This window comes from Macrosteles quadrilineatus, unplaced genomic scaffold, assembly GCF_028750875.1.
Source record: "Macrosteles quadrilineatus isolate MER2022 unplaced genomic scaffold, UCM_ALF_1.0 Scaffold_8__2_contigs__length_117827958, whole genome shotgun sequence".
NCBI classification, from domain to species: domain Eukaryota; kingdom Metazoa; phylum Arthropoda; class Insecta; order Hemiptera; family Cicadellidae; genus Macrosteles; species Macrosteles quadrilineatus.
Genome location: NW_026542601.1, coordinates 15004147 through 15148325, shown reverse-complemented (window position 1 = coordinate 15148325; position 144179 = coordinate 15004147). Strand labels below are relative to the sequence as shown.

Sequence of the window (144179 nt, the reverse complement as noted above, 5' to 3'; positions counted from 1 at the left end):
AATCATAAACAATAACTCGTCCACTATCTATAACCAAACAGTGAGACACAAATAATGTAAGACTAACCCTAAAATAATAGAAACAAATTGTAAACAAAACCCGACATCTACAGAAAACCGGACAGAACTAACAATAAAATTAATGTTTTAATGTTTTATCTATGGTTTTATCTGGTTTTATCTATAGTTAAGTCTTAAAACAAAAAAGCCTTATTGTTCACAAAGTATACCTGCTTTTGTGTCATTGTTGGAGCTCACAAAATTTAATCAACGGTTGGAACAAATAATATAACGATTTAATTTGATCTCAACGTCTGTATATTGTAAATCTAACCATATGGTAATGTAACAATAGCATCAATTCAATTCACAAATAATAGAACTCTTGGTTTATACACGAAGGTGGGTGAAGGTATCTGAAGTGCGAAACAAGTTTTTTAATGGAAAATCGGTAAGTAATATTTTGTACGTCAAACAATAGAAAATAATTAACAACAGTAATAACACTTTACGGATAGTACGTCTAGTTTAATTCAGCTTCTGAGCCTATTGAATACCTGCCGTGAGCAAAGTTACAACCAACTGATACACGAGGGATTGTCTATTTCTAGGCTAACTGGGTTATGCTCTAGATCTACCAAGGACCCCCAACACGCGAAATTTTTGCCAAGTAATAAAGGCGCTAAACCCACAACAGTCGTTCATTTAAATGTTCTACACTAGTGAATAGCATAATGTCAGGGTACAGTTTCTTAACTGGGCTATGCTAATATCGATTGAAACTATCGAATTGAAAATATTGATTAATAATCGATATTTTTAAATATATTTATTACTAGCTGTAACCCGCGGGCTTTGCCCCGTTTAACTTCTTAATTTTCAAGATTATCTCGTTCGCATGGCTCAATCACGTCCTGGTTGAAGTTTGTTCGCTAGCTCACTCACCTTTAGGTTGGAGCTCGTTCGCTGCGCTCACTTGCCTTCAGGTTAGCTCGTTCGCTACGCTCACTCGCCTCCAAGTTAAAGTTCGTTCGCTACGCTCACTCACCTTTTGGTTGCAAATTAGCTGTTGTCATAAATGTAAAAGAAATAATAGTGCTGCACCCTGTTGGTAATCCTTGTAACTTTAATGCTATTGAACATCATAGAACAGAACCAACTTGTTTAATTGAAACAGCTGTTAAGATTCAATAATTCTATTTCTCATAAGGTTAACATGGGAAACCCCAGAGCCACTGGGGCGGAGCCCGAAAGGATTTTTGAAATGAGAATATGCCTATATGTTAATCGGGAATGTGAGCTATCATCATGCCAAATTTCAGCCCAATCCGACCAGTATTTTTCGCGTTCACTTGTCACAAACATCCAAACTTTCTCATTTATAATATTAGTAGGATCAAATTAAACTATCTTAACCTAACCTAAGTTAACCAACCAAACTTGCTGATGGTGAACAAATCGCATGAAGGTTTACTAATCGAATTGATAGTTTCAATTGATATTAGCATAGCCCAGTTAAGAAACTGTACCCTAATGTCATATGAATTACACTGTTTCGCATGAGTAGGGGTGTCCGGGTTGTGCGGGCCTGGGGGTCAGCCCAAGCTGGGATCGTTTAGCCCGTATTTGGTATTCAATCTCAATCTCGATGAGCGAAGTTACAACCAACCGATACAATAGGGTTAATCAATGGCAAGGGAGAGGAACAGGTCCACTAGGAAGTGGTGAAGTAAGTAGTAAAGGCGAGCAATGCGGAGTATGGAAAGGTTTGTGGCAAGGGTGGGTGTCTACTATAGTGGAACATGCCCTGTCAACTTTTAATGCATTGGCCTTAACTCTTATTTTCTTAGTACCCTACCCTAAATATACTGTATTAGGTCTATTGTCATTTAAACTCACATAAGTTAACAACCAAACTAAGCCGAACGGATCTGTAATTTATATAGGCTATTATTTGTATTACAGTTGTATGATTTTACGTGATAAAGCCACCTACAAAGGGGAGTATACCGTTCTATAGTCGAGATAAAATTACAGAAGGCCGTTGAAGACGTGGGAGTAGGGAAAATACCACAAACCCAAATAAGATTATGAACTTATATTTTCTAATCAATTTTAAATGTTATGGTTTCTGTAATCTAAAAATTCATGTGTCAACTACTGGTACATGTAGGCCTACAAACTGATACATTTATAAAAGATCATTATTTTGTTGATTTAAGTCCATAAAAATGTATACATTAGTGTAATATGTACAAAGTCTAATCACTTTGTTTTCGTCACTAGAGGACTGCACAAGTCCTCGGCTCACTTCAAACTGGAGGTTTGTTAAATGTATACAAAAAAATATAGATCAGAGTTTAGTGGTTTTGAGTGGTTGTCGAGTGACTAACTTATTTACTTTTTTTGGTGAATGGAATTTTTTATGGTTATTTTGTGTGTGAATTACTAAGTTCCACTGTTCTTAAATTAAAGTAAAACACTTTTTAGCGAATTTCCCTTTAGGGAAGTAGCTATTACCGTAGGTGGCATGGTAAGACCTAGGCCCGGGACCGATTTACTTTTTCATTTTGAAGTCCCCAGAGGCCAAAAACACCATTCGTTCAAATTTATATATATATATATATGTGTGTCCGTGAACTTGAGTGATTTTTGTCTGATTTGGATGAAATCTATATATCTAATTCCGTAAGCCCAAAATTTTACAATGAAATTGTGAGCTAACGGGAGGACGTAGAAAGCTGGGAGAGGTCTCATTTTAAAGGTCTCGGCATGAAATTTTGGGGGAAAATATTCATGTTTCTTAATTATGCACCAACTAGCTGTGTGCCCGTTCTACGCACGGGGATCTCATCATAGTCAGTCAAAACCTTCTTATATAAAGCACAGCAGTTGGTTTGCATACTTTCAGATATGCTGACAAAACTATTCCTTCGCAAATACAGTATCTGACAGTTTCAAGCCAAAACTAATGCTTCGCAATTAAATGTCACCCGGATCTTGTTGGTCCATATGTTAAATGCAATGATTAAACTAAAAAAAACTGTATCAGCATTCTTGACACATACTTTCTCCCATAAGTTTGTCAACAACCTTTATCATGTGTAAGTGGTGAGAGTAAATATACGGAAATGGGATTTGTACAATTTTGTTCAGAATTTAAAGGACTATAACATAATGGTTAAAGGTATTTAAGGCACTACCTCAAACTCATAATTATTTAACACTTTATTCGGGTTGACATTTTCATTATCAAGGTGCTCTTGTCCTTTACGTGAAACACTGAGAAATAAGGACATTAATGCGTTACCAACAGACATAAACACAAAAATACAGAACTTAATTAGGGAATTTGCTACGATTTAAGCATAAAAAAGTACATATAAAATTAGTATTTGAAATCTTTGTTAATGTCATAAAATTTTATCATAACAATTTATATTTGCTTGGACCGGAGATGACCCGAAATTCTGTCGAAATGTTATCTGAATCGGTTTGCTATATGAAATGAAGTACAGTAGGCCTACTATAGACGATTTAGATTGGTGATTTATAGTAAAAATTACCAAAATAGGCCACGAACTATTGATACACAAACAACGTTCAAAGCGTTTGAACAATTCATGATGGTTTGCTGAATAAATGTTTTACTAAAATGCGTTATCCTTTTCTTAGCATAAACTAACATTTTGGAATCCAGACAGAAAAAGCAAAAATTATACAGTTAATCCTATACTCTAATACGAGCAAAGTTTGCTTGTATGTATGTATGTATGTATGTATGTATGTATGTATGTATGCTTGCACCAAGATCTCGAAAACGGCTCCGACGATTTTCTTCAAATGTTGTATATAGTTTATTTCTGGCCTAAAAACGAGTTTACTGCAATTAGAACTGCCATCAAAAATCTAATTACGTAGAAAAATGAAATTGAAAATCACATTTTTTTAACATTAGTCTTATGGGTTGCTAGGTAACCATGTTGGCTGAATTAAATAACAAGGAAAAAGTAAACAAAAGACTTGTAGCTTGTAATTTGTCTATCCACAGTATACTAGCAAAACAAAACACAGAACAAAAGGAAAAACATCAGTTGTTACTATTGAGCAAAGATTATACTGAAGATTACTAGATTCTATAGTCAAGGGTAGCAGTGTGGAGTGAGGGATCTGTTTATGACGATTAGATTACGGTATCTGCAATCCTTAAATGCTATGGAAAGGGAGGAAATCAGGTCCACGACATAGGAAGTGGTGAAGGAAGTAGTAAAGGCGAGCAGTCTGGAGTGTGGGAACTGTTTATGACGATTAAATTAAGGTATCTGCAATCCTAAAATGTAATGGGAGGGAGGAAAACAGGTCCATGACGTAGGAAATGGGGAAGGAAGTTGTAAGGCTAGCAGTGCAGAGTGTGGAAACCGTCTGTGGCATTTATGTATCTGCAATTTTAAAATAGTATAAAGAAGGAGGGCAAACAGGTCTACGACATAGGGAGTGGTGAAGGAAGTAGCAAGGGTGAGCAGTCCGGAGTGTGGGAATTGTTAATAACGATTAAAACAAGTTATCTACAATCCTAAAATGCTATGGGAAGGGAGGGAATCAGGTCCGCGACGTAGAAAGTGGTGAAGGAAGTAGTAAAGGCGAGCAGTCTGGAGTGTGGAAACTGTTTAAGACGATTAGATTAAGGAATCTGCAATCCTAAAATCCTATGGGAAGGGATGGAAAGAGGTCCGCGACGTAGGAAGTGGTGAAGGAAGTAGTAAAGGCGAGCAGTCTGGAGTGTGAAAACTGTTTATGACGATTAGATTAAGGAATCTACAATCCTAAAATGCAATGGGAATGGAGGGAAAGAGGTCTGCGACATAGGAAGTGGTGAAGGAAGTAGTAAAGGTGAGCAGTCCGGAGTGTGGGAAATGTTTATGACGATTAGATTAAGGTATCTATAATCCTAAAATGCTATGGGAATGGAGGGAAACATGTCTGCGACGTAGGAAGAGGTGAAGGAAGTAGTAAAGGCAAGCAGCCCGGAGTGTTGGAACTGTTAATGACGATTAGATTAGGGTATCTGCAATCCTAAAATGCCATTGGAAGGGGGAGAAACAGGTCCGCGACGTAGAAAGTGGTGAAGGAAGTAGTAAAGGCGAGCAGTCTGGAGCCTGGAAACTGTTTATGGGAACTACATTAAGGTATCTACAATCCTAAAATGCTACGAGAAGGGAGGAGAGGAAAACAGGTCCATGACGTAGGAAATGGTGTAGGAAGTAGTAATGCTAGCAGTGCAGAGTGTGGGAACTGTCTGTGGCATTTATGTATATGCAATTCTAAAATGGTATAGGGAAGGAGGGCAAACAGGTCCACGACGTAGGGAGTGGTGAAGTAAGTAGTGAAGGTTAGCAGTGTGGAGATTGGGAGTGGATTAATGTATCTGCAATACTTTTCAGAGTAAAGTAATAATTTTCCCCGAGCAAGGCTCGGTCCCCAGGTACTACATCAATAAATTGAATAGGCCTACGCCTGTAATAAATAAGGTGCAACACCACTAACTAATTTGTAAATTACTGTGATGTGTTGGTACGTAAAAATGATTCTTGCTGCTACCAATGGTTAAAAGGAAAAGAACCAATACCGTACCAAAAACAACGTTTACAGTTAAGAACTGTAGTACATCCGACCAATAATATGCGTTAATCAAGGTTATTGATCTCTTGGTTTTGGATTTTCTCGTAAAAAGTTATCGGCAATCAAAGTTATTTCCCATTAATTGCTTTATTTGTACACAACTCTTAATGTAAACTTATCGGTGTCAGTTTTAAAAAAACAACCTTATACAATATAAGCTTTCTGTTATTTAATAGATTACATATTCTCTAAACAATGATTGCTGGTATATCTATTAACATTATAAGGAAATGTGACATAAATCACACAACGTTGGGTTTTTGGACGTTTGTAATTTTATTTCTTAAGTACCTAGGTAGGCCGTGTATTCTATGGAAAAGTACCGGTATCAAGGATCGTTGTCGAAAAGGTTGCTATAAATAATTGGGTAAGCGTACGTACCCAAGAGATGGGCTATGGGCCTATTGGCTGTATGGTCCAGCGATTGCATCACACGGTTAGTAGGAACTATTGACTATATATAGTCAACGGTAGGAACAGAAAGTGACACATTGGAAAATCGAGCTTAGCATCATCCGTAAACCTCTGTTACAATCACCCTCTGCAGTTGTGATTTTTTACTTCACACTTAACACAACCGCCATTGAAGAGCCGTCAATGAGTGGAACCTTGTTTCTAAGCTATTGGTGACGATCATTAGTGAATTTAAGTTTCCCAGCCGTACACAACACTGATTCAATGTCTTCTTTCTGGTTATCAAAACTCCAGAACAATTTGATACACAAAGAATCTCTGGTTCCTGACCTGGATGATGTCTAGTTATTTAATTAACGATTACACTATATCATTCCACTTGCGATTAATTAAATCCTTTATGTAAGAAAAGCGTTTTTTAATCACACTTGGATGGGATTTGCCTTCAAAACGTGATCGGAAATGGTTGCGGTGTTTGTAAACAACATTTGTAAACATTTCAGTGACAGCTAGAAAAGATAATCTTGATCCGAACAGCTGTTCGTTATTTCATAGATGATTATGTGATAAAAATTGAACGAAAACTTGACAAAAATCGCACAAAACTGCATTTTTGAACGTCCGTAATTTTAATTACAAAGTAGTGAGGCCATATTTTAATGGCTAAAGACACTCTTGCCAATCCAGTGAATACATTAAAATGACTTGGGTCTTGATAGGTACTCTCGTTTTCCTGAAGAAGATTGCGTAAAATGCCATCTTGAGTGTTACAGAAAGACAGAAAGACAGACATACAGACAGACAGAAATTTAGATGAGACTTGTTTCGGCTTCTTTAATGTATAAAACGTAAAAATAACCTAAAAATTTACGATTCTGAACAATGTACAGACAAAACTCTAATTTTATTTATATAGAAAGGTTGTTACGGAATAAAATAATTCACATTTAAATAACATGGGAATCTAGGTCATGTGTGCTTTGAAATGAAAAAAAAATTAAAGTGCTTTTGCTGAAAACGTACGTTTTTAAATTTTCACTCATATCCAGCTGCACTGCACGTAACGTGGCTTTGTGGCTAGAATGGGATCTCTATTCCTCAAAACCTTTAGAATTGCTTCCACTTTTCTGGGTGAAAAAGAGAATCCCTAGTCATATATGTATTAGTGTGGGCTGGGGTGTATCATTCGCTAGACTGGCCTGTTAAAATTGAAATAACTTTTGAAAACTGTTAATGTGTACCTTAGGATGAAAAAATTACTTGTTGCCAATTTTTTCATTATTAAATATAACCCCAATCCAAGATGGCTACCAAACGTTGCAGAAACGTGACTGTAAATTAAGATATAAGTGTTATCACTTTTCTTAACAATGATAATTATATATTTTTTGTGTTTAGGCATTGTAGGAACAAAACCAGTTGCAAGATAAATTTTTAACTTTTGAGAGTATAACGCCCACTGATATTTGTGCGAATTCGTGTTAAAATTAACTAAAATTTTACAGAACGGCAAAATGTTTTTAAGGAACGACAATTTAAAAATGAAATGCTATTTATACTACAGCCTCATTGTGTAATACATTACTGTGAATAATAGTGTACTTGGCAAGTCAAAATATTTAATAACAAAACTTATTCAAGTTTATCATGCTTTACACCTTTAAACCAAATTTCATCAAAATCGGACAAAAATTATTCAAGCAGGGTGTCCACATTCTGGAAAGTCAGGGATAGTCATGGAAAAAAATTCTGGTCATTGGAAGTCATGGAAATAGGCAAAAAGTCATGGAAAAACATGGAAATCCCCAATGATGGCTGGATTTGAGGGGACTTTTCAATGCTCTAGTTGGCTGTAACCCTGAAGGCGAGAGGAAATAGGAATTAGAAAATTAAAATATATTCAAGCAGTTACTTGTTCAAAGTTTAGCCTGACAAATGTAGGCTAAGATTGATGCAACAATTTGATCAACAAGTCAATTTGAAAGATTAATCTAAACACTTTTCAGACTCCCTGGAAGAAGGGGCACCTGTCGCAGCTGAGCCGACCCCATCCACCAGCTCAGGGTCTGGTACACCTGGTCCGGTGCCTCGCGTCTCTCTTGGTGACAGCAAAGGTAAGCAGCTACATGGCTAAGGCTACTTTTGACATGTATATAATATAAATACCTCATCACAGCTATGAAGTTTCTGTAGATTATAGCTGTTTCGGCATCAAAATGCCATCCTTAGATATACATACATCCACCTGAATTGGCGTCGTTAAACTGTACACACACACGAACACGATAAAACCACAAAAACACGTAAAACAAGAGACAGGCATGTCGCGTACATGATTGCTACGAGTACATGATCAGCTTCCGTACTCGTAGCAATCATCAGGGCCGGATTTCCCAATAGACCCGGTAGGCCCGGGCCTATGGGCGCAAGGTCCCAGAGGGCGCACGGCCGGAGTATTTTTTTTATACCTAGGCTATCTAAAAATAAAAATAAATAGTCATAGTTGATAAAAAAAACTCCAAAGCATTGTGATTCTGAAGTTCATAAGAAGAAATAATTGTTAAACTATATTTTCAGAATTACGCATCAATTTCGTTGCAAAATTGCTAACGAACATTGGTTATACGGGAGTAGGCTGTAGGGATGTTGACGTTGACGAGCGCCCAAGGGGTACGCATCGTATTGCCACTGCACTGCCACTATGCTGGGTCGGGCTCGGCACTACTGATCAGAGTGATAAGGAGCGCATGCGTGCTAGACATGACATTGTTACCACCCTCACATCACAAAACAAAAGTTATTTATTAACTAATCTTTTGATTAGTTTACAACTATCTGCAGGATCAAGTTAAAATATATCATAGGCTAAGTTTTGTTGAATATTAAAACAACAATAAATTTATCTTTAAAATTAACGAAAAAATATTAATCTCAGTTTGCATTCAATTTTAGAAAAATTCAATACCCTCCAAAGAACCATTAATGCTGTAATTTTCTCCTCAGGCCTAAGGATCGGTACGGTTGGCCGGAATATTGCTCTGTTTTGCTTTGGAAGTATAACCTAGATGCAGTACGACCATGGATTAAATATAACTCAAGTCGACTTCTCATAACATTGTCAATTCAAAATTTTTCCATGTGTAGTTCATGTTGTGACACTGGACGTTAGTTTTGACGTAATTTTGTTTCTATTATTTTAGGGTTGGTTCTATGATGTGTGTTTTAATTTCTTGTAATATAAACAGGAGACGGCCTATTGTTGATGATTAGATCGTTTTATTTTGGTTAAACTAGATTTAAACATAGATAAACATCCCCATTAAATAACAAGAATTGTTTTCAGCTAATCCAAAATGATGACAAATCTACTAAAGGAGTACGTATGTTTAATCTATGGTGTCACGTACTGTATAGAGTTCATGCTTTTGGGCCAGGAATAATTGGAATCAATGGCCTTGTTTTTTTGCAGGAATGCTCGGTGGGTTCAGTTGTTTTGTTTCAGTCCCACCCCCTCGGCCACAAACGTGAGCAATTATAAAAAAAAACATAAAATTGCTAAAAGTGTTTAAGACGGTATTTTGTTAAGGCTAAACAAGTCAATTCTAAAAAAAAAACTTGCAATGATTCCAACGAGGAGTGGTATTCAAGCAATTATAACTTAGGCCTATGGGCATGATATAGTTTTTAATAAAGGTTTGAAGGAAAGTAACTGTGACCAGACTAGGGAGCGGAAAATTATTTGGGCCTAGGGGCGCAAAAGTGCTAAATCCGGCCCTGGCAATCATGTACGCGACAGGTCTGTCTCTTGTTTTACGTGTTTTTGTGTTTTTATTGTGTTCGTGTGTGTGTACAGTTTAACGACGCCAATTCAGGTGGATGTATGTATATCTGAGGATGGCATTTTGATGCCAAAACAGCTGTAATCTACAGAAACTTCAGAGCTGTGACGAGGTATTTATATTATATTAGTTATAAATGAACTTAAATTTATAAATTAAGACTAAGTTAAGGCTAGGATTATACTAGGACGCTGGCGTCCGAGAGGCCAGCGTCCGGGACGCTAGCGGGGCATTAAATCAAATGGGGGCGATTATACTATGGATGCTAAAAAAAACCACCGGACGCTCGAAGCTATTACCGTAGGTGGCATGGTAAGACCTAGGCCCGGGACCGATTTACATTTTCATTTTGATGTCCCCAGAGGCCAAAAACACCGTCCGTTCGTATAGATTTAAATATTATATATGTCTGTAAACGCGATAACTGGAGTAACTTTTGTCCTATTTTGAAGAAATTTGGTTTTAAGGTGAAGGGTGGGATAAACTTGAATGAGTTCACCCTCAAACAATCCTGACGTACACCCCAAACTAGTCTCTAAAACCAACTGACTCCATCGACGCCAGGCTTGCCACTGTCGTGCTCCAAAGTTGAAAATTTTTCCCAAATGGTCGTGACGCCAAATCGAGGGACAGACTTATTTTTTCATGGTAGTCAGTCTGCAATGACAATAAAATTATAATAGGCCCCTATGCTCCTTTTTTGTAAGTTTAATAACCATTGATGACATAAAAATATGGCTTTATATATTTCGGCATGAATAATTAGTCTAAAAACAGCGTGAAAGTTGGAAAATGTACCCTAGGGACACGTCATGGTCGTGAATTTCGAGACTTTAAAAATACGAAAAAAATAGACCCAGTGGGGCGGATTCCTGAGAGACTTTTTTAACGCCATATAGATGTTGGCGCTCACCGGTATGGTCTTTATCACCATGCAAAATTTGAAAACGATTGATTCAGCCGTCTAGGAGGAGTTTGCGTATTACGAAATGCATAAGAGTCGACGTATAAGAGCTATGGTGTGTCGTCTGTATTCCCATAGTATCCATATGGATACTGTTTTTCTTTTGTATTTTCTTCGATATTAGTCTGTTTTCATCTTTAGTCTGCACAGTGATAAATATAGGCCTATAAGTGTTGTAATGCTTGTTTCAGTCCGATATTAGAAATCATAAAATATAAACATGATGTGTTTTACAGATGAATGACAATGAAGAAATTGACGAGTGGCTTATGATGCCATCTAGTGATATTGTAGTAAAGTTTTTTACATAATATGTCTATTTGTATTCATTCTAAATGAATTTGTTTTAATTGATGAACAAATAACTTATTTTTCAATTTGACACAACTTTTAAGAAACTTGTATCCATATGGATACTATGGGAGTGTCAAAGAAAAATTAAAATTATTAACGTAGTATGAAAATTAGCGAACAATGGTACTTAAGGTTTCCATGGTATCCATATGGATACATATTTCTAACTTTTAATTCTATGAGGGAAATTTGCAAAAAAACACATTTTTAGCCTTGAAATACAAAAAATAAAAATAAAATTCACAATAAACTTTTTTGTTATTCAATTTCATAAGTCCGGGAAGTAAAGGGATGCGACGTTTGGCCTATTTCAAGAAAACCATGATAATTTTCACTATTGTCTTTGCTACCGGGCGTCACAAATGTGCGACATTACAAAAGGTTATAAAAAATACAAAAAAAAACAAGAATAAATTATTTACAAACACAATTGTAGCACATTACAATGTAAATGATCACTGTTTTACAGGTTTTCACCCGTGGTCTGTGTGTACTGTTAACCAAGTGTCAGCCGGTCTATGTGTAAGATTCAAATGTATACCTCGGTATGTGGCAATGACTGCGGCGTTGCATATATGCGACACTCAGTAGCGAATGTGTTAAGCATACAAGTTTTAAATTTTGTATTTTATTTTTCAGACAACTCCAAAAGATGTATGGAGGAGGACGCAGGGAGGTCCCCTAAAATATTTAAAAAAACTACAACAGCTGGAAATGAATGCTGCGTCAGTGGAAAGCACACTTGTGTTTTTCGGCAAGGGCCAGTATCTTTAACGGCCCTTGCACATAGTCTGTGCGCCATGTCAAGTAAGTGTACCTAATTTTGTGTGTCTTTTATAATTATTTATTATGCTTTTTAATCAAAATCCAGGTGAGTTAGCTGTGCCGTCTTTATCCAAGTTCGATGATTCTTTACTACTTGAGTTATCTTTTTGGTTTTAGGCCACTTAAATAGCCTAGGCTAACTGTTTGCACTGTGGAATAAAACATAGACTCTAAGGGTTGGTTATTTAACTTACAGTTTCACCATAAAAATATTTCTGACTTGTTTCACATTTTAAATTCACATTTTAAATAAAAAACACAATTTAAGTTTCAATACTATTTATTATAAATTTTAATTAACATTGACAGAAATACATTTAGGCTGCAGTTAATGAGCCGACATCTCTGAATCAGAAATCAAATACACTCAAAAGAGAATACACAAAGACCAAAGAGTAATACCTCTAAACATGGACTTCACTATATACATATATCAACATCCCCTCTCTTTTACAAAATTGAAAATTTTAACTTTCCAAAATACAACTTTAACATTTTCCTTTCAAGTCTAACAAAATATACACCAAAACCTAATCATAAGAAAACCGCTTTGGATTTCTTATCAATCTACCCTTTCGGCTTACACAACCATCAAAACTTTTAACAATTTGTTCTTCTGATGAAATTCTAAGAGTTAGGTCTACTGGTCTTTGAAACAACACGGGACTAATTTGCGGAGAAATAAGGCTATTACCATACCATTAGTAGGCCTACCTGACAAACTGATTTGTGAATCTGACTTAGGACTTGTTTCAGGCATTATGGTTTCATTACCTGCATCATTAGACAAATTTGGCCTAATCATCTTCCTATTTCTTACAAACATTTTATCTTTCTCATCAGACAAAACATAGGATCTGGGGATTCTATTTTTTTCTACTACTTTTCCTGATGTCCAAGGTGAATCAACAGTTTTCTTAAAATACACTTTGTCTCCTATATTTAAAGAGGGTAACTCTTTGCTATTTCTATCATAGTACTTTTTAATACAATTTTTTCTCTTGTCTAACACAATTTTGTTAGGTTTTGTGTTTTGTTACTTTAGGCTGCAAACTACTTTTAGACAGTGGCAATAGGCCATTGAGTTTTCTACTAAACATTAATTCTGCTGGTGAAGGTTGATATTGTTTACTAGTGTTACGATAACTTAACAATGCAGGATACACATCAGACTTAGATGCTTTTGTTTTCTTCAGTACATTTTTCGCTATTTTGACACCTGACTTAGATTGAACATTAGATTGAAAGTCTTTTGGACTAACTATCACTAGCTTAAAATCTTACAACACAGAAAACTCGTGAAAAGCGTTAGAAGTGAATTGACTTCCTGAATCAACTACTATAGTAACAGGAATTCCGTGGCGAGCAAATATTGATTTGCATTTCTCGATTACAGTTTTTGAGGTTATGTCTGACAAAGATACTAACTCAATATTTAGAATAATAGTCCATTAGTACAAGAAAATATTGGTTATCAAACTCAAAAATGTCACCTGACACTTTATGCCAAGGCAAATCTGGTACATCATGAAACAACAACGGTTATTTTGCATTCATAGGCTTAAACTTAGACAAACACACTACATTTATTTACAAAACTTTCAATGTCTTTATGTAAGGTGGGCCAATACAATAAATTGTGTGCCCTAATCTCACACGTTTGTTTTCCTAAATGGCCACAATGCAAAATTTCAAGCTTAATTTTATGAAGCGAACTATAGGTACCATAATAGATTGATTTTTGAAAACAAGATCATCTACAACATGAAGATCATGTTTAATACTCAAAAATGGTAAAACCATATTACTGATTTCAGGCTTTTGAGGCCAACCTTTAGATATATACATCTTTAAAATACCTAGACATTCATCTGAACTGGTTTTTTCTCTTAGCAGGTTTAGTTTACTTTCAGACACGGGAAGATAAGATTTTAACATATTTACCTCACAAATGATGTCCTCATCTAAAACATCAATATCTTCTTTACCTTCTACTGGAAGTGCTGCACGTGACAGTGTATCAGCTATATACATCAATTACCTGGCTTGTATACAACAATCAAGTCATAGCATTGAACTTTTAGCATCATTCGCTGTAATCTTAAAGGAGCAGCAGTAATGGGCTTCCTAAACAAACATTCTAAGGGTTTGTGATCAGTTGCAACAGTTACTTTCCTAGAGAAAATAAATTGGTGAAATCTAGTGCAACCAAAAACTATGGCTAACATTTCTCGTTCTATCTGACAATAATTTGACTGAGTCTTAGTGAGCGCTCTAGACGCATACGCAATTGGATTATCACCACATAACAATACAGCACCTAAACCAGTTGAGGAACAATCTACAGACAATGTTATTGGCTTACTTGGGTCCTAATATGATAAAACAGGAGGAGATACTAACTAAGACTTTAAAGTCAAAATAGTTATTTGTGTAACTAGTGGTGAAAGTGGCACTTTGCTGCACACGAGAGCAATGTTTACGAGCTATGTTTGGCGAGTGTGGAATGATCTCGAGTGCAGCAAAGGCCTTTTTCACCCGTGTTACACATTATATTTTTCCTACAGTCACTATAAAGCATATCAATAATTAGTCTTTCAAACACTATACAACACGTTTTTAGGTTCAGCTGGCAACACAAAAAGTAGTACCTGCGGTCCGTATCACTCCGCTATTTTTCCTCGGCAAGAAATGTGCTACGCGTTTTGAGAATATAGTTCCGTATGTTTTTGTAATTTGAAGTGGTTTCCGCGCCTAAAAAAATGCTTTTAAGGTGTTTTCTTGTTTATTAAGATCGTTGGAATGTTTTAAAAACGTGTTTCAAAGAAAAGTCCAGAAAGTTCAGAAATACCGAAATTATAAACACGAAATGACAAGTTAAATCGTAGTTATAATAGTCAATCAGCTGCTCATAGTATTATTATCTTTAAGTGTTGCCAACCTATTTCCAAGCGTACACGGATTACGTGCATAATAGAACCACACTGTTTTGTGTTGTTTCGTTGGAATCCTGATGTGCGGCAAAGTATAAACCGTACGACAAAGTATAAACCGTACGGCAAAGTATAAATATGCAGCAATTAGCAGCTTTCTGTACGATAAACAGTACAAGGAAGCCAACTTTGTCGGGTGACTGTAGGAAAATGCATTTTGTTGTTCGGCATTCCATTGAAATAAAACATCTTTATGTGAAAGAACTCGCAAAGGAGACGTTACAGTAGAATATTTGGAATAAACTTTGATAAGTAATTGGTAACTCCTAAAAATCTTTCCAAGTCTTTACGATCTTTAGGTATTGGCATCTCCTGTACAGCTTTAAGCTTTGAAGGATCCGGAGTTAATCCATACTCAGTAAACCGATGACCCAAAAACAAAACTTCACTTTCAGAAAATTTACATTTCCTAGAGTTAAACTTAATATTAAAATCCTTAGCTCTTTTTAATAGGCCTACTTCTTTTAACCTTAAATCATGAGTTTGCTTATCAGGAGCACCCTATGCAAATGTCATCTATGTAGGTGACTACACCATCAATACCTTCAAATATTTGAGATACAGTAGAATGAAATACATCTGGTGCGCTTGAGATACCATATGGCAAACGAAGGTATCTATATCTACCAAAAGGTGTATTAAAAAACACAACTTGCTACTAATATTATCCAACTTAAGCATCCAAAATGCACTGCTCGCATCAAGAGTTGAAAATATCTTACAATTATTAAACTTTGATGACACTTCATCTATAGTTGGCATTTGACAGTGTGTTCTTTGTATATACTTATTCAGGTTTCTTGGATCTAATACTACCTTTAGTCCAGAATTTTTTTGTTTATCAAAACTAAACTGTGAACCCATTCTGTAGGTTCATTTTCTTTTACAATAATTCCATTAGCTTCCATTAATTCAAGTTCATTTTTCAATGGATTTAACAAAGTGAATGGTACTCTACGACATGGTTCAATAATAGGCTTAGCATCTTCACTTAATGACAAATGAACTGTTGTAGGAATGTTACCAATATTGTACTAGTAATACTACCATCAAAAAGTGAGCTATATTCATTCAAAATTATACTAACAGAATGTGACTGTACACTTTCATTTTTTCATTACATTTTCATTACCTTTCATTACACTATGCATATTTTTCCCTAGAACAATATTATCTACACTTTGGTTCTAAGATCAGACAATACCTGACCGTTGTAGGCTGCTATAAGACCTAACGCGCGACAAGAATTTAAGCCTAAAATTTGCGAACATTTCACATCAACTATTACAAAAGTAATACAGAACATTTTCCTGTTGAAAGAGCAATCTAAATCTACAATACCTAGTACCGGTATTTTTTCACCAGTTAGTGTACTAAGTTTTATATTCGAGGTGCGTATTAATGCCTTTGATAGGCCTAGCCTATTAAACAAATCAATTGGGATGATATTTGTCTGAGCACCTGTATCTATTTTAAATTATATTGTGTGTTCCCTAATGTTCAAATTCCTTAGCCCATTCCTTAGCCATTCATTAGCCCTGGATTTACACATGTAATTTTTAGAAACAGAATCATTCACTGAACATATATTACTGATAAATAATTTACTGTACACTGTACTGCTGTACCTTCTAACGTTACAAAATGGTGTAGTCTTACGACGCGTTTCGTCAACACAGTGACATCTTCAGGTGATCCACTATCGCTTCGTCTTGAACTTTAGCACAAAACAGTCATAACACATATCACGAACACATATTTACTACATTTAAGGACCGATCGGTATTGTCGTCTCTGTGGCCACAACTCGCGTACGCACATGATTAATTCTGGGCGACGACTGCTGGATGGAGTGTTGTATGTGGTGTACTTTGCACCATGACGTCATTGCTCTTCTCCAGGTGTATCACGGTGTCGAACAATGCATTTCCTTGAGTATTAATTTTGTCATTCAGTACATTGTCTGGTTCACACTGTACTGCTTTATAAATTTCGTAACACTCAAGTGTGGACATTAAATTACTTTTCTTGCACTTGTGTAGTATTTGCAAGCTGTCTAAGATAGAACTGTAATTATGTGCACATTGTAAGAATGTTCAGCATAGTTCGATTTTTGGGTGACAGTTTTCTTGGGGAGGTGTTCTTTAAAACGTGTTTTGAATGATCTCCCTGTTTGACCTACATAGTATTTTGGACATTCATTGCAGTTTAATTTGTATATCCCACTGCTGTCATGCTGTCGAATTTGTCACCAATAGTTTCTTTTCTGGGGTTAATGAGATTTTCTAGTTTGTTGGAATTTCTATAAGTAACTGTATAACCATGTTTTTTGAATATATTGTTGTTTTGTAGTTCAGCCAATTATTGTACGTTAGTGTAACGAATTTCTTCTTCTCCTTGGGAGTGTTCGGGGCATGGGATTTTTTCTTCTTAATTATCCTGTCAATTATGTTACTGTCATAGCCATTATCTTGTGCGATATATTTTATTAAATTTAGTTCCTTGTTGTAGTTGGTGTTGTTCATAGGTATCTGGTTTAATCTGTGTATGAATGAATTAAAGGCTGCCATTTTATGGGAAACTGGATGGTTGGAAGTGGCGTGTATTGTTTGGCTGGACTGGGTTGGCTTGTGAAAAATGCTGAACTGATAGCTTGTTTTCGTTTGTATGTATTGTCAAGTCCAAATAATTTATTTTGTTGTCAGATTTCGTTTTTGAATTTTATTTTTGGGTGAGCGGCGTTGAGATGTTTGGTGAAAAGGTTGATTTGTTTCTGATTTCCTTTAAACAAACATATGGAATCATCAACGTACCTATGGTAGTATACTATACATTTCCTGTATTTGTTATTTTGACTCATAATGTGTTTATTCTCAAAATCATTCAAATATATTTCGGCTAGTACACTTGACAATGGTGACCCCATCGCTAATCGATCTTGCTGGATGTAGTATTTGTCATTGAATTTAAAGTAGTTTTGTTTAATTACTATTTTCACTAGAGGTTGCACAGCTCGTTAACATGTATACAACAATACTCGAACATGTCCAACATCTAACTCTTAAAATGTCTATGGATTCGTTTACAGGGATGTTTGTATACATGTTGTCTACATCTAAAGATAAGACAGTTTGACCTGGAGTAATTGGTGCGTCTCTTATCTTTTCCACAAGTTCTAAACGGTTTTTTTATGCTGTGACTGATTGAGATTGATGTTGTTCCTGATAATTTTGTCGAGTTTCTTGGCAGTTCTGTATGCTGGAGCTGAAGTATAATTAACTAGAGGTCGTATGGGTATATTATCTTTATGTACTTTAGGTAGGCCCCGTAAGTTTGGTGCGTAGGGTTTTATTGTTTTTAAATTTCTTTTTTCACCGTCATTTAATAATTCCTTTGTTTTATTTAGACAGTCATTAACTTCTTTGAGAAACTGTAAGGTAGGATCCTTCTTTTGCTCCTGAATGTTATTGGACTCAATGAACTCTAGAACCTTGCTATCATAATCTTGATTGTACAGGATTACTGATGTATGTAGTGTATACAATAATAATGTACCATAATTTTGCCATTTTTACGATATTTAGATTTGTGTTAGAAATAGTTGGCAATATGTTTTGCATTTGTGTCCTGACTGCGATCAGGCGACTGTGACGTCATATCGTATGATTTCAATAAAGCTCCTGGATTGGCTACAACCTATCACGCCACTTTTCCCTCCACGTTTAACCGCCGATCCAAAAGTTTCCTTGCTGACCAGTCCTCAAGATTCCAACAAACCGTAAACATGTAGTCGGCCGGGTTTTATTTAATTCCCCAAATGGTGTTTTTATTTCAAGTCATTGCACCCCAAACGTTCCAGTGGCGACGAGGTACGAAAACGACTCAACGCGTGAAAAGTTTTTAAGTGATTTAAGTGACAATCGAAGTGCACCGTAGGAAGGTACGTGTGTTTTTAAAGTGACAATTGAACTTCTAGTGCACCGTAGGAAGGTACGTGTGTTTACAGAAGAATTCGGTCAAGTTAACTTCGAACAGTGTGCGTGTGAGTGTAAACATTAATGCCGCTTGATGAGAACCTTATTGATAACTTTGGAACTTTATTAAATTTCAAGATGTCGTTCATCGGTGCGATCAGTCCTTTTGATAATTCAGAAGAAACTCGGGACTCGTATATATCAGCGTTTTGAATTGTTTGTTACATGTAACGATATTACCAACGCTAAAAAAGTTAGTACGCTTTTGACGGTTGTCGGAGTGAAAACTTATAACCTGCTTAAAGACCTATGTACACCAGACAAACCTGCTACTAAGAGCTACGAGGATATTGTACGGATCATTAAGGGACATCTACATCCAAAACCATCTTTTATTGCCGAAAGGTACAAGTTTAGTCTACGAACACAATTGGAGCATGAATCAGTCGCTGATTACATCGTCAACCCGAAGAAACTCTCTGTCAACTGCGAGTTTAAGGACAAACTACCGGATCATCTTCGGGACAGGATCGTAAGTGGGTCGAGGGACGACGCCACCAAGAAGAGGTTGCTGGGCGAGGAAGATCTCACCTACGAGAAGACGGTCCAAATAGCCACGTCGATGGAGTTGGCAGCGAGAGACACCGCGGCCCTGACCTACCACAACACGGGGGGAGGAAGTCGTCTCCACAACGTCGCTTCGAAGCACCAGCACCAGCGGAAGCCGTGGCAGCGCTCAAAAAGTGAAGTAAAGTGCTATTGTTGTGGTAAATCTGGTCATTTAAAAAGTGAGTGCCGTTTTAAAAGTTTATCTTGCAATTTTTGTAAGAGGAAAGGCCATTTAGAAAGTGCGTGTCTGATGAAGAAAAACAATGGTGAGTCACAATCTAAATTTGCATTTAATGATAAGCGTAAAGATGGACAAAAGAACTTTACACCTAAGTTTACCTCTGGTAACAAGTCTCATAAGTATAAGCAAAACTATGTAGAGAACACAGGGGTCAATGACAATGACGATGATTATAGTGATTTAGCTAATTTATTTTCCATAAATGATGAGGAAAGTAAACAGAGGGATAGAATAAAACCTATCACGGTTAATCTAAAAGTAGAACATACTGTATTGCCATTTGAGGTTGACAGTGGAGCATGCGTGTCAGTAATTTCTGAAAAGTGTTATAACGATAATTTCTCTGATCTCGAATTAATGCCCACTAATTTGGTTTTGAGCTCCTATACAAACCAGCCAATAAAACCTGTAGGAAAACTTAACGTAAATGTACAGCATGAAGCTGAGCATAAAAAGTTAACTTTGTATGTTGTGTCTAAAGGGGCTAATCCTCTAATGGGAAGAGACTGGATTAGGGAACTAGAAATATCGATCCGAATCCCTAAAGAAAATAGTTTGAACACGGTTGAAAAGCTAGATCAAAAACCTGTAATTGTCAGTAAACTGTACAGTAAATTTCCTGAGGTATTTACTGATGCATTAGGTTGTTACAAGGGAGATGCAGCTAGATTAGAGTTGAAGGAAAATGTAATTCCTAAGTTTTTCAAACCCAGACCTATACCATTTTCGATCAAAAGTAAAGTGGAGTGTGAGATTGATCGATTAGTAAATAATGGGATTTTAACTCAAGTAAGCAATAGTGAATGGGGAACTCCAATTGTGCCTATTTTGAAAAAGGACGGAAGTATAAGAACATGTGGCGATTTTAAAGTAACGCTCAACCCCTATTTAGTAGTCAATCGCCACCCAATTCCAAGGATTGAGGACATTTTTAATAATTTACAAAAAGGGGAGACGTTTTCAAAAATCGATCTTTGTCAGGCTTACACTCAGGTAAAGTTAGACGAGGAATCAAAGAAGTATTGTACAATAAGTACATCAAAAGGATTGTATATTTACAACCGAATTCCATATGGTGTAGCATCCGCCCCGGGAATATTTCAGAGTATAATGGAACGCATTTTAGCTCACATTCCCGGCGTTGTTTGCTTCCTAGATGATATTTTGGTAACAGGAACTGATGACAAACAGCACCTAGAGAGGTTGATTCAAGTGTGTGAAACTTTAAAGAATCATGGTTTAACAGTAAGTCAAAATAAATGTCAGTTTTTCTGTAAATCTGTTGAATATTTGGGTACATTTTAAGTAAACAAGGACTAGGCACATCTCCTAGTTTAAAATTGAAGCTATTGTAAACGCCCCAGTGCCTACCAATGTAACTCAGTTAAAAGCTTTTCTAGGTTTAGTCAATTATTATTCTAAATTTGTGCCAAGTATGTCTACCATTGTATCCCCACTGTATCATTTACTCAGAAAGGACACTCCATTTGAATGGAATTTATCATGTGACAAAGCGTTTCAATTAATTAAGAGCAAATTAGTTTCAGCTCCTATTTTGGCGCATTATGACCCAAATTTACCTTTGAGGTTAGCTACTGATAGTTCTGCCTACGGGGTCGGAAGTGTGTTAAGTCAAACGTAATCAGATGGATCTGAAAAACCTATTTGTTTTGCGTCAAGAACATTGTCTAAAGCCGAACCAAACTACGCTGTATTAGACAAAGAAGCTTTAGCTATTGTGTTTGCTGTTAAAAGATTTAATCAGTACTTATTTGGTAGAAAATTCACACTAGTAACAGACCACAAACCATTGTTGTCAATTTTTGGCCCTAAAAAGGGACTTCCGGCTTTTGCCGCTAGCAGATTACAGAGGTATGCTTTATTTTTAGCCAGCTATGATTTTGACATAAATATGTTTCCTCTAAGGGAAATGCTTCTGCAGATTGTTTATCTCGCTTACCTTTGCAAGCCAAACATGTTAACGAACAGTATGAGGAAAATCCTCATGTAGGAACCTATTTGCAATTTTTAGCGGAGGGAGATATTCCAATTAGTTTTGTTGATATTAAGAGGGAAACACAAAAAGACACCGAGTTAAGTAAGGTATTTGGCTATGTCTTGTATGGCTGGCCTAATGAGGTAAATGAAGAATTACGACCTTATTTCATAAGGCGGAGCGAACTAACTATTGAGCATGGCATATTAATGTGGGGTTATCGGGTTGTCATTCCAAAAATGTATAAAAGGGGACTGTTACAAGAATTACATTGTGGACATTTAGGGATAGTCAAAATGAAGGCTCTAGCCCGTTCTTATCTATGGTGGCCTTCAATAGATAAAGACATAGAAGAACTTGCCAATAGTTGCTCGCAATGTCTCATGGAACGTCAAAGCCCGTCAAGGTCATATTTACATGTATGGGAATACCTAAAGTCAGCGTGGCAACGATTACACATAGATTTTTTAGGCCCTATTAATTCAAAGTTGTATATGGTTGTAGTTGATGCTTATAGTAAATGGATAGAAGTAGAGGAGGTCAGTTCCACATCTGCCAAAGTAGTCATAAATAAATTGAGACCTATGTTTGCAAGGTTTGGAATTCCGGAACAGAGTGTCACAGACAATGGCCCTCCTTTTACATCCTGTGAATTTAGCAAGTTTCTTAAAGCCTTATTTTCCCGCTAGTAATGGCCAGGCGGAAAATGCTGTAAAAAACAGTAAAGAAAAGAATAAGAGGGGCTTTGTTTTCAAATGAAAATCCAGACTTAGCTTTAAGTAGATTTTTGTTGGCATATCCAAATGCAGTACATAATACAACCAATGAAACTCCGGCCAAACTAATGTTCGGTAGAGTATTGCGAACTACATTAGATTTGATACGTCCTTCTGTTAGTAAAACGGTTTTGTCAAACCAAAACAAACAAATTGTAAACAAGGGGGGCAGTCAAACTAGAGAACTGTCAATAGGACAGCCTGTTTTAGTCCGTGATTACAGGGGAAGAAATAAATGGTTACAAGGTGTAGTGATTAAAGTGTTAAGTCCTGTATCTTATTTAGTAAAATTAGACTCAGGTATTGTATGGCAACGCCATATTGACCAGCTGGTCGGGTTAAACACTAAGGTAAATTTGAATGATAAACAGAATGATATAGAGAGGTAGTGTTGCCTCCAGCTGAACACATGTTTGACCAGGATGTTGGTAACAATGCTCAGTCAGCTGGTCGGGCTTCACCCATGAGACCGGAAATGCCGAGTACACCTCGTACTCAAGAACGTAGTAAACGTAGTAGTATGCTTTGCGCTCATCGCTTACTCCACCGGACGTGACCTTTCCATTACCTGTCCGATCAGCTGATCGACCCAAACAAGCATCGCCATTGAGGCGATCTGCCAGAGAAATAAAACCTCCTGAAAGGTTGAATTTGTAAATATTTATTTCTGTGTTTTGTTTCCAATTTTATCAAGGTTGCTTGTTTTAATGTTTATTGTATGGTCTTATTTGATTAAATCATACAATATTGTTTTATGAAAAAGTGTTTTTGGTTTTAGGTTATTTAATGATTATTTTTAATTGGTTTGATGTGTTGATAAAATTGCGTATTTTAAGAAAAAAATATTTTAAACTTAAAGGGGAGGAAATGTAGTGTATACAATAATAATGTACCATAATTATGCCATTTTTACGATATTTAGATTTGTGTTAGAAATAGTGGGCAATATGTTTTGCATTTGTGTCCTGACTGCGATCAGGCGACTGTGACGTCATATCGTATGATTTCAATAAAGCTCCTGGATTGGCTACAACCTATCACGCCACTTTTCCCTCCACGTTTAACCGCCGATCCAAAAATTTCCTTGCTGACCAGTCCTCAAGATTCCAACAAACCGTAAACATGTAGTCGGCCGGGTTTTATTTAATTCCCCAAATGGTGTTTTTATTTCAAGTCATTGCACCCCAAACGTTCCAATGTATTACCCCTATCAGCTATGGTGATGATGGCTTTATTTTTAGTTAATTTTCTCTGATTGATTTTAGCGCCTCTTTATCTCGTCTTGCATCTGGATTAGGTTTTTTAACATAGCTCTGGGTGTTAGGGAGCGTTCGAACGATCTTGTCATTGATTAGGGTTCTAATAGTGTTCTGATCTGCACTTGGGATGCTCTGAATGGCCGTCTCAGTGTTAATTATTTCGTTGACTAGGGTTTTACTAGGTTGATTTTGTGGAATGCAATGTTTTAGTCCTTTATTCAATAGGTTCATTTCATTTTTGTCAAAATTGATTGTTTGTTTCATTAAGAACTTTCGGAACCTTGACAAACATCTTAACGCCGCTCACCCAAAAAAAAAAAATTTAAAAACGAAATTGAATCTGACAACAAAATAAATTATTTGGACTTGACAATACATACAAACGAAAACAAGCATCAGTTCAGCATTTTTCACAAGCCAACCCAGTCCAGCCAAACAATACACACCACTTCCAACCGTCCAGTTTCCCATAAAATGGCAGCCTTTAATTCATTCATACACAGATTAAACCAGATACCTATGAACAACACCAACTACAACAAGGAACTAAATTTAATAAAATATATCACACAAGATAATGGCTATGACAGTAACATAATTGACAGGATAATTAAGAAGAAAAAATCCCATGCCCCGAACACTCCCAAGGAGAAGAAGAAATTAGTTACACTAACGTACAATAATTGGCTGAACTACAAAACCAACAAAATATTCAAAAAACATGGTTATACAGTTACTTATAGAAATTCCAACAAACTAGAAAATCTCATTAACCCCAGAAAAGAAACTATTGGTGACAAATTCGACAGCACGACAGCAGTGGGATATACAAATTAAACTGCAATGAATGTCCAAAATACTATAAAGGACAAACAGGGAGATCATTCAAAACACGTTTTAAAGAACACCTCCCCAAAGAAAACAGTCACCCAAAAATCAAACTATACTGAATATCTTATACAATGTGGACATAATTACAGTTCTATCTTAGACAACTTGCAAATACTACACAAGTGCAAGAAAAGTAATTTAATGTCAACACTTGAGTGTTACGAAATTTATAAAGCAGTACAGTGTGAACCAGACAATGTACTGAATGACAAAATTAATACTCAAGGAAATGCATTGTTCGACACCGTGATACACCTGGAGAAGAGCAATGACGTCATGGTGCAAAGTACACTACAGACAACACTCCATCCTGCAGTCGTCGCCCAGAATTAATCATGTGCGTACGCGAGTTGTGGCCACAGCGACGACAAAACTGATCGGTCCTTAAATGTTCGTGATATGTGTTATGACTGTTTTGTGTTAACGTTCAAGACGAAGCGATAGCGGATCACCTGAAGATGTCACTGTGTTGACGAAACGCGTCGTAAGACTACACCATTTTGGAACGTTAGAAGGTAACGTTATATTATTTATTAATAACTGACGTTCCAGTAGTAGGAATGAATTCTAATATATTACTGAATAAAAAGTTTTTGTCAATCACGTAATTAGATGCAGATTCAGACGTGAGCGATACAGTATCAATTGAAAAATATTCTTGTGCACAAGTACTTTTAGAAGAACGGTCTTGCCTACCTTGTCTTATAACTACATCTCTTGAATTAGAATCTAAACTTAGGCCTACTTCACAAACCTTTTTGGCTGATTTGCATACACTGTCAAAGTGATTGTTTTTACCGCACTTGTAGCACACTAAGCCATACGCAGAGCATTTGTTAATACCGTGATTTTTCCCACAATCACGGCAGTTCGAAATAAACTTCTTAGCACTTGTACTCTTGTTAGGCCTACCTGTCCCAGTTGATTTCTGCTGTTATGGTGGATGAAATTTGTTCCTTTGGTCCTGATAAACCTTTTTCTGTCTGAACGTTTGTGGTTGTAGGTAACCCCTCTCTTGTTGCTTATGGACGTTAACTGTATGGACATTATGTTCTGCTTCTAGTTCTCTGATGTGTTGTTTAGACAGTTCAGCAGCTTTACAGATTGCTAAAGTCTTCTCCAAGTTAATCTCCGGCTCTCTCAGTAATCGTTCCCTGACATTCTGGTTTTGGGAGTTAAGCCCTGATATTAAGACATCACAAACAAGACTTTCGCGGACAGAGTCAAATTCACAAGCGAGGCTCAAGTTAACTAAGTCTGTATAGAAACTATCGATGGATTCAGATGGCAGCTGTTTCCTATTTAGAAATTCATGTCTCAGAACCGTGAGTTTTTTCTTAGGCGAGAAATGGTTTTCAAATTTACTTACCACCACGTCGTAGTTTTTTGCATCTGCAGATGAGAGGTTGAATGAATTGAAAATGTCTATGCATTTGTCACCCAAATTATGCAGTTAGTAGAGCAACCATCCTAGCGTCATTTTCAGAATTTAGGTTAGAAGCCAAGAGATAAATCTCAAATTTCTGATAACAGTGCTTCCAATTTTCGGCTAAATTGCCCTCGAAATTAAAATTCTGAAGATTGCATGGAACCATTGTGAAATTTTCAGTTTTTCCAGACACAGTCCTTTGTTGAAGCACCTTTTCATCTTCTGACTCTCTCATTGTTTTAACACATTTTTATGTTAATTTCTTACTCACGCACTTAAATTTATTTGTATCCCACTTATAAGACACCATATTTCACATTTTAAATAAAAAACACAATTTAAGTTTCAATACTATCTATATATTAATTTGAAACTGATTTTCTTTGTGAAAGCTATTTTGAGAGAACGGCTGAGCGTAGAAACTCGGTAGAGGTGTCAAAAGAAAGGTCCCGGTCTGTAGATGAGCCATCAAAGGAGAAACATGGAGAATTCCCTTGGGGCTCTGCCCCAGTGGCCTTTAAATTCCCATCCCATGTTATTCTTATGGAGGAAAACGAGGTTTTTGTCACAGCTAATTTGAGAGAACGGCTGGGCGTAGAAACTTGGTAGGGGTGTCTAAAGAAAGGTATTGGTCAGTAGGTGAGCCCTCAAAAGAGAAACGAGGTAAATTTCGTTGGGGCTCTGCCCCAGAGGCCTTTAAAGTTCACTCTGCAATTTTGTTTACATTTCGACCATATGGATAATTTTACACTACTTTTAATGAACCAGCTGTTCATATTAAAATTGTATTCAAAAGTCTACTGAGACTGTCAAAATTAAATGTTTACATAATAATTTATGATTTTAAATGGATTCTCTACTGCTTGGCAAGTTTTTTTTATAGTTTCAACAAAATGATGAAATTATGATACGTTTTAAATGTTTTGTTCAAAAATCTATACTTTAAAGTGTGACATATCAATTTCAAAGGAACATATAACTATTCCTTATCGGGTTAGCTTATATATATATTGTAAAGTTGGCACTTGCCTTTTTTTCCTACTTTCAATCACCATTTATTTTTAAATTCAAGAAAGAACACCTGAGATTCATTTATTGGTATACAAGTTTTTGATAATCGGGTTGAAAATTGTGTCATAGATAAGTACGTTGAGGATGAGAGCTGTGTTCAAGTTTTGGAATATACTAACTACGGAGTCTATGGTTTTGGTAAAGTAGGTGAACTAATGTCAATTCAGGTATTTAAAAAAATGTGTACACAGTTTTTACTTTGATGTACACATGTAGCTAGGTCTAACAACGCATCTAAACCTCACTACATACAAAACATTCGGAAACATAACAGTGTCATCACATCTCATCGCATTTGCATAATTTGTTACCAAGGCTGGACTAGGTTATGGATTTGGTTCCGCAATTGTTCAAGATTTGTGATAAAATTTCCTACAATTATGGTTAATTCCAATCCACGAAATACATGCACAGCTTTATGTGATCTATATGGCCAAGGGAAAACTACCCCACAAGTTAATGAATTAGCCTATCAAGTAAGAACAGGATGATTAAATACATGGTTCGATGTGGCAAGAGAAAGAATTAAAATTGCTGAGATCGAAGTAAGAATGTTACTGCTTTCTGGAGAATCAGATATTTTTATCAAACAAAAAAACTGATTTAATATGCTGATAGAATTCTGTATTTTTATGACCAAAGATGAAGATTACTTATAATTTAGGATACAATCTGAATGATTTTCCTAAAGCAGATGGAATTAGTGGTTAGTAATAAAATTTACTCTTTCCATAACATGATGGACTAATTATGAACTCATTCTCCCATATTAGTGAAAGTGGCTTTGGTATGAAACAAACTCATGAACAAACAATTATAAGACTCCTAAAAACCCCTTAGGGCAACCTAAAGCTGATAAAAAGGTAGGAAATATTGTGTTAAACGAATTCATCAATCACGTTTTTAAGGGAACACAATCGTCATACTTATTATTATGTTTATCCTCCCTTCATTTAACTAAGATTTTAATGACTTCACTCTATCCATCGCAGTTAGCTGAATTGACATAAAACCTCAAGATTAACCGTCGATTTCGACGGGGTTCCACTAGTTTATTATAAATTGTAATTAACATTGACAGAAATACATTTAGGCTGCAGTTAATGAGCCGACATCTTTTATTCTGAATCGGAAATCAAATACACTTAAAAGAGAATCCAGAAAGACCAAAGAGTAATACCACTAAACATGGATTTCACTATATACATATATCAACAGACTTGTAGTTTGTGAAAAAAAATATTTTAGGAAATATAAGCTGCTGTACCCGTACTTCGCAACAGGAAGATAAACCATACCGCCTAATCCAAACACTTGTTTCAGAGTTAAAATTTATAAACATAAGCCACTGTTATATAAATATATTTTTTTCTGTCTTTCTATCAAAACATTTTCTTTATTACTTCTTCATAAATTATATGTATTTTGGATTTTTGCTAAAACCATCTGATTCAGAGTGGTAAACACATTAATTTATTATTGTTTGTTTGTTCCTGAAGAAGGCTAATGCCGAAATATAGAAATGTTGTTAAAAAGTGTGTGATAAGTTTATTTTGAAAATAAACATAAGCCACGTAATTTATACAAAAAGCGTACCGTACATTGTTATTGTCCTAACTGTTAACATGAAAATATATCAATAACATTATTTTCATATATTAGACACTTAATAAATCGAATGCAGAGCCTGGGTTGATACAGCTTATAGAGTTTAGTTCTAATAATAATCAATATAAAACAGATAAAATTACAACATCAAAATCTAAAATGCTACTGCAGCAAAATGTGAATTTTTTTAGGTATAATTGTCAATGAAAATCTTCAACTGGAAATCACAAGTTGTTAATTTGATCAAACGATTTTGACTGTATTTTCTCTCTTTGCGCAATCAGACAAGCTGTTAACTTAAAAGACTCAGCTTATAGTTTATCATGCTTAGTTTTCTTCAATAATGACATATGGTATTCTGGTTTGGGGAAACTCATGCCACTCCAACAAAATATTCAAACTTCAACAAAAAGCAATTAGAATTATTGGGCGAGTTCCTGGTAGAACTCCTTGTAAAAGTCTTTTTCAAACATTTTCAGTTTTAACATTTTATGATCACTATATTTAAAAAATTTCAAATTGGGTTAAAGACAACCTGTCCTCATTCATGACCCAACCCATTCATTCCCATCACACTAGATTTAAGAGTTATATTAAGCCTGAAACCCATAGATTAGAGAAATTTCATTTATTACCCCAATATGTAGGCCCTCAAGTTTACAATAAGTTAACCACACCGCATAAAAAATATTGATTGTAATACACAGTTCAGATCCACTCTGAAGACCTGGTTAAAAAAAAATTTTAATTTCTATCAAATGTTATTTAAATAGTTACATTAAGTTAGATTAATAATTTTTAGTAAGACATTTTTGTTATTTCTTAGTTTTAGTATTATCCTGTATATGACTTTATGTCCTGTCAAATGATGTAATGACATGTAATGAATAAATTAATAAATACAGCAACGTTTATAGGATATTTTTTCGTAATCAATGACATAGTTTTAGAATAAATACACCACCACATATTTGTGTTTAATATTATATTTCATTTCTTTGGACCTCCTGTCTGTAATTGTGAAATAATCATTTTGGAAGTTATGCTTCTTTTCATTGAAAATGTCAACGCATATGTAAACATTGTAAGTTTTCTCTTGCTTTCATGGAGACCAATTAATATTTACTTTTGAAAACCTCACTTCAAAACTGAGAGGAACTCAGGGAAGTGGATATGCCTGTGACTTATCCACTCTATTAATATTAGTTATTATATCCAATATTAGTGCTTTTGTTGTTACAGCCGCCCAGACAGACACCACCTCAATATAGACTTCTATGTATTTATTTGTTTAGCTACTTAGATGTTGAAAGGTGTGTGTATTGTTTCAGAAAGCATTACCAGCATAAAAAAAGCTATACAGGATAGCCACACTGATATTATAAGGAGGCTTCCTGTATCAGAAAACCCTGCAGCGACGGAACAACCTAGGGCTACTACTGCTGACCCGGAAGAAGAGGGAAGGGAAGAAGACAGTGTAGATATTTTTGATATGACATTTCCCTTAAAATCTATGGAAGATTTTATATTATTTGAGGAAAAGTTGAAAGATAAAAATTTCAAGAAGAATGTGGTAAGAATCAGTTGTTAGTACAGTTGTAAGTACCACTATTCACCACAATAATAATTCACACTAATAGTCAACACTGTTGGAATTTATTTGTAATCTTGTCCCTCATTGCCTTCTTGCCTTCTTGGTACTAAGTTAGAAGCAGCTGTCATATGTGAATTATGCCATGTGTTTGCTAAGTTAATTATTTGTTGTAAATAAACATCACTTCCACTATGGACTTTATAAATCACTGTGTGTAGTCATTTTATTCCTAATATTATAAAGGAAAATCAATTATAAACAAGTAACACAACTACAACTTTAAGGTTATGTGAAATATTTTGAGGAATTACCAAAAATAACAATAAATAGTTACCTAGGCAACCTTGACAACAAAACAAGTCAACAATGCAACAAGTGCAATGCATATGGACACTACTTGTGTCCACTGTATTTAATGTTTTAAGTAAATAAGCAACCAGTCAATTTTCGGCCCATAGGGATGTAAAAACCTGCTCGGTGCCTAATTGATGATAATTCAAATACAATGCTAGGGTGGCATTTCGACCCTGGACATCAATAACCACTTGTACAACGGCTATGAACATTAACCCTCCCAGTGTTACTTGACGAAAATTCGGCAAGCACCACACTTTGTATAGTGTTACTTGCCGATTTTTCGACAAGCAGACATCGTTTACGGCGAAGGCTCTATAACTGACTGAATCGGATTGAACTGGATCGAGTTAGGTATCGTTCTTTCCGTTACATTCTAAGCTGTCTCCAGATGTCTGTCTCTAAGCGCTATTCATTTTAGTTCTGAAAATATTGTAGCAGACAGCTGACGTGCGTGTATTTGTAAACAGCTAGGTTCCCCCGGACCGATGACTGATGTGTTTTATTACGTTTATCATTGTTTTAGTGTTAAAAATCAAAAGTAGTGATATACGTGGTGCATTATAAGAAGATTTAAGTGGTTTTGAAGTGCTGGTTGATGATCCTGAAGAAGTAGGTAGTGATATTGATGTAAATTATCAGCCAGATTCCTAGCTATGGTTAGGCTATGCATTCTTAGCTAAACGCTATGTACTGAAATCAGTTTTTTGCCCATAACTTATTTATTTGCAAATATACTTCCTTATATTATTATATATTTGTAATCCTCATAAAATTTAGAACAAAGTGGCTATTTTCAAATATTTATAGGCCTATAATTTATACAATTTCATTAGGCGCGAACTTATTTTGTTTTTGAAAATTTTCGAAATTATATTTTTTTTACCTAAAAAATTTTTTTTTGAAAAAATGTTCCTTATGTTTTATATATAATATTGAAGCCCATGATTTTCCAAACAAAATGGTATATAGAACATTAGAATTAACATTGTTTTAAGCTTCTCAGATCCGTTTTAATAAAACCTTGCAAATGCGCCAAAAATAGGTGGACATTAAGGCCTAAACTATGGACACTTGGAGGGTTAATTGTAGTGTGGTGAAAAAAACTATTTTTGTTTTATGATCCTAAATCATAGGCTATTTAATTTTGTTGCTATAAAGTCTTTTATCTCGGATTTTGATTTTCCAGAAGTTTTAATTAGCTCGGTACATTTCCATTGCCCTAAAACTCCTTGATTTTTCCAGATGAAAGGTCTTATCTCAATTGGTACGGGAAACAGCTCTTCCAGAGCAACTACCAGTGTTTTAAGATTTACAATACATCCAGATCTTGTAAAGCAATTCTCCTGGAAGGGACAGAGAAGATTGAATAAGAGGACAGAGTCATTTTCCAAAACTCTTTTCAGCAAATATCTGATTGGTAAGTGCTGTATAAAATATCGTTGCTAAAGATTTTGGTACCTATTTTGTTTCCAAATTGTGCATATTTTATTGCCATTAATTGGCTTTCTGCATACATTTACCTTACAATCAACAAAATAAAAAGTTGTTTTACAAATTGATGAAACTTTTTTTTGTTTAAATAACTTTACAATGGATCTGTTCTGTTATGCCATTTACAAAGCTGGTTACTTTATATACACATAGGCTTTAACTTGTTGTAGTCTTAATAAACTTAATTCAAACAGATTTTTTAACATCCCAATGCTACTTAGGTCTAAAATAAAAATAAATTAATAAAATGAAAAATTTAGTACTATTTCGGTAGCGAACCTGTTAAATATTTTATCTTTAATGTTCCCTACATTTCATGTTAATGTACTCTCTTCCAGTGAATCACATTTAATGTTATGTGCCAAGTGTCATTTATTGATTATGTCATTAACCGAATCACGAGGTGCAAATTAACAAAATTTTCTGGTGTTAAATTAAATGGATATCAATAATTATAGGCAAAATGGTGGAGCTATCAGTGATGCTTGTTTTTAACGAATAAATATTGAATTTATGAAGTTAGGCTTAATTGTTTGAAATGTGAACTCTTGCAGATGGAATAAAAAAAAAAATGGCATGACGAGTCTACGAAGAAGATAGAAAAAACAATATCTTCATGGCTCCGCAAGACTTTATTCAAGTATAAGAACAATGACATGTAAGTAGCCTAAATTTGACTTCATTAATTTTGTAGCCTAATCAAATAAACGTAGGTTTATACGTTTGTAACAAATTTAATCATAATCCGATCATTTTTGCTCGAGTTATCATGCTAATGGACACACACACACACATATATATATATATATATATATATATATATATATATATATATATATATATATACAATATTATTCTTGAGGATTTCTTGATAGCGTTGTGATAAATGGGACATGAAACATTGCAAATTTCTGTTTAATACAAACGTTTTCAAGCAAAGAGAAATTAATGAAATATGTAAAAATGAACAAAACAAACAAATATTAACTGTTTACAAATACAGTAGTTGAATTTTGAGAACATATGATTGAGTGCAGATCAAAGAAAATAACAAAATCAGCCTAAAAGAAAATTAAAATTCAGCTGAGTTGAATCACTTTTTTACTACCTATCTTAAATTTAAACCAGAGGGGAACTTTGTTTTCAGTACCAACTGGTGAGCCAATTCAGAATTTCTTAAGACCAGTTGGTTGCATTTAGGGTTTTGATTTGGGTTTACTTTGTGAAGGGCTTTAAGGGTATAGCAGCCTTCAAAATTTTAATAACAAAAATTTAATTTTAATTTTAAAAATTTCAAAATATTTACAATGTGATTTATCAACTCTTGTGTACACATTGTCCAAAATAATACATTGGCCAGACTTCAAACTCTTTAAGACTTCGAATGACAGGCCATCCTTTTGATGTGGTACATGAAGACAAAAGAAAACCAATCTATAATCATGCCGCTGACTACAACCAAAATTTTGAAGGCTGCTATACCCTTAAAGCCCTTCACAAAGTAAACCCACATCAAAACACTAAATGCAACCGTAACAACATACCACCAATATTAATAGCTTTTTAGATCAAATAAATTAAAACAAGCAGTGCAATATGAAAGTTTATACATAAAATATTAAAATTAAAATAATATATAAAATTATTATAAAACCAAAAGTTTCAATTTAAATGAAATAAAGCAATTAATAACTTATAAAACTCTTCAAAGAAGTACATAACCTTGATAATAAGAAACATTTTTTGAAATTTTGATTTAAATTTATTTTTGGAAGTTTCTAATTTGATTTCTTTAGGAAGTTTATTATAAAATTTGGAACCGGCATATTTAGGTGTCTTCGTAAAAAGTTGCAGAGTATGCAAGCTTGTGGCCAGGTTTTCTCGATTTCTATTTAAGTAATTGTGATAGCCTCCCATAAGTTATAATTCATTAAATCTGTCTTTTACTGATAATACTGTTTCATTGACATACATTCCATAAACAGTCATAATATTCCCAGTTTGAAAATATTCTTTGACTGAAGTTCTGCGTTTTAAATTGCACAAAATTCTAATAGCTTTCTTTTGCTTTTTCAGAATTGATTTTAATTTTTAATTTTTTGCCGAACCATAAAGTGAAACTCTAAATAATATGATTGAATGTATGTATGAAAAATATATAATTTTTAAAGTTTCTTTTTCACATAGGGGTTTTAATCTTGTTAGCGCATAAAGGCCAGATGAAATTTTAGAAAGTAACTGATCAATATGATTATTCCACTTCAAATTTTCATCAATATCTGATCCTAAGAATTTTATGTGGTCTTTATTTTGAATTGTGTTGCTATTAACTACAATTTTTGGCAAATTTAGCAGTTTAGTTTTTCCTGCTTGGAAACCCATAAAATTAGTTTTATCCAGTCATTAAGCTTATCAACTTAGGCCTATATAGCTTTCAATGTAATAATGTTAATATTTTTGGTATAGCTACTTTTTTTATTTTTAGGTTGACCGCAACATCTTGAGTACATCTTGAACAGTATCTTGAGTTCATGAAGCAAAAAATGTTACTTTTTTTTTGACAAAATTTTACCATGTTTTTATGACTTTTTAATAATTACTTTTTTTACTTTTGAAAAAAATAATTTTACAAACAGCGCATCACTGACTTTCATTGTGTCTATTACTTATAACTGGTAACTGTTATTAATAGTCTTATTGCAAAATAATGTTTTCGGGCTCAATCACCATTCGGTTTTTCAAATCCGATTCTTGTATCAATTCAATTATCAATTATCAATCAATTATCAATCATTGAGATGGGGACGCCACCTAGGTGCTTATTTTAACCCAAATATGAGTGAAGGATGAGTGTAGAATGGTGTGTGATGATCTGTGTAGCTTTGTTACTGACTAAGATCAGCAGGTTCATTAGCCAGGATCATTTATTTAAAGCCAAATGATCAGGAACAGCTGGGTCCAGTTTCGAACCATCAAAAAGCTGACTTTTTTCAGGATCGAACCGGCGACCTTTTGATTACTAGGCGAGCACTATAACCACTCAGCTACCCAGGCAGTTACATTAACAAGTTTTTTATATCACACTTACTTTATCTATTGTTTTACATTAAATTTAATTTTAAAACAACCTTAAAAGTTATATCAATATTTAGCCGTTACAAAAAAACTTTTTATTCATAATTCCATTAAAAAACGTTTAAATATTGCTTTGATATTGATAAAAATTGTTATGTTAACATAATATTAACAGTATTTTAAAACTTGTATGAATTAAGTTATAAAACAAGATATATATATATTGTTTTTCAACAAATTGCATTGATAATGCACAAACTCACATTATAATTGTTTTGAAACAAGTTAGAAACTGTTTTTATACAAGTTAGAAACTGTTTTAATACAAGTTACAAAATGTTTTACAACAAGTTTGAAACTGTTTTGAAACAAGTTTAAAACTGTGTTAATACAAAATTACAACTTTTTGATACAAGTTTACAATAGTTATTTTTTTAACTGTTTTGAAACAAGTTTACAACTGTTTTAATAGAAGTTTACAACTGTTTTGATTCAAATTTTCAACTGTTTAAAAACAAGTTATACGAACTTATGGTTAAGGAGATATGAACGGTTAAAGTTAAATTTCCGCCATAAGAAATGCCTTAAGTTTTCCAAGAAGAGTTTGCTGTTGGAAAACTTAAGGCATTCCTTATGGCGGAAAATAAACTTTAACCGTTCATATCTCCTTAACCATTGGTTTTATGAAAAAATACCTAAGAACAAAAATGTCTTAAAATAACCTGTAGTATCCAAAAACACCATAAAATACAGGGTGTTCTATAAGAAAAAACAAAGTTGTCCGCCATATTGGAAAATGGCTGCAATTTAGAAAAATTTCAAAATCACCCTAAAATGCAGAATAAAAAATAAAGGGAAGTCCCCCATAAGAAGTTGTTTGTCAGATTTAAAATTAAAAAGTTAGCTATTGGAAAACTTTAGGCTGGACACCCGGTATATATTTTATAATTTTTTTATAATTATAATTTTATATGAATGATTACATTGGAGTCATACCTAGGTCCACCGTGGTCAATCTCCCCCGCGCTAGTTTCCGCAAGGTCTGCGGCCGGCGGAGCATGAGACCAACAATCCCTCCCACTTGCCTCTGAGTAGCACAGTTTGGTTTGGCCGACCTAACCAAACGGTGCGGCGGACAACTGGAGACTACTTCACTCGTAACTACGCCTGCAAAATGTAGGATACTTTACCAAAGCACTGCTGTATTGCGGGCTGACTAATGAGACCGTTTTCTGTAAAGTAGTAATTGTACAAATTACCGTACACTTGCTTGGCTACGAGAAAATAATTATTCAATTGTCATATCTATTCCACAATTATTAATGGTTTTGAAATCCATACACCACTTTACTCACTAATATTAATGGTACAGATTAAGCACATAACATTAGAATAATAATTCACTTTAAACACAAATGCAAATTGTTAACGACAACATTATTACATTTATTAATTAAAGACAAATCAATCAAATAGCAATAAGCCGTTTAATTACTAACACAAAAGGTTTCGTATGATTAGATTATGCATACTGATAAACCACCTATGGTCATCTATAATAATATTTATTTGGGTTTTCTTTTCCGAGTTGGGTTAGCTCTTCTACTCGGCCGATTTTCATAATTTTGGCCTCAAACTAAAGGTATGGACGCACTACAGATTTGCAATCAAGAATCGGCATTCATTTTTATTGACGTATATTTCGAGTTATGCAAAACTCATAAACTAACTCGTTCATAAACTAACCTCATAGTTCTTAGAATATTTGTATATTCAACCAGCTGTTAGTTATAACAAATTATATTGCACTAAAACAAACTTAAGATTTTATAGACTGTTGAAAAAATAAATTAGAACATCTATTATTTTAATTTTACTTTGTACTAGCTGTTCTACGTACGGGAATCTTGTAGTAAGTTGAAACCTTATATTCAGAACAGGAGTTGGTTTGCATATTTAGTGTGCATTTTTCCAGATATGCTAGCAAAACTATTACTGTATAGGAATACATATAATCCTTCGCAAATACAATATCTGACAGTTTCAAAGCCAGAACGAATGCTTCGCAATTAAATGTCACCCGATCGTGTTAGTCCATATTTTTTATATCTAATGATAAAAGGAATTGCTTTATAGATCTATAGCCCTAAGGTAGACCTGTAATTGAAAGTTACTTTTCACACTGGTTAAAAAAAGTTAAAAAAACTACCTCAACCAAAAACTACTGCACACTTTATTCGGGTTGAAATTTTCAAAAACAAAGGTGCTCTTGCCTTTTCCAAGAAACACTGAGAAATAAGGACATTAATGCGCTCACAACAGACATACACACACAATAGCAGTTAGGGGATTTGCTACGCTTTCACCAAAGCAAATTACAAACAAAATAATTATTTGAAAGTTTTGATAGTGTCATCAAATATTATGATAATCGTTTTTAGGCCTAATCAAACTGTAAAATTTGTGTAAATCCGTTGGTAAATATATAAATAAGTAAATAAATACACAGTCCACAAAAAATTTATTCGTTAACAACGCCAAGCTTTAAAAATTCATGATGGTTTGCTAAAAAATCTTTCAATAATGTTTTATCATTTCATAGCATAAACTAACATTTTGGAGTCCAGACAGAAAACGCAAAAATTATACAGTAGGACATCAATTAAATTTAATAAGAAATAAGGTGCAGCACTAACGATAACTATAGTTGTAAATAGTGATGTGTTTCTACATAAAAATGATTCTTACTGCTACCACCGGTTCTAAGGAAAAGTAGCAGTACCATAAACCAACGTTTACATTTAAGAAAAGAACTATAGTACTTGCAACCAATTCAAACTGTCCTTCTAATCAAACGGTTTTATATAGGTTTTAATCCGTTGGCAAATAAATAAATAAATAAATACACAGGCCACAAAACATGTAACATGTAACGTTAACAACGTAAAGCTTTAAAACTCACTATGGTTTGCTAAAAAAAAACTTTCACTTGATGTGGTGCAGTACCGAAGTTATTAATCTCCCTTGGTTTTAAATGTCTTTTAAGTTTTCGAGAATCAAAGTTATTTCCCAATAATAGCATTAATTGTAAGCAACTTTCAATGTTAACATATTAATGACAGTTTGAAGAAACCACCTTTATCCAAACAAAGGTTTCTTATGTAAAATATTACGTAATCTCTCTCTAAACGATAATTGGTACATATATCTAGCAAACATTCGGAGGAAATGTGACAAAAAACGCACAAATCTGGGGTTTTGGACGTTTGTAGTTTTACTTCCTAAGTAGGAAAAGTACCGATATCGTTGTCGAAATGTAAGTAGTAAAAACCAAAAGTGACACATTGGAAAATTGAGTTTAGCTACATCTGTAAGTTAAACCTCTGTTACGATCACAGCAAAATCAGAAAGATCTTCCACGATCGCAGCAACATCCACGATCACCCAGTCACCCACTGCAGTTGTGATTTTTTACTTTGCACTTACCACAACTGTCCTTGAAGCGCCGTCAATGAATGGAAACCTTTTTTGTAAGGCACAACGTTTTTAATCTCACTTGGTTTGGATGTGCTAACAAAACTTGATCGGAAATGGTTGCGGTATTTGTAAACAACTTTTACTGTAAACATATCAGTGACAGCTAGAAGTGAGAACTAATCCAAACAGCTGATCGTTATTTCATCAAATGTAATAGTAAAAATTAGGAGAAAATTTGACAAAAATCGAACAAAATTGGGTTTTTGATAACACGTTATTTTGTGTTCAAAGAAGCGAGGCCAGGTTTTTATAGCCGAAGACACTCTCACCAATCCAGTAAATACAGACAAATTATTAGAACCTTGATCGGTACTCTAGTTTTCTAGGAGTAGGCCGCGTAAAATGACATTTTGGCGTTACAGACGCAACCACAGAATGGACAGACAAACAGATAAACAGACATACAGACAGAAATTGAGATAAGACTCGTTTCGGTTTTCTTAGCCTATGAAACGTAAAAATAACCAAAAACTGCATGATTCTAAGCAATGTACAGACAAAACTGTAATTTTATTTATATAGATATTTAAATTATCTCTCGTCCTCTAACCGAATAATTAAACGTATCAATTATTAAAGCATTATACATAGTATAGAAAGTCAACCCTACTTATGTCATTTCATTTTCATCCAAATGCTGAATTTGTGTCGAAAACGCTGATTGTTTACAGCTGTTACGTTAAGCAAATTGTATTATACCAAAACCTAGAGTAGAATGATAGCGTCGGCTGCTGGACTTTTTAAAATTTTAAACTTAATTAAAAAAAACTGAAACCCTAAACTAAAATTGTGGCTTCGACATTCCCTAGTTCCCAAAATTGGCTTCTTTCAAATCTTTCTTTCAACGCAAAAATGATGAAAATCAGTCAAGTGGTTGATTCAGAATCGTGAAATAAAAAAACCTGTTACGTTTTAATATATAAGATAACGTACACATTTTTGTAATATTCCTGGAATTAGTTTGGGTTTTTATTACTCGATACTTAAATTATATAAATAGCCAAAGGCAAGACAACGTCTGCCGGCTTCAGCTAGTTTTTTAATAATCCTATCTCCTCTCTGGCATTATTTAATTCGAAAATGATTACATTGCATTATAAAGTGATTTCATACGTTGTAGGCCCACTTATTATGTCTTACAGTATACCCCTTCAATCACGGTTAAAAGATTAAATACACCTATAAAGAGTTATTAAATTGTGAGTGAAAATAGAATGATAAGTATTTGTTATTTAACTAGTGTACATGTTGCTCGAATTCGAGCAATTTCAAAGTATTACAGGAGTTATTTTAAAACGAATAACAGTCATACTTACCATTAATTTAAAAGAGTCAACTCAAGATTACCGGTGTGTAGCTCAGACCATTTTTGTCTTCATTATTGATAAACCTAAAGCATTCCTGCCGGTTTTCTCCTTCTCAAAATGCCTCGCTGTACAGGCAACACAGGTCATTGATAGAGGGCCAATTGAGAACGAAAAGTCGTTTTGGGGTAGTGTTAGGGCGCATTTGTAACCTAATAGTTGAGATTGTCCAGGGTCAGGTGCTGACTGTGATGAGTTAAGCCTATTACGCGCCACTGTTCTGTAGCTGCGGTTGTTATCACGATTACGCCTCCTGTCTATGTTTCGTTGTCGTCACGTCGGAGGCATTTAAAAGAAAAAAAAACAACAAATAAACAAATTATAGCTACACAAAACAACGATAAATGCACAAATTTAAGTTACTATCATACTAACACGATCCTTCATAGCGACACAAAACAACGATAAATACACAACTTTAAGATACAACCATACTAACACGATCCGTCTTGGGGGTTATGTTTACACAAACTCAAATAGTAAATAAATGTACTCAATGCGTTTCATTGAATTGAAAAATAACAGCAATTAAATTATACAGCTGATCAAAATGTAAACAATTATGTTCTCCATAAGGATTACATGGGAACTTTCAAAGCCACTGGGGCAGAGCCCAAGGGACTTTTTCAAAAATGTAAGGCCAGTTTGCAAATCTACGTGACACGCTCTTTCCAATGAGACGTCAATGGATAAAATCTGTTAAGAAATGGCGGAGGAGTTCAACCGACAAAGTTTCATGTAGCGTATTAATTATATAGATTAGAAGAAGATTTACCTAAAAATGGGGCCCATTGGCTTCATTATGGGGCAAGAATAAGTGACCCAATGTCCCCAGTGTCAATAAGCAAACTTTTTTAATTAAAAGAAAACTGCTTTTCGTGGTGGGCCCTCCATAATAGTAGGCTATTTTTAGGACGCATTCATCCCTTAGCCACCTTCCTAAGATAAATAAATTATTACATATGAGATTATGAATTTCAGAATGGAAAAGAGTGTTTCTTCAGCGTGTAGATTCTTAATATAATAATAATACGACATATTATAATAACGAATAATATGACAGATTAAAGTGTTTTCCGTACGTAAATGTGAGTGAGTGTATGTATAATTGAAGTAACATAAATTATGGAAGCAGCCATATTGGGTAAAATAAAATATGTAAAAACAACAATTCATTTAATTTAAATAACAACCCCTAATTATTCGGTCCACAATGGAATGACATGACGGGCACGTTATCGGTACTCTTACTTGAGTACCATCTCCATTAATAGAGAATAACTGTTGAGAGACAAATGCCCTCAAACACCAAACACCTACTACAAAACACGGGGTGGCCACAGGGGGTGCAAAGCCTCGTGGGCTGCATAACACCGCAGAAGCGGAGCGGCGCGGCGGTTCGATGACCAGAGCGTCCAGTTTTGCGAGCAAGAGAACAAAGAGTTTGCGTTCCTTGAAACCCAAACAAAGACTGATGTGTTGGGGTGCGAGCTTTCTCTCGGCGGCAGGGCAGGTAGCTGGTAGCTACAGCCGCGACAAGGGTCACTGCAGTTGTAGCTAAATAATATCATCGACGCATTGACGGTGGTGGATATATATTGTTAAAATAAAAATGAATTATAATAATTATCATAGTTCAATGTCCTAATTAAGAGGTTAATTTTTACGCAAAAACCTTATATCAGACAAATGTGCTTTATGGACAGATTTCACGTTTAAGTCCCTACCACGTGCAACACTTGGTTTTTTTTAGCAAATTTCCCTATAGGAAATCAATAGTTTCTTAGCAAACGTATTGACTGTTTACAATTAACATATGTTCTTCTTCTCACTTTTAGTTTCTGCCAACAGTGGTTGGAATTTCATAACAGTGTTTGTTTCCCATGTTAATCTTATGGAGAAATACGAAACTTTAAAGGACCTCTGGGCCTCATTCTCTAATTATTTCCCTAAGCAGAAGGTTTCCTGCACAACTTCACGTTACGCTCTTTCCAATGATACCAAAAACATGCCAATCGGTTCAGTAGTTACGGAGGAGTAATTGTCACAAAAAACCTGCTTGCGTATTAAATAAGTAATAGATAGATATACTGTTATAGTGTCCCTGTTGCTGTTTTCTTTTTAGTATATCAATTCATCCAGGCTCTCTCTCTTTTTTCTATTGTAATATTTGCGCCAACCCAAATTCAAATCTTTATAATTAATACGCTACATGAAACTTTGTCGGTTGAACTCCTCCGCCATTTCTTAACCGATTTTATCCATTGACGTCTCATTGGAAAGAGCGTGTCGAGTAGATCTGCAAACTGGCCTTACATTTATGAAAAAGTCCCTTAAGCTCTGCCCCAGTGGCTTTAAAGGTTCCCATGTTTTCCTTATGAAGAACATAATTGTTTACATTTTGATCAGCTGTATAATTTAATTGCTGTTATTTATCTTTCAATTCAACGAAACGCATTGGGTTCATTTACTGATTTTGGCTGAATAGAAATGAAATAAATGTACTACTTTAATTTACAATTTAAATAATCAAAAAAGCCTTGGCAATTTGATATATTTTACCTCCTATATAATGAAGAACACCTACAGTATGAATATTCCCACAAAAAATGAACAAGGATGTTAGTCGAAGTGTTACTATTTTGTAGGAAACACGGACTTAACTTTATGATTATTGGCAAAGGAAAACACTCTAAGGCTGAATTAAACTGTTACGGCAAGGACATTAAATATATGTTTTATTAAAAGTCAAGAGATTTAAAATAATATGACTACATCCAAAAAACTTTAATAAAACTTTCATTGAAGGATTTGCATTATTCACATTTAAGGGAAACAAAAAACCATCTAAACAACATTAGACCTTTCAATCCTGCATTTTTTCAGGTAAATTTATCCATTGAGTATACACTCAACGAGTATATAACATTGAGCACTCAATTATATAACATACGTTATAACAGTAACTAGCCAAATTATTGCCAATTGAAGCAAATACAATTGTGATAGAGAGGTTATGCAGAAAATCAGGGAGTTCTTAAGTAATGTAAACAAAATGTTATCGTTGTAAAAAAATTACAGAAATTTGTAAACGTACTGGCAACAATGGGTAGTACCATGCAGACTACATTATCATTGACGAAGATCAACATGGACAACCTAATGCGGCTATAAGTGGGAAATATTTGTAGAATACACTAAAAAACTAGATCAGCTTTTGAAAAATGATAAAATATTTACAAGAAATGTTGATTATATGGTACTGTTAGGTACGTGATCTATGAGTTGAGTCTTTTAAACTCATCGGAAATTATGACTTTTATTAGGTTTTAAATAAGTTATTTGTTTTTAAACAACTACCGTACTTTACTTCTTCGCAATTGCTCGATTTCGAGCAACATGTACACTTGTAGTAAAATGTTTCATTTTCAACCAAGTGTTTGTAGCAAACTGTTAAACTGTCAAACTTCCATTACTATCCAAACTATCCATTATTTCGTAAATTGCCCTTTAAGGTCATAATTCATTTCTAAAGCGAACTTTCCATATACCCAATGTTAAAAATACCTTAGCTGTACTTATTTGTTTGTTATTCTTTCAATTTATTTACTTATTAAAATAAGTGTGTTTTTTTTTTTATTAGGTACTGTATTCTGTGTTAAAACATGTAGCACATGAAATGGTTGATATCACCCCATTTTTCAGGATTCTCTACGGAGAAAATTCGTTTGAGTAGGTTGGTGTATGTCTCAAATCAAAGAAATAAAATGACTCGACTTAAATTACTTAACACAGGTTATCAGTAAGGCATATAAGGTTTTCTTAAGTTCTCGATTCTGGAAACACTTTGTTGCAGCATGTTACCTCGAATTGAAGCAGATCGTTTAGCATTCATTAGAAGTCATCAGAACTCATTAGAAGAAGTCATCAGAAGTCATTAGAAGTTAAAACTGAGAGCATAAATACCGGTAATGTAAGTGAGCCTTGACGACGCAAATAGAGATATTTAAAATTAGTTTCTAATAAGTACAATACAATAATTGAAAATATGATGTCATTTTGAGAAATTTTACAAAACTACAACATAGCAGCGCATAAATAAAATATTATTAAAAGCAACAAAGATTAACAATCCATTGATTAAATGAATGGAAAAGGCGTTCCTGTCATCCCACAATACAGCGGAGTTTGCAAAAGGTATACTAGTTTTTGCAGGCGTTGTTTCGTATGGTACTCAGCCATACATATACAATAAGTGCCGGCTATGTATAACAAGCTTTATTTTTACAATGATTTCCTTGTAAAATCAAATAACTCAATTGTTAATATAAGTGTAGTAAGAAGATTCGTTCACTCATCTATTATTACAATTAATACAATAATAGCATTCCCCAAAAATTTAAGTTGCCTTTTTTAAAATAAAACTTATTATGATATCTTCCGGCCAAAAGTTTAATTATCGTTCTGATTTTAAAATATTTATTTAACATTGCAAAGTTTAAAGTAAATTATTCACCTACTATAGGAGGGTTTCGAAAAGGGTAATTAACTTCAAAAAATACAAAAGGATTTTTTTATTCTAAGAAAATAAGCAGAAACCAGATTTATTTATCTTAGTAGCAAAAATGCTATACAAATATATAGCACGGGTTACTTTTGTATTAGTCTTACTCTTATCCCATTTAAATACTATAATAATGATAGTATCAATAAACAAATGCATATTAGTTATGTAAAGGAGACTTTGTCCTGACCGCACCAGCCTAACAGATGCGTTGGCCCCTGGCAACAAGGTCTACCGGCAGCAAACACGACTACATCCCCTTCACCCGGTTCAGCTCGGACATTTCGCACCACCAATCGTAGGTCAGGTCTCAAGTTCGTACCTGGTACGTTTTCGAGCTATGACGTCATCAAGATGGCGGCTCGGCAATTTTTAAATGTGTATATTTCGCAAACCGTTTAACGGATCGGGATGATTCTTTTTTTGTTTGAAAGAGACTTTTACAAACTATCTTTTTTGTATTTACACATTTGTTGTAAACTTAATATTCACCGCACAATATTGAAAAACGTCGTTTTTATTGTTATTATATTTATTGTTTTGCTTATAACTAAGAAGTTATAATTAAGAAACCGCTGATAAAATCAAATACCACCCGTTGCAAAAGTTGTAGATAATTCTATACCCTTTCCAACGATACCAAACAATATGTGATTAGACCTAAAAATATAGCAAAGAGATTGAATAAACTGTAAAAAAAACACTGAAAGTGGTGTACGGTCCGGGAAAGATTAGTCCTGGACATGACTAGGGTTCTGTGTGCATGTCGTGTATAGAGAATTTTGCTTTTGCATTTCAATATAGGTGTCTTAGGAAGTGTTTTCCACTCGGGTGTCAAGTCCGCACCTGTTTCGTTTTCCAGCTATGACGTCATCAAAATGGCGGCTAGGGAAATTTTTAAATGCATATATTTCGCATACCGTGTAACGGATCGGGGTGATTCTTTTTTTGTTTGAAAGATAATTTTACAGGAAATGTTTTTTGTATTTACACTTTTGTTGTCAACTTAATATTTATCTCACAATATTAAAAAACGTGGTTTTTAATATCATTGTTTTTGAATTTTTCTTTATAGCTTGTTAAACGCTTATAGAATGAAATAACTACCCGTTACATAAGTTGTAGATAACTTTATGCCCTTTCCAATGATACCAAACAATTAATATTTCAAACTAAAATTAAAGCCAAGAGATTAAATAAACCGTTAACAAACACTCAACATGGTAGATAGTCCGGAAAATATTGCGGCTGGAATAATTTTCCAAATGCGTATATTTCACATACCGTTTTACGAACTGGGATGATTCTTTTTTTGTTTGTAAGATATTTTTTAAGCCTATCTTTTTTGTATTTACACTTTTGTTGTTAATCTACTATTTATCCCACAATATTAATAAATGTACATTTAATTGTTATTTTTATTTTACTTTTGCTTATAACTTTTTGACAAATAGTAGGTTAACAACAAAGGTGTAAATACAAAAAAGATAGGCTTAAAAAATATCTTACAAACAAAAAAAGAATCATCCCGGTTCGTTAACCAGTATGCGAAATATACGAATTTAAAGGATTGTTCCAGCCGCAATATTTTCCGGACTATCTACCATGTTAAGTGTTTGTTAACGGTTTATTTAATCTCTTGGCTTTAATTTTAGTTTAAAACATTAATTGTTTGGTATCGTTGGAAAGGGCATAAAATTATCTACAACTTTTGTAACGGGTAGTTATTTCATTCTATAAGCGTTTAACAAGTTATGAAGAAAATTTCAAAAACAATGATATTAAAAACCACGTTTTTTAATATTGTGAGATAAATATTAAGTTGACAACAAAAGTGTAAATACAAAAAACATTTCCTGTAAAATTATCTTTCAAACAAAAAAAGAATCACCCCGATCCGTTACACGGTATGCAAAATATATGCATTTAAAAATTTCCCTAGCCGCCATTTTGATGACGTCATAGCTGGAAAACGAAACAGGTGCGGACTTGACACCCGAGTGGAAAACACTTCCTAAGACACCTATATTGAAATGCAAAAGCAAAATTCTCTATACACGACATGCACACAGAACCCTAGTCATGTCCAGGACTAATCTTTCCCGGACCGTATACCACTTTCAGTGTTTTTTTACAGTTTATTCAATCTCTTTGCTATATTTTTAGGTCTAATCACATATTGTTTGGTATCGTTGGAAAGGGTATAGAATTATCTACAACTTTTGCAACGGGTGGTATTTGATTTTATCAGCGGTTAAGAAGTTATAAGCAAAACAATAAATATAATAACAATAAAAACGACGTTTTTCAATATTGTGCGGTGAATATTAAGTTTACAACAAATGTGTAAATACAAAAAAGATAGTTTGTAAAAGTCTCTTTCAAACAAAAAAGAATCATCCCGATCCGTTAAACGGTTTGCGAAATATACGCATTTAAAAATTGCCGAGCCGCCATCTTGATGACGTCATAGCTCGAAAACGTACCAGGTACGAACTTGACACCCGAGTGGAAAACACTTCCTAAGACACCTATATTGAAATGCAAAAGCAAAATTCTCTATACACGACATGCACACAGAACCCTAGTCAGGTCCTGGACTATTGGGGCTTTTTAATTATTTCCGTGAGTTCATACCCAACATGTCATCTATTACGTGCCCGTTGAGAGAGTTGTTAAAAAAGAATACTAAATGGGAATGGTTGCCTATTCACTCTGAATGTGTGCAAAAACTAAAAAACATTGTTACGACAGCCACCAGTATTAGCTACTTTTGACCGAAACAAACCTATTGAGGTACATGCAGACGCGAGTAAAGATGGCATAGGCTGTTGTATTTGTATACTGCAGTCAGGTAGGCCAGTATCATTTTCTTCTCGGAGTTTATCTTACTCAGAACAGCAATATTCACAGGTTGAAAAAGAGTTGTTGAGTGTTGTAGCAGCAGTAACAAAATATCATCATCTTTTATATGGTAATAAGTTTGTTGTTTATAATGATTCTAAACCATTGGAGTCAGTAATGAAAAAGCCACTACATAAAATAATGTCGCCAAGGCTGCAACGCTGCAACGTTTGAAACTTAAGCTTGTAAAATATGACATGACTATCAAGTGGCGTCCTGGTAAAAGTATGGTTGTAGCGGACTGGTTGTCTCGTTCTTTTAAAAGTGATGATGTTTCAGACCAGGATAGTGATCCTGTAATTGATTTAGTGGAAGTTGTAATACCACATGATTTAGCCATTTCTGAGAGTAGGAAATCTGAGTTTGTTAATGCTACACAGCAAGATCCTAGCCTAAAACTTGTCTGTAAGTACATTCAAGGTACGTGGCCTAGTGTTAAGAAAGATGTACCTGAACATGTTAGAGTATATTTTGATAAACGCTATGACTTGTATGTATATAATAATCTAGTATTTTTGAATGATAAATTAGTACCGTAGTTCCACATAGCCTAAGAAAGGCCATGCTAGAGTTATTACATGAAAACCATTTGGGTTGTGAGAAAACAAAATCTAGAGCCCGGCAGTTGCTGTATTGGCCAGGAATGGCCGGTGATATTGATAGGCTAGTTCTAAGATGTAATATTTGTCAAAGGTACATGAATGCAAATGCTAAAGAACCCTTAAGATCACATGAAATCCCTGATTTACCATACAATAAAATTGGTATGGATATTGCTGAGTATGGGGGTAAAATCTATCTTATAGTGGTAGACTACTTCAGTAGAGATCGCGTGACGTGTAATGGCGACTGGTCGATGTGATCTTCAGTGTCCGTCCTGTAATAAGAAAGTTAAAAAGAATGAAAAAGGAATTGGTTGTGAAGGTTTTTGTAAGATTTGGTGGCATATTGACTGTGTGCATATTTCTGACGATGAATATTTGAAAATTCAATCACTAGAAGAAAAAGTGAAGTGGTTTTGCCCGAACTGTGACGACAAGGTTAGCAGAGTGCTTGTTAAGATAACTGATGCTGAAAGTTTCTTAAATATTGAGGAAACTGTTGCAAACTTGCTAAGGTTAGTGAAAGGTGTGATAACGGACAATTTGGAAATAGTTAACAAGTTAGAAGAGTCTAATCAGGTTAATTTGAGGTTAACTGATGACTTTCAATCTTTCAAAGAATTTGTTAGCGGCAAGTTGTCTGCTGGTTCTACTGCTACTATACCTGTACAGTCCAGCAGATATACAAAGACGTTAAAAACTCAATCTGAAATTGACAAAAACTGTCACTCTGCTGTCCTTGAAAATGACAACCGAATGTTCGATACTAATGTTCGAGATCCTGAATCGGGAGCAGACGACAACACCAATGTAACCGTAACCTCCAACCAAGGAGTTAGCGGAAAGGTTCAAGAAGATAAAACTAACACTTTATATAAAGATCAACGCAACGGGCGAAATTATTCCCAATCTCCAAATATTTGGAGCTCGAAAAATTTTCCTGCGTTACCCAAGCAAGTATCGGCAACGCGAGACCAAAGAGCTACATGGTCTAGAGAGTTTATGAACAACAAGTATCGTGACGTAAATCAAAGCAGACATTACAGTGGTTCTACAGCTTACAAAGGCCGTGGATACTCAAACCGAAGAAGCCGCTTCACTGCAGACGACAACTATGGCGATTCATCTGCATCTCGAGTGAACGTTGAGGTTATTGACAGTGAACTTGTGCCGAAACGTTTTATTGTCGGTACTAACGAAAATACCAGTATTGTAGCCGGTGAAAAGAAAGCCTGGTTCTATCTGGGCAGATTAAAAGCTGACACAACAGCTCTTGCCGTGGAAAATCTTATTAAGGAATCCTTTTCAGGTAGTATTAATATTGTTGTTGAGAAGCTTGAATCAAAAGGCTGGAATTCTAGCTTCAAAATAGGTGTGGAATTTGAGAGGAAAGACGAGTTTATGGAAAGCTCTATTTGGCCTAAAGACTCCATAATTAAACGTTTTTTGTTCAAACGTCCAAGGGACAAGCAACAGACTTAGGTTGCCTTGCAGCAAGCTCAGTTTCACAGCCTAGGTCTGGTGACAATATTAGGGGTAGTTTGAACTTTTTGTTTTATAATGTACAAAGTTTAAATTCTAAAATTCCTGAACTAGAAATGGCTCTATTAGATATAAATTTTGATTTTTTGTGCCTTTATGAGCATTGGATGACTCAAGAAGCTATTGAACTGAAGAGATTGACTGGTTTTAGCCTGGTATCTTCTTTTTGCAGAAGTATGCATATACATGGGGGTGTGGCTATATTCTCCAGAAGTGAACTTAAGGACAAGTTAGTGGTTATTAATGTAGAACAGTTTTGTTTGGAACTTCATCATGAGTTTGTGTGTATTCTTTGTAGTGACATAAATATCTTACTGATCGGTGTTTACAGACCTCCGGGTGGGGATCATAACCTATTCCTCAATGCACTTGAAAGCCTGATCCTGTCCCTGAATAAATATAGGACTAATTGTAGACTAGTGGTGGGTGGGGATTTCAATTATAACATTTTGGATAGTGGAAACCCTAAAGTTGAAGATTTTATTAATCTACTGAAATCATTAGACCTGTATTGCACGAACTATCAACCTACACGCTATGATGCAGGTCTAGACAACGCTGCGACTGATATTCCTTTAGATATGTGTAATACCCGGGTTCTGCCATATACTCTAAGTGACCATAAAGCATTAAGTGTGTAAATCACGGACATGAGTATTGGTAATCAAATAAACCAACGTGCTGACAAACTAATACGACCTATTACTCCTAGTAAAGTTACCTTATTTGGGGAAAGACTTTGTTGGGTTGACTGGAGTAGGGTCCTTGTGTGGACAAACGCTGAATCCAACTTTGATGCTTTTTTCTGTACATTTTTAAACATTTTTAATGAAATTTTCCCGGAGAGAGTTGTTAAGACTAAACAAAACCTGTCCAAGAAAGTTGTTTTACCGTCATGGGTAAATCAATCTCTTATGGAGAAGAAGAAATGGGTACTCTATGCCTATGATGTCTACAGAAGTACCAAAACAGAGGAATCCAGGAGTTACTACAATAATCTTAAGAAATGCTATAAACAAGACTTGAATCAAGCTAAACTTGAATACAACATGCACAAAATTGAGAGTGCGAGCAATAAATGTGCGGCAGCATGGGGTGTTATTAGGTCACAATCAGCTACCCCGAAATCTACAGGCACTCTGGTGGATCCTGATGTGTTCAACTCCCATTTCATTGACTCGGTCCAGGTGGCTAGAGATGGTATTGGAGCCTCTGAAGCATCTCCTCAAGAACTTCTTCACCCTGCACCAACTGCGGCTGGCTGTCTGCGCACATGGAGACTGGTGGACCCGGACCATGTGGCGAAAGTTGTTGGAAATATGAAGAACACCTCGAGTAAGGATATTTACTCTTTATCCAGCTCTTTTGTTAAGTTAATTATTAATCATATATTATTTCCATTAACCTTCTGTATAAATAACTGCTTGATTGAAAGTGTTTTTCCATCTTGTCTAAAGGTAGCAAAGGTAGTACCTATACATAAGAAAGGAAGTAGAGACTCTCCTGAGAACTTCAGGCCCATATCGGTACTTCCTATTTTTTCAAAGATTTTTGAAGCTATTGTAAAGGAACAGTTACATGAGTTTTTTGTTAGCAACGGTCTGTTTTCCTCCTCACAGTTTGGTTTCAGGAGTGGCCTTGGCACCATAGATGCAGTCGATAGCGTGGTAAGTGAGGCTCTGGGTGGTTTTGAGTCTGGGGGCTTTGTTGGGGCCACCTTATGTGACCTCAGCAAGGCCTTTGATACAGTCGACCATTCGGTCCTTTTGTCTAAACTTGAACACTATGGTGTTGTGGGTGGCTCCTTGGAGTTTTTGCGGTCTTATCTGTGGGAGAGGAGGCAGTCTGTGGTTGTGAATGGACTGAGTTCGCAGGAGAGAGTCATCTCCCATGGCGTTCCGCAGGGCTCGGTCCTGGGGCCCCTGCTTTTCCTGGTTATGATGAATGATGTCAGTTACAATATCGATGGTGGTGTTGTGTGCTATGCAGATGACACCACCCTCATATGCAAGAGTCAAAATTTTGAGAAACTCAATGACGCCATGAAGCGGTCTCTAGATTCGGCCGAAGACTGGTTCCGGGCCAACTACTTTTTATTAAACCGAGATAAAACACAAACCATAGTTTTTACACTGAAGCATGTTGCTACAAACAGTGAACCTGTGAAACTATTAGGAATAACACTTGATAGCAAACTCACTTGGAGTTCTCACATTTCTGGTGTGTGTAGTAAATTATCTAGAATCATGTGTTTGCTTAGGAATTTAAGCTATTTAGTTACAAAGCCATACCTTAAGCAGGCTTACAGTGCTTTTTTTCAAGGAACCATACTGTATGGACTGCGATTGTGGGGTGGAGCTGCTGATGTTAGTAGGGTTCTCTTGTGGCAGAAGAAGGCTATCCGCCTACTGGCTGGTGCTGACTACCTTGCACACAGTAAACCACTGTTTATTAATGAAGCCATCATGACTGTCTATAGCTTATATGTATTTCTGCTTTTGCTTTCAGCTAAAAAATGCCAAGGTACTTTAGTCAGTAGAAAAGATGTACACTGTCATAACACTAGAAATAAGAACAAATTTGATGTCCCATATGTAAGATTAAAAGTAGTTCAGTCAAATCAGGAGGTCACTAGATTAAAGTTGTTCAATCACCTGCCAACAGAGGCACGGAACCAGTCTCAAAAAACCTTCCAAACAAGTGTGAGAAACCTGTTGCTGGCACACCCATTGTTCTCAGTCCAGGAGTTTTATAAAATCCCAAGTAATATTGTAAGTAGCTTTTTTAAGACTTGAGTGATGTTTGCAGTTTGCTTTTTATTTATTTGGGTTTGTAGTTAGCTGCATGGTTTTGTCTGCATGGTGTGCTTTGTTAAGATGCAAACTGTATTTGTTTCTGTACTTTTTCTTTTCAAAGAGTCAGATTCTTGAGCTACCTGACATTCGAGCAAATGTGAGTATATAAGCCTTTTTTGCGTGCTGTGTTTGCTTGGTTTTTCTTAGGTTAAGTTTTTGCAATGATTGTATATATTGACAATTGTATTTTTTGTTGACGATGCCCATTGCATTTGTACAATGCTTAAAGGAAAATAAATTCATTTCATTTCATTTCAGTAAATGGTTAGATTGTTTACCGCTAACATCTAAAACTAGTACAGATGTGATACGGGAACTGAAAAAATTGTTTGCAATTCATGGTAAGTATTCCCTCTAAAGTAATTGCTGATAATAATCCGTTTGGGTCTTATCAATTCAAAACTTTTGCAGCTGAATGGAATTTTGAGATTGTCAATACAAGCCCCTTATACCCTAGATCGAATGGCCAAGTCGAGAGAATGATCCAAACTTTTAAGAAAATTCTCAAGAAATGTTGTGATGATAACAAGGATATCAATTTAGCCTTGCTTGAGTTCCGTAACACACCTGTAGTAGGTAACTTATCTCCGGCTCAATTACTAATGAGTCGTAGGCTACGAAGTAGAGTCCCAGTGTCTGCTAACTTGTTAAAACCGCAAGTACATGATACTAGTCTAGTAAGTAGGCTTCTTTCTAAACATCAGGAATTGTCTCCTAAATATTACGACAGAAGTACTCGTCCTGGACGGTACTTTAAACCACAAGACAAAGTATATGTTTACAATGTTCACTCAAGGATTTGGGAACCTGGTCTTGTAGTAGGCTATACAGCTAACGTAAGGTCATATGTTGTAAAACTATTTCGAAGTGGAAGAGTTGTTACGCGTAATACATTTCATCTCAGGTTAAGACCTTCAGATGGTCAAAGTAATTGGTATAGTGACAATCATATCATGACCAATCAATTGTCTGTGTTGAATCACCAATTAGGAATAGGCATTCCACTCCAATGTCCAGTAAAAGTGTGTCACAGCAACACGAAGAGTCAATCGTAAATAGTCCAATTAGGCCTATTGAACAAATGCCATCAATGAATGGAGATGTTGAAAATACAACTGATGAACCTACTTCCAGGTACGGTAGACCTCTTAGGAAACCCATTAGGTTTAACGATTACGAAATGTAAGTTAATCAAATGTTTTGTTTTGTAAATGTAGCCTACTCAAATTTTAAACTTTTTCACTGATGTTAAGTAGCCTAACTGTTTTTATCCCTTGATCTGTAGGGAAAATCTTAGATCTACTTGGAGATGAGATGTTGTTTACTTTGTGTTTTATTTCATGCATAGCAGTTACTATTCTTTTGTGTACAATTTCATTTTACATCATGCGGAGCCAGTTAAGATGAAGAGACAATAACTAATAGCTGACATGTGTACTAAACAGTTGTGAGAAAATTCGAATAGGCCCTAATATCAATTTAAAATTGTATAAGAACCTCAGTAAAATTGTGTTGGTTAGTTGTTAGACAAACATGAAATTATTTTTAAGTAATAATAATGAGTTAAAAAGTTGTAATGCTAAGAGTTGTTAGAATTATTCCACACTAAGATGAAATTTTCACATTAAGATGGAAGAAGTAATAAAAAATAAAATGATGTAAACGTAGCAATTCAATAATGTAATAGCCTACATATAAAACTAATTTTAAGATAGGCTGAGAAAATTAAGAATGTTAATTTTGAAATTGTTTTGGTTGTAAATTGTAATATTCAGTAAACAAGTGAATTAAAAAGTAGCCTAATGCTGTTGAGCACTTGGCATTCTGTGTGTTTCTAGGAAGTGAGATAGAAAACATGCATTTATAAGAAATAGGCCATAGCAAAGGTACATAAACAAAAGTGTTAAAAAATCATTATTAGTTACACTATCAGCAGAGTTATAGTAAACTTAAATTTAATTTGATTTGTTTCATAACCACTAACTATGTTAATGTTGTTTTGTAATGAGAGTTATTTTGAAGTAAGAAGATAAATGTTTCTTTTGTCAAAGAGGGAAATGTTATAAGTACTCATTTCTAATCTAATTGTATTTTATATTTTGTTGTATTGGCACAACTGTAACTATCAGTAGTGGGGGAGCCTCGTCTGTGAGTCTCTTCCTTCTTCACTTTGTTTTTAATAAAGATGGCAGCTTTGAGTTAATTGAAGATGTTTGTTTTATTTAAATAGATATTCACCACAGCCTACTTTAATAATAATAATGACTGAAGAACAATCGCTACAGCATTCACGTCCAGGCTAGTGTTTCTTTCATCTTCATTTACCTTTGTGGGACATTCATTTTGCTCCTCAATAGGCCTATTTACAGTATTTGCAGTTGCCTTGAGTTGGTTGAGGTGGTGAAATATTGACTGAGCAAACTCTTACCGCACAGAAAAAATCCAGAAGTATAAGCAAATTGTATTTTTTGTTCAAGACGAAGCTGTTGAAAGGCTTGAGGAACAACAAATAGAGGAAGGAGTTCCAGCAAGTGAGAGTAGTGGATTCACTCAAGTGAGCACAGAACAATTGTTCACCATTACTTCAGGTAATGTTATTACTTAGGTAATGTTATACGTTGTATTATTCTATACTAATGACTTTATGAGTATTTCTATAAGTAGAATGGCATGAAGACATTTTTTAAAACCAATTCTTGTGTTTTTTTTACAGATAATCTCCAAAAAGCAAGAGCAAAATGCTCCTTGACCTCCAGCCAAAATTTGGTAAAACCAACCACACCTTTGCAATCAACATCAAGAGCGGATTCTTGTGCCAAGACAAGCAGTAAGTAAATTATGCAACATTGTAATTAGCACCATTAACAATTTGTAAATACCCCTTGTAGTCATGTTTTGATACCCCCAGAGGCCAAAAACACGATCCGTTGAACGGATCCTAGAAACATAAAAATGCACAATTTCAATTGTTATCATCTTGTAGTGCTAAAAAAACAATAAGTAGGCCTGTAGGTTTTTTTATGTTATCATAATAAGCTATTTTTGACATAACATACAATAGTTAAATCTGACATAATTTCGTTTGTGTGGAATTACATTTCCTTCAACTTTTGTAGTAAACTTTTTTTGCCATCTCTTACCATTACGCCATTCTCACTAATTGAACGTAAGTTCAATGTACAATATTAATAATGAGAAAACTCCATCAAAAATAAGAAATATTTTGTTTTTTTATTTTTCCTAATGATTTCTAAGGTTCTCAGGATAAGGATGAGGGGGGTCCGGAAGTTAAGACTTCATGTCAGCTTAATGTAAGTAGATATTGCAGCGCTCATTGACAGCTGTGAGAAAGGGTCGTCGAAACAGGCGAATTTTATTAGAAAATAGTGATCCGTTTCACATCTTCTCAATTCCTGTGTATTAAAATGTAGGCTATTAATTTATTTCCCAACATTTTTATGGTCAAAATTTTGCAGGAATTTGATTCTTTATCACTGTTGGTAAGCTACATTTGTGCAGTCTTTTATAAAATTATTTTGTCCATGTTCCAGATTTTGAAGAAACATGTATTACAAACCAAAATTTGATGACAAATTATTTAAAGCAAATCCTTGGTGAGTTGTCATCAATGAATGACAAACTGGAAAAAATGTCACAAACACAAGAGATGGACCTGAGGATTGTTCAATCCAACTTGGAGGATAGTCTTCCATTAAAAGACCTGGAGAGTCTTGATACACTAGAGGAGAAACTAGAGGAAAAAAAAATTAAGAAGAACTGGTAAGAAACAGATTCATTTCTGTTAGCTACATTTAACTTTTTGGCTTGTTGAAGTAGGCCTACTCCAATCTTAGGTTTACATTAGCAGCCACAGAATATTCTATTGGGTTTTAAAATCAGTTTGGTACAGCGATTGCTTTAAAACTTAGACTCTGTACACATGAGAGCGTTGCAACGCGCGTTACGTCTCGAGTTACGAAGGTTCTAATGTGACCGTACACATGTGAGCGTTGTAACGCGCATTTTGGAGTAGAGGGTTTTATGCATTTTTACGTGTACTTCTATATACTAAACCTTATGTTAATTATGATGTTCTCTTCTGTTGATATCCAATACCTAACAATGCTCTCGCAAGGTGCTAGACAGACTTTAACTTAAGTTAAATGTAGCAATTAGCATGCTTTAGTATTTTAAAGCTGACGTTCATATCCTCGATTAGGTTACAAAGAAAAAAAACATTCAAGCTAAACTTTCTTGTAAAAAGTGTTCTTAGGGAATTCCCCCCGACACAATTACCCGGGACCGCTTCCTTTATTTCATTTTGATGTCCACAAAGGAAAAAAAACATCATTAATTTAATATGTTATAGTTAAAATATTAAATTAAGCTGCAACGAGGGTATTTTGATTTTGTTTTTTTCTGTATATCCATAGTACAACTCCCTTACAAAAAAGTAAAAACTACCTTTACGCCACACTACATTATTTTGACGAACTTCCCACGCAAGGATTTAGTCCAGAAAACAGCTGTTTGCCGCCAGCTTATTCAAATGGGGTTTCATTGCGTACTACTGTGCTGCAATGAGTTTTGCCGGACACTAATCAGCTGATTATACTGTATTTAGGTGGCAGTGAGTGGTTATAAACAAAAACATAACCTCTCTTAGAGGTTATGACTAGTGATTTTTAGTCCTTTAGTTGGTGGTAATATATAAGGATTTGTACGGATTTAGTAGTATGGCGTAAACTATCGTACGTAACTTGTCCAAAATGTGTGTACCGGACTCATATGGTAATCCCGTACTCGACTTCGTCTCGCACGGGAACGACCACACTCGTCCGGTAAACACTTTTTTTCAGGACTAGTAACGTAATATACTATTTCGATTTTGTATGTACTATTATAGGGTTTTTGTGTATTATCATAGGGTTATTAACCTCTTGGAGTCCGGTTTTAGCTATGTCAGTGATTTACTGCAGTCCGGGTTTTTTTCGATGAAAATGTAGATACTTTTTTAAAAATTTGTATAAAATCAGTAAATAGTGTAAACATATCAATATATATATTTATTTTGTTTGCAATGAAGAGAGAAATCAGAAAATAACATAAAAAATTAAAAGTTTTAGAGTTTTTTTTGTTTTTTGAAAAACAAAAAAATCGAACATAAATTTCAAAAGTAATGGTTCTGTAAAAGTACAAATTATTTGATATTAAAAATCTATTATATACATCTGTTAGACAATTTAATTCCTTACATAGAAATATATACAACAACTAAAGAATACTATATTTTACACGAGCTATGTTCAAAAAAACGAAAAAGCGTAAATCGCAAAAATGTGACTTTGCACGCCATTTATTGTAATTTAGAAAAATAATTTTGAAAATTTATAAAAGCTGGTAGAAAGTTACATTTTGTAATCTAATGTTATAATTTAACTTATAAATCGTGTAAAGCACATAAACACACATATATATATAATATATATATATATATATATATATATATAATATATATATATATATAATATATATATATATATATATATATATAGTAGGCTATATGTTTGCAATGTCAAGGTGGGAACAGCAGCTTTGATATAAAATTATGTTAGGCTGAAGCCTAATTTGTACCAAGCCTACTACAAAATCATATGTAAAATAAATAAAACCCAAGAAAGAGACATTCAACTTACTTTCTAAAATTGTTGGAGTGTGTGGTAGTCCTTCATGCAAGGGTACACACAAAGAGGAACGCCGCATTCAGTACACATGTACGGTGTGTCCTTCCTTTTCTGGGGCCTAAGCTTAGTGTTTGAACAAACATGGCAGTAGCGACGAGGTTTCAACTTTTTATCAGTTGGTGGGATCAGTGCCGGATTTACCACTAGGCCGATTAGGCCGCGGCCTAGGGCCGCAAGCAAAAGGGGGCCGCAGAGGATTGGGAAAAACATTTTATAGATAAAATTAACAACAAATAATTTATTTTAAACCACCAGTTTGCCGCGATCACAGGTGACCATAATGATGTCTCCGCGGACCGAAAGAGATGTTCACGATTTTGCCGCGGCCACGGGTGCCTGTGATGACGTCCCGTGATTGCGGCCCGCGGGAGACGTTCACGAATTAGATGCTGTATCGAGTTTTCAATGATGATGTCCCCGTGATTGCGGCCCGTGTGCGGGAGATGTTCACGATTTCGCCGCGGTCACAAGTGTCGATGATAATGTCCCCGTGATTGCGGTCCGCGGCAGATGTTCATGATTTCACCGCGGCTGTGTGTGTTGATGATGCATCCCCGTGATTGCGGCCCACGGGAGATGTTTTTTTTTTCATTCTTTATTTTGTAATTTCATCAAGAATAATACAATGGCGTCATGTTAACGATTTCGCCGCGGCTGGGGGTGTCAATGTGGATGTCGCCATGGTGGCTTACCGAGGAGGATGTTTACGATTTCGGCACGGCCGCGGGTGACAATGATGAAGTCCTCATGATCACAGTCCACGGGAGATGTTTTTAACACGACTTTGCCGCGATCGCAAGTGTCGATGATGATGTTCCCATGATTGCGGCCCGCGGCAGATGTTCATGATTTCACCGCGGCTGTGAGTGTTGATGATGATGTCCCTGTGATCGCGGTTCACGGGAGTTGTTAACGATTTCGCCGCGGCTTTGGGTGTCAATGAGGACGTTCCCGTGGTGGCTTCCCGAGCGGGATGTTTAAGATTTCGGCACGGCCGCGGGTGACGATGATGAAGTCGTCATGATCGCAGTCGACGGGAGAGGTTTTTTAAAACGACTTTGCCGCGATCGCAATTTTCAATTATGATGTCCCCATGATTGCGGCCCGCGGGAGATGTTCACGATTTTACTGCGGTCCCGGATAACTATGATGGCTTTGACTTGGTTTAGGAGAGATGTCCACGATTTCATCCAGGATCACGGGTGTCGATGATGATGTCCCCTTGATGTATAGGAGATAGTCACTATTACTTCCGCGATCGCAAGGAATTTTCACCACAGAAGGAGGGGTCGCTCAAGTAATTTGGCCTAGGGCCGCAAGTACCCTAAATCCGGCACTGGGTGGGATTGGTGTGAGGAAATGTCGTTGGGTGAGACGGAGCGGAATCTCGCCTTTTGATGGTCGCCCACCTTGAATATTGGTTCTCATCACACAGTGATGTTCTAAAATCTGCCTGACGAGCTCCCTGCGATAATCTGATAGCTGCAAATTCTTGTTTCTTTTTTGGACTTCATTGTGCAGAATATATGAATTTCTGATTGTTACGTCCAAGAAGTGGAAAAAAAGTTTCTTGTACCACTTGATACTTTTTCTTGCAGAACAGTTGAAGGACAGTTGCATATCACCAATATCGATAGCCCCCATGTTTTTGTTGTAGTCCACCACTGACAAGGGCTTTTTGATTTCCTCCCCAGTTTCCCAGTTGTTTTTCCCTATGCCAATCATGTCGCTGGTATGCATCGTACTTAGCATCCTAACCTCTCTTTTGTCTTGCCAACGTAGGTACATCATATTTTCTGTACAATGTACATCTGTTTTACCTACATCTAAGGGGGCTAGTTTTTTTGGTAAACCCTGTCGATTGGGATTGACTGTTCCACACATGTTTGTGTTGCGCTTCATCAGTTCCTGAGCTAGTGACGGTGAAACGTACCAATTATCCAAAAACAATTTATGCCCCTTATCGAAGTAGGGTTCTGTTAGTGTTAGCACCACTTGCCCCGTCATGCCTACTTTTTCTTTTAATTCTGCAAACTCAAGTTCCGTTTCTGATCCTAAATAGGGAAGGATGTTCAAAACATAGCCTGTTAGACAGTCTGAGATCACAAACATTTTGATTCCAAATCGTGCTCGCTTTGAAGGAATGTACTGTCTAAAGGCTAACTTACCCTTATAGAGAAATAGCGTCTCATATATCGCCAGTTTTTCAAAGGGCTTGAATTTAGATGCAAACATTTTGTTCAACGTACATAAAATTGGTCGAATTTTGTGAATCCTGCCAATTGATTTAGGATTGGGCACAAAAAATTGGTTGAAATGAAGGGTTTTCAATATATTTTTGAAACGATTCCTACTCATAACCTGCCCAAAGATCTTTGTTTCCAGTAGTGAATCTGTAGACCAATAATCATTTATTTTATTTTTTCGGACCTGAGACATTAGAATACACAAGGCGAGGAAGCAGAGAATCTCATCCTCGTCAACCGGTTTCCATGTACTTAGCTCGTCAACAGAAGCATAATTTGGGAGTTTGGTAATTACATCTGTAAAATAAGAATTCGTTTCTGATACAATATGAGTTATCAGTTCCATGGTAAAAAGCTGTAAAAACATTTCTAAATACGACGATCCTTTAGGTATGTCATTATCGATTCCGGATGTTGTGTTGTCAAATTCAAACAATGTGGGAGAGAATGTCTGGTTTGACTTCCACGGGAATGTTATTTCTGGCTTCTTATTCCCTTTATTTCTCTTTTTTTTAGCTGCAAGCACAGGCCTAGCAGGTCTACCTGTTCGTTTATTATTACGCCTAGGCCTAACTCTAATATTAGTCACAGGCCTATCTGTAGTGTTATGCCTATGTTCCTCAGCAGTAAGTGAGTCTAAGCCTATCATTGCATCATCTTCAGCCTCATAATTTTCTTGGTCAGCAACTAGTCCTGGCATTGTTGTTTCACTCTCATTTTCATCTACATCCATATATACAAGGTCTTCTTCATCAACAACTAACCCTAAGTTTGCATCATTTTCATTCTCAGAAATAGGCCTAACACTATTTTCTTCAAAAATATTCTCTATGGTACTAAGCATGTAGTTGTCCTCAGGTAGGCCTAAATCATAATCATTGTTACTTACATTATTTACACTATTTACATCATTTGGGTCAAAACAACTCGGGCCAGGAATGGAATCGTCGTAGAGGTTAGTTGAACTCGATGCATCTTTTGCAGGTCCAGGAACACTTGTCGCCGTAGATCGTTGATGAGAATAAATAAACCCCTCTTCACTGTCACTTTCACCGTCCGATAAATCACTAAAATCATCTCGAGACAAATATTCTGATATTTCGTTGTCCCGAAGTTTGTTAGATCGCGAATCCATTACACAATGTTTACCAAAACACAAACAAAAACAAACAACTCGCGTACGTATTATTGAGTAACACTAGTGACAGCTGGGAGCGGAACGAAAACGATTCAGAACTAGCAGTGATGCAAGACTAATAGAACAAAACAAAATATCCCATGATTCCCTGGATTCCCCTGAACAGATCAATACTAAACACAACGTATTAGTGTAACAGCTGACAGCAAAAAAGAGCACGAAAATAACAAGTTGACGTCAGCTCGCATATGTGCGGGCGTGGACCGCTGGCGCGACAGTCGTCTGCTTGCATATATGCGAGCGTGGACTCCAAGAGGTTAAATGCTTATAAAGTTCCTTATAAAATATCATGTTTCTTCTCTAAAACACAGGATGTTTTATACAAGTTATTTCATTTAGAGCCCTTCCTTAAGAGAAGGTAGGATTGCCTAGTTGGCTACTAAACTCCTTAAACGTTAATGTAATACCCATCCTCTTATTTTATTTCAGATTCATCTCCTTGCACGTGCTGGAGGATCATCCACAGCTGATGCCTGTAGGAGGGCCCTGCGAACAGTGATGGCAGATGAAGTTGCCTGTCTATTTAGCTGGGCAGGACAGAAAGGGAAGAGAGCATTTAGCTCTCTTCGAATGAAGTCAGCAGTTTTCAGTAAGTTTTCATAATAGGTAACTAGTGAGAGCCCAAGGGTGCAAGTTAAGTTATGTCATACTAGCTGATTGTTTATACAGAGTGTCGACAAGTCGGGAAATAGGTGGGATTATTGTCAGGAAAAGGCCTGCATTTACGTCAGCGGTCGCAAACATATATTCATGTTCTATTTCTTATTTAGATAAAAATTAAAAGATCAAAAGAAACTAAACTGTTTTTAATCAAGACAAAAATACAAGACAATATTATTAAAGAAAGTAAATAAAAACATATGGTTAAATAATAATTAAATAACCATAGAGGTTAAACATCTTTCCCTTTGAGTTTTTTTTTTTTCTCAAAGTTTATTCAGGAAATCGGTTGGTTGGTCTTATAATTCTGCCTCTTGATGATTTTTTAATTGCAGCTTCTTGATTGGGAATTGTTGATCGTGAAAAAGATTTATTGTAATCTTGGGGTGTTCTAGATGGAGTAGTAGATGCTTTTTCAGTAGTATTTGATAGGGACGAGTTGGTTTGAGTAACAGTAGTAAATGGCAGAGTATCTGGCATTGTATCTTTAATGGATAAAGGAATAGGATTGTTCGGTTTCGCTCAGAGTACGTGAATATAAGAAATAGGTTTCCAATTTCCATCTGTTTGTTGTTGTAAAAGTACTCCACCCAAGCCTTGTGTTGAAGAGTCAGCAGAAATCATAGTTGGTTTATCCTTGTCATAGAATGCTAGTTGAGGTGGAGATGCCAATAATTCTTTAAGTTCATTGAATGCTTTCTGTTGTTCAAACCCCCAACACCATTAGTTTTTTCTACTTAGAAGGTCGGTAATGGGTTTTAGTAATCTACTTTTGTTAGGTATGTATTTGCCAATAAAGTTAACCATGCCAAGTAACCTTTTTGTACACCCAAAATATCTGTTGGAGGTGCCATTTTTCTTACAGCTTCGACTTTCGTCTCATCGACTTTGATTCCTGATTCGGATAGATGGTGACCTAAGTAGGTTAAGGATGTTTGAGAGAACAAACATTTGTCTCTGTTTAAGGTGAAGCCTGCACGTTCAAGTTTGGTAAGTACTTCTTCTAAGAAATAGTCATGTTCTTGTTGAGTTTTCCCCCAAACAATTATATCGTCCATGTGCGCAAGTGCATTCATTTGACCTTTAAGGGTTCGATTCACGCATTCCTGGAATACTTCTGGTGCAGATGTTATTCCAAAGGGTACTTTCAGAAATTTAAAGCGTCCAAACAGTGTCAGAAACGTTGTCAAATCTTGGGATTCTTCGTCCAATGTGATCTGCCAGAATCCATTATTAGCATCCAATTTAGAGTAGCATTTTGCTTCTGAGATTTGGGCAAGTGTTATGTCGATGGGTTGAATAGGATAGTATCTTCGTCTGACGCATCTGTTTAATTTAGTAAGATCCACACAGATGCGAACTTTGTTAGAGTCCTTCTTTGGTACAACAACCATTGGAGAGCACCAGTCTGTGGCATGGTGTACCTCAGCAATCACCCCCATTGACACCATTCTTTCAAGCTCTTCTTTAGTAGATTCCCAAAGAGGAAGAGGAATCCGACGAGGTGTGTTGATTGCAAATGGATTGGCGTTATTTTTCAGTTCTACTTTGTATTTGACATCAATAGAACCTAAGCCTTCAAACAATTTAGGGTGTCTGTTATACCAGTCATTACAGGATGGCTGTATTTCATTGATTCGAGCAAGTAACTGCAAATTTTTTATTGCAGGTTTACCTAGAAGGGGTTGGGAAGTGCCCTTTGAAACATATATAGTCTCATAACATGTTTTGTGATTATGGGATATTTTGACTGTAGCAGTTCCCAAAATTGACAAAGCTTGACCATTTGCGCCGCTAAATGTTTTGGATGTGGGATTCAGTTTGATTTTCTTGTTCAATTTAATGTCGGAAGGCAAAATCGTTACGTCTGCTCCTGTATCAATTTTGAAAAGAACATCATCACTGTCGTTCATATTTAACACTACAGACCAAGGATCATCACGTACGGTTTTGTCAACAGAGCCAATTTGAGGGTCTATGTACTGAGAGCAAACATTTTCGGTGGGGTTTTCAAGGGGAGAATCATCATATTCAATTTGACTGACTTTGTTTGATTTGCAAACATTTGGGAAATGACCGACTTTTTTACAAAACCCACATTTGTATTGTTTAGCTGGACAGTTGAATCTTTTGTGTAAAACTGTCGAGCCACACCAAAAACATCTCTTTTTGACATTGGACAGGCTTTTATTGTCATTAATTGGCTTAAAGTATCGATTCTTTTTTGATTTATCAGGAGAAATGTTTGATTTACTTAAATGTTGAGTGTTTTTGTTTATTAATGCTACGTCAGCCAAGTTTAGTGTTTGTTTCTGTCTTGTTAGTTCTTCAGATCTACGGATAGTGTTAATAGCTGTGTTAAGTTGTAATTCGGGTTCAAATTGAAGACGATCACTTAGTGATTCGTCCTGCATACCAATCATCAAAACCATCAGAATCATCTCCTCTTCAATCTGACCCCAATCACAGTTTTTTGCATGATTGTGAAGGTCTGTGATAAAGTTCTCAATCGGCATGGAACCCTGTTTAAGTTTTAGAAACCTAGCCCGTTCAAAAATTAGGTTCTTTTTTGGAAGGAAATGATCGTCAAACTTCTTTAGAACAACTTTGTAATTAGATTTGTCATTGTCATTTAACCTGAATGAGTTAAGTATATCCTCTCCCTTTTCCCCCATACAGTACATAAGCATGTCAATCTGATGCTTACCAGAATGTAGAGCTAAATTGTTAAGGGAATAATACCTCTCAAAGCGAGTCTTCCATGTCTTCCAGTCGTGAGGATTGAAGGAAAAGGCTTCAGGAGGCTTAATGTTCAGGGATACGGGTTCTTCATTCGACTGTGCCATGTTCTATTTCTTATTTAGATAAAAAATACAAGACAATATTATTAAAGAAAGTAAATAATACCCCCGCCGCAGCAAACCTGCCGTCTAAGCGAATTTCCATTTGGCCGAATTGATTTTCAATTGATCTATTTAAATAACATTAGGTTTAACGAGTACCTAGGTTTGCTGCTACAAGGAAACTAATAAAGTAGTGTGTTTTTAGTAAAATATTGATAGCTTACTATAAAATAAATAAATTTGCCAAGTTTGATCAAAATATATCCATAAACAAGCAAACTACAACATTTTACAATATTCTCCATAAGAATAACATGGAAATTTTAAATTTACCATTTTTTTAGTTTTCTCCGTAACCAATAACTGTACAAAAACACTTTGATATACTGAATTGTTTGTTTTTTTTAAGCTCTTTAAGAAGGTTTGGAGAAAAAATGGGAAATTTTGTGTTTTGAGGGTAAGAAGTGAGAAAAACCAATTTTTACCCCATAAAACCCCCCATAAAACCCTGTTCCCATGGTCCGATCATGCTGGATCGCGAACTCATTCAAGTTTATCCCGCCTTACACCTTCAAACCAAATTTCATCAAAATCGGATTAAAATTACTCAAGTTATCGTGTTCACGGACACATATATATATATATAAATCTATATATATATATATATATATATATATATATATATACATATATAAAAATTTGAACGAATGGTGTTTTTGGCCTCTGGGGACATTAAAATGAAAAAGTAAATCGGTCCCGGGCATAAGTCTTACCATGAGACCTACGGTAATAGCTACTTCCCTATAGGGAAATTCGCTAAAAACATATGGTTAAATAATAATTAAATAACCATAGAGGTTGAACAATTCACCTTTGCTTAGTAAACTTAACTTATGTCAACTCAGCTCACATTGACAATGATTGCAACTTTGCCAACTTTCTTTACATGTTGGCAATATTAAGTTCTTCATAAAAACCAGGTTTATACAGGTCTCATGGCAGAGAAAAACTTAAAAGCTGTACAGTTTCTACAAGCAACAAGATTACCTTTGTTATTTTATGTTCTTTGGCCTATCAGTTACATTTAAGACAAATAATCTGTTAATATTACAAGGTATATTCAGGTTTTTTAGCCTTTAAATAAACTTTTAATCATAATAGTGTTTTAAAAATTTGTCTGTTTGTTTCTGATTAGGAGCTGTGCAGAAACAGTTTGCAGACTCGAAGAATAAAGATATCGAAAGAGCAGTACAAGATTGGCTCAAGCCATCAAAAAATCGCCGCCTCAGCAAGGAGAAATCTCGGTAGGCCTAGTTGTACAAAATGTTGTATTTACCTATGGCCTGAATTAAGACAGAGAGACTGCATTATGTATTCAGGGTTGTCAACCAACTGTAAAACCTTACAGCTAATGAGTTTTGACATAACCTAAAATAAGCCGTGATTTTGCTTTAAAACCTTAAACATCTTTTTTACCCTAAACAATCTAAAACTCACTTTATACAAATATATAGTGATATTTATCGATCTTCAAACCAATTTATTATTATTTTTATTATCTCCCTGCTAGTGTGCAGTATACAATGCTACTTACTCCTAATTACTGTGATTACCCAATACGACGTCATTTGCGATGTCTAAGAATTTCACTGCACACTATGAGCTTGAGATAGACAGTAAAAAGGGCGGGAGAGAGATAAAAGGGAAGATCAAGAGCTAAAACAAAATAACAAATTTGTCTTGTTTATTAATATTAATAGTAAATAAAAACTCAATCAGCTAAATAGGAATTTGCTTTGTCTGCATGTTTGCTGGGGCGTGGGTATTTGATATTTAATCAAATAATAGCTTTATCTTGGTGTTTTATGGTCTTGTGGCTTACAAAGTTTCATGTGTCATATTAAATTAATATATTAATGACATTCGATTAATATCAGTTAATAATTTTCTTCCTTACTAGAAGTAAAGTTTTTGATGGTTTTTTGTTGATGAATATTCTGTTACTAGTTAAAAATTGATGTTACACCCATACTTCTCCCAGCAAGGAGTGAGCTATCAATTTTGTTAAAAAAAGGTTTTTTTTTTAATAGAAAGAAACCTCCTCAGTGTTTTAGCGACATGAATTGTTATGGAACTGCACATAGAAAGGCTAACATAGTAATTAATTGTTAATGTTGCCAATTCTGAAGTACCATAATCATGTTCTATATAAAATCAACAAGAACTTTTAGGTAAAATTCTTAAAATTATTTAGTGTGAATAAAACATTTGTAACAATTACATATTAACACGTTAGCTGCTACGGACGTTCTAGAATGTCAGCGGGGCTACGGCGCCAGGAGCTAGGAACGTTTTGGAACGACACTGTTCATTGTTGTTTAACGTTTCCATGGATCAGCCCCAGCCGCTTGTTGCGAGCACCCTTTATTTCTTTGCAGCTCGTGGGGACGTACTTTTCTGACAATACAATTATAGTTTCCCAAAATCACCTCATCATCAGGGTCCTTTAGAACAGGGCTTTGTCCCTCCTCTTTCCTGCTATCTAGCAAACACTACTGTACAAACTGCAACCTGGTTAAAGCCTGTCTCATGTTAAGTTGAGGCAGACTACCTGACCAGAGGGTGTAGCAGGACAATGGCTAGGCCGAATCTTCGACGGACCCTCCCGACCCTTGGAGTAAATCCCTTTAACCACGCTTCACTGAATACTTCACTTAAAAGCTTATATAGATTGATTAATTGAAAATATAATCAATTCGTCATATCTGAAAACAATGTATTCTAGGTTATAAAAAACTAAATTTTTCATGTTCGTCCCATGCAAATTGACCGACTTTAAGTATTAAAACAAACTGCTAATTTGTCTCTTGTAGTACAAAATTAATTTATAAGTCTGTATTAATAGTGCATCAATCAATATAAATAAAATTAGTTTTGTCTGTAGATTGTTCAAAATTATATATTTTTTTGTTATTTTTACATTTTATATTAAAGAAGTGAGATTAATAACCGTGTGGCTTAAATAACGGGTTTGATTAATCGCAAGGGCAATATGTAATTGTAAATTAAATCAAATAACTAGCCACCATCCAGGTCGGGAACCGGAGAATCAGTGTGTAATCAAGTTGTACCCTACTCAAGTTTTTATAACGGCGCCAAAAGCCTACAATCGAGGTTTCCACTCATTAACGGCGTTTCGAATGCTTATTTTTAAAGGTTTAAGGGTCAAGTGGAGGTGATATATTTCTTCCCCTTAAACCGCTTAAATATTATGAACGAAGTATAATACAGAATATAAATTATTAGTAATTTCAAATTAAATTTTGTACTTAGTTATAAGGGGAAAAGATTGTTTTAATACTTCAGTCGGCCGATTTGCATGGGACGAATATGAAAAACTTTGTTTTTTTATAACCTAGAATACATTATATTGAGATATGACGAATTAATTATATTTTCAATTAATCAATATATTTACGCTTTTATGTGAAGTATTCAGTGAAGCGTGGTTAATGAGATTTACTCCAAGGGTCGGGAGGGTCCGTCGAAGGTTCGGCCTAGCCATTGTCCTGCTATACCCTCTGGTCAGGTAGTCTGCCTCAACTTAACATGAGACAGGCTTTAGTGCTGCTATCTATCAGAATCACTTAGTACTATGTCCAAAGCCAGTTTTATTGCAGAAAATTGCCATCCAGTATAACTGCTGTTGTTTTTACTGTAATTCAGTGTTTTGGCGGCAATTTTACGCAGCGGCGAGCGTTTAGTTCAGCTCCTGGCATCTAGCGATCAGCAGCGAACAAGTTAGTACAATTATTGTAATGATAATAAACTTGTTGGGATACATGATGTCAATTAATTGTTTTTTTTACAGAAAAAGGAGGCATGATCAAGAACAACAAATGGCAAATCCTGAACGTGAAGACGAACGTGGCCCACAATAAAAATGATATTTTCTTTTGAATTCATTGCTTTATTCTAAATATCCTTTAGCCTCGTTTAATGTAAAGATTGCATTTGTATTTTTAAAATTTATTAACTGTTGTTTATTATGAATTAGTATTTATTATTAAGAGGTGTTAGCCCGTCCTACGTACGGGAATTCAGTAGTCAGTTAAAACCGTGTTCAATTCACATCAGCTAGTTTACACATATAAAGACAAAGTTTCTTGCAGTTTTAATGTGAAAAATCATCTTGTAAACAAATTTTGTGTGACCAAATATGTTTTTATTCCATCATAGGCCTATACGATATGCATTTTAAATCCGATAATTTTACAATAAAACAGCAATCCTGCAATTTTTACGATGTGAAAAGCGTTGAAGTGAGATTTGCAGCCGATTCGCACAGACGCACACTGATTATAAGTAGCCTACAGTAGAGAGAGTAATAGTAAATTGAGAAGTGTATAGACTTAGTCAACGATACCACCTTCCATAGCATACCTGCCTCTTCCATAATTATTATCACCACAATACAACTACTATACACAATTTCCAGTAGGTCTGAGTTGAAACGACCTAAAATAAAACGATAATATCCAATAAAATTCACAGTACACATAAATCGTCACACCTATCCTTTATATCAATTTCACTGCATTAATTGCTAAATAAATAAGTGTAAACAAAGAAAAGTAAAAACAATAACAGTTTGTTTTGAAACAGCTGTTTGGTTTAAATAACATTCATTTGAAAAAAAGAGCTCACGATTACTAAAAGAACTGAACTGGTCACATGTAGCAGGAATATAAAAAGTAAACACGCTAGTAAAGCTAATGACAATGACGTAATTGTCGATGTTTATTATCCATACCATTATCAGTTCTATCCTTAATAATTACCCACCCTCATTGAATAAGTGTACATAGTAATTTCCCATATTAGTTAATTTAAACTACAATATATTCATAGTTGAAATAAATGTGATATTTTCACGTTTGGGGGCGCTGATAGGCACCCCCAAACGTAACCACACTGAACACGATTTCATAAAAAGGATGGTTTGTCTAATTGCAGTATCCTAGGTCAATGTTGACGTTGTGTTCAATCTTTGTATAAAACTCGGCTGAGGTTGTGGTGGTAATTTAAAATCGTGATTCCTGATTATTCTTGATCTTCTTCTTATGACATCAATATTTCCGGACCTAATCCAAACAAAGTTAAAGCAGATACACATTAATTGTAAACAAAAAAGCTACCATTAAGAATTTAAACATGTAAACATTGTTATTTTTCTAATCTTTCCTTAAAGGTGGAGCAGTAAAATAATTTGCATTTATCCTTTTTTATTTATTAAGACTCGTGTACAGAGCCTCGATTTGTACTGTGGTTTAATTAGTTTTGGTTAAAACTGTAATTTAAACTGTGGTCTAATTATCTCTACTAATCTTACTTACTTCCTATAATCAATGACAAAAATAAAATAACCTCATAGTTCCATAGTTTATATTTAACCAGCTGTTAAAACAAATTATATTGCTCTAAAAAAAATCGAAGATTACAAAGATTGCTTTAAAAAATAATTTGAACATCCTAGTATTTTACTATATATATACCTATTTAATTAATCTGTCATCCTCTTACAGAAGAATTGAACGTATCGATGATTAGCATTACACATAGTATAAATAAGTAAACCCTAAGTATTTCTTAACATTTTTATCCAAATGCTGAATTTGTGACACAAAAGCTGAATGTTTACAGCTGTTATGTTATAAGCAAATTATTTTATGCCAAAAGCTAGTTTAGAATCTTAGCGTCGGCTGCTAGACTTTTTAAAAATTAAAACTTAATTTCTAAAAAACTTGGACCCTAAACTAAAATTATGGCTTCGACATTCCCTAGTTCTCAAAATTATCTTTCTTTCAACACAAAAATCATGAAAATCCGTCGAGTGGTTGATTCAGAATCGTGAAATAAAAAAACACTGTTTCGTTTTAATATTATAGATAGAAGATAGAAGATTACATTTTAATGAGTACTTAGGTTTGCTACAACAGGGAAGAAAATAGTGTGGTTTTAAATTGATATATTAATAGCTAAGTATGAAGTAAACAAAATTTGAAAATGTCGTTAAATTATATCCATAGACAAGCAAGATACATCAGTTTATTTATTCTCAATAAGAATATCAGGGTAATTTTAAATTTAAACATTTTTGGGATTTTTTCCGTGACCTTTAGGCATACAACAATGCTTCAATATACTAAATTATTGTTTTTTTTTAGCTCTACAAAATGGTTTGGTAATCTTATGTTTACAGGGTGAAAAATTGAAAAATTCCATTTTTACCTTATAAAACCCCCCATAAACCCCTGTTCACTTATCCGATCATGCTGGTTCGCGAACTCGTTGGAATAAAATGTAGGTTTACACGTTTATACAAAATTTCATCAAAATCGGATCTTTATAATGGTTTAAATACCTGCATTCAGTAATCCATCATGCTGCTTGTGGCAACTATAGTTTCGGTTCACAGGGAACCATCTTCAGTCCGTACAAGGCGTCGTTATTCACTTCCATATATGAAGGTCGTCATAAGTACATAGCGTTCGTGTTCTATGTACTTATGACGACCTTCATATATGGAAGTGAATAACGACGCCTTGTACGGCCTGAAGATGGTTCCCTGTGAACCGAAACTATAGTTGCCACAAGCAGCATGATGGATTACTGAATGCAGGTTTTTAAACCATTATAAATATTCAAACGTAATCCGGAGGCTAACAACTCTTAAAAATAAAATCGGATCATTTTTGCTCGAGGTATCGTGCTAACGAACACATATATAAATATATATATATATATATATATTAATTCGAACGGATGGTGTTTTTGGCCTCTGGTGACATCAAAACGAAAAAATAAATCGGTCCCGGGTCCAAGTCTTACCATGAGACCTACGGTATTAGATTATTCCCTATATGAGAAATTCGCTAAAAGTGCCGACAGCATTGACTTTTGGAAAACACATTAGAAAGAAGAAGAATAAGTTAGAGGAACTTACGGGTGAGCATTTTTTCGTCTAAAAACGCCGTGCGATTCGCGACTATCGTTCGTTACTCTATCGAATCACATCATCTATACTACTATACTATCGATTCGATTCTTCGATTGTAGTTGTCGTTTGTTTTGTCGTCTGTTACGGCGGATCTGTACTGTCAGAGGCTTTATTTGTCATCGAGCGTAGCGTACAATGTTTTGTAAGGACGGATATAATTAGAATTCCTTTTAGGATCAATATTATTTTTTTTTATAAATTTATCCTGATCACACTTTGAAATTAATCGGCTAGTTTGTTCTTCTCGCCAAATTTAAGAATAATTAAGCAACTGAATAAATATTGATCAAATCCCAATCATCAAGTTAAGCTATGAAGAGTAGAATGGTAGATATACCTAATTTTCTCTGGCAACCACTCACAATAGTTGGAGTAAGCTCTAGTTGAAAAATTGAACATTTAAAGGAGCCTGGAGAATAGGCTATTTTGTGTTAAGTCATAGACAAAAATAATTGTCTATGGTTAAGTTACAAAGAGCCTACACGAGTGTTCCTTGAACAAGGCCAATACCTAAGTTAAAGAGCAGAACTGATATATTTTTTTAGTCCACTATGTACTGTTAAAATTTTATTACTGATGATAATATGCTCATTTATTTTTCATTCTATCTTACAAAACGTTAATTTAATTATAATAATTCATATTCATTACAGTATTATATTTTTTCATTTACCAAAGCAATAAATAAGTTAGTTAGGTGGTATCATGCAATAAACTATAGCTGGAAATCTTTAGTAAACACTTTTTAATTATTAGCAGAACCAATATCCATTGCAGGAAACCTAATTCCCATTTTTGAATCCAGTTTTATGTCCATGAATTAAGCTAAGTACATTAGAACCCCAGAAACTCAACACCGTCGGGACTTAAAACAGCGTCAGCTTTTAAAAATTTCAAGTTTACAAAAGTGACAGGTTATAGAGTAACAGCAATATTTTACAATTTTTTCTGTTTTAGTGATGGTTAAGAATGCATTTTAAAAGATAATGCCAGAGCTAGGCCTATACATAAGTTATTCACTCTGCACTGATATTACAGCAATTAAATTTTGTTTTCGTAAAAATATTGTACAGTACGTAATACGGTAATGTTTTAGTTTAGTCCTTTCAAAGGAAAATATATGTCAGCCTTATTTCGAAACCTTAAGAAAGTGCCAAAGTGTCCCATAATGTACAATCACATATTTTTATTTCCAACCACCTCATTTGTAGAAAAAAATAATATTTATCCAAAGGGTTCCAATACAGTACAGCACATGAATTGATCAGAAACATGTATGTTAAAATTATAGGCCAAACCAAACTGAACCTAACTCCTCAGACCTTGACAAAATTGTTCCATGAACACATGCTTTCCATTGGTTTGACGCTTATCACATTCTGATGTATTTTTCATATTACTGAGCATGTATGGAACCGTACTCTATTTAACCTTTGATGAAACCATTACAATCAGGTTGGTAAATGCAAGATTAATTGTAGACTGTCAAGACTGCTCGACACCCTCACCCTATACAACAATAATCAGAACAGCGTTCTGGTGATAGGTTGGTGAATAAAATGAAATCTAATTTAAACCAGTTTTTTTATTTAACACATCATTTATCCATTATTATTAACATATTTACAGGGTTTCTACAGAGTTTAACAATAATTCAGGTAGAATCAAAATTCTAGGCCAAACATTAATCTAAGCAAATGTAAGAACAAATATTTTGAAATCTTAAAATAAGTGATGGAAGAAATTGCTACAGTAGGTACGCCAAAAGGCCTCCTTTAAGACTGTAAGTACAGTACTTAAATGATTTACTCAAGTCACACAGTTTCATATACAAAGTTTACTACTAATACAAAATATTCTACCGGATGGATTTACATACATAGCAATATGAAAATGAATTAATTAAAATACTTTTTGAATTATTAAAACTTCCAATTCCCTGAGGGTTTCTACCATCAGGGAATTGAAATTTAGCCAGGGGAAGTGAGGTACGGCAAACCTGGTCAAAAGATAATTTTGTCACTGGTTTTGTTTCAATAAGAAAATGAATATAGCCTACGATAGGAAAACTGTAATCTATGGGTTTATTTACAATTAAGTTTATCATACGGCCTTAATTTTTAATTTATACACCCACAGATTACAGTTTCCCTATTGTAGGCTATATTCATTTTCTTATTAAACAAAACCAGTGACAAAATTATCTTTTGACCAGATTTTACTCACTTTCCTCGGCTAAATTTCAATTCCCTGATGGTAGAAACCCTCAGGGAATTGAAATTATCATACACATTTGTTAACAAAATAGTTAGTTTAGCATGTCAATTTTTGTACGTTTTGATGGGCTGCAATCTTGTTCAGTAATAGTAATGATGCGGGCTGCTTTCAGACAATCTGCAGTAGTCCCCACTCTACTGCTCTGGCCTGAAAAAAGTATGCCAACATTAAGCATGGAAATTGTTATACTTGAATTAGGGATGGACGGGACAGGATGGCATTTTATTTCCCTAAATCATCGGGAAATATTCCTTGACAAATTTAATCAAAATTACCGTTTACCGTTTGGTAAATGGTGATATGGTAAATAACGAATAGTGTTATTGGTATCTTGGGGCCCCAAAACAAAAAATTATGATGGTCCCGGGTTTAAGTCTTACCATGAGACCTACGGTAATAGCTTCTTCCCTATAGGGGTATTTGCTAATAAATACCCCTAATTTTTACAATGATCAAAAAAGAATTATTTTAACCATCTGTTATGCTAATCAAAAAAATAAATGTACTTATTATTCATTTTACACATTAAAGAACAGTGGACTATAATACCCTAACTAAGAAAATTCTTACAAGACAATAAAAAAAAGTTAAGTTAAAAGTTAAGACAATTAAGACAGTTAAGAATTCTTAACTTTTCATGGGAAAACTTAAATTTGGTTGTTATTGTTATTTATTTGGTTGTGCAGCCAGATCATGATGGGCATGGTACTAGGCCCTACTCGAGAGCTCTTCATTGATTCCAGAACAGCCCTACAATTACAAACAACAGCAAACTGTATTACCAATGTATTTGTTCATCCCTAGTAGTTAGGATAAAATACTGTTGTCAGATAAAATTTCATATACACATTAGACGGGCAAAAGTTTATCAAAAATATTATAGCCTAAAGAAACAATAACTGTACCTTGTTTCTTATGCAGACTCAATTTTCGGTAATTTTTTCTTTTAATGCTTTTTCCATTAAAGGTTTCTTCATGCGCTTGAATGGGCAAACCATTGCTTTCATCATTTGAAACTTTGGAGGTCATAAATTCCAGACATCCCTGCAGAATCTCGTTTCCTTTCTGTAGGCTTTCCTCATCCAAGTTCCACATCACCGATTCAATGGAGCGCCAAGTTGCCTTTGCTAAATTTAATAGGTGACGTTTGTTACTCCCCCGTCGTTGAAGTTCAGAGTAATGGGTGTTCAATGGAAGTTCTTCAATGTCATGTCTATGGTCCAAGAATTTGTCATGAATGGTACAATTATTACTATTCTCATCCTCATAATTGCTCAATTCATCGTCACATTTAAAAATGGGATTATCAAATAGCAATTCATGAACTAAGTTTAAATCAAACTTTTGGTAGTGAATGCTGATGAAGATCATGTGTTTGCATATTAATCTCTCCTTTCTAAAGTCTGGGCAGGTACAGCTAGATTTCCTATTGTTTAGGTCAAAATTGACATCGTACGTCATGGTTGAGTGGATTTGAAAATGGATTTCAGAAACAGGCACAATAACACAACCATGTAGACTTTCAGCTGAAGTTAGTCTATCCATGACATGAGTTACGAACCACTTAGGACGCCCGTGTAAGTACTTAGGAATTTCTTCAGAGTACATTCTACAGCTTGATGACATTATTAAGTTTTCCCTAACATATGTCAAATACCTTTCGGGTAAGAACTGGCTCAATAAAACCGAGACAATCTCACTCAGAGAACATCCTTTGTACCCTTCTAGGTACGTATATTTTAATTCTTTATTGAGTCTTTCAACTCCGTTGTTTGAGTTGATGAACATTTCTAATGGTTTGTAAGCTAATGCCCAACGTTTGATCTCGGGATACCATGTGTTCTCAAAATAGTTTTTCAACGTTGACTCTTTATAATGTTTCCACTCTTTCAATGTTTTTACAGCCTCTTCCATTTTTGCAATGTTGGGGGCATTAGCAATTTTCCTTAATAAATTTAAGGCTTCTTTACGTGGAATTGACACATTTTTAGATTTTGATAACCATCGGCTCCAAGCCTGTTCCCGATGGAATGAACAGATGAAAACATTGATATTCTCAAAAACTTCTTCAAGACTGACAATTTCTTCCATGGCGAAATCCACCATTCCATACTGTGGGGTTATGTCTGGGTTGAAGGAGCGGAAAATGTTTAGCCCTTCAGTAATCGATTGAGTCGTTTCAAACTGTGTAATCATCACACCAACGACTTGGTAGTTCACGTTAGTTTCCACAACGATAAAATATAGAGGTAAAGCATACTTGCATGTTCTATAAGTCGCATCTAACAATATCGTGTTCTTTCCATACTTTCTGTAGAGGCGTTTCATGTCTTTATTTTGGAAAACAAAAAGTAAATGACTTGAAGTGGCATCCATTTCTTCTGCTGGGATACTGTTGTCATCATCCTTAAAGCTGTACGGCCGGAAGAAAATGTTATTGCTTTTGTCCTTTTGAAAATCTTCCAGATATTTTAAACAATTTTCCTGATCAATTGGACTCCTCTTAATTTTAAGTTTTGTTGAGGATATTATATTTCGAATTGTTTTCATGTCTGGAAAAAACTTTCTACGGGACCGATCACATTCATTGAGCTCGTTTTCAGCAAAAGCGTTTGCAAGTTTGGCTATTACTATGGAATTCCTTTGACCTTTGACAACAAGATCAGAAATGAATTTCCTCACTCTTTTGTCGACTGGTTCAACTGCATCAGCTTCTTCTCCAATAAGATGATTTTTGTGCTCATCTTGAGTTGGAAAGTTGTAAAAATAGCACTCTTCTCCTAAATCTGTCTCATCCGATATTGATTTCTTGATTAACTTGGAGGCAGCTCGTTTTTTCACATCTGTCATTTCATCAGTCACCTAAAAGCAAAAAACACTTAACAATGTAAAATTGTTTAAACCTAACAAATTATACGCTAGAGACAGTAGAACCCTGCTAACCTGTCACCCAAGCGACCCATTTTTGAACCCAAAGGAGAGGAGGAGGACCTCCCCACTGGAGGAGCATAAACCGTAGAAATAACAGTCATCCCGTAAGAATCAATAATTGTTTAACATTGTAAGATTTTGGATTACATTGTTGAATTGGGATAGATTGTTAAGGCTAGCAGTCAAAGTTTAATGAAAATGTATATTGTTTTGTTTTTGAAATACCAGATGACTGAAACCAGATGAACTGAAAGATGGTGCTAGGCTTATAATTGCTCTAAACAAATTCACGTTGCAGAATAATACTCAATATATAAATAAAAAATTAGAAAGTTGTAAAGGTTTTATCATTTGGCTAGGCCGGGCTACCTCAATTTTTGAAGGTCTTGACTGAAAGAATTCAGTGTAACTTAACAATCATAGAAATCTGCTTAAGATATCTGGATCAAAAATTTCAGTGGTTTATGACAAGTCTGCAGCTGTCGAAGCATGAGTCACCTACTCAGTATGTTGATATGATGTTACACTTCTTTTTACATATAAAAAATTTAGCATATTTAAATTTATATTTAAAGTTTATTAAAAATGCCTGAATAGTTAAAATTTATGAATAATCAGTGATCATGAATAAAGAACAATATTGTAACAGAAAACATCATTCAAGCCCAACAAGTACGTTCCTTACCTGGTGATTCATAAATCGGACTACTCTCTTGACAGTAATTTTTGCAGGACAGTCTAGTTTTTTTGTTGTCTGAACTTTTTTGTATCGCTTCACAAATATGTGGTCATCCATTGCCTACAAACATTAACAGGTTTCAAATTAGGTATACAAAAAGACTAAGGTATAATACTTCAAAATTGCAATTAAAACATTAATCTATCAGGAATTATGTTGTGTTTTCGTGGTAGTAGTGCAATGTAACTAAATGTGGGCAACAACACTGTGTAATGGGTCCAATAAATAATTAAATAAATAGTATTGATCGAGTATAAACAAATGATTAATTATCGGAACGGTACGGTAATCAAACAAATTATCAATAACGTATTCAATTCAATAATGGACGCTTAGTTAGGTAACATGGTGGTTAAATTATAGTCAAATGGTTTTAAGAAAAGTAGGCCTATTAATCGTAAATATTCCAAGAGGGCTATATGAGAGCCCTGATTGTCGTTGACGAAGACGAAGGGCAGGATTAGACATGGACAATAATTGACTGGAGAGTGTAGTGTTGGTTCAACAAATATGTATCAACAAATTGTTTACAAGCCAGCCAGTTAAATTGACTGTAATAGTAGTACTATTAATAGGCCTAATACAATTTATTCCTCGGTATTACCGAGAGAATTCTCAGTCAACCGGAGGTACAGTCCAACCTCAGTATAACGAATCTGAAGGGACCGAACTGAATATTCGTTATATCAAGGGTTTCGTTAAAACGAGGTTCGTTATATAGAGGTTATGTTTGCAGGAATTTCGCTAAGTCGAGGTTCAGAACCAGCGTCGGTCAATATAGGTCGGGATTAGACGTCATTAAAACACAATTAAAGTAGCATAGGCTACAATACTTTACAGTACAGTGTTTACATTGTACAGTAGAACCTAAATTATCCGGCATAATAAAAGGGAGGGATCTTGAATATTGCGCAATCATGACAGTGGCATTGACCTTGGTACAGGTTAAAAACTGTAAGTTTAAAATCACAGCTTGTTTTAACCCTCCTAAATCTAGCCAAACACTGTATTGCAATTGCGTAGTCATAAACCATGTAAAGAACAAAACAAAACAGTAGTAGAAAGTTTTGTAAGCTACTGCTCGTGATAGTCCGGTAGGCTACTTACAGTACAGTACTGATTTATCACAACAGAGGAATGTCAATAATAATTATTAACTATAGCATTGGTGTTGCTAGTTGAAACAAATCGTATTGAAAACAATACAGTAAATTATTAGATAAGGCATTATAAAAGTGTATAATCATAGCCAACTTAAAAGATAATAAAAACACTCGAAAAAGGAATGTTAAAATAGCCTAACGATGTTGCTATTCTTTCTCTTTGGTTTTGTTTTTATATTCTTTCTTATGTTTCTCTTCATCCAAAAACTGTACAATTCACCATAAGTACTTATCGCCCAATCACAGCTTACTAAACATTACGTCGTCATCAGTCCTCAGTGAATGAAATCAGTTCTCAGTTGCAACATAGCGCGTGCAGCGAAAGCAGACAGAGATGTGTAAAACCACGTAAAACGGAGCAGACAAATGTTAGCGCAAGCGATGACGTCACCTTTCCATTTCATTTGATAAAGAAACAGATTTTTCAAAAACAATAAAGGGGTGGGGGATTTTTTATATCGAGGGAAAGACGTAGACAATTCGTTATGCAGAGGTTAAATTCGCAATGTAGAGGTTCTGACAATGATAAATTCGCTATATTGAGGTGTGTTATTTTAGCCGAAATCACGAAAAATTCGTTAAATCAAGGTCGTTGTTATGGTTTGTTCGTTATGTAGAGGTAAAATATACATTGTGTCTTATGGAGAGTTCTAGGGGATTTAAAAAAAATTCGTTATATCAAGGAATTCGTTGTATCGAGGTTCGTTATATCAAGGTTAGACTGTACTTAGTTTTATCTCCTCAGTTTACTCTGTGAAATCTGTTACAGGACTGTGAAGTTTTATGTTGAAAGATTTTTTTTATGTAAAAATATGGTTAGGTACCTTTAAATCTCGTTGAGCAGCATACTTCTTTTTTGCACAGGCACCAATGTCTTTTCCTTGATGGCATACGTACAATATGGATTCCAACCAAATGTATGGAATGTTTTCCTGCCATTGAACCCTCGAAGTTGGCTTGGAGATTGCAGCTGTAAAGTTAATGATAAACAAATCACTCTGTAGCTTATTTTATAATATGAAAAAGACATAGGCCTAGGATGGATCCTGACCTAGCTTTACAGCTTAAAAACCTCTTTATGTTGGTTTCCTAATGTTGGAACCTTTTAATTATAAAAAATGTCATGGGTAATTAACAAAATCTTTGTTTATCTCGTATAAAAGCTAGGCCTAACTTAATCCTCTAATTGTGTTCGGGGTGAAATTTTACACAAGGTAAGTAGATTTACCAATTAGGGCTAGTTAACTTAAGTTACGGTACATGACAAAAAAATCTTAAGTTTAAAGTTTAAAGGCCTATTCCTTACTTCACCTCAAGAGGGCAATTTCTTTACTTTAGGGTACTTTAAAACCTATTTATTTGTTTCTTTTAATACTTTACTTTTTTATGAAATGGCGACCATACATAGTAGGTATTTTAAGCCAAGTATGAATGGAGATGAGTGTGGGATGAGTGGCGCGATCTTGTAGTCTTGTTAGTGACTAAGGCCGACATTCCTTAGACACAGCTGTTAATTAATAGCCCATACAGCTAATGGCAACTAAGGGACCTACAGTTTATAGTGGAATCCGAACCACATTTTTTTTGCCTTGGTATACACGAATTGGTCTAATTTTCTCTTAGGCTACACACAATATTCCTCAGATTACAGCAAATCTCATTAAACAATCACATTTAAACTCACAACAATGCCTATTGTAACTTCAGTTAAGTTAGGCCTTACTTAGGCAAACCTTCGGAATTCGTCTCCACCAAAATGAATTTGATTGTTTCTACTTCTTAGGCCTATCAATATATCGATTGACTGTTTGTGCAAAGTGGACTGAAGCATATAAGATGGCAAACAATGTTAAATCTCAAAGGCCTAAATTTTAAGCCACAAGTTTATTAAAGTTAAGTCATCTTAGTTGAGTTAAGTTCAACCTATTTATTACGCTACGTTAACTCGATGTTTTGATTAATTCAACTTAATGAGTTGTTAGGTAGTTTAAATAGTTGAGGCCTAGTTAACTTATTAAGTTACCTTAGTTTTGATTATATTTAGGTTATAACTTAGATAGTGGATTAAAACAATCGATTTAACAGGGTGTTAGACGAATTCCAAAGTTTTGCCGTAACTTAACTTTGGCAAATAGGCTAGGCCTATAATGCTTGATTCACCAACAATGACTTTCAAACAAATAATCTCTGACCTGTTGGTAGTCTTTACGCAATTCTATTACCTATGCCTAACTTATGCAATATGATAAAATCAAAATCATCAAGCAGATTAGGCTACGTCAAGTCAATAGCCTAAGTGGGGGCTGCACTTTACTTTAAGTCCTACACTCATTCGAATGAAAGTATCGATTATTCGTATTCGATTGTTTCATTCAATATATCGTTTGGTTAGTTAGGTTAGGTGGACCTTACCTAACTAACCAAACGATAGGCCTAACTTATATCGAATAATCGATATATCAAACGATATTTTCATTCGAATGAGTGTAGGACCTAAAGTAACTTAAAGTGCAGCCGTAGTGGGTACAGTTTCTTAACTGGGCTATGCTAATATTGATTGAAACTAAGTTATCGAATTCAAAATATTGATTAATCGTTATTTTTAAATAGGGATCTATTATAAAATTAAACTATCATAACCTAACCTAACCAACCAAACTTGCTGATGGTGAAAAATTCGCATGAAGGTTTACTAATCGAATCGATAGTTTCGATCGATATTAGCATAGCCCAGTTAAGAAACTGTACCCGCCTAAGTTATAACACAAAAAGTTACAAAACTGCCTGCACAGTTTTAGACTAACTTATTTTGACTGAGAACCTGGAAGTTAGGCCTAACATAACTCAGTTTTTTAGTTGGGCTATTTTTTGTAATTTTATCGAACTCGAAATAAATAGGCCTAGGCCTACAACTTGTGTAAGTTAATGAGAATTTGGGATGAGTTACAATAATACCTTCACGTTCGAATTAGAACCACCAATTAGGCCTAATAATTGAGAAAACCAATTAGTCGACTCACCTTTGACATCTAAAACTTTCTTAGTATAGGTGCGAAGGTTGAACCTCGTTCTGGTAGTTGTTTCCATTTCAGCTAGCCTCAATGAAAAATCTTCATAGCTATTAGAGATGAAACATTTAGGCCTAACTACATTTTCTTTAATTCCACTTCCCATATCTAAATCCGAGTCCGAATCCATTTTGTCGAATAAAACATAGGCTACAACACCACAACCCCTTACCCTTAGTACTCCGCCATTTAGCTTTACACGTTTAGTTAGTTTTACTTACTTTGTTGTGTAGTTTGTTTGTTTCGTTTAGCATTAGCTTTCTCTTCTCTTCTCAATAATCGATTGAATCGAACCCATTTGGTTCGAAATAATATCGATACTTAGTATTTCGATATTTAACCGATAGTGCACGGCGTTTTTAGACGAAAAAATGCTCACCGAATTTACGAACACTCGCGAGTCATGTCTCTTTCGAGGACCAACGATGTATCTATGTGGCTGTGTTGTTCGAGAGAAACATGAACAATCTACAGTTTTCTACACTGGATCGTCTGTGAACAAACGAGCACAACAGATAATGCCCTAATGTTATGAGCTGTAAACATAATAAAGAACACAATTTGCTACTTTGAAGCTTCGTGAACTACGGCCGTTTTAATGGAATACTATAGTCCTCCAATAAGGTTAATCTAATCTTACAAAGCCGTTAATAATGGCGCCTTCAAAGTTACCACTTCAATGCAATGTATTTGTGTGTTGAAGTTACGCCACAGAAGTTGAGGGGGTAAGAGCTAGACATCTGGCCGTAGCGTAGTGCCATTGATAGGGAGTATAATAATTGAGTATTGTATAATAAAGATAGTGCCTTCTACCTTCCGAATGTACAGGGAAAACAATTAGTCAGAGGGGAAAATTGGCTCGCAATGTTGGTAACACCATAGAATAAACCCTGGGTAACACCATAGAATAAACATACTCCCTAAGGACTAAGGACTACCCCTTTAGGGAGTATGTTTAATCTACCTTCCAACCAAAAACCTAATCACAGAATGTGAAAATGTGATTAATTCCTGGCGGGAGCGTAAATTTTCTTTCCCATAATTTTGGCCATTATGACAAGACAAATCGTCGCATACGGGTGGGAACCGGCTTAAATGATAAGGATAAACTAAAGAAACCACTATAAGTCTTAGGTTTAACTAGCTCGCTTTTGCAAAGTTTGAGTTCGAAGGTGACCTTAGTTTAGGAACAGTCCAAGTTCCTTGTTGATCCTAAATCTCGACAAAGCTACTATCATGGGATGTCTACAGTTTCCCTGTCAATTTACGCTTCATGCTAGTATGTTGAGATAGTATTAACTACAGACAGAGCAGATCTATTGTTCTAATTCAAAGCCAACTATGGTGTTCAAGACGAGAATGTTTTCTCTGGATGTGATACGTCTCTAAGCTGATGCGATGCGATTGAATATGAAATAAATTATAGATATAAGATTATAATTGAGGTCTGTATATCACAGCCTTAAAATAAAGCCCATGTCAATTTTTTTTTAATTTCAAATTCATTTTTGTGCTTATATTTGAGCCTATTTTAATTTTTAAATGGATTCTGTACATCTACAGGAAAATATCTTTCAAACAGTTATGTGTAGATTTTTCCTGCGATGCACAAGAGCTGAGTAAAAAGGTTTTAAAGAAACATGCTTACCTGCGCCACTCATCCTACACTCATCTCCATTCATACTTGGCTTAAAATACCTAAAGGTCGCTATTTCATAGAACAGTATTAACAGTATTAATAGGCCTATACCTATAGATTAATTCTAAAAAAAAACAACATTATTTCTACTTCTTCTACTTGGTGATTCTATGATTTTAACATGTTTCCATAGTTTGCAAATCGGCTCTTTAAATGACTGCTAAAAAATTCAGTAAATGCAGTAAATACACTGCAGTGTAAATTCAGTTTTTTTAGTACCGGTATTCCATTGTAATATTCACGTCAACGCAAATGTTTCATTTCAACCACATCAGTAAATGTTTGTAGCACATGTTTCCTTAAATAGCAACTAAAATATTAACAGCAATTAAATTATCCAGCTGATCATTATGTAACCAAATATGTTCTCCATAAGGACAACATGGAAACTTTAAAAGTCACTGGGGCAGAGCCCAAGGGACTTAAAAAAAATGTTATGTCAGTTTGCAAATCCACACACGTAGATGAACATTTTGGTACCTATATAATATAAGGGGTTTAGTCCCTTAGTAGATTTCCCATCCTCATGGAACAGGTGAAGACAATAATTGTATTGTTAGTTCTATCCGGTTTTCTGTAGATGTTGTGTTTTGTTTCAATTTGTTTCTTGTTATTTCAGTAATTTAAAACCTCATTGAACCATATAAAACTATCTAATCATAAACAATAACTCGTCCACTATCTATAACCAAACAGTGAGACACAAATAATGTAAGACTAACCCTAAAATAATAGAAACAAATTGTAAACAAAACCCGACATCTACAGAAAACCGGACAGAACTAACAATAAAATTGGCTTCAGCTGTTCCATAAGGATGGGAAATCTACTCAGGGACTATGTTTTATCTGGTTTTAAGTATGTTTTATCTATGCTATAGTTAAGTCTTTTAAGTCATAGATAAAACATGTCTTAAAACAAAAAAGCCTTATTGTTCACAAAGTATACCTGCTTCTGCGTCATTGTTGGAGCTCACAAAATTTAATCAACGGTCGGAACAAATAATATAACGATTTAATTCAATCTCAACGGCTGTATATTGTAAATCTAACCATATGGTAATGTAACAATAGCATCAATTCAATTCACAAATAATAGAACTCTTGGTTTATACACGAAGGTGAAGGTATCTGAAGTGCGAAACAAGTTTTTAATGGAAAATCGGTAAGTAATATTTTGTACGTCAAACAATAGAAAATGATTAACAACAGTAATAACACTTTACGGATAGTACGTCTAGTTTAATTCAGCTTCTGAGCCTATTGAATACCCGCCGTGAGCAAAGTTACAACCAACTGATACACGAGGGATTGTCTATTTCTAGGCTAACTGGGTTATGCTCTAGATCTACCAAGGACCCCCAACACCCGAAATTTTTGCCAAGTAATAAAGGCGCTAAACCCACAACAGTCGTTCATTTAAATGTTCTACACTAGTGAATACAGTAGCATAATGTCAGGGTACAGTTTCTTAACTGGGCTAGATGCTAATATCGATTGAAACTATCGAATTGAAAATATTGATTAATAATCGATATTTTTAAATATATTTATTACTAGCTGTAACCCGCGGGCTTTGCCCCGTTTAACTTCTTAATTTTCAAGATTATCTCGTTCGCATGGCTCAATCACGTCCTGGTTGAAGTTTGTTCGCTAGCTCACTCACCTTTAGGTTGGAGCTCGTTCGCTGCGCTCACTTGCCTTCAGGTTAGCTCGTTCGCTACGCTCACTCGCCTCCAAGTTGAAGTTCGTTCGCTACGCTCACTCACCTTTTGGTTGCAAATTAGCTGTTGTCATTAATGTAAAAGAAATAATAAGTTTAGTGCTGCACCCTGTTGGTAATCCTTGTAACTTTAATGCTATTGAACATCATAGAACAGAACCAACTTGTTTAATTGAAACAGCTGTTAAGATTCAATAATTCTATTTCTCATAAGGTTAACATGGGAAACCCCAGAGCCACTGGGGCGGAGCCCGAAAGGATTTTTGAAATAAGAATTATGCCTATATGTTAATCGGGAATGTGAGCTATCATCATGCCAAATTTCAGCCCAATCCGACCAGTATTTTTCGCGTTCACTTGTCACAAACATCCAAACTTTCTCATTTATAATATTAGGCTAGTAGGATCAAATTAAACTATCTTAACCTAACCTAACCAACCAAACTTGCTGATGGTGAACAAATCGCATGAAGGTTTACTAATCGAATCGATAGTTTCAATTGATATTAGCATAGCCCAGTTAAGAAACTGTACCCTAATGTCATATGAATTACACTGTTTCGCATGAGAATTTAGGAAACGATGAATCGCACGAAGAATCGTAGGAGTATCGACTGTTATTGTTTCCAAATTTCTATTTATTGTTATGCTTGCTATTCAACTAGTTTTTCTTTTCTATTAGCATGTGATGTTAGTACTGAATTGATGTATGTATTATCTTTCTGTTATCTAGTCGCATGTTTTCTTGTAGTATTTATCGATTGTTATTGTTACCTAATTCTATCCTTTGTTATGCTTGCTATTCAACCAGTTTTTCTTTTTCTATTAGCATGTGATGTTAGTATTGAATTGATGTAGGCCTATGTATTATCTTTCTGTTATCTAGTCGCATGTTTTCTTGTAGTATTTATCGATTGTTATTTTTACCTAATTCTATCCATTGTTATGCTTGCTATTCAACCAGTTTTTTTCCATTAGCATGTGATGTTAGTCCCTATCTGCCTTTTAATAAATCCTGCAAAAAACAAAAAAAAGTAAAAGAGCATGAGAAAAGGCAGAAGGGAAGAAAATTTAATTAGGATCTTTCAATATTGTATCTGATCAGCATGTCAACCCTGTTATGTCAACCCTGTAAAAATGGTGTTATACCGTAAACAAATAAATAAATGAGTAGGGGTGTCCGGGTTGTGCGGGCCTGGGGGTCAGCCCAAGCTGGGATCGTTTAGCCCGTATTTGGTATTCAATCTCAATCTCGATGAGCGAAGTTACAACCAACCGATACAATAGGGTTAGTCAATGGCAAGGGAGAGGAACAGGTCCACGTAGGAAGTGGTGAAGTAAGTAGTAAAGGCGAGCAATGCGGAGTATGGAAAGGTTTGTGGCAAGGGTGGGTGTCTACTATAGTGGAACATGCCCTGTCAACTTTTAATGCATTGGCCTTAACTCTTATTTTCTTAGTACCCTACCCTAAATATACAGTAGACCCCCTCTTAACCGATCTCGTATTAACCGATAATCGGATTATCCGCCTTCCATCGTAAAATATTACAGTTTGTTTTAACCGACCTTGCTTTTAGAGCAGTTCGGCTTAACCGCCGCTTTCTAGGAATCTTGGCATTTCCGCTCCCACGCTGGGCGATGAGAACCGAACCATACGCTTATCTCCACAGGATGTGACTAAGAATAAATTATTTTGTAGGCCTATTGATCACAAAAAATATAGCATATTGTCAGTTTTTCATCATCATTCGTAGCGCGAGCACATCCTGATCTGATTTGTTATCTGTGCGGCAAATTTATAAAATCGTAAAGTGTGTTACGATTTTGAGAACTGATTGTCTTATCGCTGGAGTAAACAAACAACACAACTTGTAGGGAGGGCAGGGAAGGGGAGAAGGTCAAGATAGTTTTTGTGCCTCGAGCGTCCAGTGAGAGGCTATAAATAAACATCCTGTCTTGTAACAAAATGGTTGCTTGTATCTTTAATTTCGACAAAAGGTTCTGTACTGTATTATGATGGATTTGGAAAGCATCAATTAATTAATACATTACAGTATTAAAGTTATTAAAATAGGAATTTGTATTGCCTCTTGCCTAGTACTATAATCTATTCCACTGAAAGTAGGCCTATTTAACTTAACGGTGTTTTGTGTTTATTTATGACTTTTCTATCAATAGGAAAAAAGGATATAAGAGTAGGCCTAGTTTGTTAATAATGCAAGTATGACTTCAAAATAATGAATATATAATTCCAAATGAATAACACTTAATTATGTTATGATTTTAGGGATTGCCCGTTTTAACCGACCTTTTGAGTTATCCGACCTAGGTCCGGTCCCATTTGGGTCGGTTAAGAGGGGGTCTACTGTATTAGGTCTATTGTCATTTAAACTCACATAAGTTAACAACCAAACTAAGCCCAACGGATCTGTAATTTATATAGGCTATTATTTGTATTACAGTTGTATGATTTTACGTGATAAAGCCACCTACAAAGGGGAGTATACCGTTCTATAGTCGAGATAAAATTACAGAAGGCCGTTGAAGACGTGGGAGTAGGGAAAATACCACAAACCCAAATAAGATTATGAACTTATATTTTCTAATCAATTTTAAATGTTATGGTTTCTGTAATCTAAAAATTCATGTGTCAACTACTGGTACATGTACAAACTGATACATTAATAAAAGATCATTATTTTGTTGATTTAAGTCCATAAAAATGTATACATTAGTGTAATATGTACAAAGTCTAATCACTTTGTTTTCGTCACTAGAGGACTGCACAAGTCCTCGGCTCACTTCAAACTGGAGGTTTGTTAAATGTATACAAAAAAATATAGATCAGAGTTTAGTGGTTTTGAGTGGTTGTCGAGTGACTAACTTATTTACTTTTTTTGGTGAATGGAATTTTTTATGGTTATTTTGTGTGTGAATTACTAAGTTCCACTGTTCTTAAATTAAAGTAAAACACTTTTTAGCGAATTTCCCTTTAGGGAAGTAGCTATTACCGTAGGTGGCATGGTAAGACCTAGGCCCGGGACCGATTTACTTTTTCATTTTGAAGTCCCCAGAGGCCAAAAACACCATTCGTTCAAATTTATATATACAGTCGAGTCCCGCAAACTCGGCACTCGATAACCCGGCAGTCTGGATAACTCGGCCATCACCTGGCTCAGAAAATTAGTGATTTTTGAGTCCTAGTTAAACATGGACTTAAGCCAGCTCAAGTGAAATCATTCGCAGCTCGTACCAAGGATATGTTGTACTAGATCTGATGACTTACTACTAACTTGTAATATAAATATAAATAAAAGAGGCAGTTAAAAAGCTTGAAAATGTTATTGTTATTACTTTTTAATCCTAGTTCCCGATAACCCGGCATTTCACAAACTCGGCACCCTTCCAGTCCACATTACGCTGAGTTTGCGGGACTCTACTGTATATATATATATGTGTGTCCGTGAACTTGAGTGATTTTTGTCCGATTTGGATGAAATTCAGTTTAAAGGTGGAAGGCGGGATAAACTTGAATGAGTTTGCGAACCAGCATCATCGGACCATGGGAACGGGGTTTTACAAGGGGTTTTATGGGGTAAAAATTGGTTTTTCTCATTTTTGATCTTCAAAATACAAAATTTCCCAATATCTCTCTAGTCCTTTTTAAAGAGCTTAAAAAAAAATAATTTAGTATATAAGGTGTTTTTGTACGGTAATTGGTAACAGAGAAAATTCAAAAAATTCTAAATTTAAATTTCTCATGTTACAGTAGTCTTATGGAGAATATTGTCAAATGTTGTAGTTTGCTTGTTAATGGATATATTTTGATTAAACTTGGCATTTTTATTTATTTTATACTAAGCTATTATTATTTTACTAAAAAACACACTTATATTAGTTTCCTTGCAGCAGCAAACCTAGGTACACGTTAAGCCTAATGATATTTAAATAGATAGATTTAAATAGAATTTAAATAGCGCTTTGCTCTTTTACACCAACATCCTGGCAAAGGTATAAACAACTTTATTTGCAACAAAGTTGCCGCTTGTAAAATGTTGAAAATAGGATAATTTTAATAGGTTGTCTCGTTCTATCAAATACACGATCTGACATAAAATAATTGATAAGCAATCACCCTTTTTAGATATTTAGTATTCGTCCATTAAAACCGGAATCCAACTAGGCATTGGATGACTAATATACCTTGGAAATAAAGGTTAGTAGTTCAATTAGCACAACATTCTATATTTTGTAACGACCCAAAACCCGTCAAGGGGTAAAAACCCGATTTTTAAAAGTTTCATTTTAAATATTATAATTTTCTACGTTCGGGGTAAGCCGCGCCCGCGTTGTCAGCGGCATCGTAGGGGCAATGGTCCTACGTCATCGTAGAGGGGATGACGCTAGTTACCTACCCCGCCGCCAGGGGCGATGGCGAAGAAGGACCAGAAGAGCAGACCTCACGGTCAGGTCAGTCGTCCACCCGCTACCGAACCGTCAGTACGCTTGCTGTTTGGAGACAATCCAACAGTCTATAACCTCCTAAATTCTGGTCAATTAAAGATTTCCCCCGTTCCTGGTAGAATCATAAGTCATCAGGTTAGTGTGCTACCGAATTTATTTTGTTTAATCTCATTTTTAGAGAAGTTTTATTATTTTTATTTTACTGTGCCGCAGTCGCGCGCACCCCGCACGCTTTTTCACGTACGAGCACACTACCTTTTATCTTAAACCAGCTTCGGAAATCAGTTAAGTTGCCGGAACGGTTTACGTACGACTTACCCCGTTACCCCGGACCGTCCTACGTAAATTTGGTTTAAAAACCCCGTATCGACTCTGGTGATCGACCGAGTCTAATTTTCCCGACAAGTTTACTTTGGTGATTACCAAGTATAACGACCGAATCACGTTTTAGTTTAGTTTCTAATTAACTAGGCTTATTCGCATTTCGATAGGTTATTCAAAATTCAAAATTTAACTTTACATATTTTTCGAGTGGCTATGATGAGCACTTGTTGAAGGTAAGCTTAACATTGTAAGCATTATTGTTGTAATTAATATTCTGAGCCAATAAACTCGAAACGATAATTAATTAACAAACACGTTAGAGCCCTGGACTATCTCATTGTAGGCTAAGCTATCTGGACAAATTTAAGGTGTGACAGAGTTTCAGGTGAGACGACAATCACGTACTATAAAATCTCAATTTTGTCTCTCAACCCGAAATTTCGTCATATCAAATGGCGCCCGAACAGGGACTATTGAATGTTAACGATATTTTATGGCGCCCGAAGGCATAGTCGATAATTAATTGTTTTGGCTCAGAATTTAATAAATATTACACATACGAACATTACCATAATCAGTGTTGTGTACGAGACGTTACAGTGGAATATTGGTTGTATACCGTAGAACTGGATACGATTGAACGTCAGTACTGTTGTTTAACCTACTACGTTTGTTTAATAGAATTACAGGATATTTATTGGAATTTAATTGAATTCGAACATAACCGTTTATACATCGCACTTATTTATACCAGTGTTTATAGATTTCCTCTGATAATTGATTGTTATTCTTTTATAATTATTTAAGTAGGAAATAGTTAACACTGCCTTCCGATTTAATTCATAATATTCTGTAAGAATTGTTCTGCTTTAAGAAGGCTAGTCGACCTGTCAGTTCACTAGTGTTGCGCTTGCCTATTGTTCTCTGTATGAATGGGTAAGAGATAAGAGCGGCCCGATCAGCTGTTTGATAACGGTTTGTTATTGGAGTTTCCCCGTAGTTCTTTCAATTCTAGTCGGCTTATTTCTGACAATATTTACATCTATTGCATTGCGTAATATTTATAACGAAATTGACGCGCTTTAAATATTTGGGATCAGAACTGTTTTATAATAATATTGTTGATTAACATATTGTTATACTTCTGGTTGTCCTAATATTTAACAGCAATTAGAATACCCCAGTTTTATTGTATTGTAATACAATATTGTTACACACAGGAAATAACATTGTTTAATATAATAATACAGGATTATTATATTTTGGATTGAGCCTAATTACGACGGTTTACGTATACGTTAGTGATATAATAATATTGTTGGTTAACATATTATTGTATTGCTCACTGCTCAGTAACAATTAGTTCACAACGATCATTAGGCTAACGTATTATCGGAACTTTGTTTACTTTTTTCGATTGTAAACATTGATTGTAGGGGTATTGTATCTGTGGTTTAAATATTATACTGAACATTTGCGATTAGCGACGAGCCTTACGACAGTTACACAGTCTTTTACGTATTTTTTTCGACAACAACCATTATCGTCGACTGTTGTATTTCCTAATAATAATTTAAAAATGACACCTTGGGAACTATTTTTGCGCCTTTGGACTTATCTTTTCCCAGTTATGTATATGCTGACTCCAGATGAATCAGGGAAAAGGCCCCCGCGCAAAAACAATGACCCACCGCCAACTGCTACCGCTCCCGCCGTCACAACCGCTCCCGCCGTCACAACCGCTCCCGCCGTCACAACCGCTCCCGCCGTCACAACCGCTCCCGCCGTCACAACCGCTCCCGCCGTCACAACCGCTCCCGCTGTTACTACCGCTCCCACCGTTACCACTACAACTGCCGTCACCACTTCAACGTATGTCGCTACAGCAACCACCGCTGCCACTGCCGTTACCACCCGTGGGTCTACGGAATCGTCTGTGCCGCGCACACCGTTTGACGATCCGCGCGTCAGGTGGATTTATAGACTAAGCAAAGAGGAGCTGCAGAATGAGATGAGTAAATACGGCCTTTCTACGGCAGGTACGGCTGAGGAACTTAGGAAGAGTTTTGTGGATTTTTGGCGATCGCCATTCTCCACAATTACCCGTACCGAACCATACCGGACCGTTGACCCTCCACGCACTCTTAATATCCCGCCGGCGAATTACGGGTCGGAATACGCGTCTAAGGACAAGCTAGGCTTACATCCCGCCCTAGACGAACGTGACAGTGTACGGGAGATACTTGGGTTGTCACCGAATGCGGACTCTACGCTTGTGAAACGGGTCCTCGCCTCAATGGTGAATACCTTGAGGTCCAACGACGTGACTCCCACGGGACACTACGCGACCGACACGGTTCCCGCTCACGCCGCACCCCCTACCACGATTTATGCCGATCTGTGCTACGGTGCGGTACCACGTCCTAACGCCTCGGGAACTCGCGAGTTGCGCGATGCCGATCCACCGAGCCACACAGGCCCTTCAAGCCGCCAATCGCTAGACGGAGCCTCCATTTACAACGTCGTTCGTAAGTGGAACCTTCGTTTTGACGGTCGCAAAGACCCGGTATCGTTCCTGGAACGCTTGGAGGAGCTAATGGAGGCGTATTCCTTAACTCCAGACCAGGTCTTCAGGGCTCTGCCAGAACTGTTGACTAGCAACGCCTTGTTATGGTACCGCAATAACCGGGAAGCGTGGGCCGATTTCCAGGATTTTCGTAGCCATTTCGAAATCCAATATCTACCATTCGGTTATCGCCGTAACTTGGACGAAGAGATTCGTAAGCGGACACAGGGTGACCAGGAGCCGTTCAGAGATTTTGTAGTCGCGTTAAGCACGCTAATTCGAAGGAGAGGATCCATTTCGTCCCACGATAAGATTGACTTGATTTATACGAATATGCGACCCGAATACAAACTTATGGTTCGACGCCAGGACTGCTTGACTCTGACCGAATTGATTAAGCGTGCCGAGGAGTACGAGTCCTACGTTAGGGATAAGAGCACGTTTCGTCCTCCACCCCCTCCGGCTATCTCTCTCATTCCTGAAACCGCGTATCACGGGCGAAGGCGTTCTGAACGTCCGGTCGATAACGCCGCAGTCACTGCTGAGTCACCGCGCGAACCGAGCTCCCGGACCTACCCGCAGCACCAGAGGTACGACCGCGCGCGGCAAGGACTGAGTTCGCGACCCAAGGCACAAACACTATCCGTGCCCAACTCCCACTCGAATGTGAGAGGGGCGGCACTGGAGAAACCCTACCACGTCAGCGATGGATACGTTTGCTGGAATTGTGACCGTACGGGACACTTGTTCCGTGACTGCCCCGAACCAAGAACATGGAAGTGCTTTTATTGCAAAACCAAAGGCATCTCGACCGCAAAATGCAATTGTAAGGCGGGAAACGCACACAGGATTCAGCTAAGGAGGGGGCGGCTGAGTCCAAATCCCCGATCCGGAACAGAGCCACCCCATCGACCCGCGGTTGCCACGGTCGCGCTGGTGGAGGTATCCCCAGCCACCCGTCGCAATGCTCCCGCCGATACGCCTCACACCCCGATTGCCACCGCGTCCACTAGCCGGCCAGTGCCACAGGAGGTGCGCGACCTCCTGTCCAATTTGCCGTTGGAAGACACGAGGCGGCGAAGGAGAAATCAGAGGATGAAGGTGTTCAGGGGGGATGGAACGTTTTTCCGGATCCGTACGAAGAAGCTGCGGACGATGGAGGACATATATTGAGACGACGTGCCATTTTAAGGAGAGTTTCGATTTCGTTATTTTCTTGCTCAAGAGTTTCGCAGCAGACGCCGACAATACCTTAGGTTTGGGTATTTTTTTTTTCTTTTTCCGTTTTTCTTTTTTTCTCTGCGAAGTAAGAAGGGGGTGTAACGACCCAAAACCCGTCAAGGGGTAAAAACCCGATTTTTAAAAGTTTCATTTTAAATATTATAATTTTCTACGTTCGGGGTAAGCCGCGCCCGCGTTGTCAGCGGCATCGTAGGGGCAATGGTCCTACGTCATCGTAGAGGGGATGACGCTAGTTACCTACCCCGCCGCCAGGGGCGATGGCGAAGAAGGACCAGAAGAGCAGACCTCACGGTCAGGTCAGTCGTCCACCCGCTACCGAACCGTCAGTACGCTTGCTGTTTGGAGACAATCCAACAGTCTATAACCTCCTAAATTCTGGTCAATTAAAGATTTCCCCCGTTCCTGGTAGAATCATAAGTCATCAGGTTAGTGTGCTACCGAATTTATTTTGTTTAATCTCATTTTTAGAGAAGTTTTATTATTTTTATTTTACTGTGCCGCAGTCGCGCGCACCCCGCACGCTTTTTCACGTACGAGCACACTACCTTTTATCTTAAACCAGCTTCGGAAATCAGTTAAGTTGCCGGAACGGTTTACGTACGACTTACCCCGTTACCCCGGACCGTCCTACGTAAATTTGGTTTAAAAACCCCGTATCGACTCTGGTGATCGACCGAGTCTAATTTTCCCGACAAGTTTACTTTGGTGATTACCAAGTATAACGACCGAATCACGTTTTAGTTTAGTTTCTAATTAACTAGGCTTATTCGCATTTCGATAGGTTATTCAAAATTCAAAATTTAACTTTACATATTTTTCGAGTGGCTATGATGAGCACTTGTTGAAGGTAAGCTTAACATTGTAAGCATTATTGTTGTAATTAATATTCTGAGCCAATAAACTCGAAACGATAATTAATTAACAAACACGTTAGAGCCCTGGACTATCTCATTGTAGGCTAAGCTATCTGGACAAATTTAAGGTGTGACAGAGTTTCAGGTGAGACGACAATCACGTACTATAAAATCTCAATTTTGTCTCTCAACCCGAAATTTCGTCATAATTTCATAGTCTGACAAAGTGTGTTTTTTATAAAGCATTATTTATATGCCACTTACCTTAGCCTAATATGTTGCAACTTCAACTTTTGTGCAAATGCATGATTCATTTGATCACCTCGATTCCCTGGATACTGTACCTTGGAATGAAATTGAAAGTGGTCAAGATGGGGTATCATTATGTAAAATTATTATACTTCATCACTAGGGCGCAAAGTGACTCTAGTATATCACTTCAGACAACTGGAAATTAGCTTAGTCGGCAGGTTTGCTGCGGCAGGGGTATTTTTAAACAAGAGTTACTCGTTATATGAACATTATGTGTTCTTAGGTCAGAAAGATCCAGCATGGAGTCAAACCCATTTGGAAACTATAGCAACGTGAGTGTGAACAGTGATGAGTTCAAGTCCGTAGAAGATAGCGCTCAGAGACTTGACCGAGACGAGAGGAATTTCTCCATTGGAAATAGTTCTCTGTCACTATCGGGGATATACGGGGACCCCAACACCTCTTTCGAGTAAGGCATTAACATCAATATTTTTGTAAGATTATCGTTATTTGGTTTAAAACAATGACTACTGTTAACTAGTCATTGATTTTTTTGTATTTAAAATATTCTTTTGAACAGTAAGATAAGACATCCCATCTATTTAACATACTAGCAGAGTAGCCTACCCGTCCTTCATACGGGGTTGGCTAAAATGCTTATTGCAGTTATACTCGTGCTCTGCGTTTTGGGGGAGGACACAGTTTTATAAAATTTGCTTCTTTAAATTTACGGTATACTATAGTATTACTATTATATATGATTTACAATGTACAGTTTTAGTTTAGCCCTATCAACAAAATAAAAACAAAATTCAGTTAAGTTAAACATGCTATAACGAGATAAGTAATAACTTACTCAGACACCTTGTTTATAATCTATTAGATTTGGTACTTTACACGTAAAACGAAATGTCACTGTCTTTCTGTACTCTGTTGGTGCAGATTCAATCGGAGCAAGACACAACAATTTTAAACACTTACTTAGCGTACAATTAAATATATTGATAAATTTTAATCACATTTTTTTTAAACCGCTCACTGTTACATCAAACAAGTGTTGAAATGGGTGACAGCTAGCATGCACGTGAGGTACGTCGTCGCTATCTTGCAAGTAGAGAGTGGGGGAAGCGAGACTGAAAACAGTGCCCGCTACGCCACTGAGAGCGCAATCCAGTAGTTATTTACATTGTTGGTTGCAACATGCAATAAATTGGATTACTTAAATGCAGGTATCTAGACCACTATAAATATTATACAGTAATCCGGAGACTTGAAATTAATGTTTTATCCTCCTAGGCCTGGGCCTGGATTAGTTCTATGCCCTATATAGCGCCTTCACACAGTAGACGAGGACAGTTGATGGAACCTGCATTACTGATGACAATTCTTTCACTTAGGTTGGTAGGGAATTTATATCGATCGACCAAGTAATACAGTAATAAGTGTCAGTTAAGCTGTTGTAAACTACTTATCCTAGTGCTCGTACTGGGTTTAACAAATTTTTGTCATAAAAACGTATGGTAATTCTTATATAGATACTAGCTGACCCGGCGAACTTCGTATCGCCTAAGTTATAGGTTTCCCCTAAGACAGACCGATGGAAAGAAAGTACCGCTACGTTTAATTTTCAAGATGATCTCGTTCGCATCGCTCAATCACGTCCTGGTTGAAGTTCGTTCGCTACGCTCACTCACCTTTGGGTTGGAGCTCGTTCGCTACGCTCACTCACCTTTAGGTTGGAGCTCGTTCGCTGCGCTCACTTGCCTTCAGGTTAGCTCGTTCGCTACGCTAACTCGCCTCCAGGTTGAAGTTCGTTCGCTACGCTCACTCACCTTTGGGTTGGAGCTCGTTCGCTACGCTCACTCACCTTTAGGTTGGAGCTCGTTCGCTGCGCTCACTTGCCTTCAGGTTAGCTCGTTCGCTACGCTAACTCACCTCCAGGTTGAAGTTCGTTCGCTACGCTCACTCACCTTTGGGTTGGAGCTCGTTCGCTACGCTCACTCACCTTTAGGTTGGAGCTCGTTCGCTGAGCTCACTTGCCTTCAGGTTAGCTCGTTCGCTACGCTAACTCGCCTCCAGGTTGAAGTTCGTTCGCTACGCTCACTCACCTTTGGGTTGGAGCTCGTTCGCTGCGCTCACTTGCCTTCAGGTTAGCTCGTTCGCTACGCTAACTCACCTCCAGGTTTAAGTTCGTTCGCTACGCTCACTTACCTTTTGGTTGCAAATTAGCTGTTGTCATAAATGTAAAAGAAATAATAGTGCTGCAACCTGTTGGTAATCCTTGTAACTTTAATGGTATTGAACATCATAGAACAGAACCAACTTGTTTAATTGAAACAGCTGTTAAGATTCATTAATTCCATTTCTCATAAGGTTAACATGGGAAACTCCAGAGCCACTGGGGCGGAGCCCTTTTAAGAATTTCGAAACGGGAAATAGTTTACTTTCTATTCGCATACCTACAGAATTTACACACCAAATTTCATAACGATCGGTGAAGTCGTTCCGGAGGAGTTTGCAGACAAACACTGTGACACGAGAATTTTATATATTAGATTGTTTTGATAGAGGGCCTGTGTGGCTGAGCCTGTCACACAATTGCGGACCCGTGTCCCGGTAAAATTTACCGAAAAATCCCGGTCAAGGCTCACGGACCCCTCTAGCTCGCGGGCCCCCTCATACCCCGGGCCCGTTATCGCCGCCACTGCTTTAATACGTATAATAATCTTAAAAAATAAAAAAAGCTTATAAATTGTGTGGTGTTAGAAAAAAATATGGAGTGGAAACTTGGATTTTTAACAAAAAAGAAGAACGCAAACTTATTGCTTAATGGGCTAAAAATCCTATACTCTAATACGAGCAATGTTTGCTTGTATGTATGTATGCTTGCTTGCTTGCAGAAAGATCTCGAAAACGGCTCCGACGATTTTCTTCAAATCTTGTAAATAGCTTATTTTTGGCCTAAAAACGAGTTTACTGCACTTAGAACTGCCAACAAAAATCTAATTACGTAGAAAAATGAAACTGAAAGTCACATTTTTTTAACATTAGTCTTATGGGTTGCTAAGTAACCATGTTGGTTGAATTGAATAACAAGGAAAAAGTAAACAAAAGACTTGTAAGTAGTCTATCCACAGTATTTTAGCAATTACAAAATACAGTACAAAAGGAAAATCATCAGTTGTTACTATTGAGCAAAGATTATACTGAAGATTACTCGATACATTGTAGCAGGACTTTTTTTTATCTATGATTGTAGTAAAGGCTAGCAGTGTGGAGTGTGGGAACTGTTTATGAAGATTAGATTAAGGTATCTGCAATCCTAAAATGCGATGGGAAGGTAGGGAAACAGGTCCGCGACGTAGGAAGTGGTAAAGGAAGTAGTAAAGGCGAGCTGTCCGGAGTGTGGGAACTGTTAATAAGGATTAGATTAAGGTATCTACAATCCTAAAATGCTATGGGAAGGCAGGGAAACTGGTCCACTACGTAGGAAGTGGTGAAGGAAGTAGTAAAGGCAAGCAGAAGTAGTGAGGGAAGTAGTCAAGGCGTGCTGTCCGGAGTGTGGGAACTGTTTATGACGATTAGATTAATGTATCTGCAATCCTAAAATGCTATGGGAAGGGAGGAAAACAGGTCCAAGACGTAGGAAGTGATGAAGGAAGTGGTCGAGGCAAGCTGGTCGGAGTGTGGGATCTATTAATGAAGATTACATTAAGATATCTACATTCCTAAAATGCTATGGGAAGGGAGGGAAACAGGTCCGCGACATAGGAAGTGGTGAAGGAAGTAGTAAAAGCAAACAGTCCGGAGTGTGGGAACTGTTTATGACTATTAGATTAAGGTATCTGCAATCCTAAAATGCTATGGGAAGGGAGGAAAACAGGTCCACGACGTAGGAAGTGGTGAAGGAAGTGGTCGAGGCAAGCTGGCCGGAGTGTGGGATCTATTAATGAAGATTACATTAAGGTATCTACAATCCTAAAATGCTATGGGAAGGGAGGAAAACAGGTCCACGACGTAGGAAGTGGTGAAGGAAGTGGTCGAGGCAAGCTGGCCGGAGTGTGGGATCTATTAATGAAGATTACATTAAGGTATCTGCAATCCTAAAATGCTATGGGAAGGGAGGAAAACAGGTCCACGACGTAGGAAGTGGTGAAGGAAGTGGTCGAGGCAAGCTGGCCGGAGTGTGGGATCTATTAATGAAGATTACATTAAGGTATCTGCAATCCTAAAATGCTATGGGAAGGGAGGAAAACAGGTCCACGACGTAGGAAGTGGTGAAGGAAGTAGTAAAAGCAAACAGTCCGGAGTGTGGGAACTGTTTATGACTATTAGATTAAGGTATCTGCAAACCTAAAATGCTATGGAAAGGGAGGGAAATAGGTGCGCGACGAAGGAAGTCGTGAAGGAAGTAGTAAAGGCAAGCAGTCCGGAGTGTGGGAACTGTTTATGACGATTAGATTAAGGTATCTGCAAACCTAAAATACCACGGGAAGGGAGGGAAACAGGTCGGTGACGTAGGAAGTGGTGAGAGAAGTAGTCAAGGCGTGCTGTCCAGAGTGTGGGAACTATCAACGATTATTACATTAAGTTATATACAATCCTAAAATGCTATGGGAAGGGAGGGAAACAGGTCCAACGACGTAGGAAGTGGTTAAGGAAGTAGTAAAAGCAAACAGTCCGGAGTGTGGGAACTGTTTATGACGATTAGATTAAGGTATCTGCAAACCTAATATGCTATGGAAAGGGAGGGAAATAGGTGCGCAACGAAGGAAGTCGTGAAGGAAGTAGTAAAGGCAAGCAGTCCGGAGTGTGAGAACTGTTAATGACGATTAGATTAGGATATCTGCAATCCTAAAATGCCGTTGGAAGGAAGGGAAACAGGTCCGCGACGTCGGAAGTGGTGAAGGAAGTAGTAAAGGTGAGCAATCTGGAGTGTGGGAACTGTTAATGCAGATTAGATTAAGGTATCTGCAAACCTAAAATGCCGTGGGAAGGGAGGGAAACAGATCGGTGACGTAGGAAGTGGTGAGGGAAGTAGTCAAGGCGTGCTGTCCGGAGTGTGGGAACTATTAATGATGATTACATTAGGGTATCTGCAATCCTAAAATGCTGTTGGAAGGAAGGGAAACAGGTCCGCGAAGTAGGAAGTGGTGAAGGAAGTAGTAAAGGTGAGCAGTCTGGAGCGTAGGAACTGTTAATGGGGATTAGATTAAGGTATCTACAATCCTAAAATGCTATGAGAAGGGAGGAAAACAGGTCCATGACGTAGGAAATGGTGAAGGAAGTAGTAAGGCTAGCAGTGCAGAGTGTGGGAACTGTCTGTGGCATTTATGTATCTACAATTCTAAAATGGTATAGGGAAGGAGGGCAAACAGGTCCACAACGTGGTGAAGGAAGTAGTAAAGGTGAGCAGTGTGGAGTTTGGGAGTGGATTAATGTATCTGCAATACTAAACTGCTTTCAGAGTAAACTATTGATTTTCCTCGAGCAAAGCTCGGTCCCCAGGTACTAATGTTATAAAAAGTTCTCATAACTTTAGAATGGATCAAGATTTTTTAAAACGGATTGCAGTATGGTATTCAGCATAAAAATGTACGGTAGTTTAAAACGATGGGTCACAACCCTACCTTTACATTTGAAAAAAAAAATTTGTATCCAATATGGGGGATCCAAGATGGCGGCCAAAAATTTATACCCAGTCAAAATGAAGTACTTACTACTCTTTTATTGATCTGACGTGGTCCGGAGTTGATATCTTATGAAATGTAGAAAAAAGTATTGGGGAACTCATTTAAAACTCACCCTGTATATACATATATAAAAATTTTGACGAATGGTGTTTTTGGCCTCTGGGGACATCAAAATGAACAAGTAAATCGGTCCCGGGTCTAGGTCTTACCATGCCACCTACAGTAATAGCTTACTTCCCTATAGGGAAATTCGCTAAAAAGAGACCCCCTTTTAAGTGTGTTAATGATGAGCACTAATTTTTATATTTATACGATTCGACAGCACTAATTGAGCACTATTTATTCTGGTAAGTGTATATATGATATTTTTTTATTCTTTTGTGGGTGGGGCAAAACGTGAAGCTGGCCCCACCCACAATATATCACCATTTACTCATTCACCTGATGAGCACTAATTTTATAATTTGTACCGTTAGGTAGCACTAATTAAGCACTATTTTTTGTAATAGGTTTTAAAATTAGTGCTGTTTTGGGTGGGGCCAGCTTCACGCAGGTGTGGAGTTTAGTTTTCCTGGTGTCACCCATTAAAAAGTTAACTAGGGGTATCCATACATTTGCCAAACCCTGTATATGTGTCCGTTAGCGCGATAACTCGAGCAAAAATCATCTGATTTTGATGAAATTTGGTACAAACGTGTAAGAGTGAAAATTTAAAAACGTACGTTTTCAGGAAAAGCACTTTGCAAAATTTTTTCCCCTTTTTTCAAAACTTTTATTATTTTTTTATTTCATTAACATTTGAAGTTTCATAAAATGTCCATGGTAATGCAATATCTTTGGTAGTTTTCTTTTTAAAGAGCATCTTTAGTAGAAAAACACAAAATCCTGTCACGACCATAACGGACGTTTAAATGAATATTAAAAATAGTTAATATTATTTTCATCAATCAATAAATTTATTTACACAATAATTGCCAATACATAGGATACAAAAGTGCAAAATTCACAAATGGTTTGTCTGCACTAAAAATATTGTTTCTTATTTACCATACAGTTTTGTCAGTTTGAATCAGTAGCATGCAGTTTTTTGAGTTCTTAATTGTCTCTTGAGAAATTAATAACAAAAAAAAAAGACAACAAAGACACAAATATCTGTAAAAATTCAACAGTAACAATAACAAATAAACTATTGGAATAAATAACAATAATATATTACTTTAACTTCAACTAAAAATGTAAATAAATTAAATGCATAATTGTAATAAATTAAAATTGTAACAAATCATTCCAAACAAGTTCCTTTAAATAATGTTTAAACATGCTATAACTATTTGCAAAAACCATATGATTTGTGAGGTTATTAAAACATTTGGGAACAAAAACTTCATGTGTTCTACTTCCATACTTATTCCTGTGCTTTGGTACAAAATAATAATTCCTTCTAACATCATATGGGTGATTATTGACTATTTTCAAGCTGTCATCAAATAAATGATCAGTGGATATCAAAAAAATATATAACTTACTAACAGGTAGCAGTCTAACAAAATGAAAAATCTTTATAATTGGTAACTGCTTAATGTGCACTGGAACAATACATTTGAGCGCTTGCTCCTGCAGATGCTCAATTTTCCTCAGAGAAGTCTTTGAAGCATTGCCCCATGCTCTCACACCATATCTTAATATTGATTCACACAATGACTGGTAAATCACCAATAGCACATTAAATGGCAGGACACTTTTTAAATAAAAAATTTTGCAAACACATGATCTGATTTTTTTACAAACATAATTAACATGTATATCCCATTTAAAATTGTGGTCAACATGAACCCCTAAATATTTAAAATCATGCACATTCTCTAAACTCTTACATTGACAACTTTTTGGGATAAGTGAGTAAGTATGATTATGTAAACAATCAAAATTATGGTAAGTAATGCTTACATTAGAACATTTAAATGCAGGTGAATGCACATGCATGACCTTGGACTTTTTGTCATTTATTACCAATCCATAATCATGACACCATTCTAAAAGGTTGTTAACAGCATTCTGCATATTTTTTTCTGCCTCTATTATATTTTTGTTTGATACGATAATTGCAGTGTCATCAGCGTACATAAAAACCGTGGCTTCTTTTATATATTTTGGGAGTGTATTTGCATATATTATATATAAGATTGGGCCCAAAATACTTCCTTGAGGTACCCCAGAAAAAAGTTCTGCCTCTTCACTAAATGTACTATGCACTTTTACAATAATTTTTCTGTTTTTCAGATAGTCTCTAAACCATTCTAAAAACCTGCCAGAAATTCCTATGTCCTTGAGTGCTGTCAATATTTTATCAAACTGCAGTGTATCAAAAGCTTTAGTAAAGTCTATAAAAGTTACTATTACTTGATTGCCCTGCCCTAATTCTTTATAATATTGTTAGAAAAATCTTTTAGCAATAACTCTGTACTTTTGTTTTTCTGGAAACCATACTGACTTTTATTTATAACATCATTTTCTGCTAAGTATTTATTTAAATGGTGTGCAATGTACCTTTCCATTATTTTATCTATTGAAGAAAGAATAGATATTTGGCGATAGTTCTGGTATGAATTGTGGCAACCTGATTTATAAACAGGTCTTATAATAGCAGTTTTTAGCAGAGTCGGCATTCTGCCTTCATCAAGTGATGCATTTATTATATTAACCAGCACTTCAGCGGCTTCTAAATTACACTTTTTTAAATCACATACTCTTATTCCATCTATACCGGGGCTATTTTTCTTTAATTTTACAATAATATCTTCAATATCTTTTCTATTGGCTTTGGGGATGTACAAACTCTTAATATCTCCTAATTTAACCTCATCACTGTCCAATCCCATTAGTTTCATATCACATTTATGAACTATGCTATTTATTTCTAATGTAAAAGTATCAGCAAACTGATCACATATTTGTTTTAATGTTCCGACTTTACCAACCATATATTTATTTATTAATTCATCTACATTTTGTTTTTTATTCCTACCCATCACTTGATTTATTTCCTCCCATGTCCTCTTTATATTGTTTTTATTTTCCTCAAAAATATCCCTATAGTATTTTATTTTGGCTTTCAAAATATCTTTATTAATATTATTCCTCAACTGTCTATACTCGGTTGCTAAATAAATATTCTGTGGATTTTTTTTCATTTGTTTAAATAACCTATCCCTTCTTTTTATTTTATTTTTAGTATGTCCCAACTCAACCAAGCTTTTCTAGGATGTTTGTGCCTTACATTCTGCACTATTTTAGCTTTATTATATATGAAGTTGAAAGTATTACATAAGGCCTGGTAAACTGCATCAGACGAAAAAGGTTGTACATTTTTAATTGGTATCCAGTCTATATTTTTAATGCCTTGGTCAACTAATTTAGCATTCAATCTCAAGTTTTGCAATAAATCAATATTATGACTACCCATTCTCTCTCTCGGTTGTACATTCACCAAACAAGGATAATGTTCAGATATTTTCAGTTTAGTGACAACAGACTTTGGCCTCAAGTTGTTTCCTCTAAGATAAATATGGTCGATAAGGGATCTAGACAGCCTACCTTGTCTTATCTCTTCCCTAGTGTATTGGTCTATACATGAAATCAAGCCATTGGCAGCCATCAGGTCTTTATATGCATTCACAGTGCAGCAAAACTTGTTCATCAAATTAATGTTAACATCTCCAAGTGTAATAAAATATTTAGATTTAGTGCTCATAATTACTTCACTTAACTCTGTAATAAAAACTTTCTCATTGGTTCTCGGAGGTTTATAAATAGCTAATATACAAAAGACTAGATTAGTTTGTTTACATTCTATCTCTAATAACATATGTTCAAAACTTTCTTTAGCCAAAATAATATAATTTTTACAGAAAATTTCTTTTTAACAAAAACACAAATACCTCCACCTTTACTGTTCACTCTTAAATTAAAATAAACATTATAACTGTTTCATGTTTTAAATAAAAACACAATTGAAGTTTCAATACTATTTATTATAAATTGTAATTAACATCGACAGAAATACATTTAGGCTGCAGTTAATGAGCCGACATCTTTTATTCTCAATCGGAAATCAAATAATCAAATACACTTAAAAGAGAATACACAAAGACCAAAGAGTAATACCTTTAAACATGGACTTCACTATATACATATATCAACATCCCCTCTCTTTTACAAAATTGAAAATTTTAACTTTCCAAAATACAACTTTTAACATTTTCCTTTCAAGTCTAACAAAATATACACCAAAACCTAATCATAAGACAACCGCTTTGGATTTCTTATCAATCTACCCTTTCGGCTTACACAACCATCGAAACTTTTAACAATTTGTTCTTCTGATGAAATTCTAGGAGTTAGGCCTACTGGTCTTTGAAACAACACTGGACTACTTTGCGGAGAAATAAGACTATTACCATTAGTACCTGACAAACTGATTTGTGAATCTGACTTAGGACTTGTTTCAGGCATTATGGTTTCATTACCTGTATCATTAGACAAATCTGGCCTAATCATCTTCCTATTTCTTACAAACATTTTATCTTTCTCATCAGACAAAACATAGGATCTGGGGATTCTATTTTTTTCTACTACTTTTCCTGATGTCCAAGGTGAATCAACAGTTTTCTTAAAATACACTTTGTCTCCTACATTTAAAGAGGGTAACTCTTTGCTATTTCTATCATAGTACTTTTTAATACAATCTTTTCTCTTGTCTGACAAAATTTTGTTAGGTTTTGTTACTTTAGGCTGCAAACTACTTTTAGACAGTGGCAATAGGCCATTGAGTTTTCTACTAAACATTAACTCTGCTGGTGAAGGTTGATATTGTTTACTAGTGTTACGATAACTTAACAATGCAAGATACACATCAGACTTAGATTCTTTTGTTTTCTTCAGTAAATTTTTCGCTATTTTAACACCTGACTCAGCTTGACCATTAGATTGAGAGTGTTTTGGACTAACTATCACTAGCTTAAAATCGTACAACACAGAAAACTCGTGAAAAGCGTTAGAAGTGAATTGACTTCCTGAATCAACTACTAAAGTAACAGGAATTCCATGGCAAGCAAATATTGATTTGCATTTCTCGATTACAGTTTTTGAAGTAATGTCTGACAAAGATACTAACTCAATATATTTAGAATAATAGTCCATTAGTACAAGAAAATATTGGTTATCAAACTCAAAAATGTCACCTGACACTTTATGCCAAGGCAAATCTGGTACATCATGAAACAACAACGGTTCTTTTGCATTCATAGGCTTAAACTTAGCACAAACACTACATTTATTTACAAAACTTTCAATGTCTTTATGTAAGGTGGGCCAATACAATAAATTGCGTGCCCTAATCTCACATGTTTGTTTTCCTACATGGCCACAATGCAAACTTTCAAGCATCATTTTATGAAGTGAACTAGGTACAACAATAGATTGATTTTTGAAAACAAGATCATCTACAACATGAAGATCATGTTTAATACTCCAAAATGGTAAAACCATATTACTGACTTCAGGCTTTTGAGGCCAACCTTTAGATATATACATCTTTAAAATACCTAGACATTCATCTGAACTGGTTTTTTCTCTTAGCAGGTTTAGTTTACTTTCAGACACGGGAAGATAAGATTTTAACATATTTACCTCACAAATGATGTCCTCATCTAAAACATCAATATCTTCTTTACCTTCTACTGGAAGTGCTGCACGTGACAGTGTATCAGCTATATACATCAATTTACCTGGCTTGTATACAACAATTAAGTCATAGCGTTGAACTTTTAGCATCATTCGCTGTAATCTTAAAGGAGCAGCAGTAATGGGCTTCCTAAACAAACATTCTAAGGGTTTGTGATCAGTTTCAACAGTTACTTTCCTAGAGAAAATAAATTGGTGAAATCTAGTGCAACCAAAAACTATGGCTAGCATTTCTCGTTCTATCTGACAATAATTTGACTGAGTCTTAGTGAGCGCTCTAGACGCATACGCAATTGGATTATCACCACATAACAATACAGCACCTAAACCAGATGAGGAACAATCTACAGACAATGTTATTGGCTTACTTGGGTCATAATATGATAAAACAGGAGGAGATACTAACAAAGACTTTAAAGTCAAAAATGCATTTTGTTGTTCGGCATTCCATTGAAATAAAACATCTTTATGTGAAAGAACTCGCAAAGGAGATGTTACAGTCGAATAATTTGGAATAAACTTTGATAAGTAATTGGTAACTCCTAAAAATCTTTCTAAGTCTTTACGATCTTTAGGTATTGGCATCTCCTGTACAGCTTTAAGCTTAGAAGGATCCGGAGTTAAACCATACTCAGTAAACCGATGACCCAAAAACAAAACTTCACTCTCAGCAAATTTACATTTTCTAGAGTTAAACTTAATATTAAAATCCTTAGCTCTTTTTAATACTTCCTTTAATCTTAAATCATGTGTTTGTTTATCAGGAGCACCTATGCAAATGTCATCTATGTAGGTGACTACACCATCAATACCTTCAAATATTTGAGATACAGTAGAATGAAATATATCCGGTGCACTTGAGATACCATATGGCAAACGAAGGTATCTATATCTACCAAAAGGTGTATTAAACGTACACAACTTGCTACTAATATTATCCAACTTAAGCATCCAAAATGCACTGCTTGCATCAAGAGTTGAAAATATCTTACAATTATTAAACTTTGATGACACTTCATCTATAGTTGGCATTTGACAGTGTGTTCTTTGTATATACTTATTCAGGTTTCTTGGATCTAATACTACCTTTAGTCCAGAATTTTTTTTGTTTATCAAAACTAAACTGTGAACCCATTCTGTAGGTTCATTTTCTTTTACAATAATTCCATTAGCTTCCATTAATTCAAGTTCATTTTTCAAAGGATTTAACAAAGCGAATGGTACTCTACGACATGGTTCAATAATAGGCTTAGCATCTTCACTTAATGACAAATGAACTGTTGTAGGAATGTTACCAATACTACCATCAAAAAGTGAGCTATATTCATTCAAAATGCTACTAACAGAATGTACCCTTTCATTAGGCCTATGCATATTTTGACCTAGAACAATATTATTTACACTTTGGTTCTTAACATCAGACAATACCTGACCGTTGTAGGCTGCTATAAGACCTAACACGCGACAAGAATTTAAGCCTAAAATTGGCGAACATTTCACATCAACTATTACAAAAGTAATACAGAACATTTTCCTGTTGAAAGAGCAATCTAAATCTACAATACCTAGTACCGGTATTTTTTCACCAGTTAGTGTACTAAGATTTATATTTGAGGTGCGTATTAATGCTTTTGATAGGCCTAGCCTATTAAACAAATCAATTGGGATGATATTTGTCTGAGCACCTGTATCTATTTTAAAAGATATTGTGTGTTCCCTAATGTTCAAATTCTCTAGCCATTCATTAGCCCTGGATTTACACATGTAATTTTTAGGAACAGAATCATTAACTGAACATATATTACTGAATAAAAAGTTTTTGTCAATCACGTAATTAGATATAGATTCAGACGTGAGCGATACCGTATCAATTGAAAAATATTCTTGTGCACAAGTACTTTTAGAAGAACTGTCTTGCCTACCTTGCCTTACATCTCTCGAATTAGAATCTAAACTTAGGCCTACTTCACAAACCTTTTTGGCTGATTTGCATACACTGGCAAAGTGGTTGTTTTTACCGCACTTATAGCACACTAAGCCATACGCAGAGCACTTGTTAATACCGTGATTTTTCCCACAATTACGGCAGTTTGAAATAAACTTCTTAGCACTTGTACTTTTGTTAGGCCTACCTGTCCCAGTTGATTTCTGCTGTGACGGTGGATGAAATTTGTTCCGTTGGTCCTGATGAACCTGTTTCTGTCTGAACGTTTGTGGTTGTTGGTAACCCCTCTCTCGTTGCTTATGGACGTTTACTGTATGGACATTATGTTCTGCTTCAAGTTCTCTGATGTGTTGTTTAGACAGTTCAGCAGCTTTACAGATTGCTAAAGTCTTCTCCAAGTTAATCTCCGGCTCTCTCAATAATCGTTCCCTGATATTCTGGTTTTGAGAGTTAAGCCCTGATATTAAGACATCGCAAACAAGACTTTCGCGGACAGAGTCAAATTCACAAGCGAGGCTCAAGTTAACTAAGTCTGTATAGAAACTATCGATGGATTCAGATGGCAGCTGTTTCCTATTTAGAAATTTATGTCTCAGAACCGTGAGGTTTTTCTTAGGCGAGAAATGGTTTTCAAATTTACTTACCACCACGTCGTACTTTTTTGCATCTTCGGATGAGAGGTTGAACGAATTGAAAATGTCTATGCATTTGTCACCCAAATTATGTAGTAGTAGAGCAACCTTCCTAGCGTCATTTTCAGAATTTAGGTTAGAAGCCAAGAGATAAATCTCAAATTTCTGATACCAGTGCTTCCAATTTTCGGCTAAATTGCCCTCGAAATTAAAATTCTGAAGATTGCATGGAACCATTGTGAAATTTTCAGTTTTTCTAGACACAGTCCTTTGTTCAGTTTGTTGAAGCACGTTTTCATCTTCCGACTCACTCATTGTTATAACACATTTTTATGTTAATTTATTACTCACGCACTTGAATTTATTTGTAACCCACTTATAAGACACCATGTTTCATGTTTTAAATAAAAACACAATTGAAGTTTCAATACTATTTATTATAAATTGTAATTAACATCGACAGAAATACATTTAGGCTGCAGTTAATGAGCCGACATCTTTTATTCTCAATCGGAAATCAAATAATCAAATACACTTAAAAGAGAATACACAAAGACCAAAGAGTAATACCTTTAAACATGGACTTCACTATATACATATATCAACAATAACCATTTAAGTTAAACATATCTACTAAACTCTCCTTTATATTTACTTCTGTCAAAACAATTACATCCAGGTATTTTAAACTAGTGTCAAACAACAAAATGAACTCATTCCAATGTTTTTTAAGAGATGCAATATTTAAATGAAAAAAGGTTAAACCATTATCAAAGTTGTGTTTCTTTGCGCAAATTATTAATTCTGCTATGTCTTGGCAGCTAACTGATTTTATCTCATCATCATCATTTATAGCTCATAACTATGTTTTGCTATAAACTAATTTACTTTTATGACCATTATACAATAAAAATGTCACTGAGCTTTTGGTATATTTGGTCTTTCTAGAAAAAAATTAAAAAACTCAAAAAATAGAAAAAAGCCAATAAAATCTTTTTAAGTTTGTATAACTCTGAAAAAACTTACCTGAGACTCTAAAAATCGTTATGTTTGTATAGAGGTGTGCTTCTTTTGTGTATAAAACATTAAAATATGACGATATTTTAATTTTTGAAATTTTTATGATAGAAATCATAAACGTGATGGTCAGGGACAAGCGGTACGGTCGTGAATTGTCTGGAATAATCTAAATCTTTCCAAACAATCCTTCAATTATACTGTTAGTTATAATAAAACTATGTGTTTCAATTGAACTAAACTGTTCAATTTACAATTATATTAAAGTTATTGTCACGACCAAACACACTATAATCCATAAGGCTGGATTGGTCGTGAAAAAAACCGCGATGGTCGTGAAACTTTGGTCGTGAAATTACGTGTTATTTGGCTCTGTTCTGGCAGTAGCCCTGCACCTCATGTTCGAGGATACAAAGTGGACTTCTAGGTTAATCTAGCAATTGAAATATCTTATAAACAAAAATTAACACCATGTATACTTCATCGAATGACTACGTACGGTCATGGACACACCAAAATTACAAAAAACACTATCTTTCCTTTATTAATCTTGTAATTCCTCCTTTCAACTCAAAACGACCGGCACTACAATCCTGACGTACACCCCAAACTAGTCTCTAAAACCAACTGACTCCATCGACGCCAGGCTTGCCACTGTCGTGCTCCAAAGTTGAAAATTTTTCCCAAATGGTCGTGACGCCAAATCGAGGGACAGACTTATTTTTTCATGGTAGTCAGTCTGCAATGACAATAAAATTATAATATGCTCCTTTTTTGTAAGTTTAATAACCATTGATGACATAAAAATATGGCTTTATATATTTCGGCATGAATAATTGGTCTAAAAACAGCGTGAAAGTTGGAAAATGTACCCTAGGGACACGTCATGGTCGTGAATTTCGAGACTTTAAAAATACGAAAAAAATAGACCCAGTGGGGCGGATTCCTGAGAGACTTTTTTAACGCCATATAGATGTTGGCACTCACCGGTATGGTCTTTATCACCATGCAAAATTTGAAAACGATTGATTCAGCCGTCTAGGAGGAGTTTGCGTATTACGAAATGCATAAGAGTCGACGTATAAGAGCTATGGTGTGTCGTCTGTATTCCCATAGTATCCATATGGATACTGTTTTTCTTTTGTATTTTCTTCGATATAAGTCTGTTTTCATCTTTAGTCTGCACAGTGATAAATATAGGCCTATAAGTGTTGTAATGCTTGTTTCAGTCCGATATTAGAAATCATAAAATATAATCATGATGTGTTTTACAGATGAATGACAATGAAGAAATTGACGAGTGGCTTATGATGCCATCTAGTGATATTGTAGTAAAGTTTTTTACATAATATGTCTATTTGTACTCATTCTAAATGAATTTGTTTTAATTGATGAACAAGTAACTTATTTTTCAATTTGACACAACTTTTAAGAAACTTGTATCCATATGGATTCTATGGGAGTGTCAAAGAAAAATTAAAATTATTAACGTATGAAAATTAGCGAACAATGGTACTTAAGGTTGCCATGGTATCCATATGGATACATATTTCTAACTTTAAATTCTATTAGGGAAATTTGCAAAAAAACACATTTTTAGCCTTAAAATACAAAAAATAAAAAGAAAATTCACAATAAACTTTTTTGTTATTAAATTTCATAATTCCGGGAAGTAAAGGGATATGCGACGTTTGGTCTATTTCAAGAAAACCATGATAATTTTCACTGTTGTCTTTGCTGTAGACCGGGCGTCACAAATGTGCAACATTACAAAAGGTTATAAAAAATACAAAAAAAAAACAAGAATAAATTATTTACAATCACAATTGTAGCACATTACAATGTAAATGATCACTGTTTTACAGGTTTTCACCCGTGGTCTGTGTGTACTGTTAACCAAGTGACAGCCGGTCTATGTGTAAGATTCAAATGTATACCTCGGTATGTGGCAATGACTGCGGCGTTGCATATATGCGACACTCAGTAGCGAATGTGTTAAGCATACAAGTTTTAAATTTTTGTATGTTTCAGACAACTCCAAAAGATGTATGGAGGAGGACGCAGGGAGGTCCCCTAAAATATTTAAAAAAACTACAACAGCTGGAAATGTCACAAAATGCTGCAATGTCAGTGGAAAGCACACTTGTGTTTTTCGGCAAGGGCCAGTATCTTTAACGGCCCTTGCACATAGTCTGTGCGCCATGTCAAGTAAGTGTACCTAATTTTGTGTGTCTTTTATAATTATTTATTATGCTTTTTAATCAAAATCCAGGTGAGTTAGCTGTGCCGTCTTTATCCAAGTTCGATGATTCTTTACTACTTGAGTTATCTTTTTGGTTTTAGGCCACTTAAATAGCCTAGGCTAACTGTTTGCACTGTGGAATAAAACATAGACTCAAAGGGTTGGTTATTTAACTCACAGTTTCACCATAAAAATGTTTCTGACTTGTTTCACATTTTAAATTCACATTTTAAATAAAAAACACAATTTAAGTTTCAATACTATTTATTATAAATTTTAATTAACATTGACAGAAATACATTTAGGCTGCAGTTAATGAGCCGACATCTCTGAATCAGAAATCAAATACACTCAAAAGAGAATACACAAAGACCAAAGAGTAATACCTCTAAACATGGACTTCACTATAAACATATATCACCATCCCCTCTCTTTTACAAAATTGAAAATTTTAACTTTCCAAAATACAACTTTAACATTTTCCTTTCAAGTCTAACAAAATATACACCAAAACCTAATCATAAGAAAACCGCTTTGGATTTCTTATCAATCTACCCTTTCGGCTTACACAACCATCAAAACTTTTAACAATTTGTTCTTCTGATGAAATTCTAAGAGTTAGGTCTACTGGTCTTTGAAACAACACGGGACTAATTTGCGGAGAAATAAGGCTATTACCATTAGTAGGCCTACCTGACAAACTGATTTGTGAATCTGACTTAGGACTTGTTTCAGGCATTATGGTTTCATTACCTGCATCATTAGACAAATTTGGCCTAATCATCTTCCTATTTCTTACAAACATTTTATCTTTCTCATCAGACAAAACATAGGATCTGGGGATTCTATTTTTTTCTACTACTTTTCCTGATGTCCAAGGTGAATCAACAGTTTTCTTAAAATACACTTTGTCTCCTATATTTAAAGAGGGTAACTCTTTGCTATTTCTATCATAGTACTTTTTAATACAATTTTTTCTCTTGTCTAACACAATTTTGTTAGGTTTTGTGTTTTGTTACTTTAGGCTGCAAACTACTTTTAGACAGTGGCAATAGGCCATTGAGTTTTCTACTAAACATTAATTCTGCTGGTGAAGGTTGATATTGTTTACTAGTGTTACGATAACTTAACAATGCAAGATACACATCAGACTTAGATGCTTTTGTTTTCTTCAGTACATTTTTCGCTATTTTGACACCTGACTTAGATTGAACATTAGATTGAAAGTGTTTTGGACTAACTATCACTAGCTTAAAATCTTACAACACAGAAAACTCGTGAAAAGCGTTAGAAGTGAATTGACTTCCTGAATCAACTACTATAGTAACAGGAATTCCGTGGCGAGCAAATATTGATTTGCATTTCTCGATTACAGTTTTTGAGGTTATGTCTGACAAAGATACTAACTCAATATATTTAGAATAATAGTCCATTAGTACAAGAAAATATTGGTTATCAAACTCAAAAATGTCACCTGACACTTTATGCCAAGGCAAATCTGGTACATCATGAAACAACAACGGTTATTTTGCATTCATAGGCTTAAACTTAGACAAACACACTACATTTATTTACTAAACTTTCAATGTCTTTATGTAAGGTGGGCCAATACAATAAATTGTGTGCCCTAATCTCACACGTTTGTTTTCCTAAATGGCCACAATGCAAAATTTCAAGCATAATTTTATGAAGCGAACTATAGGTACCACAATAGATTGATTTTTGAAAACAAGATCATCTACAACATGAAGATCATGTTTAATACTCCAAAATGGTAAAACCATATTACTGATTTCAGGCTTTTGAGGCCAACCTTTAGATATATATATCTTTAAAATACCTAGACATTCATCTGAACTGGTTTTTTCTCTTAGCAGGTTTAGTTTACTTTCAGACACGGGAAGATAAGATTTTAACATATTTACCTCACAAATGATGTCCTCATCTAAAACATCAATATCTTCTTTACCTTCTACTGAAAGTGCTGCACGTGACAGTGTATCAGCTATATACATCAATTACCTGGCTTGTATACAACAATCAAGTCATAGCATTGAACTTTTAGCATCATTCGCTGTAATCTTAAAGGAGCAGCAGTAATGGGCTTCCTAAACAAACATTCTAAGGGTTTGTGATCAGTTGCAACAGTTACTTTCCTAGAGAAAATAAATTGGTGAAATCTAGTGCAACCAAAAACTATGGCTAACATTTCTCGTTCTATCTGACAATAATTTGACTGAGTCTTAGTGAGCGCTCTAGACGCATACGCAATTGGATTATCACCACATAACAATACAGCACCTAAACCAGTTGAGGAACAATCTACAGACAATGTTATTGGCTTACTTGGGTCCTAATATGATAAAACAGGAGGAGATACTAACTAAGACTTTAAAGTCAAAATAGTTATTTGTGTAACTAGTGGTGAAAGTGGCACTTTGCTGCACACGAGAGCAATGTTTACGAGCTATGTTTGGCGAGTGTGGAATGATCTCGAGTGCAGCAAAGGCCTTTTTCACTCGTGTTACACATTATATTTTTCCTACAGTCACTATAAAGCATATCAATAATTAGTCTTTCAAACACTATACAACACGTTTTTAGGTTCAGCTGGCAACACAAAAAGTAGTACCTGCGGTCCGTATCACTCCGCTATTTTTCCTCGGCAAGAAATGTGCTACGCGTTTTGAGAATATAATTCCGTATGTTTTTGTAATTTGAAGTGGTTTCCGCGCCTAAAAAAATGCTTTTAAGGTGTTTTCTTGTTTATTAAGATCGTTGGAATGTTTTAAAAACGTGTTTCAAAGAAAAGTCCAGAAAGTTCAGAAATACCGAAATTATAAACACGGAATGACAAGTTAAATCGTAGTTATAATAGTCAATCAGCTGCTCATAGTATTATTATCTTTAAGTGTTGCCAACCTATTTCCAAGCGTACACGGATTACGTGCATAATAGAACCACACTGTTTTGTGTTGTTTCGTTGGAATCCTGATGTGCGGCAAAGTATAAACCGTACGACAAAGTATAAACCGTACGGCAAAGTATAAATATGCAGCAATTAGCAGCTTTCTGTACTATAAACAGTACAAGGAAGCCAACTTTGTCGGGTGACTGTAGGAAAATGCATTTTGTTGTTCGGCATTCCATTGAAATAAAACATCTTTATGTGAAAGAACTCGCAAAGGAGACGTTACAGTAGAATATTTGGAATAAACTTTGATAAGTAATTGGTAACTCCTAAAAATCTTTCCAAGTCTTTACGATCTTTAGGTATTGGCATCTCCTGTACAGCTTTAAGCTTTGAAGGATCCGGAGTTAATCCATACTCAGTAAACCGATGACCCAAAAACAAAACTTCACTTTCAGAAAATTTACATTTCCTAGAGTTAAACTTAATATTAAAATCCTTAGCTCTTTTTAATAGGCCTACTTCTTTTAACCTTAAATCATGAGTTTGCTTATCAGGAGCACCTATGCAAATGTCATCTATGTAGGTGACTACACCATCAATACCTTCAAATATTTGAGATACAGTAGAATGAAATACATCTGGTGCGCTTGAGATACCATATGGCAAACGAAGGTATCTATATCTACCAAAAGGTGTATTAAAAAACACAACTTGCTACTAATATTATCCAACTTAAGCATCCAAAATGCACTGCTTGCATCAAGAGTTGAAAATATCTTACAATTATTAAACTTTGATGACACTTCATCTATAGTTGGCATTTGACAGTGTGTTCTTTGTATATACTTATTCAGGTTTCTTGGATCTAATACTACCTTTAGTCCAGAATTTTTTTGTTTATCAAAACTAAACTGTGAACCCATTCTGTAGGTTCATTTTCTTTTACAATAATTCCATTAGCTTCCATTAATTCAAGTTCATTTTTCAATGGATTTAACAAAGCGAATGGTACTCTACGACATGGTTCAATAATAGGCTTAGCATCTTCACTTAATGACAAATGAACTGTTGTAGGAATGTTACCAATATTGTACTAGTAATACTACCATCAAAAAGTGAGCTATATTCATTCAAAATTATACTAACAGAATGTGACTGTACACTTTCATTTTTTCATTACATTTTCATTACCTTTCATTACACTATGCATATTTTTCCCTAGAACAATATTATCTACACTTTGGTTCTAAGATCAGACAATACCTGACCGTTGTAGGCTGCTATAAGACCTAACGCGCGACAAGAATTTAAGCCTAAAATTTGCGAACATTTCACATCAACTATTACAAAAGTAATACAGAACATTTTCCTGTTGAAAGAGCAATCTAAATCTACAATACCTAGTACCGGTATTTTTTCACCAGTTAGTGTACTAAGTTTTATATTCGAGGTGCGTATTAATGCCTTTGATAGGCCTAGCCTATTAAACAAATCAATTGGGATGATATTTGTCTGAGCACCTGTATCTATTTTAAATTATATTGTGTGTTCCCTAATGTTCAAATTCCTTAGCCCATTCCTTAGCCATTCATTAGCCCTGGATTTACACATGTAATTTTTAGAAACAGAATCATTCACTGAACATATATTACTGATAAATAATTTACTGTACACTGTACTGCTGTACCTTCTAACGTTACAAAATGGTGTAGTCTTACGACGCGTTTCGTCAACACAGTGACATCTTCAGGTGATCCACTATCGCTTCGTCTTGAACTTTAGCACAAAACAGTCATAACACATATCACGAACACATATTTAATACATTTAAGGACCGATCGGTATTGTCGTCTCTGTGGCCACAACTCGCGTACGCACATGATTAATTCTGGGCGACGACTGCTGGATGGAGTGTTGTATGTGGTGTACTTTGCACCATGACGTCATTGCTCTTCTCCAGGTGTATCACGGTGTCGAACAATGCATTTCCTTGAGTATTAATTTTGTCATTCAGTACATTGTCTGGTTCACACTGTACTGCTTTATAAATTTCGTAACACTCAAGTGTTGACATTAAATTACTTTTCTTGCACTTGTGTAGTATTTGCAAGCTGTCTAAGATAGAACTGTAATTATGTGCACATTGTAAGAATGTTCAGCATAGTTCGATTTTTGGGTGACAGTTTTCTTGGGGAGGTGTTCTTTAAAACGTGTTTTGAATGATCTCCCTGTTTGACCTACATAGTATTTTGGACATTCATTGCAGTTTAATTTGTATATCCCACTGCTGTCGTGCTGTCGAATTTGTCACCAATAGTTTCTTTTCTGGGGTTAATGAGATTTTCTAGTTTGTTGGAATTTCTATAAGTAACTGTATAACCATGTTTTTTGAATATATTGTTGGTTTTGTAGTTCAGCCAATTATTGTACGTTAGTGTAACTAATTTCTTCTTCTCCTTGGGAGTGTTCGGGGCATGGGATTTTTTCTTCTTAATTATCCTGTCAATTGTTACTGTCATAGCCATTATCTTGTGTGATATATTTTATTAAATTTAGTTCCTTGTTGTAGTTGGTGTTGTTCATAGGTATCTGGTTTAATCTGTGTATGAATGAATTAAAGGCTGCCATTTTATGGGAAACTGGATGGTTGGAAGTGGCGTGTATTGTTTGGCTGGACTGGGTTGGCTTGTGAAAAATGCTGAACTGATAGCTTGTTTTCGTTTGTATGTATTGTCAAGTCCAAATAATTTATTTTGTTGTCAGATTTCGTTTTTGAATTTTATTTTTGGGTGAGCGGCGTTGAGATGTTTGGTGAAAAGGTTGATTTGTCTCTGATTTCCTTTAAACAAACATATGGAATCATCAACGTACCTATGGTAGTATACTATACATTTCCTGTATTTGTTATTTTGACTCATAATGTGTTTATTCTCAAAATCATTCAAATATATTTCGGCTAGTACACTTGACAATGGTGACCCCATCGCTAATCGATCTTGCTGGATGTAGTATTTGTCATTGAATTTAAAGTAGTTTTGTTTAATTACTATTTTCACTAGAGGTTGCACAGCTCGTTAACATGTATACAACAATACTCGAACATGTCCAACATCTAACTCTTAAAATGTCTATGGATTCGTTTACAGGGATGTTTGTATACATGTTGTCTACATCTAAAGATAAGACAGTTTGACCTGGAGTAATTGGTGCGTCTCTTATCTTTTCCACAAGTTCTAAACGGTTTTTTTATGCTGTGACTGATTGAGATTGATGTTGTTCCTGATAATTTTGTCGAGTTTCTTGGCAGTTCTGTATGCTGGAGCTGAAGTATAATTAACTAGAGGTCGTATGGGTATATTATCTTTATGTACTTTAGGTAGGCCCCGTAAGTTTGGTGCGTAGGGTTTTATTGTTTTTAAATTTCTTTTTTCACCGTCATTTAATAATTCCTTTGTTTTATTTAGACAGTCATTAACTTCTTTGAGAAACTGTAAGGTAGGATCCTTCTTTTGCTCCTGAATGTTATTGGACTCAATGAACTCTAGAACCTTGCTATCATAATCTTGATTGTACAGGATTACTGATGTATGTAGTGTATACAATAATAATGTACCATAATTTTGCCATTTTTACGATATTTAGATTTGTGTTAGAAATAGTTGGCAATATGTTTTGCATTTGTGTCCTGACTGCGATCAGGCGACTGTGACGTCATATCGTATGATTTCAATAATTAAATATTAATGTGGGGTTATCGGGTTGTCATTCCAAAAATGTATAAAAGGGGACTGTTACAAGAATTACATTGTGGACATTTAGGGATAGTCAAAATGAAGGCTCTAGCCCGTTCTTATCTATGGTGGCCTTCAATAGATAAAGACATAGAAGAACTTGCCAATAGTTGCTCGCAATGTCTCATGGAACGTCAAAGCCCGTCAAGGTCATATTTACATGTATGGGAATACCCAAAGTCAGCGTGGCAACGATTACACATAGATTTTTTAGGCCCTATTAATTCAAAGTTGTATATGGTTGTAGTTGATGCTTATAGTAAATGGATAGAAGTAGAGGAGGTCAGTTCCACATCTGCCAAAGTAGTCATAAATAAATTGAGACCTATGTTTGCAAGGTTTGGAATTCCGGAACAGTGTGTCACAGACAATGGCCCTCCTTTTACATCCTGTGAATTTAGCAAGTTTCTTAAAGCTGATGGGGTTAGGCATACGCTGACACCACCTTACTTTCCCGCTAGTAATGGCCAGGCGGAAAATGCTGTAAAAAACAGTAAAGAAAAGAATAAGAGGGGCTTTGTTTTCAAATGAAAATCCAGACTTAGCTTTAAGTAGATTTTTGTTGGCATATGGAAATGCAGTACATAATACAACCAATGAAACTCCGGCCAAACTAATGTTCGGTAGAGTATTGCGAACTACATTAGATTTGATACGTCCTTCTGTTAGTAAAACGGTTTTGTCAAACCAAAACAAACAAATTGTAAACAAGGGGGGCAGTCAAACTAGAGAACTGTCAATAGGACAGCCTGTTTTAGTCCGTGATTACAGGGGAAGAAATAAATGGTTACAAGGTGTAGTGATTAAAGTGTTAAGTCCTGTATCTTATTTAGTAAAATTAGACTCAGGTATTGTATGGCAACGCCATATTGACCAGCTGGTCGGGTTAAACACTAAGGTAAATTTGAATGATAAACATAATGATATAGAGAGGTGGTGTTGCCTCCAGCTGAACACATGTTTGACCAGGATGTTGGTAACAATGCTCAGTCAGCTGGTCGGGCTTCACCCATGAGACCGGAAATGCCGAGTACACCTCGTACTCAAGAACGTAGTAAACGTAGTAGTATGCGCTCATCGCTTACTCCACCGGACGTGACCTTTCCATTACCTGTCCGATCAGCTGATCGACCCAAACAAGCATCGCCATTGAGGCGATCTGCCAGAGAAATAAAACCTCCTGAAAGGTTGAATTTGTAAATATTTATTTCTGTGTTTTGTTTCCAATTTTATCAAGGTTGCTTGTTTTAATGTTTATTGTATGGTCTTATTTGATTGAATCATACAATATTGTTTTATGAAAAAGTGTTTTTGGTTTTAGGTTATTTAATGATTATTTTTAATTGGTTTGATGTGTTGATAAAATTGCGTATTTTAAGAAAAAAATATTTTAAACTTAAAGGGGAGGAAATGTAGTGTATACAATAATAATGTACCATAATTATGCCATTTTTACGATATTTAGATTTGTGTTAGAAATAGTGGGCAATATGTTTTGCATTTGTGTCCTGACTGCGATCAGGCGACTGTTACGTCATATCGTATGATTTCAATAAAGCTCCTGGATTGGCTACAACCTATCACGCCACTTTTCCCTCCACGTTTAACCGCCGATCCAAAAGTTTCCTTGCTGACCAGTCCTCAAGATTCCAACAAACCGTAAACATGTAGTCGGCCGGGTTTTATTTAACTCCCCAAATGGTGTTTTTATTTCAAGTCATTGCACCCCAAACGTTCCAATGTATTACCCCTATCAGCTATGGTGATGATGGCTTTATTTTTAGTTAATTTTCTCTGATTGATTTTAGCGCCTCTTTATCTCGTCTTGCATCTGGATTAGGTTTTTTAACATAGCTCTGGGTGTTAGGGAGCGTTCGAACGATCTTGTCATTGATTAGGGTTCTAATAGTGTTCTGATCTGCACTTGGGATGCTCTGAATGGCCGTCTCAGTGTTAATTATTTCGTTGACTAGGGTTTTACTAGGTTGATTTTGTGGAATGCAATGTTTTAGTCCTTTATTCAATAGGTTCATTTCATTTTTGTCAAAATTGATTGTTTGTTTCATTAAGAACTTTCGGAACCTTGACAAACATCTTAACGCCGCTCACCCAAAAATAAAATTTAAAAACGAAATTGAATCTGACAACAAAATAAATTATTTGGACTTGACAATACATACAAACGAAAACAAGCATCAGTTCAGCATTTTTCACAAGCCAACCCAGTCCAGCCAAACAATACACACCACTTCCAACCATCCAGTTTCCCATAAAATGGCAGCCTTTAATTCATTCATACACAGATTAAACCAGATACCTATGAACAACACCAACTACAACAAGGAACTAAATTTAATAAAATATATCACACAAGATAATGGCTATGACAGTAACATAATTGACAGGATAATTAAGAAGAAAAAATCCCATGCCCCGAACACTCCCAAGGAGAAGAAGAAATTAGTTACACTAACGTACAATAATTGGCTGAACTACAAAACCAACAAAATATTCAAAAAACATGGTTATACAGTTACTTATAGAAATTCCAACAAACTAGAAAATCTCATTAACCCCAGAAAAGAAACTATTGGTGACAAATTCGACAGCACGACAGCAGTGGGATATACAAATTAAACTGCAATGAATGTCCAAAATACTATAAAGGACAAACAGGGAGATCATTCAAAACACGTTTTAAAGAAAACCTCCCCAAAGAAAACAGTCACCCAAAAATCAAACTATACTGAATATCTTATACAATGTGGACATAATTACAGTTCTATCTTAGACAACTTGCAAATACTACACAAGTGCAAGAAAAGTAATTTAATGTCAACACTTGAGTGTTACGAAATTTATAAAGCAGTACAGTGTGAACCAGACAATGTACTGAATGACAAAATTAATACTCAAGGAAATGCATTGTTCGACACCGTGATACACCTGGAGAAGAGCAATGACGTCATGGTGCAAAGTACACCACATACAACACTCCATCCAGCAGTCGTCGCCCAGAATTAATCATGTGCGTACGCGAGTTGTGGCCACAGAGACGACAATACCGATCGGTCCTTAAATGTAGTAAATATGTGTTCGTGATATGTGTTATGACTGTTTTGTGTTAACGTTCAAGACGAAGCGATAGCGGATCACCTGAAGATGTCACTGTGTTGACAAAACGCGTCGTAAGACTACACCATTTTGGAACGTTAGAAGGTAACGTTATATTATTTATTAATAACTGACGTTCCAGTAGTAGGAATGAATTCTAATATATTACTGAATAAAAAGTTTTTGTCAATCACGTAATTAGATGCAGATTCAGACGTGAGCGATACAGTATCAATTGAAAAATATTCTTGTGCACAAGTACTTTTAGAAGAACGGTCTTGCCTACCTTGTCTTATAACTACATCTCTTGAATTAGAATCTAAACTTAGGCCTACTTCACAAACCTTTTTGGCTGATTTGCATACACTGTCAAAGTGATTGTTTTTACCGCACTTGTAGCACACTAAGCCATACGCAGAGCATTTGTTAATACCGTGATTTTTCCCACAATCACGGCAGTTCGAAATAAACTTCTTAGCACTTGTACTCTTGTTAGGCCTACCTGTCCCAGTTGATTTCTGCTGTTATGGTGGATGAAATTTGTTCCTTTGGTCCTGATAAACCTTTTTCTGTCTGAACGTTTGTGGTTGTAGGTAACCCCTCTCTTGTTGCTTATGGACGTTAACTGTATGGACATTATGTTCTGCTTCTAGTTCTCTGATGTGTTGTTTAGACAGTTCAGCAGCTTTACAGATTGCTAAAGTCTTCTCCAAGTTAATCTCCGGCTCTCTCAGTAATCGTTCCCTGACATTCTGGTTTTGGGAGTTAAGCCCTGATATTAAGACATCACAAACAAGACTTTCGCGGACAGAGTCAAATTCACAAGCGAGGCTCAAGTTAACTAAGTCTGTATAGAAACTATCGATGGATTCAGATGGCAGCTGTTTCCTATTTAGAAATTCATGTCTCAGAACCGTGAGTTTTTTCTTAGGCGAGAAATGGTTTTCAAATTTACTTACCACCACGTCGTAGTTTTTTGCATCTGCAGATGAGAGGTTGAATGAATTGAAAATGTCTATGCATTTGTCACCCAAATTATGCAGTTAGTAGAGCAACCTTCCTAGCGTCATTTTCAGAATTTAGGTTAGAAGCCAAGAGATAAATCTCAAATTTCTGATAACAGTGCTTCCAATTTTCGGCTAAATTGCCCTCGAAATTAAAATTCTGAAGATTGCATGGAACCATTGTGAAATTTTCAGTTTTTCCTGACACAGTCCTTTGTTGAAGCACCTTTTCATCTTCTGACTCTCTCATTGTTTTAACACATTTTTATGTTAATTTCTTACTCACGCACTTAAATTTATTTGTATCCCACTTATAAGACACCATATTTCACATTTTAAATAAAAAACACAATTTAAGTTTCAATACTATCTATATATTAATTTGAAACTGATTTTCTTTGTGAAAGCTATTTTGAGAGAACGGCTGAGCGTAGAAACTCGGTAGAGGTGTCAAAAGAAAGGTCCCGGTCTGTAGATGATCCATCAAAGGAGAAACATGGAGAATTCCCTTGGGGCTCTGCCCCAGTGGCCTTTAAATTCCCATCCCATGTTATTCTTATGGAGGAAAACGAGGTTTTTGTCACAGCTAATTTGAGAGAACGGCTGGGCGTAGAAACTTGGTAGGGGTGTCTAAAGAAAGGTATTGGTCAGTAGGTGAGCCCTCAAAAGAGAAACGAGGTAAATTTCGTTGGGGCTCTGCCCCAGAGGCCTTTAAAGTTCACTCTGCAATTTTGTTTACATTTCGACCATATGGATAATTTTACACTACTTTTAATGAACCAGCTGTTCATATTAAAATTGTATTCAAAAGTCTACTGAGACTGTCAAAATTAAATGTTTACATAATAATTTATGATTTTAAATGGATTCTCTACTGCATGGCAAGTTTTTTTTATAGTTTCAACAAAATGATGAAATTATGATACGTTTTAAATGTTTTGTTCAAAAATCTATACTTTAAAGTGTGACATATCAATTTCAAAGGAACATATAACTATTCCTTATCGGGTTAGCTTATATATATATTGTAAAGTTGGCACTTGCCTTTTTTTCCTACTTTCAATCACCATTTATTTTTAAATTCAAGAAAGAACACCTGAGATTCATTTATTGGTATACAAGTTTTTGATAATCGGGTTGAAAATTGTGTCATAGATAAGTACGTTGAGGATGAGAGCTGTGTTCAAGTTTTGGAATATACTAACTACGGAGTCTATGGTTTTGGTAAAGTAGGTGAACTAATGTCAATTCAGGTATTTAAAAAAATGTGTACACAGTTTTTACTTTGATGTACACATGTAGCTAGGTTTAACAACGCATCTAAACCTCACTACATACAAAACATTCGGAAACATAACAGTGTCATCACATCTCATCGCATTTGCATAATTTGTTACCAAGGCTGGACTAGGTTATGGATTTGGTTCCGCAATTGTTCAAGATTTGTGATAAAATTTCCTACAATTATGGTTAATTCCAATCCACGAAATACATGTACAGCTTTATGTGATCTATATGGCCAAGGGAAAACTACCCCACAAGTTAATGAATTAGCCTATCAAGTAAGAACAGGATGATTAAATACATGGTTCGATGTGGCAAGAGAAAGAATTAAAATTGCTGAGATCGAAGTAAGAATGTTACTGCTTTCTGGAGAATCAGATATTTTTATCAAACAAAAAAACTGATTTAATATGCTGATAGAATTCTGTATTTTTATGACCAAAGATGAAGATTACTTATAATTTAGGATACAATCTGAATGATTTTCCTAAAGCAGATGGAATTAGTGGTTAGTAATAAAATTTACTCTTTCCATAACATGATGGACTAATTATATGAACTCATTCTCCCATATAGTGAAAGTGGCTTTGGCATGAAACAAACTCTTATAAGACTCCTAAAAACCCCTTAGGGCAACCTAAAGCTGATAAAAAGGTAGGAAATATTGTGTTAAAAGAATTCATCAATCACGTTTTTAAGGGAACACAATCGTCATACTTATTATTATGTTTATCCTCCCTTCATTTAACTAAGATTTTAATGACTTCACTCTATCCATCGCAGTTAGCTGAATTTACATAAAACCTCAAGATTAACCGTCGATTTCGACGGGGTTCCACTAGTTTATTATAAATTGTAATTAACATTGACAGAAATACATTTAGGCTGCAGTTAATGAGCCGACATCTTTTATTCTGAATCGGAAATCAAATACACTTAAAAGAGAATCCAGAAAGACCAAAGAGTAATACCACTAAACATGGATTTCACTATATACATATATCAACAGACTTGTAGTTTGTGAAAAAAAATATTTTAGGAAATATAAGCTGCTGTACCCGTACTTCGCAACAGGAAGATAAACCATACCGCCTAATCCAAACACTTGTTTCAGAGTTAAAATTTATAAACATAAGCCACTGTTATATAAATATATTTTTTTCTGTCTTTCTATCAAAACATTTTCTTTATTACTTCTTCATAAATTATATGTATTTTGGATTTTTGCTAAAACCATCTGATTCAGAGTGGTAAACACATTAATTTATTATTGTTTGTTTGTTCCTGAAGAAGGCTAATGCCGAAATATAGAAATGTTGTTAAAAAGTGTGTGATAAGTTTATTTTGAAAATAAACATAAGCCACGTAATTTATACAAAAAGTGTACCGTACATTGTTATTGTCCTAACTGTTAACATGAAAATATATCAATAACATTATTTTCATATATTAGACACTTAATAAATCGAATGCAGAGCCTGGGTTGATACAGCTTATAGAGTTTAGTTTTAATAATAATCAATATAAAACAGATAAAATTACAACATCAAAATCTAAAATGCTACTGCAGCAAAATGTGAATTTTTTTAGGTATAATTGTCAATGAAAATCTTCAACTGGAAATCACAAGTTGTTAATTTGATCAAACGATTTTGACTGTATTTTCTCTCTTCGCGCAATCAGACAAGCTGTTAACTTAAAAGACTCAGCTTATAGTTTATCATGCTTAGTTTTCTTCAATAATGACATATGGTATTCTGGTTTGGGGAAACTCATGCCACTCCAACAAAATATTCAAACTTCAACAAAAAGCAATTAGAATTATTGGGCGAGTTCCTGGTAGAACTCCTTGTAAAAGTCTGTTTCAAACATTTTCAGTTTTAACATTTTATGATCACTATATTTAAAAAATTTCAAATTGGGTTAAAGACAATCTGTCCTCATTCATGACCCAACCCATTCATTCCCATCACACTAGATTTAAGAGTTATATTAAGCCTGAAACCCATAGATTAGAGAAATTTCATTTATTACCCCAATATGTAGGCCCTCAAGTTTACAATAAGTTAACCACACCGCATAAAAAATATTGATTGTAATACACAGTTCAGATCCACTCTGAAGACCTGGTTAAAAACAAAAATTTTTATTTCTATCAAATGTTATTTAAATAGTTACATTAAGTTAGATTAATAATTTTTAGTAAGACATTTTTGTTATTTCTTAGTTTTAGTATTATCCTGTATATGACTTTATGTCCTGTCAAATGATGTAATGACATGTAATGAATAAATAAATAAATACAGCAACGTTTATAGGATATTTTTTTCGTAATCAATGACATAGTTTTAGAATAAATACACCACCACATATTTGTGTTTAATATTATATTTCATTTCTTTGGACCTCCTGTCTGTAATTGTGAAATAATCATTTTGGAAGTTATGCTTCTTTTCATTGAAAATGTCAACGCATATGTAAACATTGTAAGTTTTCTCTTGCTTTCATGGAGACCAATTAATATTTACTTTTGAAAACCTCACTTCAAAACTGAGAGGAACTCAGGGAAGTGGATATGCCTGTGATTTATCCACTATTAATATTAGTTATTATATCCAATATTAGTGCTTTTGTTGTTACAGCCGCCCAGACAGACACCACCTCAATATAGACTTCTATGTATTTATTTGTTTAGCTACTTAGATGTTGAAAGGTGTGTGTATTGTTTCAGAAAGCATTACCAGCATAAAAAAAGCTATACAGGATAGCCACACTGATATTATAAGGAGGCTTCCTGTATCAGAAAACCCTGCAGCGACGGAACAACCTAGGGCTACTACTGCTGACCCGGAAGAAGAGGGAAGGGAAGAAGACAGTGTAGATATTTTTGATATGACATTTCCCTTAAAATCTATGGAAGATTTTATATTATTTGAGGAAAAGTTGAAAGATAAAAATTTCAAGAAGAATGTGGTAAGAATCAGTTGTTAGTACAGTTGTAAGTACCACTATTCACCACAATAATAATTCACACTAATAGTCAACACTGTTGGAATTTATTTGTAATCTTGTCCCTCATTGCCTTCTTGCCTTCTTGGTACTAAGTTAGAAGCAGCTGTCATATGTGAATTATGCCATGTGTTTGCTAAGTTAATTATTTGTTGTAAATAAACATCACTTCCACTATGGACTTTATAAATCACTGTGTGTAGTCATTTTATTCCTAATATTATAAAGGAAAATCAATTATAAACAAGTAACACAACTACAACTTTAAGGTGATGTGAAATATTTTGAGGAATTACCAAAAATAACAATAAATAGTTACCTAGGCAACCTTGACAATAAAACAAGTCAACAATGCAACAAGTGCAATGCATATGGACACTACTTGTGTCCACTGTATTTAATGTTTTAAGTAAATAAGCAACCAGTCGATTTTCGGCCCATAGGGATGTAAAAACCTGCTCGGTGCCTAATTGATGATAATTCAAATACAATGCTAGGGTGGCATTTCGACCCTGGACATCAATAACCACTTGTACAACGGCTATGAACATTAATTGTAGTGTGGTGAAAAAAACTATTTTTGTTTTATGATCCTAAATCATAGGCTATTTAATTTTGTTGCTATAAAGTCTTTTATCTCGGATTTTGATTTTCCAGAAGTTTTAATTAGCTCGGTACATTTCCATCGCCCTAAAACTCCTTGATTTTTCCAGATGAAAGGTCTTATCTCAATTGGTACGGGAAACAGCTCTTCCAGAGCAACTACCAGTGTTTTAAGATTTACAATACATCCAGATCTTGTAAAGCAATTCTCCTGGAAGGGACAGAGAAGATTGAATAAGAGGACAGAGTCATTTTCCAAAACTCTTTTCAGCAAATATCTGATTGGTAAGTGCTGTATAAAATATCGTTGCTAAAGATTTTGGTACCTATTTTGTTTCCAAATTGTGCATATTTTATTGCCATTAATTGGCTTTCTGCATACATTTACCTTACAATCAACAAAATAAAAAGTTGTTTTACAAATTGATGAAACTTTTTTTGTTTAAATAACTTTACAATGGATCTGTTCTGTTATTCCATTTACAAAGCTGGTTACTTTATATACACATAGGCTTTAACTTGTTGTAGTCTTAATAAACTTAATTCAAACAGATTTTTTAACATCCCAATGCTACTTAGGTCTAAAATAAAAAAAATTTAATAAAATGAAAAATTTAGTACTATTTCGGTAGCGAACCTGTTAAATATTTTATCTTTAATGTTCCCTACATTTCATGTTAATGTACTCTCTTCCAGTGAATCACATTTAATGTTATGTGCCAAGTGTCATTTATTGATGATGTCATTAACCGAATCACGAGGTGCAAATTAACAAAATTTTCTGGTGTTAAATTAAATGGATATCAATAATTATAGGCAAAATGGTGGAGCTATCAGTGATGCTTGTTTTTAACAAATAAATATTGAATTTATGAAGTTAGGCTTAATTGTTTGAAATGTGAACTCTTGCAGATGGAATAAAAAAAAATGGCATGACGAGTCTACGAAGAAGATAGAAAAAACAATATCTTCATGGCTCCGCAAGACTTTATTCAAGTATAAGAACAATGACATGTAAGTAGCCTAAATTTGACTTCATTAATTTTGTAGCCTAATCAAATAAACGTAGGTTTATACGTTTGTAACAAATTTAATCAAAATCCGATCATTTTTGCTCGAGTTATCATGCTAATGGACACACACATATATATATATATACAATATTATTCTTGAGGATTTCTTGATAGCGTTGTGATAAATGGGACATGAAACATTGCAAATTTCTGTTTAATACAAACGTTTTCAAGCAAAGAGAAATTAATGAAATATGTAAAAATGAACAAAACAAACAAATATTAACTGTTTACAAATACAGTAGTTGAATTTTGAGAACATATGATTGAGTGCAGATCAAAGAAAATAACAAAATCAGCCTAAAAGAAAATTAAAATTCAGCTGAGTTGAATCACTTTTTTACTACCTATCTTAAATTTAAACCAGAGGGGAACTTTGTTTTCAGTACCCACTGGTGAGCCAATTCAGAATTTCTTAAGACCAGTTGGTTGCATTTAGGGTTTTGATTTGGGTTTACTTTGTGAAGGGCTTTAAGGGTATAGCAGCCTTCAAAATTTTAATAACAAAAATTTAATTTTAATTTTAAAAATTTCAAAATATTTACAATGTGATTTATCAACTCTCGTGTACACATTGTCAAAAAGAATACATTGGCCAGACTTCAAACTCTTTAAGACTTCGAATGACAGGCCATCCTTTTGATGTGGTACATGAAGACAAAAGAAAACCAATCTATAATCATGCCGCCAGTGGCGTAACAAATTTTTACGGGCCCCCCTGCAAACTTATTTTTTGGGCCCCCCTCTAATGAGTTATTTTTAGACCACCATACAACATAATCAAACGCCCTCCCCCTCCCCCTAGAGTTATTTTTGGACCACCGATATAATGATCAAACAGATTAATCACAAACAGATAAAAAGAGTGGTAAATAAATAATTTATTAAATATTTCAATATATAAATAAATATAAATATAAATAAATATATAAATATTTTTATTAAATAATTTTTGTAATTATTATGAAAAAAATATTAAATAAAAAAATAAAACATTAAATTATGGGTTATGTCATGTCCATAAAGGGGTGTGTTAAGTATTTCAGTCGTGGTTTGATGAAAGTGTTACATCACCACATCATTATATCTCAATATTAGTGTTTGTAAATAGTTTTGAAATCAAATAAAAAAAACCTTATTTTCCATCGGTCTATCAGAATGCTTATATCAAGGAGGTTACAAATTTTACATTTAATTTACCACACATGTTGTCAATTTTTATTACCCTGATAATTAGACTCATTCGTTAATTAGTCTAACGACTAATTAATTAGTCTAATTTGTATTTTCAAAAATTTTAGAGAAGATTGTGTACAACCAACTTTTAGATCACCTTGAAATAAATTGCCTCTTAGATGAGCAGCAGCATGGTTTCTGACGAAAGAAGTCCACCATAACAGCAGGTGTGGAATTTGTTGAGTCAATCATAAATTCGATTGATAAAGGTGAAAAAGTCATTGGTATCTTTTTGGACCTGTCTAGAGCCTTTGACACTGTAGACCACAGTACTCTCATAAATACACTAAGCTCTCTTGGAGTTAAGGGTACAGAATTGGCATGGTTTAAATCTTACATTTCAGATAGGAAACAGTTTGTAGAAATAAGTCATTATTTTAATAATTCAAAACCTATATATAAGGAGACATATAGATCGAGCTTGCTAAACATACAATATGGAGTCCCCCAGGGATCAATTCTAGGTCCCTTGTTATTCCTCTGTTACCTGAAGGGTCTACCAGGGGTGATATGGGACAAGAACAATGTCTCTATGCCGATGACACTAACATGATTGTAACTGCCAATAGTAAAGAAAACCTAGAAATTGCATCTCATATTAACTTATCAATGATTAAAGACTTTTTTGATAGTAAAAACCTTCTGCTGAATTCACAAAAATCTAATTTTGTAACATTTACAACCAAACAGACTAAGCAAAAATTAAATCCCACAATATTCATTGAAGAAAACTTAACGTTGTGTCAAAAACAGTTTGTTGTTTGTTATAGTTTAATTTTGTTTACTAAATTTTGTTTAAACCCCAATGAAAATTACAATAGTTTTTTGAGAAATTTTTTATTATCTTTCAATCATATATTTCCTGTTAAATCACTAAAAAAGAATGCTAAAACTAATAAATCTACTCTGAATTGGGTGACCCAAGGTATAAGAATTTCCAGTAAGAGGAAACGAGAATTGCACTTGGAAGCCAAGTTTAGTAGAAACCAAGAGTTTTTATCCTATGTAAAGCAATACAAAAAAATATTTAATAAAGTTGTAAAAAATTCAAAAATTCTCTCAAATAATAACCTAATTAGAAAATCTGAAAACAAGTCTAAGGCAGCTTGGCAAATTGTTAACAATGAACTGGGTTTAAACCGTACTCAAAGATACAAAATTATTTTAAAAGATGATACAAACCAAACCACTGTTGATAATCCTGATGATGTAGCTAAGCTTTTTAACAGTTTTTTCTGTAATACAGTTATTAATCTGAATGTAAAAAAGGCCTCTGTCAATGGTGTTCATTCGTCTGTAAAATCATACTGCAGTGATGGTGGGGTTACATTGTGCAATCTTAGCCCCACTAATAAAGATGAAATAAAAAAGATTATCCTTTCTCTAAAGAACAAAATTTCGGTAGGCTGGGACGAAATCCCAATTAAATTGATCAAATCTGCTGCTGACATTATCTCCGAAGCCTTATCTCTTATTATAAATCAGTGTTTAAAGAATGGTATTTTTCCGGATCAACTCAAGTACTCCCTAATTTCTCCCGTTTTTAAGAAAGGTTCAAAATCAGATATTAATAACTACCGTCCAGTATCAGTATTAAGTAATTTTTCTAAAATATTTGAAAAAGTAATAAGTTATAGACTAGTTAATTATTTTGAAAGTAATAATTTATTTTACAATAAACAATTTGGTTTCCGAAAAAACTTAAGCACAGTTTCTGCTCTTACTCAGTTTGTTAATGAGATTGCAGAAGCCTTGGACAGGTCTCAGGCCACAGCAGGTGTTTTCTGTGACCTGTCTAAGGCTTTTGATTGTGTGGATCACTCACTCCTGTTGCTAAAACTTATTGATTATGGGATTGGGGGAAGTTGCTTTTCTTTAATACAATCTTACCTTTCTGAAAGAAAACAAAGAACTTTAATTTTAGAAGATAACAACAAACATTATTCACCATGGGAAATTATATCCACAGGTGTTCCCCAAGGCTCAGTATTGGGCCCACTTTTTTTTCTTATTTACATTAATGATCTTCCAAAAGCTATTAATAAAGAACTAATTCTTTTTGCCGATGACACTACTGCTTTGATCAAAAATAATAATACAACTGAAATGTTTTCTTCTCTGCAAAGTGTGGTTAAGGACATGGAGCAATGGTTTTTAGAAAATGGGTTAAAACTTAATGTTGAAAAAACAAATATTATTAAATTTTCTACTAGACACAAAAATATGGAAAACTGTTCCTTTAATTTAGTTGAAGCTCATAAATTCTTAGGGGTTTACGTAGATGACGCAGTTAAATGGGATTCACATTTGAATTATTTACGTAACAAAATTAGGTCGATATCATCTTTATTCATACATTTAAGGGACTGTGTTTCTATTGAGACACTTAAAGTAGTTTATCATGCTTATGTGGAGTCAGTGTTAAGATATGGCATAATTTTATGGGGTCAAGCTACTGGTATTAAAACTTTATTCAGGTTACAAAAACGTATTATTCGTATTATTACCAACTCTCATCCACGCAGTTCTTGTAAGAAACATTTTCAAAATTTAAGAATTCATACATTAACGGGGTTGTATATACTAGAATTATTAAATTACATACATTCAGTTAAAAATGAGCTACCAGAAACAATACATTTTAATCACAGGTATGATACCCGAAATGAAAATATATTTAGACTCCCCAGACACCGTTTGACCCTATATGAAAAATCTCCATTGTACGCTGGGCTGAGATTGTACAATGTGCTTCCGCCATGCTATAAGTCACTAAGCAAAACCAAATTTAAAGATACAATAGATAATTTTCTTATTGACAAGGCTTTTTACTTAATTGAAGATTTTTACAGAACTACAATTTAGAATTTTTTTTTTTAAGTGTTTAGTTTTAAGTTAAAAGTTTTAATTTTAAATATTTTATGTATGGATTTAATTTTGACAATGCACCTATTCTAAATGTTATGACATGTATGGAATGTTTTGTGCAAATAAAGTCTATGTCTATGTCTATGTCTATGTCTATGTTGATGTTATTTTCAATAAATTATTTGAATTATTACAAAGGTTTAACTCCGCTAAATGCAGCAAACATGTTTGTGAATAAATATTGGTTTCCTAAGGTAGCATTGGTATTTTGGTTGATGATGCTAAAAAGGCTTCCCTGATTAACATATTAGAAATTGTCTTTGTAAAATATGAAAAGGCAAATAAAGGTGTGTTGAGATAAGCTTTAGCTTTGGTGAAAACTGCTAAATTAACACCCCGACCCAGTTATTATGTCTAAGTTGGTGCTCCTTTTGTAAAGGTTTAACAAAATTAGTGAAAGGTAATTAAAGGCATCTCATTGACCAAACTTAACGCTAGATTTGTTTCTGATCAACATATAAAAAAAAAAAAAAAAAAAAAAAAAAAAAAACTAAAAGAGTAGATTATGTGGTGGTAATCCTCCTAAAGGTATGATTGAGTACATATTCTATCAAAAAAGGGCCTAATCAACGGCTGATTCCTAACTATTTTGCGACTGGTTACGATTCTATTACCCAGTTATCGAAACCAAAGATCGAAATTACATCTCATCAGCATCTTCTACATGCAAATTTTTGGTTAGTTTTAAGAAATGGAAAATACCTCAAGGTTTTACTGTTATATGGATGCTCCCTTACATCCCCTTGCATGCTAGGGTATATTATTTGAACCTTTTTTGCTTGGAGCAACCTGGTTAACCCTCCGAGTGTTATGTGTCGTAAAAGCGACTCATAACAAACTTTGTGTAGTGTTTTGTGTCGCTTTTGCGACTCACAAACACTGTTTACGGCGAAGGCTCTATGACTGACCAAATCGGATTGAACTGGATCGAGTTAGATATCGGTTTTTTTGGCAGATTCTAAGCTTTCTCCCGAGGTCTGTCTCTAAGCGCTTTTTTTTCTCGAGCCGATCATATTTGTAGCAGACAGCTGACATGCGTATTTGTAAACAGCTTGGTTAACCTCGCACCGATGACTGATGTGTTTTATTACGTTTATCATTGTTTTAGTGTTAAAAATCAAAAGTAGTGATATACGTGGTGCATTATAAGAAGATTTAAGTGATTTTGAAGGGCTGGTTGATGATCCTGAAGAAGTAGGTAGTGATATTGATGTAAATTATCAGCCAGATTCCTAGCTATGGTTAGGCTATGCATTCTTAGCTAAACGCTATGTACCGAAATCTGTTTTTTGCCCATAACTTATTTATTTGCAAATCTACTTCCTTATATTATTATATTTTTGGAATCCTCATAAAATTCTGAACAAAGTGGCTATTTTAAAATATTTGTAGACCTATAAATTATAACAATTTATTGAGCGCATAATAAATTTCTTTAATTTATTTTATAATTTTTGAGAAATGTTAACCCCACAAAAATTGTTAAACATTTTTTTTGTAATGTTTTATATGTTACATTGAAGCCCATAATTTTCCAAACAAAATGATATACAAAACAGTATACTTTACATTGTTTTAAGTTTCTGAGATACATTTTAATAAAACCCTGTGATTGCGCAATAAATGGGCGAACATTAACCCTTTGAGTGCCAACGTCCGGGGAACCGGACGTTTTTAAAACGAGCCAAAAGTGCCGACGTCCGGCCGACCGGACGTTTTTAGAACAAGCCAAAAGTGCCAACGTCCGGCTGACCGGACGTTTCGTAATGATCGAACAGTTGTCATAACAACCGAACGGATACTCGGATTCTTTTAACCCATATATTAACATTGAGTCGAAAGTTACTAGATGCGATACATCGATTTTCGTTGGTCAAAATATTGAAAATTCGATTTTTACGAAATTTTAACCTAAAAATCGCCAGATCGCGCTCGGCTTTTTTAGCGCGACCTTCGGGAAAAATCATCGGCATTTTTTGAGCGTTACTTTTATTTCTCGCCTGGCACTCTAAGGGTTAAGACCAAAACTAGAGACACTTGGAAGGTTAAAATCTCCTACAAACAATATTGTTTTTCTGCCCATTGGAAATTGTTACTGCACCTTAATGAACAAATATATTGCCTGTAAGAACCTATTTCATCTTTATTCCCAGGTTGTTTTCCAAGAGTGGCCGTTGAGGTTATTCCACTACATAGAAAATATTGATTATACACTACAATATATTATAATTAAAAATGTTAGTAAATAAACAAAAAAGTTTAGAATAAATCTTTAACATATGGTTTGAAATCAAAACAAAACAGAAGTTTTCCATTTAATCTTGAGTCTTGAATAGTTTATTATTTAGTCAATGTGGTTATTTCACGTTAAACATAATAATGTTAATATTTTTGGTATAGCTACTTTTTTATTTTTAGGTTGACCACTGGGGCAAAGCTGACTACTGGGGGGGAAGGATCTTACTCCTGAGGCATCTAGAAGCTATCTTGAGTAACAACTTATGTTCATGAAGCCTGCAAAAAATGTTACCACTTTGTTTTTATGACTTTTTAAATAATTACTTTTTTTCTTAAAAAAATAATATAACAAACAGCGCATCACTGACTTTCATTGTGTCTATTACTTATCACTGGTAACCTGTTATTAATAGTCTTATTGCAAAATAATGTATTCGGGCTCAATCACCTTTTGGTTTTAAAAATCTGATTCTTGTATACATCAACAAGTTTTTTCTATCACACTTACTTTATCTATTGTTTTACATTTAATTTAATTAAAAAACAACCTTAAAAGTTATATAAATACTGAGCCGTTACAATAATAAAACTTTTTATTCATTAAAAAACTTTAAAATATTGCTTTGATATTGATTAACTTTTTTATTATCAATATTTTTACCTTTTTGGTAGCCTAAGGTGTCCAAAATTACTTATCTCCTGCGAGACGCGTTTCGCATTAATTACAATGCATCTTCAGTCGCTGTCACAGGTCTCAACATTGCCCACAAAAGTCAGATAAATAAAATCATAAAATAAAAGATAGATTAAATTCAGATGGCACGTTAGAGTTTGGTATTTACACTTACAGGAAGGAAATCCAAACAGATTTAGTTATTCCAATGGACTCGAATCATCCCATGTCGTACAAAATGGCTGCCCTCAGATCTATGGCATACAGGCTTTTAACTTATAATTTGCCGCCCGCAGAGTTTCAAAAAGAAAAATTAATTATGAAACAAATTGCCTACAACAACGGCTATAATACAGATTTAATTGATAACATGATAAGGAAAGCCAAGTTTAAATAATTATCAAGGCCACATCCCTTCATCCCTTTCAAATATGTAAACAAAAACTCGCTTCACGTAGGTAATATTTTTAAGAAGTTTTCTTACATGCCGGGATATAAAATAAACAGGAATATTGGTATGAAACAAAAAGAAAAACATAGCATAGACAAGGGGGTTTATCTTATTAAATGCAATGATGGAGATGATTGTGATAAAGAATATATTATTGGACAAACTAATAGGTCTTTCAAACAACGTTTTAAGGAGCATAACGCCCTAAACCAAAAAACATCCCACATCCAAAGTTGCCCAACACCTGAAAGAACATCCTTCCCACAATATAAGTTTTGATAAATCGCTAAATGTGCTAAAGGCCTGTAATAACGCTCAAAGGTCGAAAATATGGGAGGAGTATTTTATTTTCAAAAAGGTCATTTCAATGGGTAGACATAGCTTATTAAATGTTAAAGAATACTTTTCTGATAAAGTTACCTATCGTCTGTACAGTAGACTAGCCCTTCAAGTCGTTTTGACGTACGTGATACGTCTGACTGCTCCGCCCGCTGCTGCGTTTTGACGTATTGCGTACGTTCTCAGACGTTCCGTCCGATGCTGCTACCTATCGGGGAAATCCGCAAACATCTGGACGCAATCGATATTGCAGTACGTTGAGGGATAGTAGGGCTACATGAAACTACAGAAATACCCGGTTTTAGAAACTTTTGGTTGCCTTTGGTGACGAATGTTTACTGGCGTTTGAGCAGAAGAATTTCACTCGCGTCGTATTGGTTACGTCGTTGTTTGTTTGTTTACGTATTTAGATCTTTTCTGTTATTATTGAGTGAATTCCGATTAAGATATTATTTTTAATGTTTTATTATAGTTTCTAGTAGTTTTGTGGAGCAGAAAAGTTTTTATTTCAGTGGATAGTGATTGAATTGTAGTGTAAGTTCTCTGTTATGGTATGGCTCGTAGTAGTGAAATAGATCGTTGGCTGCTGTCGGAATTTGTTGACGATGTACAGAGTGATGAAGATGATATAGATTTTGCACAGTTACAAGGTGATAATCCCAAAGATGAAAATCCAGAAAGTGACGATGATTTAGCGATAGTTACACACGATGATTTAGCGATAGTTACACCTAATGTTCCTGTTAGTGAGTTTGGTGGTGGTGAGCCTAGGCCTAGCCCTACGCCTTCACCAACGCCTCTTTCACCTAGGCCTATGCACCCCCCCCCCCAACCAATGGAATTGGACAATGTTGAAATGACAATTGAGGATGTAGTAGCTGGTGCGGGAGGTGACAATCCTCTCTCTGCTAGACGTAGGCCTACTGAAAATGTACCACAAATGATTTGGGAATCCGTTGAGAATTATGTACCTCAAAAGGAAAATTTTATTGGTATGGGTGAGGTAGGTCCCAAAATAAATTATGAAAATGAGTTAGATATTTTTAAATATTTCTTTGATGACACAATCATGGACCTTATTGTCCATAGTACAAATACCTATGCGGAGCAGCAGCATAGGAAGCAGGGAATGATATTCCATCAGTTTTCTCGTACATGGAAGTGGGTCCCTGTTACAAAAAATGAACTGTATGTTTATTTTGGCCTAGTGATGCTTATGGGTATTGACCAAAGGCCTAGTCTTAGAGCCTACTATTCAAAAAATGGTTTGTTACGTACTGATGTGTATCCAAGTACAATGCCGTTGGAGCGGTTTCAGCTCATTTCCAAGTACTTGCATTTTTTCGATGAGACAAAACTCAGTGAGTACAATGGACAGAAAGGTTTGTTTAAAATTTTTTCTATCATTGATCATTTAAATAATAAGTTTCAGGCAGCATATGGCCTTTCCCAGAATATTTCAATTGATGAATCGTTAACTTTGTGGAAAGGTCGCTTGGGGTTCAAACAGTATTTGCCGCTGAAGGCAGCTCAGTTTGGGATTAAGTCTTTTGAGATTTGTGAGTCTTCTTCGGGGTATACCTGGTCATTTCTTATATACACAGGTAAAAGCATGGTTTTTGACAATCCTATTGTCCCACCAAAGTCAAACAAATCCACTGCAATTGTTTTATCTCTCATGGCGCCTCTTCTCGATAAGGGTTTTACGCTCTGGATAGACAATTGGTACAATTCACCGGAACTTTCAAAGTTATTGAAAGAAAGGAAAACTGACACGTGTGCAGGGCCGTCCGAAGGGGGGGGGGGCAACCAGGCGCCGCGGCTGAGGGGGCGCCGCGCAGCGGCTATTGGTATTAACCCGAAATTTCGGGAAATTTTCGGGAAAAATCCCGATTATCAGGACGTGATTTCATTTGATTCGGGAATTTTTTGGGACGGGATTTGATCCGATCATCGGCGATTTTGCCGCTTCGCGAGTGTCGATGACGCCGCTATCGCGAGCGATATGTTAATTCTACGAACGCAGGAGGCGAAGTCATACCGACGATCACATCGTGACCGCGGAGTTATACAGACAATCGCGCCGTGACCGCAAGTCATATCGACGATTCCGCCGTGACCGCGAGTCATACCGACGATTCCGCCGTGACCGCGAGTCATACCGACGATAACGCCGTGACCGCGAGTCATACCGACGATAACGCCGTGACCGTTAGTCATTCCAACGATTCCGCCGTGACCGCGAGTCATACCGACGATTCCGCCGTGACCGCGAGTCATACCGACGATTCCGCCGTGACCGCGAGTCATACCGACGATCGCATCGTGACCGCGGAGTCATACAGACAATCGCGCCGTGACCGCGAGTCATACCGACGATAACGCCGTGACCGCGAGTCATACCGACGATTCCGCCGTGACCGCGAGTCATACCGACGATCACGCTGTGACCGCGAGACATTTCCACGATAACGCCGTGACCGCTAGTCATTCCGACGATTCCGCCGTGACCGCGAGTCATGCCGACGATTCCGCCGTGACCGCGAGTCATACCGACGATTCCGCCGTGACCGCGAGTCATACCGACGATTCCGCCGTGACCGCGAGTCATACCGACGATTCCGCCGTGACCGCGGGTCATACCGACGATTCCGCCGTGACCGCGAGTCATACCGACGATTCCGCCGTGACCGCGAGTCATACCGACGATTCCGCCGTGACCGCGAGTCATACCGACGATAACGCCGTGACCGCGAGTCATACCAACGATCAGCTGTGACCGCGCGACATTTCGACCGCGAGTCACAAGTTTCTATACCTGTAAATGTTTACCCTTTTTTGGTTTTGATTGATCAGTGCCACAAATGGTAAAAATTAATTTTGTTTGTCTTTTTTGGTAACTGCAATACTCAAGACTGCCGTTCATTCACAGGAAAAAATCCCGTCCCGAACTAAAAATTCAATCCTGTCCTATTAACATAGTATTAAAATATGCGAATGCGACTATTACTGGGGGGGGGGGGGCACCACGACCACATTTGCCCCGGGCGCCGCTAACCCTAGGGACGGCCCTGCACGTGTGGCACCATGAAACTGACCAGGAAGTGTGTACCTGATGAAGTAAAAAGTCAAAAGTTGGATAAGGGTGAAATAGTTGTATTGCATAGCGAAGATGTCATGGTCATGAAATGGCGCGATAAACGTGTTGTCTCTCTTATTTCAACCTTCCATTCCCATGAAATGGGAGTGAAAACTTGCAAGAGTGGTAAGCAAGAAATTAAGCCAGTTTTGGTACTTGACTATAATAAACAAATGGGAGGGGTTGACTTGAGGGATCAAATGCTACACAGTTATCAGCTTGAAAGAAAGAGGGGGCAGAAATGGTATAAAAAAATTATCAAAAGACTGCTAAATGTTACTGTTTTGAATTCCTATCTTATTTGGAAATGTACCAACCAAAAAAGTGAACATTTTGCCTTCAGATTAGAACTGGTAAAAATGTTATTTGAAACTTATGGATCCCAAGTGCAGAGAAATGTAAGTGGTAGACCATCAATCCAACCCAAACCAGCTCGGCTAACCGAAAGACATTTTCTTTACCTCATTCCACCTACTGCAAACAAAGTGATGCTCAAAGAAGATGTTGTGTGTGTTCCAAGAGAGGAATTAGAAGGGACACTAGGTACTGGTGCCCAAAATGTGAAGCTGGACTATGTTTGGGAGAATGTTTCGAAGATTACCACACCAAACTCAACTTTTAAGGTATGAAAAACTTTTATAACTGTCCTAGACTTTTAATGTAGGGCCTATTATATATTTTTTTAAAGCCAGTAATTTGCTGTTTAATTTGGTAAAAGAATTGTTAAAATATAATTATAAATAACAAAGTTATATGCGTTTATTGTACAAGCGTTCCGTGCCTGCTGGAAAGCCTAAAAAACCCACGCAGCAGGGTTGGTCTTTATTAAAAAAACTCGCGCGTTGAAGGGCTAGAGGGGGAAGAGGTTACCACGGATAACACAACAGCTGATTAAGACAAGATAAGGGAGGAATGACCAGTAGGCCTACAACCTTGTGCAGTATCGCGTGTCTTCTCTCGCTCGCTTGATGTACAGTACTCGTGATCAATGTGTACTTGATGTATGTTGTCATATACTTTTGGATCTATTAACATAAAAAGTAGGAGTTTGAAAGTAAGTAGGTTTACACTTTTAAATCAGTTTACTAAGCAGTTATGCAATCCTCCACTCCTGATTACTAAAACTGTAATAAATTTTTAATTTTATTTAAGCAAAACTAGGATTATATTTATTAGTTACTAACAAATTACTTATCATTTAGTAACGTTAAATTAGATATAAGTACTAATTAATTTAAGTAGTAAATAATAACGCATAGAAAACACAATTTACATCGAAACTATATTTAATCACTTCGATGATCTTTTTTTCTGAACTAGCAATTTCTGTAACTATTGATATCTTAGTTGTTAATTACTTATTTTCTATTTGAGCTAGTGGTTGACTCTCAGATTTTTAGAGATGCATAAGAGCCCGTATAAACTCCGGATGATCCCATAATTAGCCTATGATGGCTGATTAATATCTTAAATACTCGTTAATTACTTACACGAGCAAGTGGAGTGGTGGGGTGATGGCTCCGGAATTTTGAGACGGATATTCCCATAAGAATCCATATTGGCTCCGGGAGTAGGATGCACATAACTATCCTACTTACCGTGATAGATAATACTGAAGTTACACTCAGTATGGTATAGCATCTTGTTACACATTTAAACATTTTCAAACTAATGCTGTAATTAATGTGCTTTAATTGTTTCAATTTTCATTTACCTCAATATTGTGGAAGCATTTAACTATTCCTTTCCAATATTAATTGTAGCAATTTTAATCTGTTCCAATTTGGATTGGTAATTCGTCTGTGATTGAATTTAGACCAAAAACTTGCCATAAAACACCATACCATATTTAATAGGCCTTTTGGTTGGTAAAATAAAACAAGCTTTTGTTTAGTTTCAGAATGAGGATGTATTTTTGGGGCGATGTCTACTTGTACCGTCGTCTAGTTGTACCTGCCGCATTTTGGTGACAGGCGTCTAGTTGTACCTGCTGCATTTTTGTACTTCATACGTCTGCGTCTACTTGTACCTACGACTACTTGTACCTACGACTACTTGTACCTACGACTACTTGTACCTACGACTAGTTGTACCTACGCCTACTTGTACCTACGTCTAGTTGTATCTACGGCTAGTTGTATCTCCCCTTCAACTTGTCACCCGTTTAAGGGATTTATTTTATTTCTTTAAAAATCATACAATCCTACAACAATTCTTTATAAACAACTTGCTACAAAAGCCAGGAAAATTTGGCTTGTCTGCAGCTCATTGAGAAACCCCTGTTCGTGATAACAATGTACTTGTGTCCCTTGGTCAGTCCTTATCCATATTACACTTTGGTTTTCCTTATTTCTTGTCAAGATCTGCTATCATTGTTCTTTCCACTAAAACTTTCTATAGAAAACTAACATTAACTAGCTTAAACAACAACTTTAAACAATTATCTATATAAATAAAATTAGAGTTTTGTCTGTACATTGCTTAGAATAATGAACTTTTTGGTTATTTTTACATTTCATAGGTCAGAGAAACCGAATCAAACCTTATCTCAATTTCTGTCTGTCTGTCTGTCTGTCTGTCTGTCTGTCTATCTGTCATTCTCTTGGTAACGCTAAAATACGCACTTTATTACAACTACTCCTCAATAACTATAGCACTGTCCCGCCTGAAACTTATTTTCCAAATACTATACATATATGAGATGGTTTTAGACGTATTTCATCGAATATGAGACAGTTAGATATTTAACAGTAAACCCTTGAAAATCAAGTTTTTGTCGATTTTTGACGTGGAATTTCTGGAAGCCCATGTTAACCTTATGAGAAATGAAATTATTGAATCTTAACAGCTGTTTCAATTAAACAAGTTGGTTCTGTTCTGTGATGTTCAATAGCATTAAAGTTACAAGGATTACCAACAGGGTGCAGCACTAGCACTATTATTTCTTTTACATTTATGACAACAGCTAATTTGCAACCTGGAGGCGAGTGAGCGTAGCGAACGAGCTAACCTGAAGGCAAGTGAGCGTAGCGAACGAGCTAACCTGAAGGAAAGTGAGCGCAGCGAACGAGCTCCAACATACAGGTGAGTGAGCGTAGCGAACGAACTTCAACCAGGACGTGATTGAGCCATGCAAACGAGATCAGATAGTAAAAATAAAAGTAAGCCTACCGTTATAGGATCGACCGGCAGACACAGAGGTAATTTAACCTTTTATTGATTGTCATACCGATCCGGAACAACAAAAAACAAC

At 35.4% G+C, this 144179-nt stretch overlaps 5 protein-coding genes and 1 long non-coding RNA gene across 7 annotated transcripts; 4 read left to right on the top strand and 2 right to left on the bottom strand.

Moving 5' to 3' along the window:
• The first annotated feature begins 9669 nt into the window (after positions 1–9669).
• LOC129001699 (uncharacterized) lies at positions 9670–30489 on the top strand. Its single transcript, XR_008491484.1, has 3 exons — positions 9670–10044; positions 11890–12057; positions 30254–30489. It is a non-coding gene; the product is annotated as an uncharacterized LOC129001699 (long non-coding RNA).
• A 20093-nt stretch (positions 30490–50582) lies between these two features.
• Positions 50583–53045, top strand: LOC129001830 (uncharacterized). Its single transcript, XM_054429279.1, has 2 exons — positions 50583–51287; positions 52617–53045. The coding sequence occupies exons 1-2, from the start codon at positions 50603–50605 to the stop codon at positions 52745–52747; spliced, it is 816 nt and encodes a 271-aa protein (XP_054285254.1). The 5' UTR covers positions 50583–50602; the 3' UTR covers positions 52748–53045.
• Positions 53046–53892: 847 nt separating this feature from the next.
• Positions 53893–69434, top strand: LOC129001831 (uncharacterized). The gene is made up of 7 exons (XM_054429280.1): positions 53893–53941; positions 55285–55395; positions 55521–55634; positions 56359–56587; positions 62425–62584; positions 66694–66802; positions 69370–69434. Coding segments are annotated over exons 1-5 (495 nt in total). The 5' UTR covers positions 53893–53901; the 3' UTR covers positions 62426–62584; positions 66694–66802; positions 69370–69434.
• A 4763-nt stretch (positions 69435–74197) lies between these two features.
• Positions 74198–76825, bottom strand: LOC129001580 (uncharacterized). Its single transcript, XM_054428922.1, has 2 exons — positions 75741–76825; positions 74198–74982 (listed from the first exon to the last, which is right to left on the bottom strand). Exons 1-2 carry the CDS (start codon positions 76747–76749, stop codon positions 74867–74869), a joined length of 1125 nt encoding a protein of 374 aa, XP_054284897.1. The 5' UTR covers positions 76750–76825; the 3' UTR covers positions 74198–74866.
• A 130-nt stretch (positions 76826–76955) lies between these two features.
• On the bottom strand, positions 76956–82759 carry LOC129000212 (uncharacterized). Its single transcript, XM_054427167.1, has 5 exons — positions 82689–82759; positions 80493–80638; positions 78452–78565; positions 77518–77697; positions 76956–76961 (listed from the first exon to the last, which is right to left on the bottom strand). The coding sequence occupies exons 1-5, from the start codon at positions 82753–82755 to the stop codon at positions 76956–76958; spliced, it is 513 nt and encodes a 170-aa protein (XP_054283142.1). The 5' UTR covers positions 82756–82759.
• Positions 82760–85524: 2765 nt separating this feature from the next.
• Positions 85525–136697, top strand: LOC128999595 (uncharacterized). Of its 2 annotated transcripts, XM_054426180.1 has the most exons (7): positions 85549–85599; positions 96143–96328; positions 112920–113096; positions 127969–128210; positions 128960–129134; positions 129762–129863; positions 136505–136697. In XM_054426180.1, the coding sequence occupies exons 3-6, from the start codon at positions 112937–112939 to the stop codon at positions 129803–129805; spliced, it is 621 nt and encodes a 206-aa protein (XP_054282155.1). In that variant the 5' UTR covers positions 85549–85599; positions 96143–96328; positions 112920–112936; the 3' UTR covers positions 129806–129863; positions 136505–136697. The 2 variants fall into 2 exon arrangements, with proteins under 2 accessions (XP_054282154.1, XP_054282155.1); XM_054426179.1 differs by lacking the exon at positions 96143–96328 and having other exon boundaries at positions 85525–85599.
• The last annotated feature ends 7482 nt before the right edge of the window (positions 136698–144179 follow it).

What these genes read in the sequence shown, in the direction of transcription:
- LOC129001580 (XM_054428922.1), bottom strand. Translation starts at nt 76,749, where the DNA reads ATGGAAGAGGCTGTAAAAACATTGAAAGAGTGGAAACATTATAAAGAG. An exon ending in GAGTCTGCATAAGAAACAAG is followed by an intron (nt 74,983 to 75,740) that starts GTACAGTTATTG and finishes TACTTTTTTCAG; the next exon opens with GCCAGAGCAGTAGAGTGGGG.
- LOC129001831 (XM_054429280.1), top strand. Translation starts at nt 53,902, where the DNA reads ATGGAGATGTTGAAAATACAACTGATGAACCTACTTCCAG. An exon ending in ACTGATGAACCTACTTCCAG is followed by an intron (nt 53,942 to 55,284) that starts GTACGGTAGACC and finishes TTTTTGTTCAAG; the next exon opens with ACGAAGCTGTTGAAAGGCTT. An exon ending in TTCTTGTGCCAAGACAAGCA is followed by an intron (nt 55,635 to 56,358) that starts GTAAGTAAATTA and finishes TCCATGTTCCAG; the next exon opens with ATTTTGAAGAAACATGTATT.
- LOC129000212 (XM_054427167.1), bottom strand. Translation starts at nt 82,755, where the DNA reads ATGGAAACAACTACCAGAACGAGGTTCAACCTTCGCACCTATACTAAG. An exon ending in GAAAGTTTTAGATGTCAAAG is followed by an intron (nt 80,639 to 82,688) that starts GTGAGTCGACTA and finishes TTAACTTTACAG; the next exon opens with CTGCAATCTCCAAGCCAACT. An exon ending in TCCGATTTATGAATCACCAG is followed by an intron (nt 77,698 to 78,451) that starts GTAAGGAACGTA and finishes TTTTGCTTTTAG; the next exon opens with GTGACTGATGAAATGACAGA.
- LOC128999595 (XM_054426179.1), top strand. Translation starts at nt 112,937, where the DNA reads ATGGAGGAGGACGCAGGGAGGTCCCCTAAAATATTTAAAAAAACTACA. An exon ending in TAGTCTGTGCGCCATGTCAA is followed by an intron (nt 113,097 to 127,968) that starts GTAAGTGTACCT and finishes GTATTGTTTCAG; the next exon opens with AAAGCATTACCAGCATAAAA. An exon ending in AAAATTTCAAGAAGAATGTG is followed by an intron (nt 128,211 to 128,959) that starts GTAAGAATCAGT and finishes TGATTTTTCCAG; the next exon opens with ATGAAAGGTCTTATCTCAAT.
- LOC129001830 (XM_054429279.1), top strand. Translation starts at nt 50,603, where the DNA reads ATGAGTATTGGTAATCAAATAAACCAACGTGCTGACAAACTAATACGA. An exon ending in AAATATGAAGAACACCTCGA is followed by an intron (nt 51,288 to 52,616) that starts GTAAGGATATTT and finishes ACCTGCCAACAG; the next exon opens with AGGCACGGAACCAGTCTCAA.